General features: G+C 44.7%; 2 protein-coding genes and 2 pseudogenes across 4 annotated transcripts; 3 read left to right on the plus strand and 1 right to left on the minus strand.

The window, feature by feature from the left end:
• Positions 1-27,836: 27,836 nt before the first annotated feature.
• Positions 27,837-45,012, plus strand: LOC138095511 (taurochenodeoxycholic 6 alpha-hydroxylase-like). 2 transcript variants are annotated; one of them, XM_068991557.1, is made up of 12 exons: positions 27,837-28,031; positions 31,454-31,595; positions 32,180-32,224; positions 32,678-32,805; positions 33,733-33,857; positions 34,228-34,382; positions 34,819-34,925; positions 35,009-35,199; positions 35,297-35,430; positions 42,236-42,300; positions 42,425-42,501; positions 44,817-45,012. In XM_068991557.1, the coding sequence occupies exons 1-12, from the start codon at positions 27,837-27,839 to the stop codon at positions 45,010-45,012; spliced, it is 1,560 nt and encodes a 519-aa protein (XP_068847658.1). The 2 variants fall into 2 exon arrangements, with proteins under 2 accessions (XP_068847658.1, XP_068847665.1); XM_068991564.1 differs by having other exon boundaries at positions 34,324-34,382.
• Positions 45,013-61,842: 16,830 nt separating this feature from the next.
• On the plus strand, positions 61,843-76,070 carry LOC138072699 (cytochrome P450 4A25-like; annotated as a pseudogene).
• Positions 76,071-95,567: 19,497 nt separating this feature from the next.
• Positions 95,568-96,225, plus strand: LOC138070415 (nascent polypeptide-associated complex subunit alpha pseudogene; annotated as a pseudogene).
• A 1,779-nt stretch (positions 96,226-98,004) lies between these two features.
• CYP4B1 (cytochrome P450 family 4 subfamily B member 1) lies at positions 98,005-118,712 on the minus strand. Of its 2 annotated transcripts, XM_068966605.1 has the most exons (12): positions 118,513-118,712; positions 105,861-106,002; positions 105,641-105,685; positions 104,954-105,081; positions 104,010-104,134; positions 103,578-103,729; positions 103,317-103,423; positions 101,865-102,055; positions 99,968-100,101; positions 99,124-99,188; positions 98,941-99,023; positions 98,005-98,546 (listed from the first exon to the last, which is right to left on the minus strand). In XM_068966605.1, the coding sequence occupies exons 1-12, from the start codon at positions 118,690-118,692 to the stop codon at positions 98,363-98,365; spliced, it is 1,536 nt and encodes a 511-aa protein (XP_068822706.1). In that variant the 5' UTR covers positions 118,693-118,712; the 3' UTR covers positions 98,005-98,362. The 2 variants fall into 2 exon arrangements, with proteins under 2 accessions (XP_068822706.1, XP_068822707.1); XM_068966606.1 differs by lacking the exon at positions 105,641-105,685.
• Between the last annotated feature and the right edge of the window lie 25,467 nt (positions 118,713-144,179).

The following is a 144,179-nucleotide window of genomic DNA, read 5'->3' on the forward strand; positions in this document are numbered from 1 at the left end:
TTTGTAGACTCTTTGATGATGGCCATTCTGACTGGTGTGAGGTGATATTTCATTGTGGTTTTGATTTGCATTTCTCTAATAATGAAAAGCAGAAACATTACTTTGCCAACAAAGGTCCATCTAGTGAAGGCTATGGTTTTTCCAGTGGTCATGTATGGATGTGAGAGTTGGACTGTGAAGAAAGCTGAGCACCAAAGAATTGATGCTTTTGAACTGTGGTGTTGGAGAAGACTCTTGACAGTCTCTTGGACTGCAAGGAGATCCAACCAGTCCATTCTAAAGGAGATCAGCCCTGGGATTTCTTTGGAAGGAATGATGCTAAAGCTGAAACTCCAGTACTTTGGCCACCTCACGTGAAGAGTTGACTCATTTGAAAAGACTCTGATGCTGGGAGGGATTGGGGGCAGGAGGAGAAGGGAACAACAGAGGATGAGATGGCTGGATGGCATCACCGACTCGATGGACATGAGTTTGAGTGAACTCACGAGATGGACAGGGAGGCCTGGTGTGCTGTGATTCATGGGGTTGCAAAGAGTCAGACACAACTGAGCAACTGAACTGAACTGAACTGAATAATGAACTATGTTGAACATCTTTTCATGTATTTATTAGCTATCAGTATGGCTACTTTGGAGAAATGTCTGTTCAGGTCTTTTCCCCAGTTTTTGATTGGGTTGTTTGTTTTCCTGGTATTGAGTTGTATGAGCTGCTTGTATATTTTGGAAATTAATCCTTTGTCAGTTGTTTCATTTGCTATTATTTTCTACCATTCTGAGGGCTGTCTTTTCACCTTGCTTATAGTTTCCTTTGCTGTGCAAAACCTTTTAAGTTTAATCAGGTCCCACTGTTATGCCCAAGTCGCGAAATCTCCCAATGACCACCAGGGAGCCGACATCTGATGCAAAAGTAAGAGAGTTTTTATTACCAAGCTCGAGCTGGGGCTCCCACTGTTACCAACACAGCGGCTAAGGAGAGGAGCCCTGAGCTCTGGGTTACATTGCTCATATAGGGTATTCTCATGTGAAAAATTTGAAAAATGGGAGTTTCCGGGTTGGGAGATGTCTAATTGGTTACCTTCTGTGGAAGGGTTAGGTGTTGGGTTCTGATTGGTTCCCATTTCCCAGGCTGGCCACGAGTTCTGATTGGTTATTTTATTTCCACGGTAAATCATTACTTCCAAGGTAAATCACAAATGTAACTCATTACTTCCAAGGTAAATCACAAATGTAACTCATTACTTCCAAGGTAAATCAAAAATTCTTGAACTTAAAGTCAGGAGGTTTAACCTAAGGGCTGACTGGCAAGTTTAGGCAATATTCAAAGTCTAAATCTGTTTGCCTGGTACCTTTGCAAAATGGAGCTCTTTTACAAGATGGAGTAGCTTAGGCTCTTCACCACTTGTTTATTTTTGTTTTTATTTCTGTTACTCTAAGAGGTGGGTCATAGAGGATCTTGCTTTGATTTATGTCATTGAGTGTTCTGCTTAAGTTTTCCTCTAAGAGTTTTATAGTTTCTGGTCTTACATTTACATTTTGAATTTATCTTTGTGTATGGTGTTAGGAAGTCTTCTAATTTCATTCTTTTACATGTAGCTGTCCAGTTTCCCAAACACCATTTATTGAAGAGGCTATCTTTGCCCCATTGTATATTCTTGCCTCCTTTGTAAAGAATAAGGTACCTCTAGGTGTATGAGTTTATTTCTGGGCTTTCTATCTTGTTCCATTGGTCTATATTTCTGGTTTTGTGCCACTACCATACTGTCTTGATGACTGTAGCTTTGTAGTATAATCTGAAGTCGGAAAGGTTGATTCCTCCAGCTCCATCCTTCTTTCTCAAGACTGCTTTGGGTATTCAGGGTCTTTTGTGTTTCCATATGAATTGTGAAATTTTTGTTCTAGTTGTGTGAAAAATGCCATTGGTAATTTGATAGGGATTGCACTGAATCTGTAGATTGCATTTGGAAGTATAGTCATTTTCACAATATTGATTCTTCCTACTCAGGAACATGGAATATCTCTCCATCTGTTTATGTCATCTTTGATTTCTTTCATTAGTATCTTATAATTTTCTGTGTACAGTTCTTTTGTCTCCTTAGGTAAGTTTATTCCAAGATATTCTTTTTGTTGCAGTGGTGAATGAGATTGACTCCTTAATTTTGCTTTCTGATTTTTCATTGTTAGTATATAGAAATGCAAGTGATTTCTGTGTATTGATTTTGTATCCTGCAACTTTGCTAAATTCATTGATTAGCCCTAGTAATTTTCTGATATTATCTTTAGGGTTTTCTATGTACAGTATCGTGTCATCTGCAAACAATGTGAGCTTTACTTCTTCTTCTCTGATATGGATTCCTTTTATTTATTTTTCTTCTCTGATTGCTGTAGCTAGGACTTCCAGAACCTTATTGAATAATAGTGGTGAAAGTGGACACTTTGTCTTGTTCCTTACCTTAGATTAGAGGGAATGCTTTCAGTTTCTCACCATTGAGAATAATGTTTGCTGTAGGCTTATCATATATGGCCTTTACTATGTTAAGGTAGGCTCCTTCTGTACCCACTTCTTAAAGAGTTTTAATCATAAATGGATGCTGAATTTTGTCAAAGGCTTTTGCTGCATCTATTGAGATTATCATGGCTTTTATCTTTCAATTTGTTAACATGGTGTATCACATTGATTGATTTGTGTATATTGAAGAATCCTTCAATTCCTGGAATAAACCCAACTTGATCATGCTGTATGAGCTTTTTGATGTGTTGCTGAATTCTGTTTGCTAAAATTTTGTTGAGGATTTTTGAATCTATGTTTTTCAGTGATATTGACCTGTTGTTTTCTTTTTTTGTGTTGTCTTTGTCTGGTTTTGGTATCAGGGTGATGGTGGCCTCATAAAATGAGTTTGAAAGTGTCCCTTCCTCTGTAATTTTTTGAAAGAGTTTTAGAAGGATAAGCATTAGCTCTTCTCTAAATGTTGGTTCCCATCACTTCATGGCAAATAGATGGGGAAACAGTGGAAACAGTGTCAGACTTTATTTTGGGGGGCTCCAAAATCACTGCAGATGGTGACTTCAGCCATGAAATTAAAAGACGCTTACTCCTTGGAAGAAAAGTTATGACCAACCTAGATACCATATTGAAAAGCAGAGACATTACTTTGCCAACAAAGATCTGTCTAGTTAAGGCTATGGTTTTTCCAGTGGTCATGTATGGATGTGAGAGTTGGACTGTGAAGAAAGCTGAGCACCGAAGAATTGATGCTTTTGAACTATGGTGTTAGAGAATACTCTTAAGAGTCCCTTGGACTGCAAGGAGATCCAACCTGTCCATTCTCAAGGAGACCAGTCCTGGGTGTTCATTGGAAGGACTGATGCTGAAGCTGAAACTCCAATACTTTGGCCACCTCATGCAAAGAGTTGACTCGTTGGAAATGACTCTGATGCTGGCAGGGATTGGGGGCAGGAGGAGAAGAGGATGACAGAGGATAAGATGGCTGGATGGCATCAGCAACTCAATGGACATGGGTTTGGGCAGACTCCAGGGCTTGGTGATGGACAGGGAGGCCTGGCATGCTGTGGTTCATGGGGTTACAAAGAGTTGGACATGACTGAGCGACTGACCTGAACTGAAATGTTTGATGGAATTCTCCTGTGAAGCCATCTGGTCCTAGGCTTTTGTTTTTGGAGAGATTTTTATCACAACCTCAATTTCAGTGCTTATAATTGCAGGTGAGGTGAAGTCGCTCCATCGTGTCCGACTCTTTGTGACCCCGTGGACTGTAGCCTACAAGGCTCCTCTGTCCAGGGTATTCTTCAGGCAAGAATACTGGAGTGGGTTGCCATTTCCTTCTCCAGGGGATCTTCCCGACCCAGGGATTGAACCCATGTCTCCCGCATTGGAGGCAGATGCTTTAACCTCTGAGCCACCAGGGAAGCCCTGCTTATAATTGGGTTGTTCATAATTTCTGTTTCTTCTTGGTTCAGGCTTGGAAGATTGAACTTTTCTAAGAATCTGTCCATTTCTTCCAGGTTGTCCATTTTCTTGCTGTATAGTTTTTTGTGATATTCTCTTATAATCCTTTATATTTCTGCACTGTCTGTTGTAACCTCTCTTTTTTCATTTCTAACTTTGTTGATTTGATTCTTCTCTTTTTTCTTCTTCTTGATGAGTCTGGCTAAACATTTGTCAGTTTTGTTTATCTTCTCAAAGTTCCAGCTTTTAGTTTTATTAATCTTTACTATTATTTCTTTCATTTCTTTTTCATTTATTTCTGCTTGGACCTTTATGGTTTCTTTCCTTCTACTAATTTTGGGGATTTTTTTCTTCTTTTTCCAGTTGTTTTATGTGTGAAGTTAGGCTATCCGATGCTTTTCTTGTTTACTGAGGTAGGATTGTATTGCTATAAACTTCCCTCTTAGGACTGTTTTTGCTGCATCCCATATGTTTTGAGTTGTCGTGTTTTCATTGTCATTGGTTTCTAGAAATGTTTTGATTTCCCTTTTGATTTCTTCAGTAATCTGTTGGTTATTTAGAAATGTATTGTTTAATCTCCATGTGTTTGTGTTTCTTACAGATTTTTTTCTTGTAATTGATATCTAGTCTCATAGGGTTGTTGTTGGAGAAGATGCCTGATATGATTTCAATTTTCTTAAATTTACTGAGGTTTGATTTGTGCCCCAAGATGTGGTCTATCCTGGAGAATGTTCCATGGGCACTTGAGAAGAAGGTGTATTCTTCAGCATTTGGATGGAATGTCCTGAAGATATCAATGAGATCCATCTCATCTAATATATCACTTAAGACTTGTGTTTCCTTATTAATTTTCTGTTTTGATGATCTCTCCATTGATGTAAGTGGGGTGTTAAAGTCTCCTACTATTATCGTGTTACTGTCAATTTCTCCTTTTATATCTGTTAGTGTTTGTCTTATATATTGAGGTGCTCCAATGTTGGGTGCACAGATATTTACAATTGTTATGTCTACCTCTTGGACTGATCCCTTGATCATTATGTAATGTCCTTCCTTATCTCTTGTAATTTTATTTATTTTAAGGTCTATTTTGTCTGATATGAGGACTGCTATTCCAGCTTTCTTTTGCTTCCCATTTGCATGGAATATATTTTTCCATCTTCTCACTTTCAGTCTATATGTGTCTTGAGGTCTAAAGTGGGTTTCTTGTAGACAGCATATACATGGGTTGTGTTTTTGTATCCATTCAGCCAATCTGTGTCTTTTCATTGGAGCATTTAATCCATTACATTTAAAGTAATTACTGATACATGTGTTCCTATTGCCATTTTCTTAATTTTGGAGGGGTTGATTTTGTAGAGCATTTTTCTTTTCTTGTATTTCCTGACTATATAAGTCCGTTTAACATTTGTTGTTAAGCTGGTTTGGTGCTACTGAATTCTCTTAACTTTTGATTGTCTGAAAAGCTTTGATTTCTCCATCAATTTTGAATGAGATCCTTGCCAGGTACAGTAGTCTTGGTTGTAGATTTTTCCCTTTCAGTACTTTAAATATATCCTGCCAACCCCTTCTGGCCTGCAGAGTTTCTGTTGAAAGATCAGCTGTTAAGCATATGGGGTTTCCCTTGTATGTTACTTGTTGTTTTTAATATTCTTTGTGTTTTGTCTTTGTTAGTTTGATTAGTATGTGTCTTGACATGTTTCTCCTTAGGTTTATCCTGTATGGGACTCTTTGTGCCTCATGGACTTGGTTGACTATTTCCTTTTCCATGTTGGGGAAATTTTCAATTATAATCTCTTCAAAAATTTTCTCATATGCTTTCTTTTTCTCTTCTTCTTCTGGGACCCCTATTATTTGAATGTTGGTTAATTTGATATTGTCCCAGATGTCTCTGAGACTATCCTCAGTTGTTTTCATTCTTTTTACTTTATTCTGCTCTTCAGAAGTTATTTCCACCATTTTATCTTCCAGCTCACTGATTCATTCTTCTGCTTCAGATATTCTGCTATTGATTCCTTCTAGAGTATTTTAAATTTCAGTAATTGTGTTGTCTTTGCATGTTTATTCTTTAATTATTCTAGGTCTTTGTTAATTGATTTCTGCATTTCCTCCATTTTGCTTTCAAGGTTTTTGATCATCTTTACTATCATTATTCTGAATTTGTTTTCAGGTAGTTTGCCTATTTCCTCTTGATTTATTTGGACTTCTGTGTTTCTAGTTCATTCCTTCATTTGTGTAGTATTTCTCAGCCTTTTCATTATTTTTTTAACTTATTATGTTTGAGGTCTCCTCTTCCCAGCCTTCAAGGTTGAATTCGTTCTTCCTTTTGGTTTCTGCCCTCTAAGGTTGGTCCAGTGGTTTGTGTAAGCTTCTTATAGGGTGAGATCTGTGCTGAGTTTTTGTTTGTTTGTTTGCTAGTTTGTTTTTCCTCTGATAGGCAAGGCTGCGTGAGGTGGTAATCCTGTCTGCTGATGATTGGGTTTGTATTTTTGTTTTGTTTGTTGTTTATTTTTTAATTAATTTTTTGTAATTGGAGGCTAATTACTTTGTGATATTGTAGTGGTTTTTCCCATACATTGACATGAATCAGCCATGGGTTTACATGTATTCCCCATCTTGAACCCCTCTCCCACCTCCTTCCCCATCCCATTCTTCTGGGTCATCCCAGTGCACCAGCCCTGAGCACCCTGTCTCATGCATTGAACCTGGACTGGTGATCTGTTTCACATATGATAATATACATGTTTTAGTGCCATTCTCTCAGATCATCCCATCCTCGCCTTCTCCCACAGAGTCCAAAAGACTTCTATACATCTGTGTCTCTTTTGCTGTCTCACATATAGGGTTATCATTACCATCTTTATAAATTTCATATATATGAGTTAGTAAACTGTATTGGTGTTTTTATTTCAGGCTTATTTCACTCTGTATAATAGTCTCCAGTTTCATCCACCTCACTAGAACTGATTCAAATGTATTCTTTTTAATGGTTGAGTAATATTCCATTTTGTATATGTACCACAGCTTACTTATCCATTCATCTGATGGACATCTAGGTTGCTCCCATGTCCTGGCTATTAGAAACAGTGCTGCAGTGAACATTGGGGTACATGCATCTGTTTCAATTCTGGTTTCCTAGGTGTGTATGCCCAGCAGTGGAATTGCTGGGTCATATGGCAGTTCTATTTCTAATTTTTTAAGGAATCTCTACACTGTTCTCCATAGTGGCTGTACTAGTTTGCATTCCCACCAACAGTGTAAGAGGATGCCCTTTTCTCCACACCCTCTCCAGCATTTATTGTTTGTAGACTTGGATAGCAGCCATTCTGACTGGCGTGAGATGGTACCTCATTGTGGTTTTGATTTCTCTGATAATGAGTGATATTGAGCATCTTTTCATGTGTTTGTTAGCCATCTGTATGTCTTCTTTGGAGAAATGCCTGTTCAGTTCTTTGGCCCATTTTTTGATTGGGTCGTTTATTTTTCTGGAATTGAGCTGCAGGCACTGCTTGTATATTTTTGAGATTAATTCTTTGTCAGTTGTTCTGTTTACTATTATTTTCTTCCATTCTGAATGCTGTCTTTTCACCTTGCTTATAGTTTTATTCGTTGTGCAAAAGCTTTTAAGTTTAATTAGGTCCCATTTGTTTATTTTTGCTTTTATTTCCATTACCCTGGGAGGTGGGTCATAGAGGGTCTTGCTGTGATTTATGTCAGAGAGTGTTTTGCCTAAGTTTTCCTCTAGGAGTTTTATAGTTTCTGGTATTACATTTAGATCTTTAATCCACTTTGAGTTTATTTTTGTATATGGTGTTAGAAAGTGTTCTAGCTTCATTCTTTTACAAGTGGTTGACCAGCTTTCCCAGTACCATTTGTTAAAGAGATTGTCTTTTCTCCATTGTATATTCTTGCCTCCTTTGTCAAAGATAAGGTATCCATAGGTTCATGGATTTGTCTCTGGGCTTTCTATTTTGTTCCATTGATCTATATTTCTCTCTTTGTGCCAGTACCATACTGTCTTGATGACTGTAGCTTTGTGGTATAATCTGAAGTCAGGCAGATTGATTCCTCCAGTTCCATTCTTCTTTCTCAATATTGCTCTGGCTATTCAAGGTTTTTTGTATTTCCATACAAATTGTGAAATTATTTGTTCTAGTTCTCTGAAAAATACCGTTGGTAGCTTGAGGGATTGCATTGAATCTATAGATTGCTTTGGGTAGTAAACTCATTTTCACTATATGGTTTCTTCTAATCCATGAACATGGTACATTTCTCCATCTATTTGTGTCTTTGATTTCTTTCACCAGTGTTTTATAGTTTTCTATACATAGATCTTTTGTTTCTTTAGGTATATATATTCCTAAGTATTTTATTCTTTTCTTTGCAATGGGGTGAATGGAATTGTTTCCTTAGTTTCTCTTTCTGTCTTCTCATTGTTAGTCTATAGGAATGCAAGGGATTTCTGTGTGTTAATTTTATATCCTGCAACTTTACTATATTCATTGATTAGCTCTAGTAATTTTCTGGTAGAGTCTTTCAGTTCAGTTCAGTTCAGTCACTCAGTTGTGTCCGACTCCTTGTGACCCCATGAAGCACAGCATGCCAGGCCTCCCTGTCCATCACCCTCTCCTGGAGTTCACTTAGACTCACATCCATCGAGTCGGTGATGCCATCCAGCCATCTCGTCCTCTGTCGTCTCCTTTTCCTCCTGTCCCCAATCCCTCCCAGCATCAGAGTCTTTTCCAATGTGTCAACTCTTCGCATGAGGTGGCCAAAGTACTGGAGTTTCCGCTTTAGCATCATTCCTTCCAAAGGACACCCAAGGCTGATCTCCTTTAGAATGGACTGGTTGGATCTCCTTGCAGTCCGAGGGACTATCAAGAGTCTTCTCCAACACCACAGTTCAAAAGCATCAATTCTTTGGGGCTCAGCTTTCTTCACAGTCCAGCTCTCACATCCATACATGACCACTGGAAAAACCATAGCCTTGACTAGACGGATCTTTGTTGGCAAACTAATGTCTCTGCTTTTCAATATTCTATCTAGATTGGTCATAACTTTCCTTCCAAGGAGTAAGCGTCTTTTAATTTCATGGCTGCAATCACTATCTGCAGTGATTTTGGAGCCCCCCAAAATAAAGTCTGATACTGTTTCCACTGTTTTCCCACCTATTTCCCATGAAGTAATGGGACCGGATGCCATGATTTTCATTTTCTGAATGTTGTGCTTTAAGTCAACTTTTTCGCTCTCCTCTTTCACTTTCATCAAGAGGTTTTTAGATCCTCTTCACTTTCTGCCATAAGGGTGGTGTCATCTGCATATCTGAAGTTATTGATATTTCACCTGGCAGTCTTGATTCCAGCTTGTGCTTCTTCCAGCCCAGCGTTTCTCATGATGTACTCTGCATAGAAGTTAAATAAGCAAGGTGACAATGTACAGCCTTGACGTACTCCTTTTCCTATTTGGAACCAGTCTGTTGTTCCATGTCCAGTTTTAACTGTTGCTTTCTGACCTGCATATAGGTTTCTCAAGAGGCAGGTGAGGTGGTTTGCTATTCCCATCTCTTGAAGAATATTCCACAGTTTATTGTGATCCACACAGTCAAAGGCTTTGGCATAGTCAATAAAGCAGAAATAGATGTTTTTCTGGAATTCTCTTGCTTTTTCCATGATCCAGCAGATGTTGGCATTAGGGTTTTCTATGTAGAGGATCATGTCATTTGCAAACAGTGAGAGTTTTGCTGCTTCTTTTCCAATCTGGATTCCTTTTATTTCTTTTTTTGCTCTGACTGCTGCGGCCAAAACTTCCAAAACTATGTTGAATAGTAGTGGTGAGAGTGGGCACCCTTGCCTTGTTCATGTTTTTAGGGGAAATGCTTTCAATTTTTCACCATTGAGAATAATGTTTGCTGTGGGTTTGTCATATATAGCTTTTATTATGTTGAGGTATGTTCCTTCTATGCCTGCTTTCTGGAGGGTTTTTATCATAAATGGATGTTGAATTTTGTCAAAGGCTTTCTCTGCATCTATTGAGATAATCATATGGTTTTTATCTTTCAATTTGCTAATATGATGTATTACATTGATTGATTTGTGGATATTAAAGAATCCTTTCATTCCTGAGATAAAGCCCACTTGGTCATGATGTATGATCTTTCTAATATGTTGTTGGATTCTGTTTGCTAGAATTTTGTTAAGGATTTTTGCATCTATGTTCATCAGTGATATTGGCCTGTTTGTTTGTTGTTTAGATGAGACATCCTGCACAGGGTGCTATTGGTGGTTAGGTGATGCTAGGTCTTGTACTCAAGTGGTTTCCTTTGTGTGAATTCTCACTATATGATACCCCCTAGGTTTAGTTCTCTGGTAGTCTAGTCTCTTTTAGTCAGTGTTTCCACTCCAAAGGCTCAGGGCTTGATCTGTGGTCAGGAACAAAGATTCCACGAGTGGTTTGTTATGGCATTAAGTGAGATTAAAGCGAATATCCAAAAATGAGAAACAAAAGATGACTGCCAGACAAATGGCAGTTTCAAAATCAGGCAAATAATAATTAAAATAATGGAGTATACACATATACATATACATCCATGAGCAAAGTCAAAAAGCCCAACAAAAATAAAGTACAATAGATTCATCTGGAAAACAAAGAAAATAAAAAATTATATTTATAACTTAAGAACAAAACTAACTAAAGCACAATCTGGAAAACAAAACTAAAGCAAGGTGCCAAGCAGGGAATAAAGCAATGAAAACAAAACTAACAAATATGTTGAGAGGAAAGGTAAGAAAGAAAGAATAGATATGCAAAGTTAAACAGAGGTAGTTGAATAAGATTCATATATATTAAAGATTAACTGCAAGGGGAAAGGAACAGTAGGGAAGGCAAACAAAGGAATAAATGTAAAAAAATATATATATATATAATAGGTTTTTAAAAATTAAAAGTTAAAAATTTTTTTCTTATTCTTCCTTTTTTCAAAATTTTTATTTATCTATTATTATTTTTTTACTTTACAATACTGTATTGGTTTTGCCATACATCAACATGAATCCACCACAGGTGTACATAAGTTCCCACTCTTAAAAAAGATTTAAAGAAAAAAACAAAGAAGAAAGAAAAAAGAAAAAAAAAAAGGAAAACTCCACAGAACTACAAAATCCCAACATTGATGCAGAGGTTTATAACAACAGTAAAAGGTATGACTGAATATACACATATATACATACACCCATAAGCAAAATCAAAACAGTCCAACAAAAATAAAGTACAATAGATTGACCCAGCAAACAACAGAAACCTAAAATTATACCTACCAAGACAAAACTAACTAAAGCACAAAGAGGAAAACAAGACTAATGCAAGGTGTCAACTGCGGTATAAAGCAATAAAAATAAAACTACCAAATATGTTGAGACTAAAGGAAAGAAAAGACAGAAGGAATAGACATGCAAAGTTAAATAGAGGTAGATAAAGAAGATTTATATATATTAAAGGTTAACTGCAAGAGGAAAAGAACAGAAGAAAAAGCAAACAAAGGAATAAACGTAGAAAAATAATAATATGTTTAAAAATTAAAATTAAAAATAGAGAGGGGAAAAAAACCTCCTCAGAACTGCAAAAGCCCAGTATAGAGGCAGAGGTTTATAACAATAATAAAATATGTGACTGAGGGGAAAAAAGCTCAAAACCTTAGTTAGATTTTATAGTGCCAATAAAATCAACAGCTACAACAGTGGTCAGGGGTCGGGGAGGAAAAAAAAGAGAAAAAAATCCAAAAGAATCTACAGGACAAGTCAAAACATAAGAATAATAAATGTTTTTCTTGAGTCACTGCTGTCAGTGTCCTCAGGTTGCTCATGAGGCTGCCCTGGAGGACCTGGGTCTGCCCCTCTGAGGGCCAGTTGTGGAGGTGGTGCAGCTGCTTGGGTTTCAGGGATTCTGGCAGCACCAGGTACTCAAGGGAGTTGGCGGCTAGGGCAGCAGGAAGTATAGTGCTTTAGAAGGGTATGGCATCCAGTATTGGCCAATACGCTCCAGTGTCTTGCCTGGAGAAACCCCCTCCCTGACAGACAAGCCTGGCAGGCCACAGTCCACAGAGCTGCAAAGAGGCAGACACTACGAAAGCAACCCTGCATGCATAGGTGCAAGACATTTTTTTGCCTGTGGCAGCTCTGCACCAGTGAAAGTTGAGCATAAAGGTAGCACAGCTGATTGGCTCACAGGGACCCAAGCGAAGCCAAGTGTGAGGGACACAGACTACCTCTGCTGCAAGAGTTATGGCCCTATCAGAGTCTTTTCTCAAGCCTCTTGTAGCTGGCAATCAGAAGGCTTCTTTGGCCAGTCTTTCTCCGCAGCTCGATCCATTTAGGCTCTTAGAGGCCTTCCTTGCCTGGGGTCCCACTCTGTAGATCGGTGCATCAGGCACTTAAAGGGGCACCCTGGGTGCGGTCCAACTCTAGTTCAGTGCATCAGGCATTTGATGGGCCAGCCTCTCTACTGCTCACTTGCCAATGCTGGTGTGTTGGGGGAAAGAGGCTATGATGATGATTCCACCCCCTACACATGACTCAGCAGCATCGCCTTATTTCCATGGCTGCCCAGCTCTCCTCCACAGGTATTTCCCACCACAGTCTGTCCCCTCACATCCCCTCGATCTGTCTCTGTGCAGTCAAGAGCAGCCCTCACCCTGGAATTGCTACACAATCCCTAAACTCCAGCTCCCAGCCACTGCGCTGTCTAGTGCTGGGGTCCAGCCTCAGCAGAGTCCAGGGATATCCTCAGGATGGATGACGTCGGTGAATGAAGAGATAGAGAAAGAGATAAGGAAAGAGACACGGGGTGACCAGGCTTCAGTGAGCGAGGCCCATTTTACTTTATTTTCCTCGGGGCTTTTATACCCTGAGTTGTACGTACAGCAAGGTGAAAAATGCAGAGTCAACTCAACATTTTATCAGTAATAACTTTTATCGATATCAGGTTTCTTCTTGTAAGAGTCTTTGCTGGGAGCCAGCATGAGGAATTCCACCCCTGACAAGGTCATGTGGCAGAGCTCTGATGGCAAGGCTAATCAGACCTCAGGTTTTCCCCCTGGAATTTCCTGAGCATCCACCCCCCAAAAAATAAGAATCTGCCTGCTTTTCCACTCTTCTGATAGTCTCTGGAAAAAGTCAAATCAGGGCTTTAGTCTTCTGCATTTGAAAGGGATATTTCAGCTTAAAACCCCTCTGATAGCTCTCTAGCTTGCCTAACAGGTTCCCCTGGACCTCTTACAGCTTGTGAATTGCTTACAGCCCCCCAACAGTGAGAGGCACAGAGCTTAAAGCATCTTAAGATACAGAGCCTTTTCTAAGAGCTAAAAATCATATCGGTGATGGGTTTTCACTGTTGACTCAATGATTGCTGCCAGGCCTCCATATTTTTTATCTTTTAGGCACCTGGGAGGATGTTAATCAATGTAAATGGGATATGGAAAAAGATATATAGTAGTTTTGATATTAGCAACACTAGACTTTTGAGTTAATTACTTTTCTTTGTTATATATCACTGCACTCCTCTTGTGTCCTTGCTATGTAAGAATGTAACTTTATTTAGTGCTTTCTGAGAGTGGCACCAGACTTTGGGAAGATCAACAAAAATAAGCCTTCTGGTTGACAAACCCTTATCAGAAAAAAGGCTGTAAAATGTTAATCGGCCTTTTTGGCCAGAAGATGATGTAAATCACCTAAGACTTGTGTATACAGTTAGGTATGCAGAGAGAAAAGCCTGGTTTTGATAAGAGTCTGGGCTGCTAACGCTGCATAACTTTGTGTTACCCATTGATCTCCATGTTTTATCAAAAGTATAAAAGGCCTTCTGAACAATAGAGGATGGGGCCAGTCGCTGGACTGGTTTCCCCCGTGCCTCCTCTCTAATTTCTGGCTGAATTCCCATCTGGGGTGTGGAGGCTCACCATGTATACTTACTTGTCCCGGCTTTTAAGATCCACGTGAGGGGGAGCCCAAGGCGGGGCACCTCCCGATATTCAAGAGGACGCCGGTGGCCTAACATAGATGGTGCAAGCTCCTTGTCTGGAACTTTATTGGCTTCCCATGTAAACCAAGTTATTCAGCCTTCTTTCTCCACTTAATTTTCCTACTACACTATTTCTCTCTAATCTAATCTTATATTTCTTATATTAATAAATAAATAAGTTTTCCTCGCCAATGCCGTCCCTGCTTCTAATTCCCTGGATCCACTGGGGCTGGACCCTGGCAAGTCTTATTTTTTGTACATCATCTTCTGTTCTGGAGGCCTGTTGATATTCCATGACCTCTTTTTGATAGAGGTTGGTCAGCCAGAACAATAATTTCCCCTTAAAGTGTTTCTTCTTAAATTCTTAGCCTGGGTCACCCTTAAAGTACAGAGTTACATTTTTATGGAGCAAAGATCCAGCAGGTTACAGCAAAGAAAGAACTTATTAACTCAAAGTCTAATGTTGCTAATGTTAAAGCTGCTGCTTATTATTTCTATATCTTAACTATATGCACTCCCAGGAACACAGTGGATAAGTGATGTGAGGACTTGGCAGCAAGCATAGGCTCAACAATGTTGCAAGAGTCTGGATAAACCTGCCAAGTAAGCTAGAATGCTAACAGAGGGTTTGAAACACTTCTTTCATGCCAAGGAGATTTATCAACTAGAGCCCTAAGTTAACTCTTTTGGTCAGGGACAGCCCCCTGCTAATGTCAGAAGACCTGGTGAAAGACATAAAATAATAAGACAGACAGATTCTGGTTTGGGGGTAGATGCTCGAGCAGGTCCAGGGGGGTCCATCGAGTCCTGAGGCCTTGCTTATCAGGACTCTTCAGCATGACCTTGTCATGGGTCAGATGGCCCAGGGAGTCCCTCAAGTCCTGCATGAACTTGTCATGGGTGGGATCTCCCATGCTGGCTCCCGGCATCTCCCCCTTTTTTATTTTTAAGACAGCCAGAATGTAATTCAGTCGCAAGCTTCTGAGTGCTCTGTTGAAGAGTTTTAACAATATAAGAAAGAATAATTATGAGAAGCAGAATTATAGTGGCCACAGCAGCATAGCTAAGAGTAGTAGACAGAATGTTTTTTTTTTTTGAATAAAGTTAGAGAATGTATGGAAAAGGTCACTTGCTACTCCTGCAGCAGTAAAATCTAATCGGGAGTGCTCCATGGTCTCTACCTGACCGTGAAGTTTTTCCAAATCCAAACCAATGTTGGAACCATTTTATAACCCCGAAATGTGATTCCCAATTTCCTCTTAGCCACAATCCATCTCATTTACCCTCAGGGATGCCGCACAAATCCATTGGCAGTCAGCATGACAAGACAGTGCCCTCTCTACTTTTAAAGCCTATAATTCAGTCCCAACATGCATCATCACCTCTTCCAGGGCATCTACCCCCACCTCTCGCTTTCTGTCTACAATTTTCTGTGTTGCCAACACCAAAGAAACATTTCCAGACATAGTATCAACATATTGGGCAGTGTGCACTTGTTGAGCCAACGGCATCGCTGCCACAGCAACAGTAACAGTAACAGTAATAGTAGTAATTGAAATAACAGAAGTAATTGTTGTTATTAAAGCTGAATTTTTTAAGATTAGGGAGGATCTTTTATGTAAAGCCGTGACATCTGCTTAGTGGGTGGTTCTTTTGGGATCTCTGCTGCTGGTTGTCTTAGAGTCTGCTGGACTCTTCAGGTGAGCAGCGGAGGCAGGGGCAGAGGAGCGTTCTTTCTCTTCTGTGGTTGAGGCGACAGGGGAACCGGGTGCCCGGGGGACTGTGACATGGTGAGTCAGTCTGTCTGGCATCCAAACAGGAGAAGTGCAATCCTGTGGAAATACACAAGCATACCCTCTCCCACAAGTTAGCAACAGGTCTGGCCCTTCTTACTCTCTGGTAAGGAGGTTTTTTTACTGGACCAGGAGCTGATTCTGGCCTGCAAGAAAGGATTGTACTGCCTGTTGATAAGAACTTCCTTTTATGGCTGCAGCTATGGCAACACCCTGCATCATTGCTGGCCCTACATCTGCACACTGTTTGATATAATCTCCTATCTCCCCTGAGGTTCTTATAGGGCGAAGTAGGGCCTGGCAGATAGAGTTTGCATTTTCAAATGTTAGCTGTTTTATTAAGATCTCAGCTGCTCCTTCACTAGGAATGATTCTGTGGACTCCCTCAATGAGTCGTGACACAAAATCTTCATAGGGCTCTTCTGGTTTTTGCTTAATATTTGGTAGAGAGGCGGTTGATTCTCTTCCCTGAGGTAATGATCACCAAGCTTTAAGAGCACAAGCTGTTACCTGTTCTAAGACTCTTCTATTTAGATTTATCTGATCTCTAACTGATGCAAATTCATTAATTCCTGCCAGCATATCTTGTACAATTTGTCTCGGACCATGTCTACAGTTAGTATCAGCCTGCTTTCGAGCAAGGTCCTCAAATTTAGTTCTCCAGAGTAAATATTGTCCTCGAGACAGACAAGCCTTTGTGACTGTCCTCCAGTCATGGGGCCTAATCTACCTTGCTGACAATGTTTCCAAAAATGTCAGGGTATATGGAGCTGTAGCCTCATATAAAGAGCAGGCTTGTTTAAGTTCCTTAATCATTTTTATTGGGAGGGGTTTCCACGTGGGGTTCAGGTCTTCACCCTCATATAACACAGGAAAACAAGCCTCAAGGTGGGGATCAAATTCATCCTTGGGGCTTGAAAAGACCCTTCTCTATGGATGAAACTGGTGCCAGTTATACAGAGTGAAGTAAGCCAGAAAGAAAAACACCAATACAGTACACTAACACATATATATGGAATCTAGAAAGATGGTAATGATGACCCTGTATGCGAGACAGCAAAAGAGACACAGATGTGTAGAGTGGACTATTGGACTCTGAGGGAGAGTGAGAGGGTGGGATGATTTGGGAGAATGGCATTGAAACATGTACACTATCGTGTAAGAAACGAATCACCCGTCTATGTTTGATGCAGGATACAGGATGCTTGGGGCTGGTGCATGGGGATGATCCAGAGAGATGATATGGGGTGGGAGGTGGGAGGGGGGTTCATGTTTGGGAACTCATGTACACTCATGGTGGATTCATGTCAATGTATAGCAAAACCAATACAGTATTGTAAAGTAAAATAAAGTAAAAAAAAAATTTTTTTTAAAAAAGAGTAAAAAACAAAAACAAAAAAGGGAAAAGAAAAGACCCTTCTCTGAGCAACTCCTAACGGAGGTCCCTTACCCCCATGCTGAGGGGGAGGCATGGGGGGATGGAAGCGTCCCATGTTTCTCTTTCCTTGTTCTGAAGATTTAACTGTTTGATGTCTGAATCTTACGGATGGTCTGATTGGGGATGTTTCTCTTAAGTTCTTAGGAGCATTTTTAGCTAAAAGAGACCAATCCTCATCAGAATGGTATTGAGCTGCTGCCTCCTCTAAATCTTCTTCTTCTTGAGGCAAAAGCTGTTCCTCCTTTCCATCCCTGCTTTTTAAATGACTATTGGTATTCATGGCAGCCAGCATATTTCTTAACTGTCGAAAGAGGCTTAGACTATCTTTCCTCACTTTCCTCCTTAAGAGATACTCTTTCAGATTCATGGGCAGGATCTAAAGCATCTCTAATCATATTTCAGAAAGAAGAAGTATCAGTGGGTACCTTTTCTGGACCATGCTGAGTGTAATAAGTTTTTAACTGTTTCCCCACCTTTTCCCAAGTTTTTAAGTTAACAGTCCCTCCTTCCAGAAACCAAGGACATTGCTCTTGTACGAATGTGAAAAAGGATTGAACACAAGCTTTCTTAACTTTAATTCCTCTTTTGTTTAGCAGTTGCAAAATTACTTTTATAAAGAGTTGACGTTTTTTAGACTTGCTGTTACCCATGTCAGAAAATTAAGATTTAGTAAAGAAGGTTTAGTTTCTTCCTTGTCAAAGTTTCTACCTTTGTCAAGGGGGGTTTCTTTTAACCCATAGAAAGTCTGCCTTGTCAAAGTTTCTATCTTCGCCAAGGGGTGTTTCTTTCAACCCGTAAAAAAGTCTGCCTTGTCAAGGTTTCTACCCCTGACAAGGGGGGGTCTCTCTCGACCCGTCACTTCTCACCCATCTTTTCCTACCTATCTTATGTAGTGGGTCTGAAGCACCCTGAGTGGGGTCCTAGTCGTCCCAAAAATGGGGCTTACCTTTGGGTCCCTGTTTGGGCACCACTTGCCGGGCTCCAGCCTCAGCAGAGTCCAAGGATATCCTCAGGATGGACGACATCGGCGAATGAAGAAAGATAGAGAGAGAGATAAGGAAAGAGACACGGGGTGACCAGGCTTCAGTGAGCGAGGCCCATTTTACTTTATTTTCCTCGGAGCTTTTATACCCTGAGTTGTACATACAGCAAGGTGAAAAATGCAGAGTCAACTCAACATTTTATCAGTAATAACTTTTATCAATATCAGGTTTCTTCTTGTAAGAGTCTTATTTTTTGTACATCATCTTCTGTTCTGGAGGCCTGTTGATATTCCATGACCTCTTTTTGATAAAGGTTGGTCAGCCAGAACAATAATTTCCTCTTAAAGTGTTTCTTCTTAAATTCTTAGCCTGGGTCACCCTTAAAGTACAGAGTTACATTTTTATGGAGCAAAGATTCAGCAGGTTACAGCAAAGAAAGAACTTATTAACTCAAAGTCTAATGTTGCTAATGTTAAAGCTGCTGCTTATTATTTCTATATCTTAACTATATGCACTCCCAGGAACACAGTGGATAAGTGATGTGAGAACTTGGCAGCAAGCATAGGCTCAACAATGTTGCAAGAGTCTGGATAAACCTGCCAAGTAAGCTAGAATGCTAACAGAGGGTTTGAAACACTTCTTTCATGCCAAGGAGATTTATCAACTAGAGCCCTAAGTTAACTCTTTTGGTCAGGGACAACCCCCTGCTAATGTCAGAAGAGCTGGTGAAAGACATAAAATAATAAGACAGACAGATTCTGGTTTGGGGGTAGATGCTCGAGCAGGTCCAGGGGGTCCATCGAGTCCTGAGGCCTTGCTTATCAGAACTCTTCCACATGAACTTGTCATGGGTCAGATGGCCCAGGGAGTCCCTCGAGTCCTGCATGAACTTGTCATGGGTGGGATCTTCCGTGCTGGCTCCCGGCAGTCTAGGTTATGTCTGGCTGTGGCAAGGACTGTCTGTTTCTCATTCCATTTAGGCTGCCACAGATCAGCTGTTTCCCTCTCATCCTTAAATGTTTCTCCTCTGGCTCAGACAATTGCCCTGATGTGGGGATAGGACCCCAGCTTCAGTTCCCCCACCTACCAAGGGCAGATCCAGTCCTACAAACACTCCCATTTTCCCCCCTTGTTCCTTCGTCCTGCCAAGTTTTACATGGGTCTATATATTCTTTTCTGCTGGTCAGGTACTCCTGTCCACTCTCAGCTGGTGTTCTGCATGCACTTCTGTGTCTGAAGGTGTAATCCTGATGTATCCGTGGAGAGAGACATATTCCACGTTCACCTACTCCTCCGCCATCTCGTTCCTCCCCTGTCTCACAATTTTATGTCTCATTGTTTTCATGTGCAACGTGTCCCCAATATAGGCTGCATGGACATTTATAATTGGGAGTTACATGTAGTCACTGAGGCTGTAAAAATTCTGGAGTAATTAGTATTGTTTGAATGCAATGATATCTGTGTTCTCATGGTTCTTAAGACATGTCAGGCCAATAAGATGTATATGAAAAAGTATGAGAAGCATTGCAAATGCTTTTCTGAAAGGTCGTACACTTTAAAGAAAAACTAAGGCAATAACATGTCATCTTCTTTTTGTAAGCAGTATATTCAAGATTCAGTTCAGTTCAGTTCAGTCACTCAGTTGTGTCTGACTTGGCGATCCATTGGATTGCAGCACACCAGGCTTCCCTGTCCAACACAAACTCCAGGAGCTTGCTCAAACTCATTTTCATTGAGTCGGTGATGCCATTCAACCCTCTCATCCTCTGTTGTCCCCTTCTCCTCCTGCCTTCAATCTTTCCTAGCATCAGGGTCTTTTCCAATGAGTCAGTCCTTCGCATCAGGTAGCCAAAAGATTGGAGTTTCAGCTTCAGCATCTGTCCTTCCAATGAACGTGCAGGACTGTTTTAATCTTAAATCTTTAATATTTAAGATTAAAAGATCTAAAAAGATCTTTTTAGTCATTCATTCTCTTTTTATAATCATAAGAAACTTACTCAGGATATAGGTATGCAGTATAAAAAAAATCTGCAGCATGTGTGGCTCTTTTTAAAGTTTTCTTAACACAAGTGATTTTGTGCACTGGTAATATATGTTTCAGAGACTACCAAGGAGAATGCTTTCAATGAACAATGCAAAGAAGTAGAGGAAAACAATAGAATGGGAAATACTAGAGACCTCTTCAGGAAAATTGGAGCTATCAAGGGTGCATTTCATGCAAGGATGGGCACAAAAATGGATAGAAATGGTAAGGATCTAACAGAGGAAGAAGATATTAAGAAGACTTGGTGAGAATACACAGAAGAACTATACAAAAAATGTCTTAATGACCAGGGTAACCACGATGGTATGGTCACTCACCTTGAACCAGATATTCTGGAGTATGAAGTCAAGTGACCCTTAGGAAGCATTGCTACAAACAAAGCTAGTGAAAGTGATGGAATTGCAGTTGAGCTATTTAATATTCCTTAAAGATAATGTTGCTAAAGTGCTGCACTAAATATGTCAGCAAATTTGAAAAACTCAGCAGTGACCACAGGACTGGAAAAGGTCAATTTTCATTCCAATCCCAAGAAGGGCAATGCCAAAGAATGTTCAAACTACTGATAGCTTATGGTGTTCAGTGAATGATGTCTCTGGATTTGTGGTCTCTGAAGGAAAAAATTTAACTTCAGGGCCAAAGACAGACTCAGTCACTCAGAGCTTTGTGTAACAAGGTTTTATTAGAGTGAAAAGGGTAGAGAAAGCCTCCGGCAAAAGGCACTGGAAGCAGGTAGAAGAATACCCACCCTCACTAGTTAAAACAGTGATTATATACTTATCAACTGGCTGCTGAGGATAAAAAGGATACCTCAAGTATTGTAAACGTTCCACCACATCCTTTCCCAAGGCATACATCCTGAGATAACTTCAAAACAAAATTAGCCAATAGGAACAAGTTTCGGGCAACGTCTCTGGGCAAAATACACTGTACTGTGTAATCAGGAATATAAGTCTTAAGAATAAGGTTCCCAGGCAAGATTTGTCACAATTGTAATAATTAACACAGACCCTAAGAAAAGCATAATGGGGTCTTCAGTTCAGTTCAGTTCAGTCGACTCTTTGCAACCCCATGAACTGCAGCACGCCAGGCCTCCCTGTCCCTCACCAACTCCCGGAGTCTATCCAAACTCATGTCCATTGAGTCGGTGATGCCATCCAGCCATCTCATCCTCTGTCATTCCCTTCTCCTCCTGCACCCAATCCCTCCCAGCATCAGGGTCTTTTCCAATGAGTCAACTCTTTGCATGAGGTGGCCAAAGTATTGGAGTTTCAGCTTTAGCATCAGTCCTTCCAATGAACACCCAGGACTGATCTCCTTTAGGATGGACTGGTTGGATCTTCTTGCAATCTAAGGGACTCGCGAGAGTCTTCTCCAACACCACAGTTCAAAAGCATCAATTCTTTGGTGTTCAGCTTTCTTCACAGTCCAACTCTCACATCCATACATGACCACTGGAAAAACTAAAGCCTTCACTAGATGGACCTATGTTGGCAAAGTAATATCTCTGCTTTTTAATATGCTATCTAGGTTGGTCATGACTTACCTTCCAAGTAGTAAGCGTCTTTTAATTTCATGGCTGCAGTCACCATCTGCAGTGATTTTGGAGCCCCCAAAAATAAAGTCTGACACTGTTTCCACTGTTTCCCCATCTATTTCCCAGGAAGTGATAGGAACGGATGCCATGATCTTCGTTTTCTGAATCTTGAGCTTTAAGCCAACTTTTTCACTCTCCTCTTTCACTTTCATCAAGAGGCTTTTTAGCTCCTCTTCACTTTCTGCCATAAGGGTGGTGTCATCTGGATATCTGAGATTATTGATATTTCTCCCTGCAATCTTGATTCCAGCTTGTGCTTCCTCCAGGCCAGCGTTTCTCATGATATACTCTGCATAGAAGTTAAATAAGTAGGGTGATAATATACAGCCTTCACGTACTCCTTTTCCTATTTGGAACCAGTCTGTTGCTCCATGTCCAGTTCTAACTGTTGCTTCCTGACCTGCATATAGGTTTCTCAAGAGGCAGGTCTGGTGGTCTGGTATTCCCATCTCTTTCAGAATTTTCCACAGTTTATTGTGATCCACACAGTCAAAGGCTTTGGCATAGTCAATAAAGCAGAAATAGATGTTTTTCTGGAACTCTCTTGCTTTTTCCATGATGCAGTGGATGTTGACAATTTGATCTCTGGTTCCTCTCCCTTTTCTAAAACCAGCTAGAACATCAGGAATTTCACGATTCACATATTGCTGAAGCCTGGCTTGGAGAATTTTGAGCATTACTTTACTAGTGTGTGAGTGAATAGGGTCTTGAGAAAGCATTTTCCCCAGGTAATATGTATTACTGCTGTGTAGCCAGTTCACTTCGGCAAGATGTATTGTTGCAATACCAGTTCAGCGCTAAAAGAAACAAATACTACAGTGACTAAGGAAAAAAAAAATGTATGAAAGAATGCCTCCTCCTCCTTTAACGGCCTTGGACTACCTGACTAAGATTTAACTCTCTCACTTCCAGACAAGTGTGGTTTTCCTCAAAATACTTCAGCTAAGCTTCAGTAGTACGTGAATCGAGAACTTCCAGATGTACAAGCTAGGTTTAGAAAAGGCAGAGGAAGAAGAGATCTAATTGCCAACATTTGCTGGATCATAGAGAGAGCAAGGGGATTCCAAAAAAATATCTACAGCTTCATTGATTACCCTACAGCCTTTGACTATGTGGATCACAAAAAACTATGGAAAATTCTTAAAGAATAGAAAGTACCAGACCACCTTACTTGTCTCCTGAGAAACCTCAGTGTGGGTCAAGAAGCAACAGTTAGAACCTCACATTTAACAATGGACTGATCAAACCTGGAAAAGGAGTAAGACAAGGCTGTATATTGTTACCTCGTTTCTTCAACTTCTAGGCAGGGTACCTCATGTGAAATGCAGGACTAGATGGATCACAAGCTGGAATCAAGATCACCTGGAGAAATATCAGCAACCTGAGATATGCAGATGATAGCACTCTAATGGCGGAAAGTGACGAGGAACTAAAGAGACTCTTGATGTGGGTGAAAGAGGAGAGTGAAAAAGCTGGCTTGAAACTCAACACTTAAAAAACCAAGATCATGGCATCTGGCCTCATCACTTCATGTCATTTAGAAAGAGAAAAGTAGAAGCAGTTACAGGTATTTTCTTGAACTCCAAAATCACTGTGAACTGTGACTGCAGCCATGAAATTAAAAGACGTTTGCTTCTTAGATGGAAAGCTATGACAAACCTAGACAGCATATTAAAAAGCAGAGACATCACTTTGCTGAAAAAAGTCTATATAGTCAAAGCTATGGTTTTTCCAGTAGTCATGTATTGATGTAAGATTTGGACCATAAGGAAGTCTGAGCACCAAAGAACTGATGCTTTCAAATTGTGGTCCAGGAGAAGACTCTTAGAGTCCCTTGTACTGCAAGGAGATCAAACCAGTCAATCCTTAAGGAAACCAACCCCGAATATTCACTGGAAGGAATGATGATGAAGCTGAAGCTCCAATACTTTGTCCACCTGCGGCAAGGAGCCGACTCATTGAAAAAGACACCGATGCTGGGAAAGAATGAAGGCAAAAGGAGGAGAGGACAGCAAAGGATGACCTGGTTAGACAGCATCACCGACTCAATGAACATGAATTTGAGCAAATTCCACGAGATAGTGAAGGACAGGGAAGCCTGGCATGCTGCAGTTCATGGAGTAGCAGAGTCAGACCCAACTTAGTAACTGAACAATAACAGCAATATATGGTCGTGTTCCTGGAAGTAACACAGTAGGGAGCACATCTTACATTGCTTCATTTATCTGCAATTTAATTTTAAAACAGTTTCTCTTAGTACTTGACATAAAAGAGCTTAAAATGTGTTATTACATGCTTTAGAATTACGTTTGTGCTGGGGTCCAGCCCCGGTGGATCCAGGGTAATTTGAGGCAGGGACGGTTTGGAGATATATATAGATAGATAGATAGATAGATAGATAGATAGATAGATAGATAGATAGATTTAGAGATATAAAGAGAGATTAGGAAAGAATAGTGTAGTGGGAAATTTAGAGGAGGAAAGAGGCTGTATTCCTTGGTTTACATAGAAAACCAATAAAGCCCCGAGACAAGGGACTTGAACCATCTACGTAGAGCCACAGGCGCCCGCTTGAATAGCAGAGGGTGCCACGCTATTCAGGGCTCCCTCTTGCGTGAGTCTTAGAAGCCCAGGCAAATAAGTATACATGGCTAGCCTCTATGCCCCAGACAGGAATCATCCAGAAAATAGAGTAAGAAAGAAAAGAAGACACAGGGGAACCAGTCTTTCCGGGAACTGGCCCATCCTTTATTGTCCGGAAAAACTTTTATACTTTTAGTTGTACATAGAGATAAAGGTAAAAAGCAAAGTCATGCAGGGTCAGCAGCTCTGACCCAGGCTTTCTTTCTGCATACCCATCTGTATACCCAAGTCTTAGGTGATTTACATCATCTTCTGGCCAGGAGGCCTATTAGCATTTATGGCCCATTTCTGATAAGGGTCCATCAACCAGAAAACTTATTTGCCTTAAAAGTGTTCTTACTAAAGTCTGGTGCCACTCTCAGAAAGCACTAATTAAGGTTACATCCTTACATAGCAAAGACACAACAATTTATAACAAGGAAAGAGGAGTACAGTGATTTATAACAAAGAGAAAGTTCATTAACTCAAAAGTCTAGCGTTGCTAACATCAAAACTACTATATTCGTTTTTCTATATCCCAATTACATTGATTAATATCCTCCAGGTGCCTAAAAGATAATGAATATGGAGGCCTGGCAGCAGTCATTGATTCAACAGTGAAACCCATCACCAATATAATTTTTAGCTTTTTAGAAAAGGCTCTATATCTTTAAGATGTTTTAAGCTGCATGCCTCTCACGGTTGAGGGGCTGTAAACAATCACAAGTTGTAAAAATCTCTAACTGTCAGGCAAGTTAGAGAGCCATCAGAGGGATCTGAGCTGAGACACTCCTTTTATATGCAGGAGACTGTTCACTGGAGCTCTAAGTTAACTCTTTTCAGAGAAAGGTGGTCGGGGATAGCCCCCTGTTATGTCAGAAGAATGGAAAGCACAGTACAATAAGCCAGGCAGACTCTGGTTTTGGGGGGTAGATGCTCAGGAAAATCCAGGGGGGACCCCTGAAGCCAGATCACGACTTTGTGTATGTCAGGCTTCCTTCCTCATGACCTTTGGCACGGGCAGGATTCCTCACACTGGCTCCCGGCACGTTTGCATTTTTTTGAGAATACTGTCACACTGATTGCATGGAAAAGCCTTTCTTTCAGAACCCCTGAATGCTTTTGCTGAGTGGTGCCTATTGCTGAGTGCCATCTTTCTAGGCTGAAGAGTATGTCGGAGTATGTGCTCACTCCCAGAAAGACATTAATTATCACTAACAGAAGCACTGACCCCAAATCTAAGTGCCTCTCCAAGTGGCATCTTCTTTCCTCACATTGTCACTGCTGATAAGGACTTTCTTGATGGAAATTTAATTTGTTCCCTTTCTTTGGCCGTTTTTCTTTTTCTTACCAAAAAATACACTGTATTCAGGATGAGTGTCATATACAGCAAAAGAAGCGGCACCTATAACATAGCTAACAATATAAAGATTACAAGATTCTCGGCTAACTACTCTATCTGTCCCAGCAGAAAAACATAGATAAAGCAAATGATTAATAAACAACAGGATAAAAACAATAACTCAGAAAGGAAACTTGCTTTAAGAAACTGAAGACTACAAAAGACAACTAAAGCAAGAGATTTGAATAAAATTTCCTAAACCTTAATTACACGATCCCAAATTTAAAAATCAAAACAAAAAACTAAGACTCTCATATTTCAGTTGTGGTTGTCTTTCATTGTATTTCAAATTTATATTCTCTCATCTCTTAAGATGGAAAATAGGGATATTCACACAGACAAGTCACTGCAAACTTAAGAAAATACATAAGCATCCATAGCCTCAGCATGTATTAACCTATTGGAGAGTTTAAATAAAAGAAGAGGTAGAATTTTCAGTTCCACTGGACAAATGAAAATGAGCCATGTTGTCTTGTAAGGTACTCCACAGCTAGATGTTACTACAGACTTCAACTCCAGTTCTGTGCAACATCACAATGTTAAATAAGATAACACAGGCATCAGATATTTGAGAAAGGTTTATTTTTAAATAAATATATACATTTTATTGAAGTATAGTTGACCTACAATGTTTCAGGTGCACAGCAAGGTGATTCAGTTATACAAATACATATATATTTTTTGGAAATTATTTCCCGTCATAGGTTAGTACAAGATATTGACTACAGTTCCCTATGTTATACAGTAAACATTTGTTACTTGTTGTATATCTATTCTTTTAAATTAGAAATATAGCCTTCTATTCATACTAAGTCAAATAAGTGGAATAAAAATGTCATGCATTTTTTAGTTAGGCAAAATTTCATGTTTTCTAAAATATATATATTATGCATATTTACATAGGTATGTATACAAAATCTTTTCTGCTACACTTGATAAAGGCTTGAGAAAGAACATAAAAAAAAGAAGAGATGGAGAAATTGGAGAACATAAACAAAATGAAATGGGAGCAGTGAATATGAAATAGAAAAAGTGAAACAAGTGAGATAAAAGTAAAAGATCATCATATAGTCCAGTTGTTTTTAAACGTGACTGCTCATTAGAAACATATCTGGAGCTCTGGGGAAAAAAATGAAATGTCTGAGCATTTTTTATCTGCATTTTTTAAACCTTTTTATTTTATATTGAAAAGGAAGTATTAGTCTCTCGTGTCCGACTCTTTGCAACCCCAAATTGCAAATCTGTTTTGGGATAGAAAATAGTACTGTATTACACACTTAAAATTTTAAGAGGATAGATGTCTATAGACATCGATAGATGTCTATAGACATCAATAGATGTCTAGATATCAGGCTCCTCTGACAGCCTATCCTCTTAGACATCTATCTATAGATATCTATAGGTAGGCTGTCAGGCTCCTCTGTCCATGGAACTCTCCAGTCAAGAATAGTGGAGTTAGTTGCCATTCTCTTCTTCAGGGAATCTTCCCTACACGTGGATTGAACCCTAGGTCTCCTGCATTGCAGGGAGATTCTTTACCATTTGAACTACCAGCCCAATTTTGTACTGGAACATAGTTAACAATGTATGATAGTTTCAGGGGAACATCGAGGGAACTCAGCCATCAGGAAGGGAAACTTCAAAAAACATTTACTTTTCTGTTTTATTTCAAATTGTCTAATTATTTCAAAAAAATATAAACATGTGATAGTTTGATAGTTTGCAGGATCCTGGAACAACCCAAACTCCCCTTCAAGTTATAAATACTATCTTCTCTTTTTGATTCTTTACATTTTGTAACATAAGAGAGATTACATTTAATAAAACCAAATGCTAACACACAAAAAAACTCTGGAGGCCCAGATGTGAGATCTGCCTTCACCTTCACCCTCCCCCATGTGGGCGGGGAGATCCTCTCAGACCAAGCCAGGTGCTCCAGGAAGGTCAGCCACAGTCAGGGGCAGTCAACGATCCAGAAACCACTGCACCATGAGTGTCTCTGTGCTGAGTCCCACCAGAACCCTGGGCGGGGTCTCTGGGCTCCTGCAGGTGGTCTCCCTGCTCGGCCTGGTTCTGCTTTTGCTCAAGGTGGCACAGCTCTACCTGTACAGACAGTGGCTGCTCAAAGCCCTTCATCAGTTCCCGTCTCCTCCTTCCCACTGGTTCTACGGACACAAGAAAGAGGTAGGATGGAGCAGGATGGGGGAGTGGGAGGTCAGGGAGGGCTGGAGCAAGGGATGGTCATGGTCAGTTAGTCCATGGGACAAAGCCTTTTTGTGTGACCAGCACATGGCCCCACGAAGTAACACAGCTCATCTCTTAGATCTAGGCTCCTCACCCAGTCCTGGGGGCTCACTCCTCCCAGGCCCTGTGCTGGTGTCCTCGAGTCTGTCAGACACCCCTTCCTCAGGGAGATCTCAGGCTGTCCTGGAAACCCTGCTCTTTGAAGACAATGGCTGTTCCTTATTGACTCTCCCTGCTCTCCAGGCAGAGCAGCTTCAACTGTCCTCACAGAACAGGCTTCTAGATGTTTCCCTGCTCATCACTCAATTGCATGCTCCCTGCCTGGCCCCGAGCTTGCCTGGGAGCACAGACATCAGTCTGATGGATCAGCCCTGTGGGTTCACTGTGTGTGGAGACAACACACAGGAATCTAAGACAGTGCAGGTCACAGGAAAAGAGGCTCACCTCCTGGGTCGTGTTATTTCAGGTATTAGAAAAAACTGGCTTGGTTTCTTAGGACTGAGGGATTTTTCCTGGCATGTAATAGTGCTTAATTCCTGATAAGATGCTGTCACTCAGGAAGTTTCCCGGGATGGGGTTAGGTGAGGAGAACTGCCTGTTTGGTGTCCTCTCTCTGAACTATGAGCTCTTGGAACTGAGCCTGTAATCCCCCTCACCCTCAGCACCCAGCCCAGAGCCTGCACAGAGCGGTGTCAGTCCATTATGTGGAGGGAGAGGCAAGAGGGAAAGGAGCAGCTTGCAGGCTGGGAGGGGCAGCACTTGCCTAGAGGTGCGGGGAGCTCAGAGCAAAGTCAGGGGCCATGTGGAAATGGCTCACCAAGGGTTTGTGGCTTAAACAATTGTTAGGAGACAATCACAGGTTGAACAGATCTGAGGCCTCTTTCTCTGCAGCACAATTAGAGCAGAGCAGAGACAAAGAGAAAAGCTAGAAGCAGCCCAAGCCCCATGCGGGCTGGCCCAGCACCTCTCTCCCCTCTCCTTCCTAATCTCCTGCACCTTGGGTCTCTCAGGGTCCTCTTCACCTGCCTGTGCATTCTAGCCTCTGGGACTTGGCTCCCCATGTGTCCTCTCCCTGGAATGATCTCATCCCTCACATGACTTTCTCACAAGCCCCAGGCCCAAGTCATTTTCATTCTGGGTCTCCCAGGAGTGGAGAGGACAACTCTTTTTCTCTGGGTGTCCTTCTCACAAGTCAGTGGTAACTGGATTCAGCTATTTCTCTCTGCAAGATCATAGCTATCAGCTTCTTCTGGAAAGCCTGCCTCTGGTTCATTTTTCTATCTTGAAATCATCTTGGTAAATTATGAATCAAATAATAGCAAGTGCAGGAATAAGACTTTCCTAACATCCAGTTCTGAGTTACACCCTATTCCCCAAAGCTTCCCCATAGGCTTTGTCTTCCCTCCGTCACACTTACGTGACCTGCTCCTGTTTTGGCCACCTAATCTCTCAGTCTCCTCCACTAGCCTGTTGGGTCCAAACAGATAAGCATCTAGAGCTGCATCCTAATTTGGTACTTTAAATCCGTGTCTGGCATGAAGTAAATGCTCAGTAAACACAGGCTCAGTGAAGGAACGTGACTCACAGTACAAGCTGCCTCAAAGCCGGGGAGCTCTGATGGCAGAAGAATGTAGGCAGAGATCAGATAGCAAAGGGGCAGAGGGTTGCTCTGAGTTACACAGAGTCATTGAAATGAAGACAATTTGACTACATGAAACACACCTGGGACCAATTGTTGATGAGAAATCTGGAGGTGACAAAACAACCTGAGTCTCCAAAGTTGAGGAAAGGCAGTTGCTCTGTGGCACAGAGAACAGGCCACCAGGTAGAGGGAAGAATGTGGGCAAAGACCTGGAAGATGAGCAGGTGGAGCCAGTGCAAGAAGCACTGGAAGCAGCATCTTGAAGGCAGAGCAATGCATCTGTGGAATCGCCACCTCATTAGGGCAAGAGTAGAGACGGTAGAGGCAGAAAGGAAACGCCTTGGTGGTCCATGATCAGGAGTTTACAAAGATTCCTCTAAGCAGTGGTAAGTGTACAAAAGTTTCCGACAGTCAATGAAAATGATATTAAAAATCCACATATCAAAATCTTATTTCAATACCATTCTCATATGTGTACACTCAGAATCTGTCCTACAACTGTGCATACACTCGATATGAAAAAGAATAATATATACACACAATGTGGTATTTAATTTTTTCCACTTAGCCATATACATTCCAAACAATCTTTCTTATTAAGAAGCATTAACATGTATGCTGGGATAATATTAAATGTGTGTAGTGACTGGTATGACAAAATGAAATTAATATATAAATTTAATTTTTAAGATATAACCTATTCATTCTTTAAATAAATCTAATCGTATGGCATCTGGTCCCATCACTTCATGGCAAATAGATGGGGAAACAGTGGAAATACTAGCTGACTTTATTTTTCTGGGCTCCAAAATCACTGCAGATGGTGACTGCAGCCATGAAATTAAAAGACGCTTACTCCTTGGAAGGAAAGTTATGACCAACCTAGACAGCATATTCAAAAGCAGAGACATTACTTTGCCAACAAAGATCCATCTAGTCAAGGCTATGGTTTTTCCAGTGGTCATGTATGGATGTGAGAGTTGGACTATAAAGAAAGCTGAGCGCTGAAGAATTGATGCTTTTGAACTGTGGTGTTGGACTGCAAGGAGATCCAACCAGTCCATCCTAAAGGAGATCAGTCCTGGGTGTTCATTGGAAGGACTAATGCTGAAGCTGAAACTGCAGTACTTTGGCCACCTCATGCGAAGAGTTGACTCACTTGAAAAGACCCTGATGCTAGGAAAGATTGAGGGCAGGAGGAGAAGGGGACAACAGAGAATGAGATGGTTGGATGCATTATCAACTCAATAGACATGGGTTTGGGTCGACTCCGGGAGTTGGTGATGGACAGGGAGGCCTGGCATGCTGTGGTTCATGGGGTCACAAAGAGTCAGACACGACTGAGAAACTGAACTGAACTGAACTGAATCATATGACAACACTGCTTACCAAGTGATAGAAGTTATCATCAGTTGCTCAAGCAACAAATGATTTCCAAAATTTTCATAAACCAAGTAATTATCTTTGATGTAAGTTTCTGTAGGCAGTTTGTAGTGTTGGCCCATACCTCTACCTGACATGGGACAGAATCCAATCTTAGGACAGTGATGGACAGCCTGCAAGGTTGGATGAGATTCCAGGTCAGAAGAAATAGTTCTAAACTCTTAGTTCTGCTGATGGATCCAGAATGATAATCTGGTACCCTTCCAGCCCTTCACCCTGACTTCAGCTCCAGAACTAAAAGAAAGGCATTATTGACTTATCTTTCCCTTGGTGACAGTTCCAACAGGAGAGTGAGCTGCCACTGCTACTGAAAAGGGTAGAGAAATACCCAAAGGCCTGTGCTCGCTGGTTGTGGGGCACAAGTGCCTTAGTATCGGTCTACGACCCTGACTACATGAAGATGGTCCTGGGGAGATCAGGTGAGAGGGAAACCCTCAGCTGGAGACAATCTTTCATTTGAGTACATGTCCCTGGGTGTGAAATTCCACAAGAGACTGACACTTCAGACATCAAGGCCTGAACTCCTCCAAATACCCTCCCAACCACAAGTGAGACTAGGGTTTCTCTTTTATGTCTTACTTTTTACAAATGAATTGAGATGATCCCAGAACTGGAAGATGATTCCCTGTCCACACTGATCTAGGTTGGGCACCTCTCATTGTTGTCTCTTCTGTGTCATGAGATGGCCAGATGACCACACGCTGTAGAAAAATCACAGGTTCTTTCTTATCCTCTGGCAGTGAACTGAGTTTATGTTTCAGGGCAATTCACCATCTTAGTCCTGTGAGTGTTCTGCTCTGGAGCACCAAGCCTCCCTTCCTGGGACCACAATGACTATCAGGACAGAGAGAGTCAGGGATGGGAGGCAAGAGTGCTGTGGTTTCAGAAAGATTGTCATCTGATAAGAACCAAGCAAGGAAGGGAGTCCATGGTCTAGACCTCAGCTGCTCTGGAGGCTCCTTGCAGAGTTTGTTGCCATCCACATTCCTTCTATACCTTTCAGACCCAAAGCCTCGTAGAACCTACAAATACTTGAATTCCTGGATTGGTAAGTACATTTAAATACAACTGCAGACCACCCACCATTTAGGTTAAACAAGAGCGGTCTCTTTGTGTAAACGGAGAACAACAGGTGCCAGGCACACTCATCTCTCAATCAAACCTCATTTCTCTTCTGCTAATAAAACCCTCAGCCTTTGTAATGGTGCTGTAGCCCTCCTTTTACCTAAGCTTCTTCTTCATAACTTCTCAGTCTTTACTAATGTTTCCAGTCTAGCTTTTTGATAAGTCCTTTGATCACCTGTCCACCTACTCTTTTTCAACCTCTATCTCACTGCTCTTATAATCACATCCTATAGACAGACATACTGGAAATTCACATCCCTATAATATACTGGCTTTTCCCAGCCCTGCCCATGATGAAACTTCTCCTGACACCCTTGGTTCCTCCTAAGTGGGCCCCACTCTCCCCAGTGCCCATACACATCCATCCGTGGTTCAGGGACAGGTTTGCTGCTGTTGGAGGGGCAAAAATGGTTCCAGCACCGGCGGATGCTGACCCCAGCCTTCCACTATGACATCCTGAAGGCCTACGTGGGACTCATGGCCAACTCTGTCCGAGTGATGCTGGTGAGTCCACCCCTTGTCACCATACGCACTAGAATCCAGCACAGCTGACAAAGTCCACTATCAGACACTTACGTCCCTCAGACACCCACTGAATAGAGCCCCATGGAATGACGCACTCATGACTTAGTACGAGAGAGCACTCATTAAAGCTAGGTGGGACAGAGGAACATCTAGGCACCAACCTGGATCCATAATTTTCTCCTCCCCAAGAGAAATCAGGGCCATGGTGTATTCAGGGTCCACTCTTCTCCCATCTCCATGTTTGAACACAGGGGAGTAGATCAAGGAGGTCAGTGCAAATTGGCCCTGGCTGGCCTGGGCAATGGCAGCTTCAGTGGCAGAGTGGACATCCCAAGATGTCACACAGGTGGGCTCTGGCCTGGGTTCCATGGATTCTGCACATCACTGAGCCACTCATGGGAGGAAATGAGCCCAGGTCTACACTCACAGAGCTGGGCCTTCACAAACATCACCTCTGATCTGGCAGAAGTACCACCAGGTATTAGGCAACATTAAATGAATGAAAGGAATTGAGTAGTTCATGCCCCTTCTAAGAGCCCCGTTAAAGTCACTTTAGCTTTTCCTTGCCTTGGAATAGTTGCTTTGTAGTGTTGATAACGCTTGTCCAGATCTGACCTCAGGACAAATATTCTCCCCCGACTATGCTTTCTGCTCAGCCACAAGCTGGTTAATATCATAAATTATTCCTAAAATTCATAATTAATTAGGATATTAGAAGAGAATACAACTATTATATAGTAACGGTTCAAAGAAATAGGCATTACATTATACACATGTGTTACAGCTCTAAGTTGCTAAAACAAGTCTGCTTAGGAAATGAGGAAATTTCATCTGAAGATGTAGAGACAGAGAGAAAACCAGGATTTCTGGGGAAGCAGAGTAGGGTCAATCCCCATCCCTCCACAGGACAAGTGGGAGGAGCTTGTCAGCCAGGACTCACATCTGGAGATCTTTGGACATGTCTCGTTGATGACCCTGGACACCATCATGAAGTGTGCCTTCAGTCACCAGGGCAGTGTCCAGACGGACAGGTCAGTGACAGCTCTTCAACAGCAGAGTCCTTTTCTCACCATCTGGGAATGACTTATCTGAGAGGCAGTAAGGGCAGTGTTAAGGTTTCTCAGCACAAAAAGTAAGTTCTGCAGAGAGACATGGACCACAGCCAAATTCTACCCAGACTATTCTTGACTCAATCACTAGTTCCAGTTTCCTACACAGGGAGAAGCCTGGATCCTCAGGCCACTTGTAAATACTGAGGGGCTCCTCGGGCTAAGACAGAAACGGCAATACCTCAGTGCTGCCTGTCTCCACTGACTGAGGAATCCTTGACCCAGAGCCCCAATTCCTCTCTAGGTCAGAGGTTCCCTCAATTCCAGTCTCTTCTGCACACTCTCCCTTCAGGAACTCCCAGTCCTACATCCAGGCCATCAGGGATCTCAGTCATCTGATTTTTTCCCGACTGCGGAATGCTTTCCACCAGAACGACCTCATCTACAGGCTGACCCCTGAAGGCCGAAGGAACCACCGGGCCTGCCAGATCGTCCATCAACACACAGGTTTCTCATGGGCCACTCTACACACCTTCATCAGGCACATATGGGAGGGCCTGGCCTTGATTCTTCAGGCAGAGCCCAGACTCCTGCTTCCTCTTTAGGAGCTGACACACACCCACCTGCTGCAGGGACTGGGAACCCAGAGGTCGGGTGTCAGGTGTTGTGTAGGGAATTACAGGAGTCACCAGGTTGGTGATGACTGAGTGAGACCCCTTCCAGCAGCATTCAGGCAGAGCCTCCATGGGCTGTGTTACTTCACGGATTGCCGCCTGGAGTAGATGTCGCTGGAGCTCTCAGTCCTGACATGCTCACCCAGTGCCACCCACCTCACCCACCTGGCACCCAGACTGGGCCTGAAGGGCAGATGGGGCTATGGTGGGTGCTGCATATGGGCCCCCAGAGTCCTCAGCTCTGGCTGGGAACCACTGTTCTGGGACAGATGCAGTGATCAAGGAGAGGAAGGCTCGCCTGCAGAAGGAGGGAGAGCTGGAGAAGGTGAGGAGCAGGAGGCACTTGGACTTCCTGGACATCCTCCTCTTTGCCAGAGTGAGTGTGGGCAGGAGAGGCCTGAGCCTTTGTGCAGAAGCACACAGGAAGGGCAGACATGCAGTCTAGCCCGGCCTCCATAGATGGAGAATGGGAGCAGCTTGTCTGACGAGGACCTCCGTGCCGAAGTGGACACATTCATGTTTGAGGGCCATGACACCACAGCCAGTGGCATCTCCTGGATCCTCTATGCTCTAGCCTCCCACCCTGAGCATCAGCAGAGATGCAGGGAAGAGATCCTGAGCCTCCTGGGGGATGGCACCTCCATTACCTGGTGAGCGTCCAGGAGATGAAAGAACCCTGTCCCACCTGAGCTAGAGAGAATCCCTGCTTGTCCTGTCCTGCCTGCTCTCAGATGGGCTTCCTTGCAGGGATCACCTGGACCAGATGCCCTACACCACCATGTGCATCAAGGAGGCACTGAGACTCTATCCACCAATACCAGTCATTGGCAGAGAGCTGAGCAAGCCCATCACCTTCCCTGATGGACGCTCCTTACCTGCAGGTATGAACTTCACCTCACCACTCAGCTAAGTACTCTGTAGGACCACGTGGTAAACCAGAAATCCACATGTGCTTTCCCAGTTGCAGTATGCTGTGATTTTTTTCTACCAGAAGATAATATTTACCCACTAGTTTAAGTGAGTTTTGAAAAATGTTTTTCTTTAAAAATGTACGAATAATCCTACCATATATCCAACAATCCTGCTACTGTGAATATAACCTGAGACCCTGGAAATAAAAAAGAATGTGTACCACAGTGTTCATTGCAGCATTATTTACAATAGCCAGGACATGGAAGCAAACTAGATGTCCATCGACAAATGAATGGATTATGAAGATATGGTCCATAAACTCAAGGGAATATTACTCAGTCATAAAACAGTATGAAACTGAGTCTGTTGCAGTGAGGTGGATGAACCTGCAGCCTGTTATACAGAGTGAAATAACTCAGAAACAGAAAAACAAATATCATATATTAACACGTATATATAGAATCCAGAAAACTAGTACTGATGAACCATTTGCAGGGAAGGAATAGGTTTAGACATCAGTTCAGTTCAGTCACTCAGTTGTGTCTGACTCTTTGCAACCCCATGGACTGCAACACGCCAGGCTTCCCAGTCCATCACCAACTCCAAGAGATTACTTAAACTCATGTCCATCGAGTCAGTGATGCCATCCAACCTTCAAGCCCTTTTCCTTCTGCTGTCTGTCTTTCCCAGAAAAAGGGTCTTTTCCAATGAATCAGGTCTTTGCATGAGGTGGCCAAAGTACTGGAGCTTCATCTTCAGCATCAGTCCTTTCAATGAATATTCAGGACTGATTTCCTTTAGTTTTGACTGGTTGAATTTCCTCACAGTCCAAGGGACTCTCAAGAGTCTTCTCCAACACTACAGTTCAAAAGCATTAATTCTTCAGTGCTCAGCTTTCTTTATGGTCTAACCCTCACATCCATACATGACTACTGGAAAAACCATAGCTTTGACAAATGGACATTTACCTCAAAGTGATTTCTTGGCTTTTTAATATGCTGTCTTGATTGGTATTAGCTTTTATTCCAAAGAGCAAGCATCTTTTAATTTCATCACTGCAATCACCATCTGCAGTGATTTTGGAGTCCAAGAAAATAAAGTCTGTCATTGTTTCTATTGTTTCCCCATCTATTTGCCATGAAGTGATGTGACCAGATCCCATGATCTTAGTTTTCTGAATGTTGAGTTTTAAGCCACTATTTCACTCTCCTTTTTCACTTTCATCACGAGGCTCTTCAGTTCCTCTTTGTTTTCTGCTGTAAGAGTGGTGTCATCTGCATATCTGAGGTTATTGATCTTTCTCCCGGCAATCTTGATTCCAGCTTTTGCTTCTTTCAGCCCAGCGTTTCTCATGATGTACACTGCATATAAGTTGAATAAGCAGGGTGACAATATACAGCCTTGACATACTCCTTTTCCTATTTGAAACCAGTCTGTTGTTCCATGTCCAGTTCTAACTGTTGCTTCCTAACCTGCATATAGGTTTCTCAAGAGGCAGGTCAGGTGGTCTGGTATTTTTCTTTCAGAATTTTCCACAATTTATTGTGATCCACACAGTCAAAGGCTTTGGCATAGTCAACAAAGCAGAAATAGATGTTTTTCTGGAACTCTCTTGCTTTTTCCATGATCCAGCAGATGTTGGCAATTTGATCTCTGGTTCCTCTGCCTTTTCTAAATCCAGCTGGAACATCTGGAAGTTCATGGTTCACATACTGTTGAAGACAGTGAAATTCCTTTAGCATTTGTTTTAAAGCTGGTTTCGTGGTGCTGAATTCTCTTAATTTTTGCTTGTCTGGTCTGGAAAGCTTTTTTTCCTCCCTGAAATCTGAAGAAGAGTCATTTTGGGTAGAGTATTCTTGGTTGTATCTTCTTCCCTTTCATCACTTTAAATACATGCTGTTCCATTCTGGCTTGTAGAGTTTCTGTTGAGAAATCAGCTGATAGCCTGGTGGGAGTTCTCTTGTATGTTATTTGTTGTTTTCCCCTTGTTGTTTTTAATATTTTATCTCTGTCTTTAATTTTTGTTAGTTTGATTACTATATGTTTCCATGTGTTCCTCCTTGAGTTTATCCTTTCTGGGACTCTCTGTGCTTCCTGGACTTGGTTGACTATTTCCTTTCTCATGTTCTGGAATATTTCAGCTATTATCTCTTCAAATATTTTCTTTGGTCCTTTCTCTCTCTCTTCTCATTTTGAGACCCCTACATTGCAGATATTTAGGCTGTCTTCATTTCTTGTCATTCTTTTTTCTATAGTCTGTTCTACAGCAGTGATTCCCACAATTCTGTCCTCCAGGTTATTTTTCCATTTTTCTGCTTCAGTTATTCTGCTACTGATTCCTTCTAGTGTATTATTTATCTCTGTTTGTTTATTCTTTAGTTGTTCTGGGTCTTTGGTCAACAGTTCATTTCATCTTCTCAATCTTTGCTTCTATTCTTTTCATGAAATCCTGGATCATCTTCACTTTCACTATTCTGAATTCTTTTTCTGGAAGGTTGCCTATCTCCACTTCATTTAGTTGTTTTTCTGGAATTTATCTTGTCCCTTCATCTGGGACATAACTTTCTGTTTTTTCATCGTGATTAACTGTCTGTAATATGGTTTTTGTTTTAGTCACTGTGAGACTGTGCTTATTCTTGCTTCTTCTGTCTGCCTTCTGTTGAATGAGGCTAAGAGACTTGTGTAAGCTTCTTGATGGGACTGGTGATGGAAAAACTGGGCCTTGCTCTGTTGTACAGGGCCCTGCTCAGTTACGCTTTAATCTAATTATCTACTGATGAGTGGGGTTGCACTCCCTCTGTGGTAGTTATTTGGTCTGAGGCAATGTAGCTCTGGGGTCTACTGGCTGTATGGTAGGGTGAATGGTGAATTCCAAGAGGGTTTATGCCAAGGGGGACCTTCCAGTTCCCCTGAGCCTGTGGTAAGCCCCTGCAGACCCATGCCTCCACAGGAGGCCCTCCAACACTAGTAGGTAGTTTTTGTTAGTCTCCTGTGGGGTCAGTTCTCTTCTCCTTTGGGTCTTGGTGCATGCAAACTTTTGTTTAAGCTCTCCAAGTGTGGAGTCTGTTTCCCTCAGTCCTCTGGAAGGCCAGTAATCATGTCCTGTGGGCCCTCAAGTTTCTCTCTCCAGAGAGATTCCCAGTCCCTTTGTCAGATGCCCATGCTGAGGAGCCTGACTTGGGGTTCAGAACCTTCACAATAATGCAAGAACTTCTTCAGTATAATTGTTCTCCAGTCTGTGGGTCACCCACTTGGCAGGATTTGGGATTTGATTTGATCATGATTGCACCCCTCCTACTGTCTTGCTGCAGCCTCTTCTTTGTCTTTGGTCGTGGGTTATCATTTTTTGTTGGGTTCCAGCGTCCTCCTGTTGATGGTTGTTCAACAGCTAGTTCCAATTTTGGTGCTCACGCAGAAGGAGATGCGTGCACATTCTTCTACTCTGCTGTCTTGAACCAGAAACTAGAGTTGTTTAGCCAAGAAGTCATGCCCTACTCTTTTGCGACCCTAGCTCTGCTGGTAAAGAATCTGCCTGCAATGAAGGAGACCCCAGTTCTATTCCTGGGTCGGGAAGGTCCCCTGGAGGAGGGCATGGCAACCCAGTACAGTATTCTTGCCTGGAGAATCCCCATGCACAGAGGAGCCTGGCGAGCTACAGTCCATGGTGTCACAAAGAATCAGACATGACTGAACAACTAAGCACAGACTTAGCCCTCCAGCCTCCACTCTCCATGAGATTTCCCAGGCAAGAATACTTACTGGGTTGTTATTTCCTTTTACATATATATATATATATATATATATATATATATATATATATATGTATGTATATATATACATATATATGTATATAATATATATGTATATACGTATATATATATAAAACATTGAACAACTCAGTTCAGTCCAGTCACTCAGTCGTGTCCAACTCTTCACAACCCCATGAATAGCAGCAGGCCAGCCCTCCCTGTCCATCACCAACTCCTGGAGTCTACCCAAACTCACGTGCATCAAGTCAGTGATGCCATCCAGCCATCTCATCCTCTGTCATCCCCTTCTCCTCCTGCCCTCAATCCCTCCCAGCATCAGGGTCTTTTCCAATGAGTCAACTCTTCACATGAGGTGGCCAAAGTATTGGAGTTTCAGCTTGAGCATCATTCCTTCCAATGAACACCCAGGACTGATCTCCTTTAAGATGGACTGGTTGGATCTCCTTGCAGTCCAAGGGACTCTCAAGAGTCTTCTCCAATACCACAGTTCAAAAGCATAAATTCTTTGATGCTCAGCTTTCTTCACAGTCCAACTCTCACATCCATACATGACCACTGGAAAAACCATAGCCTTGACTAGACGGACCTTTGTTAGCAAAGTAATGTCTCTGCTTTTGAATAGGTTGGTCGTAGCTTTAATTCCAAGGAGTAAGGGTCTTTTAATTTCATGGCTGCAATCACCATCTGCAGTGATTTTAGAGCCCCCAAAAATAAAGTCTGACTCTGTTTCCACTGTTTCTCCATCTATTTCCCATAAAGTGGTGGGACTGGATGCCATGATCTTCGTTTTCTGAATGTTGAGCTTTAAGTCAACTTTTCACTCTCCTCTTTCACTTTGATCAAGAGGCTCTTTAGCTCCTCTTCACTTTCTGCCATATGGGTGGTGTCATCTGAATATCTGAGGTTATTGACATTTCTCCCAGCAATCTTGATTCCAGCTTGTGCTTCTTCCAGCCAAGCGTTTCTCATGATGTACTCTGCATAGAAGTTAAATAAATAGGGTGACAATATACAGCCTTGACGTACTCCTTTTCCTATTTGGAACCAGTCTGCTGTTCCATGTCCAGTTCTAACTGCTGCTTCCTGACCTGCATACAGGTTTCTCAAGAGGCAGGCCAGGTGGTCTGGTATTCCCATCTCTTTCAGAATTTTCCACAGTGTATTGTGATCCACACAGTCAAAGGCTTTGGCATAGTCAATAAAGCAGAAATAGATGTTTTTCTGGAACTCTCTTGCTCTTTCCATGATCCAGCAGATGTTGGCAATTTGATCTCTGGTTCCTCTGCCTTTTCTAAAACCAGCTTGAACATCAGGGAGTTCACGGTTCATGTATTGCTGAAGTCTGGCTTGGAGAATTTTGAGCATTACTTTACTAGCGTGTGAGATGAGTGCAATTGTGTGGTAGTTTGAGTATTCTTTGGCATTGCCTTTCTTTGGGATTGGAATGAAAACTGATCTTTTCCAGTCCTGCGGCCACTGCTGAGTTTTCCAAATTTGCTGGCCTATTGAGTGCAGCACTTCACAGCATCATCCTTCAGGATTTGAAATAGCTCAACTGGAATTCCATCACCTCCACTAGCTTTGTTCATAGTGATGCTTCCTAAGGCCCACTTTGACTTCACATTCCAGGATACCTGACTCTAGGTGAGTGATCACACCATCGTGATTATCTGGGTTGTGAAGATATTTTTTGTACTGTTCCGCTGTGTATCCTTGCCACCTCTTCTTAATATCTCCTGCTTCTGTTAGGTCCATACCATCTCTGTCCTTTATAGAGCCCATCTTTGCATGAAATGTTCCCCTGTTATCTCTAATTTTCTTGAAGAGATCTCTAGTCTTTCCCATTCTGTTGTCTTCCTCTATTTCTTTGCATTGATCACTGAGGAAGATTTTCTTTTTATCTCTCCTTTCTATTCTTTGGAACTCTGCATTCAAATGGGAATAGCTTTCCTTTTCTCCTTTGCTTTTCACTTCTCTTCCTTTCATAGCTATTTGTAAGGCCTCCTCAGTCAGCCATTTTGGTTTTTTTTTTTTTTTTTGCACTTCTTTTTCCATGGAGTTAGGTTTGATCCCTGTCTCCCGTACAATGTCACGAACCTCCATCCATAGTTCATCAGGTACTCTATCAGATCTAGTCCTAGTAACATCCAATTTAAGAATTGAGTGGGTTGCTATTTCACTCTCTCTCTCTCTATGTGTGTATACACACACACACACACACACACACACAAGATTTACAGCTAGCAACATCCAATTAAAAACATGATTGACACATAACTTGAATGCAACAGAAGCTCAATAAACAAATGTTAACCCTTGAATGTGGTCTTATAATGGAAACTAAAACTCTAATTCCTTGAAACATGAAGACTTAAGAGAAAAGCAGACAGAAGCAGGGGGAAGCATGCTTCTTCCACACGGATCTAAGTAAAGAAGGGAGCTTAGGGACTCCACTGTCATGGGTCGGATAGTCCAGTCTCTGAGGATTCCTCTGGTGGGTGGCAGAGAGCAGCTGATGATGAAGTCTGAGAGCCCTGCCATGGCTGGAGGCCACCCACTGATTCACCTCACAGTGGGTCTGAATCCCAGCCCTTCCCCATTTTGGCTGTGCGATCATAGACCCATCCCTTAATCTTTCTGAGACTCAAAGGCTTCATCAGTTCATGGGGATAGAACTGCCTTCCTTGAGGGCTGTGTGAGGATTAAATGAGTTATTGCACATTCCCCAGGGTCATGATGGCACTTGATAAATGTGAGTTGTCACCTGAGTTGCTCCTAAATGTAAGCCTCCAATTCTCTTACTTCTCAATCCTGGGTCCTGGTCACCTACTCCTAACAGAGCTCATGTGCTTTTTCATGCCCAGCCCACCTGTCTTGCAAGAACATCATTTCATTCAGAGTGATGGAGGGTGCTCCCATGGTGGTTCCCAGGACTTTTGTGAAGACATACTCCCCTTGCTTCATGGGGACCTTCAGGCTTCCTTCTCTCATCTCTGCCCCACAGGAATCTTAGTCTCCCTCTCCTTTTATGGACTTCATCACAACCCAACCGTGTGGCCGAACCCAGAGGCAAGTTGGTGGTGTGAGGAGGGGATGGGATGCTCTCTCCACACCAGCTGCTCCTGCTCCTGCTCTCTGGATTGATGTGAGAAGCTTGACCCCCACTGTCCTAGCCCCATTGTTCTCTCTGCAGGTGTTTGACCCATCCCGGTTTGCACCAGGTTCTACTCGACACAGCCATGCCTTCCTGCCCTTCTCAGGAGGGTCCAGGTGAGGCCTCTGTACTGCGGGAAGCAGGTGTCACTGGTTGCTCCCTGCTGTGTGTGACTGTCTACATTCGTACGCGGTGCATGCAGTTCTGTCCTTATGTGTTGATGTATTGAGAAGGAGGCATGGGTCTCCATGTACAAGAAGGTCTTTAGGGACGTTGACCTCCTGATGTCCACAAGGACTGACATCATTTCCATCTCAGTGACTGATCCAAAGTATCCAGGGTTTTCCTCACTTTAGGAGTATGACATTTTAACATTAGAAGCCTTCTTGAAAGTTAAACTACACATGTTTGGTTTGGGCAATTTCAGTCACCTTAAAAGATGGTTTCCTCTATTCCCACATTACTAGTCAGCCTACTGCCTTTCTACTTAATTCACCAGTCCACCTCTCACTGTATCTATTGTGTTTGCCTGGGTTTGGAATATCAGTTGCCTTCCACGTCCTGAGGCTTCAAGTCATGTCTGTGATCAGTCACAGTTGTTGTTTGAATAAGTTCCACAGTCATGAGTGTGTTCTCTAGTTCTACAGTACATCTGACATAATTTTGACTTCATATTAATATAACCATGACATATTTTCCTGTTGCCAAAATTCTTTATATAATAGCAGAAGTTATATATCATAGTCTCAGAGTCTACAGAGTCTAATGTTAGCAAGATAAAGAGTAAAGTGCAGGACAATCAAGTCAGCTTTTGGGAGAAAACTATTCTTTGTTTCACAAGCATTTGTAAAGTCCCTTGTATGTAAAGTATAAAAGCACCCTTGGAATAGCTATTAACCTGGATGATACATTCATAAATGACTAAAGATCTTAAAGGCTACAGAACCTCCCCTAAAATAATAACTTCAGTGACTTTGTAACTTAGTAAAAACAAGCTTTTTCTGACTCTACAGTTCTAGGAAATTTTCAACTGTGAATCAACATACACGGAACAGCTTTGAAGCAAATTGTCTTCCTGAATTGCTTCTAGGATTTGGTTTATACCAGGGTCCAGTCCTTCCTTGTAGACATGGCTGCACGTCATGCAGCTGCCACTAGAGGCAATGGGAGAGTAGGCAGCTTGATTTTAGGTCAGAATAAATATTTGTTATACTGTCAGTCCATTTGAGTTGTTTTCTATTCAATTAATATTGTTTAAATATGAAAGCGTGTCTCCATGTGCCAAGACCTGTGCTAGGAGATGGGAACACAGAGATGATAACGCTGTCCTCCCCCAGGGCTCACTGTCAACAAATCAACATGTCTACTCAAGACAGATGTCATTCACACATCCACTCTTTCACTCATTCATTCATTGGGCAGACTGTAGAAGGATCCATGATCCAGCACTATGCTGGGCACTGGATGTGATGTGTCCTTGAGTTAACACTCATGGGAGCCTTGAGGGTCCCGAGTGGGAAGAGGAGGTGAGAGTGGTGAGAGTGCAGAGGGGGTGAGGGTGGTGGGTGGTGGTCACTGGATTGAGCCTTCAGCATGAGGATGGCAAAGGCGAGGGGAGGGGACCTCAACAGTTGATGAGTCAGAAAAAGGAGCTGGACAGACCCTAGGTGAGTAAGGAATAAGCCAGAGAGGGCAGTGATGCAGCTAAGGCATTGGGATGTGTCCTCCCTGTGGTACAGAACACAGCAGGCCTGGAGCTACTGTGGGTTTAGAGAGAAGGGCAGAATGGAGGCTGAAAAGGCCAGATGAGGAGCCCAAGGGATGGTTAGGAGGGTCATTTCTAGATTAGAATGGAATGTTCCAAAGTTAGATTGACTGAGGGGCTGAGGGGGACAGGAAGCCAGACCATTAATTGGGAGGCAAATGGTCAGCTGGTTAGGGTTGTTAACCCATGTCCCACCAGGAAGCCTCCCTGTTGCCATTCTGATTCCTTACACAACCCTGACTTGTCCTCTCTGGGAACTGGGCAGCCTGTCTGTCCACCGTAGGTGGTAAGGTCCTGAGAGGGTGTCCACCCTGCCCCCATACAGTGCCCTGGCCTGACCTGAAACCAGGAACTGCCCATGGATGAGTGAATAAAGTATTAGTTCACAGTTCTCGATCCACTTGACTTGACTCTGTGACTTAGAGCACTGATGCTCCCCAACAGGATTTCCTGCTGAGAGCAGAAGTAGGAGGTTGGAGACAGTCCTTAGAGAGGTGGGCTTTGTCATAGGTCAGGGGGAGAGTTTGGCCCAAGGCTTGGCTGTCAAGTTCAGTGTGATGAGTAAGGAAGGGATCAGGGCTGGGCCATGTGGAGGACAGCCCTGAATCCCTGTGCTCAGCAGGGGTTAGAAGCCTCTGCTCTCTTCCTTTTTATCTCCCAACCCAGGAACTGCATCGGGAAGCAGTTTGCCATGAATGAGTTGAAGGTGGCCGTGGCCCTGATCTTGCTTCGCTTTGAGCTGTCACCGGATCCCTCCAGGGTCCCTGTGCCCACTCCAGTCATGGTGCTGAGATCCACAAATGGGATCCACTTGCAACTCAGGAAGCTGTCTGATCCAGGTGGAGACAAGGACAAACTCTGAGGGCGCCTACCCGCCATCCTGTCTTGCTGTCACTCTCCCTGTCCTTGCCTTTTTGCCCATTTCCTGCTTCTGTCTGCCCCCTACCAGCTTGCCTCATCTTCTGCCTCCTGCCCAGCAGCAGACTTTCTGCCCTTCTCATCTCACCTTTCTCCAGGCTCCCTATTTGCTGTCTCTCCATCTGTCTCTGACCCCCTGTATCTCTCACTGTCCACAGGAATCCTGATCACCCGACACCCTCCAGTCTGTCTGTTCTCTCCTGTGTTTCTCCCCTTCTGCCTGCCTGTCTGACCCTGAATTCACATATATTTGCTTCTAAAATAATTTTCCATTAGCTTAGGGACTTGGGGCTTCTCTGATGGCTCACAGGGTATAGAACCCACCTGGTACCCAGGAGCCACCAGAGACTCAAGTTCAATATCTGGGTCAGGAAGATCCCCTGGAGAAGGAAATGGCAACCCACTCCAGTATTCTTGCCTGGGAAATCCCATGAACAGAGGAGCCTGGTAGATTGCAGTTCACAGGATGGCAAAGAGTTGGACTTGACTGAGCACAGGGCAGAATATCTTAGAGACTTAGAACAATACAAAGTTATTCTCTGAAGGCTCTGGAGTGAGAAATCTGAAGTGGGTTTCCCTGGGAAAAGGAAGATGTTGGTGGGCTCCCCCTCCAAGGATCTAGGACAGGGTCCCACTCTGTGCCTTTTCTGCATCTAGCGCTGCAATCCTTGCATTCTTTGGCTCCTGGGCCCTCCTCCCTATGTGAATCGAGCAGCATCTTAAATGTCCCTCTGCTTCTGTCTTCACATCACTTTCTCCTTCACCAAGACTTTGTAATTAGAGGAACAACTCAGATAAGACAGACTTGTTCTCCTATCTGGTGATTAGGATGAGGACACCTGGGCAGGCATTGCTGGACGTGTTAAGTCTTGTGTGACCACCATCAGCCTGTCTCTGGCTCTGTCCAATGGGTGATGGGCCTACCCATGCGTCAGTCATGTGGCTTCCCCTCTTTTGCTCTCCCTTAATAAAGTTCACAGCATCATATGGAGTGTACTTGTCTTCTCTGAAAGGAGCTGGATGAAAAAAAAAGAAAGAAGTGGAGGGAAGACAGTAGAGAGGAGGAGGGGAGATGACACCTGCTCTGTGGGGCTGGAACCCCAGCAGGGAAAGTGTGTCTGGCCCCACTGCAGCCTCACACACTGGGGTCCCTCATGCCCCACATGCTGCCTGGCACCTGAAGCCCCCATGACAGCTGAGGCAGGAGAAAGGGCTCGCCTCCAAAGGCTCAGAGGGAAGATGCTCACACCAGCACCTGTCAGGGAAGGAGCCTCCTGCTCTTCCATGGTGGCTTCCTCACCACATCTGTAGAGGGGCCCAGCCAGCACCCACCCTGTGCTAGCAGGGAAAACGTTACAGACTTGGCCAGACACACAGGGCTTCTTCACCCCAAATGAGTTTTGAGCAGAGTCCAGCCTGGCCTTCTCTCCAGTCCCTTGGCAGCCCTTCCTCTCAGGCAGGGCCTCAGGCTCCTCAGAAGCCTAGAGTGGGCAGCTGTGCTGGAGGGTCTGGGAGAAGCCAACTGGGCACAAGGCTTGGCTACTGGGAACAGGTGTCAGACCCAAATCCAGGACAGCTGGTGGCACCTCCCCCTCAGGATAACACCTTGGAGTCCCTGGCATATGTGCCCAGCCACTCTGAGTGAGGATGGACTTCTTTAGCCCTGCCATTCCTGGAGACCATGTTGGGGCCTGTCCTCCTGACCCTGGGCACTGACCAGAATCAGGCCCTTTGCACTCCTCCTCTAGCCTCTCTGCACTCAGCCCTGCTCTCTCTGGTTCTGCACAGGTTCCCTTCCTTCCCACCCCTGCCCTTCCTAGCCTAGGGCCCTGGTGCCACAGGAGACCTCCCGGCAGCCCACATGCCTAGTAAAAGGGCATCTCCCTCAGCTCCTGCCTGCAGCCGAGACCTTTGCACCAGTCTTCACACACGCCCTGATTCCCAAGTCACTTAGCTAGTTCATTCTGCTCCAGAAAGGGCCCAGATGGTATTCAGTGCTAGACCAGCGATAGGGCAGGAGGGTTAGTTGGGAGTGTCCTGGACAGGAAATTTGGCAGATCTGCTAGAGTCAGGTGTTGCAGAAGAGCTCAGACTGATTATTCTAAAAGCATGGGATGATGGTCCCTCACTCTCTTTACTATTCCTAGTGCTAAACCACATTTCTGAACCAATAAAGGAAAGTCTCTTTGTTCAGAGTCTACGTGGAAGGGGAAGAAGAGATCTGAGAGGAACCCAAGAGTGGGGAAGGTTGGGCTGGGAGGATGCTGAGTGTAGGTGGTTACCCGCCCCTGACCTTTAATATGGACAGGTGACCCCATTGGTTTTGTGTGAACTACCTATCATCATGAGGCCAGACAAATGAGGATGGTGTTGGGACTGGAGTTAAGCTGGTGAGGGAGCTGTTCAGGAGGAAGAGGCTCCTGAGAGAGCCAGCTTCCAAGTAATTCTTTATGGAAATCTTTGGTGTTTTGCTTTTTTGAATCATGGGCATTAGATTTGACCTTTGAAGGGAGAATGATGACATCATGACGTAAGAGACTAAAGATGAAGGTTTTCCATCCCTTGTTTTTTGACTTATGATCTCCATGACTTTCTCAGTGTACAACCCTCTAGAAGCACTCTTTACCTGTTAGACTCCTATTCACCCTTCACAGCCCCATTTTTTTTAGTTTTCTCCTTTCCTTCTTATCCCAGTCAGTATTCAGTCCTCCACCACAAGCTTTATCATTTGTATTGTGCTAGTGTAGCTTTCTGTTTTAACATAGCCTGTGAGCTCAAGAAATATTTGCTGAGTGAATGATTGACTGAATGAGCATTCCTAGGAGATACCTAGGAAATGAATTATTATCGCACCTTTCAAAGGAGACTGAAGCTTAGAGAGTACAAGTCACTGGTGCCATATATAGTGAAACTGCCCTAGGTCAGGCCTCCTGAATCCAAGGCGAGTGCTCCACCCACTAACACAGTCACCCAGCACTCACTGCAGAGCTGATGGGACAAGACTCCAGGAACATTTCAGAGGACATGGGGCTGGCAGCAAGAAGGTCCAATGGAGAAGGATTTCACATCAGTGGGGACTCTCAGAGGCTGTTTTTCTCTGTCCACATCACTTTTCCTCTCTGAAATTAGTTTTCCTCTCTAAAATGGGAATGATAAGAAAACCAACCATGACAAGTGAATGAACTAGACTGTGACTGTCTTGACGTCAAGCAAGTTTCCACTCTGCTTTGCTTTCAGCTGTGTCTCAGCGCTGAGCAGACTGCCTGCCACATTGTAGGTGCACATTAAATACATGGTGATAATATGAAGAAGGAAAAGTAGGGGTGCACTCGGCCATTTTCACCGTCAGCGAGAAACTCTTTCCCCCACTTTTCCCCAAAGTGTATCCTCTGCAGTTAATTGACTCTGGAGGCCCAGTTCTGGATTCTGCCCTCATCTTCACCCTCTCCTAGGTGAAATAACTTTCCATTGTATTTTCCACATAAAATTCCATATACAATGAAATATTACCCAGCCCTAAAAAAACAATGAAATAATGCCATTTTCAGGAACATGGATGGACCTAGAGATTATCATACTAAGTGAAATAAGTCAAAGATAAATATCATATGATATCACTTAATATATGAAATTAAAAAGGTGGTACAAATAACTTATTTATGAAACAGAGACAGACTCATAGAATTCAAAAACAAATTTACCATTACTAAAGGGGAAAGGTGAGGTTGGAGGGACAAATTAATACTTTGGGATTAACATATACGTCCTACGATGTATCAAAGAAATAATCAACAAATCCCTACTGTATAGCACAGGGAAATCTACTCAATATTCTGTAATAACTTTTATAGGAAAAGAATCTGAAAAAGAATGGATATATGTATATATGTGAATGTGAAGTCACTCAGTCGTGTCCGACTCTTTGCGACCCCATGGACTGTAGCCTACCAGGCTCCTCTGTCCATGGGATTTTCCAGGCAATAGTACTGGAGTGGATTGCCATTTTATTCTCCAATATGTGTGTGTGTGTGTGTGTGTGTGTGTATATATATATATATATATATATATATATATATATATGAATCACTTTGCTATATATCTGAAACTAACACTTTGTAAATAAACTATATACCAGTATAAAATCAGACTTAAACAATTTTTTAAACCAAAGAAACCCTTCACCTAAACACCATGAATTATCAGTTGAAATCCAGAATGTTATAGACAGAATTACACAAATAAAAGAACTAACCTGTGTTATAAGTGTAAGATGACTGCACTTACTGACATTGAGACTAACCATACTTGCTACAACTTCTCATTAAACATTCATTTACACCCCAAAGAGCATATCATTCATATGTGTCATTTTACACTGGCACTTCAGAAAGACTCATCTCACAATTAGTCCTCCTCTCAAACTGTAAGCCACATAGAGACATTTCCCTTGAAAGTAGATGACAAAATAATATAGAAGATTGTACAAGATGGATAACAGATTTCACTGAACACTAAAGCATGGCACATTTACTTTAGAAAGGAAAATGTTGCCCAGTACAGTTCAATTCAGCTCAGTCACTCAGTCGTGTCCGACTCTTAGTGACCCCATGAATCGGGGCGCCCCAGGCCTCCCTGTCTATCACCAACTCCCGGAGTTCACTCAGACTCACATCCATCGAGTCAGTGATGCCATCCAGCCATCTCATCATCGGTTGTCCCTTTCTCCTCCTGTTCCCAATCCCTCCCAGCATCAGAGTCTTTTCAAATGAGTGAACGCTTCGCATGAGGTGGCCAAAGTACTGAAGTTTCAGCTTTAGCATCAGTCCTTCCAAAGAAATCCCAGGTCTGATCTCCTTCACAATGCACTGGTTGGATCTCCTTGCACTCCAAGGGACCCTCAAGAGTCTTCTCCAACACCACGGTTCAAAAGCATCAATTCTTTGGTGCTCAGCCTTCTTCACAGTCCAACTCTCACATCCATACATGACTACTGGAAAAAACATAGCCGTGACTAGACGGACCTTAGTCGGCAAAGTAATGTCTCTGCTTTTGAATATGCTATCTATGTTGGTCATAAATTTTCTTCCAAGGAGTAAGCGTCTTTTAATTTCATGGCTGCAGTCACCATCTGCAGTGATTTTGGAGCCCCCAAAAATAAAGTCTGACACTGTTTCCACTGTTTCCCCATCTATTTCCCATGAAGTGACGGGAGCGGATGCCATGATCTTCGTTTTCTGAATGTTGAGCTTTAAGCCAACTTTTTCACTCTCCTCTTTCACTTTCATCAAGAGGCTTTATAGTTCCTCTTCACTCTCTGTCATAAGGGTGGTGTCATCTGCGTATCTGAGGTAATTGATATTTCTCCCGGCGATCTTGATTCCAGCTTGTGTTTCTTCCAGTCAAGTGTTTCTCATGATGTACTCTGCATAGAAGTACAATAGAAGTACAATAGAAGTACATAGAAGTTAAATAAACAGGGTGATACATACAGACTTGATGTACTCCTTTTCCTATTTGGAACCAGTCTATTGTTCCATGTGAAGTTCTAACTGCTGCTTCCTGACCTGCATACAGGTTTCTCAAGAGGCAGGTGAGGTGGGCTGGTATTCCCATCTCTTTCAGAATTTTCCACAGTTTATTGTGATCCACACAGTCAAAGGCTTTGGCATAGTCAATAAAGCAGAAATAGATGATTTTCTGGAATTCCCTTGCTTTTTCCATGATCCAGCGGATGTTGGCAATTTGATCTCTGGTTCCTCTGCCTTTTCTAAAACCAGCTAGAACATCAGGAAGTTCACAGTTCATGTATTGCTGACGTCTGGCTTGGAGAATTTTGAGCATTACTTTACTAGCATGTGAGATGAGTGCAATTGTGTGGTAGTTTGAGCATTCTTTGGCATTGCCTTTCTTTGGGATTGGAATGAAAACTGATCTTTTCCAGTCCTGTGGCCACTGCTGAGTTTTCCAAATTTGCTGGCCTATTGAGTGCAGCACTTCCACAACATCATCTTTCAGGATCTGAAACAGCTCAACAGAAATTCCATCACCTCCACTAGCTTTGTTCGTAGTGGTGCTTTCCAAGGCCCACTTGACTTCACATTCCAAGATCTCTGGCTCTAGATGAGTGATCACACCATCATGGTTATCTGGGTCATTAAGATCTTTTTTGTACAGTTCTTCTGTGTATTCTTGCCATCTCTTCTTAATATCTTCTGCTTCTGTTAGGTCCAGACCATTTCTGTCCTTTATTGAGCCCATCTTTGCATGAAATGTTCCCTTGGTATCTCTAATTTTCTTGAAGAGCTCTCTAGTCTTTCCCATTCTGTTGTTTTCCTCTATTTCTTTGCATTGATCACTAAAGAAGGCTTTCTTATCTCTTCTTGCTATTCTTTGGAACTCTGCATTCAGATGCTTATATCTTTCCTTTTCTCCTATGCTTTTCACCTCTCTTCTTTGCTCAGCTATTTGTAAGGCCTCCCCAGACAGCCATTTTGCTTTTTTGCATTTCTTTCCCATGGGGATGGTCTTGATCCCTGTCTCCTGTACAATGTCAAGAACCTCATTCCATAGTTCATCAGGCACTCTATCTATCAGATCTAGGCCCTTAAATCTATTATTCACTTCCACTGTATAATCATAAGGGATTTGATTTAGGTCATACCTGAATGGTCTAGCGGTTTTCCCTACTTTCTTCAACTTAAGTCTGAATTTGGTAATAAGGAGTTCATGATCTGAGCCACAGTCAGCTGCTGGTCTTGTTTTTGTTGACTGTATAGAGCTTCTCCATCTTTGGCTGCAAAGAATATAATCAATCTGATTACGGTGTTGACCATCTGGTGATGTCCCTGTGTAGAGTCTTCTCTTGTGTTGTTGGAAGAGGGTGTTTGCTATGACCAGTGCATTTTCTTAGCTCTGCTTCATTCCACATTCCAAGACCAAATTTACCTGTTACTCCAGGTGTTTCTTGCCTTCTTACTTTTGCATTCCAGTCCCCTATAATGAAAAGGACATCTTTTTTGGGTGTTAGTTCTAAAAGGTCTTGTAGGTCTTCATAGAACCATTCAACTTCAGCTTCTTCAGCATTACTGGTTGGGGCATAAACTGGATTACCATGATATTGAATGGTTTGCCTTGGAAACAAACAGAGATCATTCTGTCGTTTTTGAGACTGCATCCAAGTACTGCATTTTGGACTCTTTTGTTGACCATGATGGCTACTCCATTTCTTCTGCGGGATTCCTGCCTGCAGTAGTAGATATAATGGTCATCTGAGTTAAAGTCACCCATTCCAGTCCATTTTAGTTCGCTGATTCCTAGAATGTCGATGTTAACTCTTGCCATCTCTTGTTTGACCACTTCCAATTTGCCTTGATTCATGGATCTGACATTCCAGGTTCCTATGCAATATTGCTCTTTACAGCATCGGACCTTGCTTCTATCACCAGTCACACCCACAGCTGGGTATTGTTTTTGCTTTGGCACCATCCCTTCATTCTTTCTGGAGTTATTTCTCCACTGATGCCCGGTAGCATATTGGGCAGCTACTGACCTGAGGAGTTCCTCTTTCAGTATCCTATCATTTTGCCTTTTCATACTGTTCATAGGGTTCTCAAGGCAAGAATACTGAAGTGGTTTGCCATTCCCTTCTTCTGTCAGACCTCTCCACCATGACCCACCCGTCTTGGGTTGCCCTGCAGGCATGGCTTAGTTTCATTCAGTTAGACAAAGCTGTGGTCCTAGTGTGATTAGATTGACTAGTTTTCTGTGAGTATAGTTTCAGTGTGTCTGCCCTCTGATGCCCTCTTGCAACACCTACCATCTTACTTGGGTTTCTCTTACCTTGGACGTGGGGTATCTCTTCACGGCTGCTGCAGCAAAGCACAGCCGCTGCACCTTACCTTGGACGAAGGGTATCTCCTCATCACCACCCTTCCTGACCTTCAACGTGGGATAACTCCTCTAGGCCCTCCTGCACCCGTCCAGCCACCACTCCTTGGACGTGGGATTGCTCCTCCTGGCCGGCTCCGCTGACCTCAGATGTGGGGTGGCTCCTCCCCGCTACCCCTGACCTCGGACACAGGGTAGCTCCTCTCAGCCGTTCCTGTGTAGTCACAGCCTGGCACTTTCGGCCACTGCCCCTGACCTCGGACGTGGGATAACTCCTCTTGGCCACCGCCCTTTGGGCATGGGGTTCTCCCGGCTTCTGCCCCTGACCTCAGACATGGGGTAGCTCCTCTTGGCTGCGCATAGTGCGTCAGTGGCAGCCGCCCGCACTTAGTGCACCTGTCTCAGCCACAGACAAACCATTCAATATCACAGTAATCCAAGTCTATGCCCAACAAGTAACGCTGAAGAAGCTGAAGTTGAACAGTTCTATGAAGACCTACAAGACCTTTTAGAACTAACACCCAAAAAAGATGTCCTTTTCATTATAGGGGACTGGAATGCAAAAGTAAGAAGTCAAGAAACACCTGGAGTAACAGGAAAATTTGGCCTTGGTATGCAGAATGAAGCAGGGCAAAGACTAATAGAGTTTTGCCAAGAAAATGCACTGGTCATAGCAAACACCCTCTTCCACAAACACAAGAGAAGACTCTACACATGGACATCACCAGACAATCAACACCAATATCAGATTGATTATATTCTTTGCAGCCAAAGATGGAGAAGCTCTATACAGTCAACAAAAACAAGACCAGCAGCTGACTGGCTCAGATCATGAACTCCTTATTACCAAATTCAGACTTAAGTTGAAGAAAGTAGGGAAAACCACTCGACCATTCAGGTATGACCTAAATCAAATCCCTTATGATTATACAGTGGAAGTGAATAATAGATTTAAGGGCCTAGATCTGATAGATAGAGTGCCTGATGAACTATGGAATGAGGTTCTTGACATTGTACAGGAGACAGGGATCAAGACCATCCCCATGGGAAAGAAATGCAAAAAAGCAAAATGGCTGTCTGGGGAGGCCTTACAAATAGCTGAGCAAAGAAGAGAGGCGAAAAGCATAGGAGAAAAGGAAAGATATAAGCATCTGAATGCAGAGTTCCAAAGAATAACAAGAAGAGATAAGAAAGCCTTCTTTAGTGATCAATGCAAAGAAATAGAGGAAAACAACAGAATGGGAAAGACTAGAGAACTCTTCAAGAAAATTAGAGATACCAAGGGAACATTTCATGCAAAGATGGGCTCGATAAAGGACAGAAATGGTCTGGACCTAACAGAAGCAGAAGATATTAAGAACAGATGGCAAGAATACACAGAAGAACTGTACAAAAAAGATCTACACGACCCAGATAATCATGATGATGTGATCACTCACCTAGAGCCAGAGATCTTGGAATGTGAAGTCAAGTGGGCCTTGGAAAGCATCACTATGAACAAAGCTAGTGGAGGTGATGGAATTCCAGTTGAGCTATTTCAAATCCTGAGAGATGATGCTGTGAAAGTGCTGCACTCAATAGGCCAGCAAATTTGGAAAACTCAGCAGTGGCCACAGGACTAGAACAGGTCAGTTTTCATTCCAATCCCAAAGAAAGGCAATGCCAAAGAATGCTCAAACTACCACACAGTTGCACTCATCTCACATGCTAGTAAAGTAATGCTCAAAATTCTCCAAGACAGGCTTCAGCAATATGTGAACCGTGAACTTCCTGATGTTCAAGCTGGTTTTAGGAAAGGCAGAGGAACAAAAGATCAATTTGCCAACATCCGCTGGATCATGGAAAAAGCAAGGGCGTTCCAGGAAAACATCTGTTTCTGCTTTATTGACTATGCCAAAGCCTTTGACTGTGTGGATCACAATACACTGTGGAAAATTCTTCAAGAGATGGGGATACCAGACCACCTCACCTGCCTCTTGAGAAATCTGCATACAGGTGAGAAAGTAACAGTTAGAACTGGACATGGAACAACAGACTGGTTCCAAATAGGAAAAGGAGTACATCAAGGCTGTATATTGTCACCCTGCTTATTTAACTTCTATGCAGAGTACATCATGAGAAACGCTGGGCTGGAAGAAACACATGCTGGAATCAAGATTGCCGGAAGAAATATCAATAACCTCAGATATGCAGATGACACCACCCTTATGACAGAGAGTGAAGAGGAACTATAAAGCCTCTTGATGAAAGTGAAAGAGGAAAGTGAAAAAGTTGGCTTAAAGCTCAACATTCAGAAAACAAGGATCATGGCATCTGGTCCCATCACTTCATGGGAAATAGATGGGGAAACAGTGGAAACAGTGTCAGACTTTATTTTTGGGGGTCCAAAATCACTGCAGATGGTGACTGCAGCCATGAAATTAAAAGACTCTTACTCCTTGGAAGAAAAGTTATGACCACCCTAGATAGCATAATCAAAAGCAGAGACATTACTTTGCTGACTAAGGTCCATCTAGTCAAGGCTATGGTTTTTCCAGTGGTCATGTATGGATGTGAGAGTTGGACTGTGAAGAAGGCTGAGCGCTGAAGAATTGATGCTTTTGAACTGTGGTGTTGGAGAAGACTCTTGAGAGTCCCTTGGACTTCAAGATCCAACCAGTCCATTGTGAAGGAGATCAGCCCTGGGATTTCTTTGGAAGGACTGATGCTAAAGCTGAAACTCCAGTACTTTGGCCTCCACTTGTGAAGAGTTGACTCATTGGGAAAGACTCTGATGTTGGGAGAGATTGTGGGCTGGAAGAGAAGGAGACGACAGAGGATAAGATGGCTGGATGGCATCACGGACTTGACGGACGTGAGTCTGAGTGAACTCCGGGAGTTGGTGATGGACAGGGAGGCCAGGAGTGCTGCAATTCATGGAGTCACAAAGAGTCGGACACGACTGAGTGACTGAACTGAATTGAACTGAACTGATAATGAGTGATGTTGAGCATCTTTTCATGTGTTTGTTAGCCATCTTTATGTCTTTTTGGAGAACTGTCTGTTTAGTTCTTTGGCCCATTTTTTGATTGTGTCTTTTATTTTTCTGGAATTGAGCTGCAGGCACTGCTTGTATATTTTTGAGATTAATTCTTTGTCAGTTGTTCTGTTTACTATTATTTTCTTCCATTCTGAATGCTGTCTTTTCACCTTGCTTATAGTTTCCTTCATTGTGGAAAAGCTTTTAAGTTTAATTAGGACCCATTTGTTCACTTTTGCCTTTATTTCCACTCTGGGAGGTGGGTCATAGAGGATCCTGTTGTGATTTCTGTCAGAGAGCGTTTTGACTATGTTTTCCTCTAGAAGTTTTATAGTTTCTGGTCTTACATTTAGATCTTTAATCCATTTTGAGTTGATTTTTGTGTATGGTGTTAGAAAGTGTTCTAGCTTCATTCTCTTACAAGTGGTTGACCAGCTTTCCCAGTACCACTTGTTAAAGAGATTATCTTTTCTCCATTGTATATTCTTGCCTCCTTTGTCAAAGATAAGTTATCCATAGGTGTGTAGATTTATCTCTGGGCTTTCTATTTTGTTCCATTGATCTATATTTCTGTTTTTGTGCCAGTACTATACTGTCTTGATGACTGTAGCTTTGTGGTATAATCTGAAGTCAGGCAGATTGATTCCTCCTGTTCCATTCTTCTTTTGCAAGATTGCTTTGGCTATTCGAAGCTTTTTGTATTTTCAAACAAATTGTGAAATTATTTGTACTAGCTCTCTGAAAAACAACATTGGTAGCTTGATAGGAATTGCATTGAATCTATAGATTGCTTTGAGTTGTATACTCATAGTATATAGTTTTCTATATATAGGTCTTTTGTTTCTTTATGTAGATTTATTTCTAAGTATTTTACTCTTTTTGTTGCAATGGTGAATGAATGGAATTGTTTCCTTAATTTCTCTTTCTGTTTTCTCATTGTTACTGTATAGGAATGCAAGGGATTTGATTTCTCTGTGTTAATTTTATATCCTGCAACTTTACTATATTTATTGATTAGCTCTAGTAATTTTCTGGTAGTGTTTTTAGGGTTTTCTATGTAGAGGATCATGTCATCTGCAAACAGTGAGAGTTTTACTTCTTCTTTTCCAATTTGGATTCCTTTTATTTCTTTTCTTTTCTTTTTTTTCTTTTCTGATTGCTGTGGCTAAAACTTCCAAAACTATGTTGAATAGTAGTGGTGAGAGTGGGCACCCTTGTCTTGTTCCTGACTTTATGGAAAATGCTTTCAATTTTTCACCATTGAGGATAATGTGTTAGCTGTGGGTTTATCATATATGGTTTTTATTATGTTGAGGGATGGACTGGAAGAAACACAAGCTGGAATCAAGATTGCTGGGAGAAATATCAATAACCTCAGATATGCAGATGACACCACCCTTATAGCAGAAAGTGAAGAAGAACTCAAAAGCCTCTTGATGAAAGTGAAAGAGGAGAGTGAAAAAGTTGGCTTAAAGCTCAACATTCAGAAAACTAAGATCATGGCATCCAGTCCCATCACTTCATGGGAAATAGATGGAGAAACAGTGGAAACAGTGTCAGACTTTATTTTGGGGGGCTCCAAAATCACTGGAGATGGTGATTGCAGCCCTGAAGTTAAAAGACGCTTACTCCTTGGAAGAAAAGTTATGACCAACATAGATAGCATATTCAAAAGTAGAGACATTACTTTGCCAACAAAGGTCCATCTAGTCAAGGCTATGGTTTTTCCAGTAGTCATGTATGGATGTGAGAGTTGGACTATAAAGAAAGCTGAGCACTGAAGAATTGATGCTTTTGAACTGTGGTGTTGGAGAAGACTCTTGAGAGTCCCTTGGACTGCAAGGAAATCCAACCAGTCCATTGTGAAGGAGATCAGCCCTGGGATTTCTTTGGAAGGAATAATGCTAAAGCTGAAACTTCAGTACTTTGGCCACCTCATGTGAAGAGTTGACTCATTGGAAAAGACTCTGATGCTGGGAGGGATTGGGGGCAGGAGGAGAAGGGGACGACCGAGGATAAGATGGCTGGATGGCATCACTGACTTGATGGATGCGAGTCTGGGTGAACTCCAGGAGTTGGTGATGGACAGGGAGGCCTGGAGTGCTGCGATTCATGGGGTCACAAAGAGTCGGACACGACTCAGTGACTGGACTGAACTGAACTGAACTGATGTTCCTTCTATGCCTGCTTTCTGGAGGGTTTTTATCATAAATGGACATTGAATTTTGTCAAAGGTTTCTCGGCATCTGTTGAGATAATCTTGTTTTTTTTATCTTTCAATTTGTTAATGTGGTGTATCACATTGATTGATTTGTGAATACTGAAGAATCCTTGCATCCCTGGGATAAAGCCCACTTGGTCATGATGTGTGATCTTTTAAATACGTTGTTGGATTCTGTTTGCTATAATTTTGTTGAGGATTTTTGCATCTATGTTCATCAGTGATATTGGCCTGTAGTTTTCTTTTTTTGTGGTGTCTTTGTCAGGTTCTGGTATTAGGGTGATGGTGGCCTCATAGAATGAGGCCTCTGCAATTTTCTGGAAGAGTTTGAGTAGGATTGGTGTTAGCTCTTCTCTAAATTTTTGGCAGAATTCACCTGTGAAGCCATCTGGTCCTGGGCTTCTGTTTGTTGGAAGATTTTTGATTACAGTTTCTATTTCCATTCTTGTGATGGGTCTGTTAAGATTTTCTATTTCTTCCTGATTCAGTTTTGGTTATACTTTTCTAAGAATTCATCCATTTCTTCCAAGTTGTCCATTTTATTGGCATATAGTTGCTGATAGTAGCATCTTATGATCCTTTGTATTTCTGTGTTGTCTGTTGTGATTTCTCTATTTTCATTTCTAATTTTGTTGATTTGATTCTTCTCCCTTTTTTTCTTGATGAGTCCGGCTAATGTTTTGTCTATTTTATTTATCTTCTCAAAGAACTAGCTTTTAGTTTTGTTGATTTTTGCTATAGTCTCCTTTGTTTCTTTTTCATTTGTTTCTGCCCTAATTATTATGATTTATTTCCTTCTACTAATCCTGGGGTTCTTCATTTCTTCTTTTTCTAGTTGCCTTAGGTGTAAAGTTAGGGTATTTATTTGATTTTTCTCTTGTTTCTTGAGGTAAGCTTGTATTGCTATGAACCTTCCCCTTAGCACTGCTTTTACTGAATCCGATAGGTTTGGGGTTGTCGTGTTTTCATTTGTTTCTATGCATATTTTGATTTCTTTTTTGATTTTTCTCTGTGATTTGTTGGTTATTCAGAAACATGTTGTTTAGCCTCCATATGTTTGTATTTTTAATGATTTTTCCCCCTGTAGTTGACATCTAATCTTACTGCATTGTGATCAGAAAAAAATGCTTGAAATGATTTCAATTTTTTTTTTAAATTTACCAAGGCTAGATTTATGGCCCAGGATGTGATCTATCCTGGAGAATGTTCTATGTGCACTTGAGAAAAAGGTGAAATTCATTGTTTTGGGGTGAAATGTCCTATAGATATCAATTAGGTCTAACTGGTCCATTGTATCATTTAAAGTTTGTGTTTCTTTGCTAATTTTCTGTTTAGTTGATCTATTCATAGGTGTGAGTGGGGTATTAAAGTCTGTCACTATTATTGTGTTCCTGTTAATTTCCCCTTTCATACTTGTTAGCATTTGCCTTACATATTGTGATGCTCCTATATTGGGTGCATATATATTTATAATTGTTATATCTTCTTCTTGGATTGATCCTTTGATCATTATGTAGTGTCCTTCTTTGTCTCTTTTCAGGGCCTTTATTTCAAAGTCTAGTCTATCTGATATGAGTATTGCTACTCCTGCTTTCTTTTCGTCTCCATTTGCATGAAATATCTTTTTCCAGCCCTTCACTTTCAGTCTGAATGTGTCCCTTGCTTTGAGGTGGGTCTCTTGTAGAGAGCATACATAGGGGTCTTGTTTTTGTGTCCATTCAGCTAGTCTTTGTCTTTTGGTTGGGGCATTCAACCCATTTACATTTAGGGTAATTATTGATAAGTATGATCCTGTTCCCATTTACTTTGTTGTTTTGGGTTCAAGTTTATAAACCTTTTCTGTGTTTCCTGTCTAGAGAAGATACTTTAGCATTTGTTGAAGAGCTGGTTTGGTGGTGCTTAATTCTCTCAGCTTTTGCTTGTCTGTAAAGCTTTTGATTCCTCCTTCATGGCACTGGGTTTTCTTCATGTTCAGTTTCCACCATGGGAGCTTGCACTGAGTTGGACTTATGCTGTGCTTGACCTTCATCTTGCAGGAGCCAAGCTGAGGTTGTTTCAGTTCAGTTCAGTTCAGTTCAGTTGCTCAGTCATGTCCGACTCTTTGCGTAAATTTGGAAAACTCAGCAGTGGCCACAGGACTGGCAAAGGTCAGTTTTCATTCCAATTCCAAAGAAAGGCAATGCCAAAGAATGCTCAAGGTACTGCATTCCTTGCACTCGTCTCACATGCTAGTAAAGTAATGCTCAAAATTCTCCAAGCCAGGCTTCAGCAATACATGAACTGTGAGCTTCCAGATGTTCAAGCTGGTTTTAGAAAAAGCAGAGGAACCAGAGATCAAATTGCCAACATCCGCTGGATCATGGAAAAAGCAAGAGAGTTCCAGAGAAACATCTATTTCTGCTTTATTGACTATGCCAAAGCCTTTGACTGTGTGGATCACAATACACTGTGGAAAATTCTGAAAGAGATGGGAATACCAGACCACCTGACCTGCCTCTTGAGAAACCTGTATGCAGGTCAGGAAGCAGCAGTTAGAACTGGACATGGAACAACAGACTGGTTCCAAAAATAGGCTGTATATTGTATATATGTCAAGGCTGTATATTGTCACCCTGCTTATTTAACATCTATGCAGAGTGCATCATGTAAAACGCTGGACTGGAAGAAACACAAGCTGGAATCAAGATTGCCAGGAGAAATACCAATAACCTCAGATATGCAGATGACACTACCCTTATGACAGAAAACAAAGAGGAACTGAAGAGCCTCGTGATGAAAGTGAAAGTGGAGAGTGAAAAAGTTGGCCTAAAGCTCAACATTCAGAAAATGAAGATCATGGCATCCAGTCCCATCACTTCATGGGAAATAGATGGGGAAACAATGGAAACAGTGTCAGACTATTTTTTTGGGCTCCAAGATCACTGCAGATGGTGACTGCAGCCATTACATTAAAAGACGCTTACTCCTTGGAAGAAAAGTTATGACCTACCTAGATAGTATATTCAAAAGCAGAGGCATTACTTTGCTGACTAGGTTAAATCCAAGAAATGGCACCATAGATGTCGGGGGAATGTGTAATTTCCACTGTTCTGTCTTGCTGCAGCAAAAATTTTAAGTGATGGATGGATCGGTGTTACAGCTCAGTTTTATTTGGCAAGCAAAGGAAAATACATCCTCAGGGAGTGAGGGCAGACCGACCCAAAAGACACGAAGAGAAGAGAACCCAGAGGCTCAGTTTTGGCTCCTCTTCTTATATGTTTTTTTCTCCTCCCCTTGAGCTTGCCCTATGTAAACTAGGCTAGCCAGGAGGGCTGTTTACTTCACCTGAGGTTCTCACTCCAGTCCTTGGACCTTCCTTTGTTCTATTTTCACGGGCTTTTTCCTTTCTTTGTCTTTTAGCCACTGCTATTTTTGACTCCTTTTTCCTATTCTAACTACTTAACACTTACATTTTGTGACAAAAAAGAGATAGTTTAAATTAAAAAAAAAAAAAAAAGCCAATAATGACTCTGGAGGCCCAGGTCTGAGCTCTGCCTTCACCTTCATCCTCCCCTATGTGGGTGGGGAGATCCTCCCAGACCAAGCTAGGTGCTCCAGGAAGGTCGGCCACAGTCAGGGACAGTCAGAGATCCAGAAACCACTGCATCATGAGTGTCTCTGAGCTGAGCCCAACCAGAGCCCTGGGCAGTGTCTCTGGGCTTCTGCAGGTGGTCTCCCTGCTCGGCCTGATTCTGCTTCTGCTCAAGGTGGCACAGCTCTACCTGCGCAGACAGTGGCTGCTCAAAACCCTTCATCAGTTCCCATCTCCTCCTCCCAGCTGGCTCTGTGGGTACAAGCAGGAGGTAGGATGGAACTGGACTAGGGACTGGAAGGGCTGGGAGGGGCGGGGATGTAAAGCATTATCATGGTCAGTGAATTCATACCTTGTCCTGTGCTTGTCTGGAAGCACTGACATCGATCTGATGGATCAGCCCTGTGGGTTCACTGCCCAGGAGACAACAGAGAGAAATCTAAGACAGTGTTAGGTCACAGGAAAAGAGGCTCACCTGCTGAGTAGCCATAAGATAAACCTACTTGCCTTGATCAGACTGAGGGATTTTGCAACTCATGATTTCAGTTGTTGGCACACAGGAGTGAGGTTTCCAGGATGGGGCCAGCTAAACAGAACTGACATTCGAGTTGCACAATCAACAGGGTGAGTTTGCCTGCCTGGTGTCCTCTCTCTGGACTATGAACTCTTGGAACTGAGCCTGTAATCCTCCTCACCCCCAGCACCCAGCACAGAGCCTGCACAGAGTGGTGTCAGAACATTGTGTGGAGGGACAGAAGGAGGAAAATGAACAGCTTTCAGGCTTGGAGGGGCAGCATTGCCACACTCATCAATGGCAGCACTAGCCTGTGAGGTGGGGGATCTCTGAGCAAAGTCAGATGGAGAGGGGTCACCAAGGGTCTGTGGCTTAAACAAGTCAGGAGACAATCACAGGTTGCAGAGAGCTAAGGCCTCTCTTTCTTGAATGCACAATTAGTGCAGAGTGGAGACAAAGACAAGAACTGGAAACAGCCAAGTCCCATGCAGGCTGGCCCAGTATCTCTCTCTCCTTCCTAATTTCCTGCACCCCAGGTTACTCAGGGTCCACCCCACCTGCCTGTGCTTTCCAGCCTCTGGGAGTTGGCTCCCATGGGCCCTCTCCCTGGAATGACCTTGCCCCTCATTTCTATGGACCAAGGCCCAACCCCAAGCCATCTCCTCTCAGGTATTTTCCTTGGTCACCCATGAGTAAAGAGGAAAACTCTTTGTCCTTTGCAGATCCTTCTCATAAGGCAGAGCTGACTAGATTCAGCTATTTCTATCTGCAATGTCATAGCTATGAGCTCCTTCTGAGAGAGCCCACCTCTGGTTCATCTTTGTAACCCAAAAGCATCTTGGTAAATGATGATTTGATTAATGAGCAAGTTCAGGACAAAGAGCTTTCTAACATCCAGGTCTGAGTTAGGCACCCTTCCCAAAGCTTCCCCTGAGGCTTCGTCTTCCCTCCATCACACATTCATGATGCTCTCCTGTTATGGCCACTTGATCTCTCAGTCTGCTCCACTCCCCTCCAGGCTCCAAACAGACAAGCATCTAGAGCTGCATCCTAGTTCAGTGCCTTAAATCTGTGCCTGGCACATAGTAAATGCTCAGTAAACAAAAGCTTAGTGAAGGAACATGACCCACAGTAGACAAATTGCCTCAGAGCTCCTGAGTCCTGATGGGAGAAGGGTGCAGGCAGAGATCAGATACAAAAGTGCAAAGAGTTGCTCTGAGTTACACAGAAGTCAATGAAATAAAGACAATTTGACTATGGAACATGCTGGGGACCAACCGTTGATGAAATATCCAGGGATAACAAAACAAAGCTGAGTCTCCAAAGTTGAGGAGAAGCAGTTGCTCTGTGGCAAAAAGGATGGGCCACCAGGTAGAGGAAAGAACATAGGCAAAGACCTTGAGAGTGAGCAGGTGGAGCCAGTGCAAGGAGCGCTGGCAGCAGCATCTTGGGGGCAGAGCAATGGGTCCTGTGGAATCGCCAGCCCTACAAGGGCAACAATAGAGACAATAAAACATAAAGGAAAGGGCTTTGTGGTCCACACTCAGGAGTTTACAAAGATTCCTCTAGGCAATGGGAAGTGCACAAATGTTTCTGAATATTAGTAAATGATATGAGATTAAAAATCCAACTATTTTCACAATCTTATTTCAAAACCTGCTGGGGTCCAGCCCCGGTGGATCCAGGGTGATTCGAAGGTGGGGACAGCATCAACGTCCTTGGAAAAGTACATATTTAATTACAGATATATAAAGAGATTAGAAACGAATAGTGTAGTAGGAAAATTAGTGGAGAAAAAGAGGGTGAATAACTTGGTTTACGTGGAATAGCATCCATGCTCCAGATGGGAATTCAGCTAGAAAAATGGGGAGCAAGAAAGAAACGACATGGGGGAATCAGTCTTTCCAGAAACTGATCCAATTTCTTTATTTTGGGGTTTGCTTATATACCTTTTGTTACACATAGGGATGAATACAGAGTCACGTGGGGGTCAGCAGTCCTGACCTTTATCAAAATCAGGTGCTTCACATAAAAGGTCTTAGGGATTTTACATCACCTTCTGGCCATGAGACCTGCTGACATTTTATGATCCTTTCTTTCTGATAACCAAAAAAACTTGTTTCTTCCAAGGGTGTTTTTTCTTAAACCAGGCACCACCCTCAAAATAAAGTTGCATTCCTATAGGGTGAGGGTGTAGTGAGTTACAATCAAGAAAGGAATTTATTTAACCCAAGGTTAACATGATTAATCTTAAAGATTAATACTTATTTCTCCTATATGCTTAAAGGTTAATACTTATTTCTCCTATATGCTAGTTATATTCATTATAAGGGCAGGGAACATGGAGATTTAGCAGCAAACATCAACCCAACAAATGAAAATCCTTTCACCAATGTTCCCCTTAAGATCTATTTAGTCTTAAGATAGTGATAAAGTTACATTTTTACATAGCAAGGACACAGTGATTTATAACAAAGTACAGTGATCTATTACAAAAGAGAAAATTCATTAACTCAAAAAGTCTAGTACTGCTAACCTTAAAACTACTATATTTCCTTTTCTATATTCCAAATACATTGATTAATATATTCCCAGGTGCCTAAGGATATGGAGGCCTGGCGGCAATCATTGACTCAACAATGAGAAAAGCCCTATGCTAATTAAGACTCTCAAAATACTCCAAAACTATCTGTGCTGTTTATGGTTGAGAGGTAGTAAACAATCATGTGTGTAGTGGCAGGAGTATGGATAATCCTGTCATATAAGCTAGTCTGTCAGCAGAGAGGTTTGACCTGAAACACCCTTGTCACACCCAGGGCAGGGAATTAGCAGTAATTATTGGCACAACAAATGAAAAAAACCTTTCACCAATATAATTCCTAACCAACCCACTATACTAATAATTTCCAACTCCCCAAAAGAATTTGCCTTTAGTAAGTCTAAAACATCTCGTGCCTCTCATGTTGGGAGGCTGTAAACAATCACATGTGGCCGGACAAACCTATACAGGCGGGCTAGATAACCTTCAGAGCAGTCCATAAGCTGAAACACTCTTGTCACACCCAGGAATTTTTATTGCCTTGGAGCTGCACGTTTACTCCTTCTCCGAGAGAAACAGTTATGGGGGAGAGCCCCCCGTAAAGTCAGAGGTGTAGGTGAGAGCGTAAAACAGACTCTGGTTTTGGGGTAGATGCTCAGGAACAGGGGGTTTCCTGAGGCTTGATCACGCCTTTGCGTATGCCAAGCCTCCTTCCTCATGACCTTTGCCATGGGCGGAGTTCCTCACACTGGCTCCCAGCATAAACCATTTTCATATGTACATCCAGAATTTGTCCCCCAACTGCGCACACACTCAATATGTAAAATAACATTATACACACATAGTTTAATTTTTTCACTTAGCCATATATAAATACCCTTTTATATTAACATTTACATGTATGCTGTGACAGTATTGAAGATATATAACAGTCAGTATGGCAAAATGAAATTAAATCATAGCTTAATTTTTAAAATATAGTCTATTTTTTCTTCTTCAAATAAACAAAATAAGACAAAACATTTACCAAGTGTTATGAATTATCACTAACTGCTCATGCAAATTTTATCCAAATGACCTCCAAAAGTTTTGTGCACCATGGAGTCAACCCCTGATGTAGGTATCTGTAAGCACTTTGTAGTGGTGGCCTAAGTCTACCCAACAATGGGACAGAATCTGGTCTAAGCATCAAAGGTGGACAGCCAGCAAGGTCTGGATCAGAGCCCAAGTCATAAGAAACAGTTCTGAACTCTTAGTTCTGCTGATGGATCCAGAGTAACCTCCTGATACCCCAACCTACCCTTGACACGACTCCAGCCCTGGCACTGAAAGAAGGGTTTTATTGATTAGTCTTTTCTTTGCTTACAATTCCAAGATGACAGTGAGCTGCAAGCCCTACTGAAAAGGGTAGAGACATACCTGAGTGCATGTGTTCGCTGGCTGTAGGGGACAATGGCCATAGTTCTGATCTACGACTCTGACTATATGAACGTGGTCCTGGGGAGGTCAGGTGAGAGGGAAACCCTCAGCAGGAGAAAATCTTCCCTTGAATACATGCCCCTGGGTGTGAAATTCCAGAAGAGACTGGCCCTTCAGACATCAAGGCCTGAACTCTTTCAAACATTCCTCAACACACCGGCCAGACTAAAGACAACATTATTTACTCTTTCTAAATGCTTAAACACCTGGGTGAGGCTGGCTTCTCTTTTATTTCTTACTTTTCTTCTTATTACAGCCAAACTGAAATGATCCCAGATCTGGAAGACAATTCCCTATCCACACTGATCAAGGTTGACCACCTCTCACAGTTGCCTCTCCTTGGTTATGGGATGGCCAAACCACCACAAATTATAGTACACCCACAGGTTCTGTCTTATTCTAAGGCACTGAACAGAGCTAACGTTTCATGGCAATTCACCATTCTTGGTCCTGTGGATGTTCTTTTCCCAGAACACTGAGTCTGCCTTCCTGGGCTCACAGTGACTATCTGGACAGAGAGAGTCAGTGTTGGGAGGCAAGTGGCGGGTATATTGAGACAGACTGCCATCTGACAAGCACCAGAAAGGGGAGCACCGTGGCCTGGACCTCAGCTGCTCTGGGGGCTCCCTGACTTTTTTGGTCCCCTCAACTTTTCTTCCTTACTTTTCAGGCCCAAAGTCTCTTAATATCTACAGATTCCTGATTCCCTGGATTGGTAAGTACATTTAAATACAACAGTGTTCCACCTACTAGTTAGGTTAAAAAGAGCTTCCACTTTGCATAATGGAGAACTGCTGCCAGGCACCCGGTCACCACCTCCATCTCTGAATCAAGCCTTATTTCTCTTCTTCCAATACAACATTCATCCTTTGTAATAGTGCTGAGAGCCCTCCTGAAGCTGAGCCTCTACTTCATCTCTTCTCTGTCCTTTCCAATGTTCTCAGCCTGACTTTTAGGTAAATCCTTCATTCACCTGCCCCCCCACCCCCACTACTGTTTATCCACTTCTATCTCACTGCTGTCATAATCATGTCCTAGGGACAGACATACTGGAAATTCACTTTCCTGAGATGTACTGCCTTTCCAGCTCTTGCTCTTCATGAGCCTTCTCCTGACATACTCCATTCCTCCCAAGTTGGCCCCAGTCTCCCTGATGCCCATACACACCCATCTGTGGTCCAGGGACAGGCTTGCTGCTGTTGGAGGGGCAGACGTTGTTCCAGCACTGGTGGATGCTGACCCCAGCCTTCCACTATGACATCCTGAAGCCCTACATGGGACTCATGGCCCACTCTGTCCAAAGGATGCTGGTGAGTTCAACCCTTGTTGCCAGTACCCACTCCCATTCAATGCAATTGACAAAGTCCACTCTCAGACGCTTGTGTCCCTCAGACATCCATCAGATACAGTTCCCAGAATGATGAATTTAGAACTTCATAAGAGACAGTGCTCACCAAAACTGAATGGGACAGAGGAACATGCAGGCACCAACTTGGATCCACAATTTGTTCCTCAACAAAGGAAAGGAAGTTATTCAGGGTGCACATTCTTCTCATCTCAAGTCTTTGACACAGAAGACTAGAAGAAGGTCAGCAGCGCAAATTGGCCATTACTGGCTTGAGCAATGGCAGCTTCAGTGGAAGAGTGGACATCCCAGAATGTTACTCAAGTGGGCTCTACCTGGGTCCAGGGCTTCTATGTGGCACTGAGCCACTCATGGGAGCAAATGAAACCAGGTCTACACTCAAAGAGTTCAGTTCAGTTCAGTTCAGTCGTTGTTGTGTCCTACTCTTTGTGACCCCATGAATCGCAGCACGCCAGGCTTCCCTGTCCATCACTATCTCCCAGAGTTCACTCAAACTCACATCCATCGAGTCAGTGGGTCTTCACAAACATCATCCCTGATCCAGACCAGGTACCACCTGGGCTCAGCTAATATTGGACAAATGAAAGGAACTGAAGTAAGTCAAGCCCCTTCCTAGGAGCCCTAATAGAGCTTCTTAGGCTTTTCCTTGCCTTTAAATATTTGCTTACTAGTGTTGGACGTCACCTGACCTACTGTCGATTTTGATTCCCCCTTTGTCCCCAAGAAACTATGCTTTTTGCTCTTCCACAGGATGTTTATCATCATAAATTATTGCTAAAATTCAGAATCAACTCAAATATTATGAGAGACCATGTCAATTTATATAATAAAATATTCATAGGAAACTGGCATCATATTACACACATATGTTTAGCCTCAGTTGCTAAAACACATCTGCTTAGAGAGTGAGGAAATCTCATGCAAATAGGTAGAGACAGAGAGGGCCTGGCCTTGTTGGCACAGGCCTTCTGGAAGAGCAGAGAAGAGTCAATCTCCCTCTCCACAAGGCAAGTAGGAGGAGCTCATCAGCCAGGACTCACGTGTAGAGATCTTCAGACATGTCTCCTTGATGACCCTGGACACCATCATGAAGTGCACCTTCAGCTTCCAGTGCAGCATCCAGACTGACAGGTCAGTGATGGCACTTCAAGGGCAGAGTCCTGTTGTCACCAGCTGGGGAGGACTTATCTGAGAGCCAGTAAGGGCAGCAGGGATGTTTCTCAGCACAAAAATTAATGTTCTGCAAAGAAACTTGGACCATGGTCAAATACCACCCAGACTATTCTTGACTCAGTCACAGGTCCCTGATTCCTATACAGGGAAAAGCCTGGCTCCTTAGGACACTTGTAAATAATGAGGGTTTTCAGAGTGTAAGACAGAAATGACAATGCCTAGATGTTGCCTGTCCCTACCGACTGAGGAATCCTCGACCCAGAGCCCTAATCCCTCTCCAGGTCAGAGGCTCCCTCAACTCCAGTCTCTTCTGCATCCTCTCCCTTCAGGAACTCCAAGTCCTACATCCAGGCTGTCAGGGATCTCAACAGTCTGATATTTTGATATATTTTGATATATATTGATCTCAACAATTCTGATATTTCTTGAATGAAAAATATATTCCACCAGAAAGACCTCATCTACAGGCTGACACCTGAAGGCCACTGGAACCACTGGGCCTGCCAGCTCGCCCATCAACACACAGGTTCTCCTCCTTCTTGTGGGCTGCTCCACACACCTACATCAGGCACATGTGAAAGGGCTTGGCCTTGACCCCCAGGCAGAGCCCAGACTCCTGCTTCCTCTTCAGGATCTGACACACACCTGCATGCTGCAGGGACTGGGAACCCAGAGGTCAGGGTGTCGGGTGTTGAATAGGGAGTTACAGGAGTCACCATGTTGGTGATGACTAAGTGAGACCCCCCTCCCAACAGCATTCAGACAGAGCCTCCATGTGCTGTGTTACTGCAGGGATTGCTACCTGGAGTAGATGACACTGGAGTTCTCAGTCCTGACATGCTCACCCAGTCCCACTCTCACCCACATCCACCTGGCACCCAGACTGGGCCTGAGAGGCAGATGGGTCTATGGTGGGTGCTGCATATGGGTCCCCAGAGTCCTCAGCTCTGGCTGGGAACCACTGCTCTGGGACAGATGCAGTGATCAAGGAGAGGAAGGCTCGCCTGCAGAAGGAGGGAGAGCTGGAGAAGGTGAGGAGCAGGAGGCACTTGGACTTCCTGGACATCCTCCTCTTTGCCAGAGTGAGTGTGAGCAAGAGAGGCCTGAGCCTTTGGACAGAAGTGCATAGGAAGGGCAGACCCTACACTCTGGCCCTGCCTCCTCAGATGCAGAAGGGGAGCAGCTTCTCTGATGAGGACCTCCATGCCGAAGTGGACACATTCATGTTCAAGGGTCATGACACCACAGCCAGTGGCATCTCCCGGATCCTCTATACACTGGCTTCCCACCCTGTGCATCAGCAGAGGTGCCAGGAAGAGATCCAGAGCCTCCTGGTTGATGGTGCTTCCATCATCTGGTGAGTGTCCAGGAGACAGAAGAACCCTGCCCCATCTGTGCTAGAGAGAATCCCTGCTTGTCCTGTCCTGCCCACCCTTAGATGCATTTCTTTTCAAGGACCACCTAGACCAGATGCCCTATACCACCATGTGCATCAAGGAGGCACTGAGACTCTATCCCCCAAGTGCCCAGCAAGCCAGAGAGTTGAGCAAGCCCATCACCTTCCATGAGGGACGCTCCTTACCTGCAAGTATGAACTTCACCTCACCACTCACCTAAGTCCACTCCAAGACCACACAGGACCTCAGAGCCCTGCATGGGCTCTTCCAGTTCTGGAATGGCATGACTATTGTTTCTGCCTCAAGATAGTTAATATTTGCTTTGAAGTATATCCAACCAGTCCATTCTGAAGGAGATCAGCCCTGGGATTTCTTTGGAAAGAATGATGCTAAAGCTGAAACTCCAGTACTTTGGCCACCTCATGCGAAGAGTTGACTCATTGGAAAAGACTCTGATGCTGGGAGGGATTGGGGGCGGGAGGAGAAGGGGACGACAGAGGATAAGATGGCTGGATGGCATCACGGACTCGATGAACGTGAGTCTGAGTGAACTCCGGGAGATGGTGATGGACAGGGAGGCCTGGTGTGCTGTGATTCATGGGATCGCAAAGCGTTGGACACGACTGAGTGACTGAACTGAACTGATGGACAACTTTTGAAGAGTGCTTGATGCAGAATCTGAAGCAGCAATCACTCAATAAGCAACTGCTGGGCTTTGAATGGGGTCTTGTATTGTAGTCCTAGAGTTCTTAATTCCTTGAGTTGTAAAGGCTTGAAGCAAAAGCAGAGAGAAACAGGTAGAGATTGTTTTTTCCATATGGGCTCTAAGGAGGGAGCTCTGTGAAATCACCGCCAGGGGTCACACGGACTTCTTTTTGAGGCCTTCCTGTGAATGGCAGAGAGCATCTGATGACCTACCATGGCTGGAGGCCAACCATCAGCTCCCCTTCCAGTGGGCCTGAATCCAAGCCCTGCCACTTCCTAACTATGAGATCATAGACACATCCATTAACCTCTCAAGGCTCAGGTGCTTCCTCTCCACCTGGGGATATGACTGCCTTCCTTGAGGGCTGTGTGAGTACTAAATGAGCTACTGCACATTTCCAAAGGGCCATGATGGTACTTGATAAATGTGACTTGTCATCTGAGTTGCTCCTATATGTAAGCCTCCAATTCTTTAACTTCTCAGTCCTGGGCCCTGGTTACCTACTCCTAAACAGTGATCATGTGATTTGTCACACCCAGCCCACCAGTCTCACAAGGGCATCATTTCATTCAGAGTGATGGAGAGTGATCCAAGACACTTTGTGCCAGCACATGCCCACTGCTCCATGGGAACCATCAGGCTTCTCTCTCTCCTCCCTTCCCCATAGGAATCATCCTCCCCTATCCTTTTATGGGCTTTATCACAACCCAAAGGTGTGGCCAAACCTGGAGGTAAGGTGGTGGTGGGAGGAGGGGATGGGATGCTCTCTCCACACCAACCCCTTCTCCTGCTCCTCCTCTGCGATTCTTGTCCCCTGATAGACTGACGCAAGAAGTTTGACCCCATCTGTCCTGGCCCTGGTGCTCTCTCTGCAGGTGTTTGACCCATCCTGGTTTGCGCCAGGTTCTACTCGACACAGCCATACCTTCCTGCCCTTCTCAGGAGGATTCAGGTGAGGCCTCTGTACTTGGGGAAGCAGGTGTCACTGGTTGCTATCCGGTATGTGTGATTGTCTGCATTCAGATGTGGTACATGCACTTTTGTCCTTGTATGTTGATGTGTTGAGAAGCAGAGGTGGGTCTCCAGGTATAAGAAGGCTTTCAGGACCCACAATGACTTTGATCTCCTGACTTCTGCAATAACTGGCCACATTTCCATGTCAGTGGCTGTTTCAAAGTATTCTGGGGATTTCCTCACTTTAGGAGTATGACTTTAGCATCAGAAGTTTTCATGAAAGTTAATCTTCAGATGCTTAGTTCTTTGCAATTATCAGTTATCTTAAAAGGCAGATGACTCTTCTCTCTTCCCACGTTCTTAGTCAGAGGACTACCTTTTCTGCTTAAATCACCAATCAGCCTCTCATTGTATATATTATGTTTCCATGGATTTGGACTCCCAGCTGTCTTCCTTCTTCCCAGCTGTCCTGGAGGTTCAAGTCATATTAGTGATCAGTTACAATTGCCCTTTGAAGAAAGTTACACAGTCAGTGTGTTCTCTATTTCTCTGGGGGACTGTAACAAATCTTTAACTAAATATTCATATAAATGTGATACCTTTTCAAGTTGCCCAAATTCTTTATATGTATGGTGGGTTATTTTAAAGGAAAACTGGAGAAGAAAATGGCAACCCATTCTAGTGTTCTTGCCTGGAGAATCCCAGGGACAGGGGAGCCTGGTGGGCTGCCGTCTGTGGGGTCGCACAGAGTCGGACACGACTGAAGCAACTTAGTAGTAATATGGTGGGTTATATACCACACTCCCAAATTCTACAGTGTCTAACGTTGGCAAAAAGCATAAAGTGGAGGACAATCAAGCAATTGTGAGAGAAAAATCCATTATTTTGTATTTAACACAAGCCTTTGAAAAGTTCCTTGCATGTAAATATAAAGCACACTTTAAATGATGATTAAGGTGGATGACACATGCAGAATGACTATGGTGAAAATTGTAAGATCATCCCCTGAGACAGTAACTTTCATAACTGCAACTTCTTAGTAAGAACCAGTTGTTGTTGTTGTTGTTGTTGTTGTTTCCTGAATCTACAGTTCTGTGAAATTTTCAGTTAGTGAATCAACCTTCACAGAATAGGTTTGAAGCCAATTGTCTTCCTGAATTGGTTCTAGGATTTAATTTGCACTAGGGTCCAGTCCTTCCTTGTAGACATGGCTGCATGTCATGCAGCTGCCACTAGAGGACAAGAGGGACTCAGAAGCTTGATTCCTAGGTCAGAATTAATATATATCATACTGTCATTCCATTTAGGTTGTTTTCAGTTCGGTTCAGTTCAGTCCCTCAGTCATGTCCGACTCATCGAGACCCCATGAACCACAGCACACCAGGCCTCCCTGTCCATCACCAACTCCCAGAGCTTATCCAAACTCATCTCCATTGAGTCTGTGATACCATCCAACCATCTCATCCTCTGTTGTCCCCTTCTCCTCCTGCCTTCAATCTTTCCCAGCATCAGGTTCTTTTCAAATGAGTCAGCTCTTCTCATCAGGTGGCCAAAGGATTGGAGTTTCAGCTTCAGCATCAGTCCTTCCAATGAACACCCAGGACTGATTTCCTTTAAATTTTGTTTAAATATGAAAGCATATATTAAGAAGCATGTCTTCATGTGCCAAGGCCTATGCTAGGAGATGGAAACACAGAGAGGATAACGCCATCCTCCCTCAGAGCTCACTATCAACAAATCAACATGTCTACTCAACACAGACACCATTCACACACCCACATTTTCACTCACTCATTCATTGGGCAGACTGTGGAAGGTTAGAAGATCTTGGCGCTGTGCTAGACACTGGATGTGATATGTCCTTGAGTTAACACTAATGGTGCCTTGAGGTACCTTGAGGAGGGGAGAGGTGCAGCGAGCAGAGGTGGTGAAGGTGGTGGTCACTGGATTGAGCCTTGAGCATGTGGTCTGTGGAGGTGGGGTAAGGGACAACAAGAGAAGCTGAGTTGAGGAAGAGGAGCTGTGATAGCTTACAGTAAACTGTATTGAATTCATGATCTCTGAGGGAGAGAATTTCACTTTGGGACCAGACAGGTGGCTTCAGTCACTCAGAGCTTTGTGTGGCAAAAGTTTTATTACAGTCAAAAGGGGCAGAGAAAGCATCTTACATAGACATCAGAAGGAGGCAGAGAGTGTTGCTAGTTTTAACAAGGGAAATCCCTTGCATTCCTATACACTAACAATGAGAAAACAGAAAGAGAAATTAAGGAAACAATTCCATTCACCACTGCAACAGAAATAATAAAATACTTAGGAATATATCTACCTAAAGAAACAAAAGACCTATATATATAGAGAGAAAACTATAAAACACTGATGAAAGAAATCAAAGAGAACACAAATAGATGGAGAAATATACCATGTTCATGTATTGGAAGAATCAATATAGTGAAAATGAGTATACTACCCAAAGCAATCTATAGATTCAATGCAATCCCTATCAAGCTACCAATGGTATTTTTCACAGAACTAGAACAAATAATTTCACAATTTGTATGGAAATACAAAAAAAAAAAAACCTCTAATAGCCAAAGCAATCTTGAGAAAGAAGAACGGAACAGGAAGAATCAACCTGCCTGACTTCAGGCTCTACTACAAAGCAACAGTCATCAAGACAGTATGGTACTGGCACAAAGACAGAAATATAGATCAATGGAACAAAATAGAAAGCCCAGAGATAAATCCATGCACCTATGGACACCTTATCTTTGACAAAGGAGGCAAGAATATACAATGGAGAAAAGACAATCTCTTTAACAAGTGGTGCTGGGAAAACTGGTCAACCACTTGTAAAAGATATATATACTTTTTCAAAAGAATGTCTCAAGGTTGTAGAGGTCTTATCAGACCCACTCCCACAACATACATCTTAAGATAATAGGATTAGTCAGAAGTTTCCTGTTAAGAAGGAGAAACATGTCCTGGATCAAGATACATTGTTGTTATACAATCATTAGTACAAGCTTAAGGAAAAACATACCCTTGAGCAAGATATGTTTTGTTTTGTTTTGTTTTCTGTAACCATCAGCTCTGGGCTTAAAGAAAGTTAGTCTTAGGCAATTTAGATTGTTACCATAACAGCTCAGAGCTTAAGAAAAAGATGTCTTATGTGACTAAGATGAAGGAATGTAAGGGGAAAAAATGGGTTTGTCCCTTTCTCCTCCTTGAAGGCCCTGGTATCCTTATCAACCTACGTAACAAGAAGCTCTCTCAGCTGAACAGGACCCAGATGAGTAAGGAACAATCCAGAGAGAGCTGTGATACAGTTGTAGCACTGGGTGATGTCCTCCTTGTGATGGGGAACAGAACAGGCCTGGAGCTGCCGTGGCTTCAATAGAGAGGAGATGCAGGGAGGCTGAAAAGGTCAAGTAAGGAGACCAAAGGATGGTTAGTTAGGAGGTCACTTCTAGAGTAGAATAGGAAGATAACCAGAGCAGATTGACTGAAGGGCTGAGGGGATACAGGAGACCAATCCATTAATTAACTGGGAGGCAAATGGTCCAGCAGGTTCAGGGTCACTAATTCGTGTCCCAACAAGGAAGCTGTTTGTTGCCATTCTGATTCCTTGCACAACCCTCTCTTGTCCTCTCTGGAAATGGGGACCCCTATTTGTCTGCCATAGAAAGTGAGGGCCTGAGTGTGAAGCCCACCCTGTCCCATAGAGTGTCCTGGCCTGGCCTAAAACCAGAAACTGCCTGTGAACCAGTGAACAAAGTTCTCATTCACATTTCCTGATTTGCTTGACTTGATTCTGTGCTTAGAGTGCAGGTGCTCCCCAACAGGATTTCTTGCTGAGAGCATAAGTGGGAGTTAGGGGCTAGTTTTTAGAGAGGTGGGCTTTGTCAAAAGACAGGGGGAGAGTGTGGACCAAGGCCTGGGTGGCAAGTTCAGTGTAACTTATAGGGAAGGGATCATGGCTTGGTCATGTGGAGGACAGCCCTGAACCCCTGTCTCCAGCAGGTGTCAGAAGCCTCTGCTCACTTCCTTTTCCCATCCTGACCCAGGAACTTCATCAGGAAGCAGTTTGCCATTAATGAGTTGAAGGTGGCTGTGGCCCTGACCTTGCTTCGATTTGAACTGGCACCAGATCCCTCAAGAGTCCCAGTGCCCATTTGAAAACTTGTGTTGAAGTCTAAAAATGGGATCTACTTGTGGCTCAGGAAGATCCTCTGATCCTTTTGTGGACAGCACAAGCTCTGAGGGCCCCTGTCTGTCAACCTGCCTTGCTGTATCTCTCTCCTGTCCATGCCTCTTTGCCCACTTCCTGCTTCCATCTGCCCACCTACCAGCCTGCCTCATCTCCTGCTTCCTGCCCAGCAAACTTTCTGTCCTCCTCATCTCACTTGTCTATAAGATCCTATCTGCTTCTCTCTCCATCTGTCTCTGACCCCTTATATCTCTCATTACCCACCTGAATCCCAATCATCAGCCCTCCTCCATTCTGTCTACTCTCTCCCTGTGTTTCTCTCCTTCTGCCTGCCTGTCTGTCCCTGTATTCACTTCCTTTTGCTGATAAAATAATGTATCACTGCCTTAGGGAATAGGCTCTGACAACTCTGGAGTGAGAAATCTGAAATTGGTTGCCCTTGAATAACCAAGATGTTGGCTCTCCAGGGATCTAGGACAGGGTCCCAGTCTTTGCCTTTTCTGCATTGAGAGCTGCAATCCTTGCATTCCTTGGCTCCTGGGCCGTCCTCCACATTCAAATCCAACAGCATCTTCAAATGAACCTCTTCTTCTGTCTTCACATCACCTTCTCTTTCATGATGACTTTGTGATTAGATGAACAACTCAGATAAGACAGGCTTGTTCTCCTGATCTAGGGTTGAGGACAAGGATACCTGGGCAGCTGTTGCTGGACCTGCTAAGTCCTGTGTGACTACCATTGGCCTGGGCTCCCGATCTCTCCCATGTGTGATGAGTCTTCCCATGTGTCACTCATACGGCTTCCTCTCTCTTGCCCTCCCTGGATAAAGTTCACAATGTCATATGGAGTGTGTGTGTCTTTGAAAGGAGCTGGGAAGGGAGAGGGAAAGGAGAAGGAAGGGAAGGGAAAACAGTGGAGAGGACAAAGGGAAATAACACCTGCTCTGTGGGGCTGGAACCCCAGCAGGGAGAGCATGTCCAGTTCCCTTGCAGCCTCACACTCTGGGGTCCCTCATTCCCCACACCCTGCCTGGCATCTGAGGCCCCCATGACAGCAGAGTCAGGAGAAAATTCTCATCTCCAAAGGCTCAGAGGGAAGATGCTCACACCAGCACCTGTCAGGGAAGAAGCCTCCCTGATCTTCTGTGGTAGCTTCCTCACCACATCTTTAGAGGGGCCCAGCCAACACCCACCCTGTGCTAGCAGGAAAGACTTTACAGACTGGCCAGGCACATGGGTCTCCTTCATCCTAGAAGAGATTTGAAAAGAACCCAGCCTGGACATGTCACCAGCCCCCTGACAGTTCTACCTCACAAGCAGAACCTTAGGCTCCTCAGAGGCCACAAGTGATGGGGGCATGTGTGTACTGGAGGGCCTGGGAGGAACCAGCTGGGCACAAGTATTGGCTGCTGGGAGAAGATGTCAGATCCAGATCCAGGACAGCTGGTGGTACCTGCCACATAGGACAACACCATGGAGTCTCTGGTCTTTCTCCTCAGCCACCATGATGAAGGAGCTTCTTCAGCCCAGGTATTCCCAGAGACTGGGAGGGATGTAGTCCTCCTGACACAGGCACTGACCAGAACAAGGCCCTTGCACTCCTCCAGCCTCTCTGCACCCAATCCTGCTGTCTTCTGGCTCTGCACACAGGTCCTCCTCCCACTCACCCCTGCTCTTCCAAGCCCAGGGCCCTGGTGCCAGAGGAGACTTCCCTGCAGCCCTGGGGCTGCGCTGGTATGGTGCCATGTGCCTCTTGAAGGGACATCTCCCCAGCCGGTGCCTGAAGCTGGAACCTTCAGACCAGTTCCCTTTTTTCCCCACTCGCCCCAGGCCCTAGGCCTCAGGGCTAGTTCATCTGCTACAAGAATGGGCCAGATGGACACTCTGGGCTAGATGGAGCAAAGGGCAGGAGAGTTGACTGGGAGGGTCCTAGACAAGAAGCTTCTCAGGTCCCCTGGTGTCAGGAGGTACAGAAGGGCTTCAGTTGGTCACTCTGAGAGCACATGACAATGGACTCCCTCTCCTTTCTGTTCTTAGGGCTGAATCAAGATGCCGAACCAATAAAGGAAAATCTAGTCACTCAGTGTGGGGAGGAAGAGCTGCAGAGCCCTGAGAGGAACCCAGGACAAGGAGGGGATGGATGGGCTGGGAGGGGGTTGAGTGTAAGTGGTTACCTGCCCCTGACCTTTAGTTTGGACAAGCCCCCCAAATATGGCTCCATAGATTGTGCATGAACCACATATTAGGAGATCAGGCATTCAAGGAGAGTGTTGGGGTCAGAGTTACATAGGGTGGGAGAGCAGGTCAAGAGGAATCTTAAGGCTCCTGAGAGAGCTGGCTTCCAAGTGGAAGATTTCATGGAAATCTTTGGTGTTTTACTTGGAATTGTAAGCATTGGATTTGATCTTAAGGGAGAGAATTATGAAATAGTGATTTAAGTCACTAAAGATGAAACTTCACCCCTTCCTCTTTTGCATATGATCTCCATCTCTTTTCAGTACCCACCACTCTAAAAGCACTCTCTACCTGTTGAACTCTTATTCACCCTTCAATGCCCCATTCTTTTTTTTTTTTTTTTGGTCTGGGGGAGCAGGTCAGTGTCTATTCCTGGATCACAAGAATTATTTTTATTGTACTAGGGCAAGTTTCTACCTTTAATACAGCCTGTGAGCTCAAGAAATATTTGATGAGTGAATGAATGACTGAAAGACCATTCCTGGGAGGTATATAGGAAATAAATTATTATCTTACATTTCAAAATAGAGGCTGAGGCTCAGAGAGGACAAGTCACTAGCTGCATAAGTAGTAAAATCACTCTGGGGCTGGGCCTCCTGGATCCAAGGCCAGTGCTCCATCCACTGGCACAGTCATCCAGGACACACTCCATAGTGGATGGGACAAGCCCTGGGGAACTATTAAGAGGAGCTGAGGCAAGCAGTTCTGAAGTTCAACAGAGAAGGATTTCAATTTCACCAGGGTCTCTCAGAGTCTGTTTTCTGTTGACAACATCACTTTTCCTCTCTGAAGCTAGTTTTCCTCTCTGAAGTGGGGATGATAATAAAACAAACCACATCTACTGAAAGTCTGCTGAACTTAACTGTGACTGACTAGTTTCAAGTCAGCTCTACTTGCAGATGTGTCTCTGCACCAGACAACATGGCACATTGCAGTTTCTCATTAAATATTTGGTGAGAAAATTGGAGAAGGAAAAGTGGGGGTATGCCTGGCCGTTGTCACTGTCAGCTAAGAAAGCTTTTCTCCCACTCTTCCCCAAGTGTATCCTGCACAATCAACTCTGGAGTCCCAGATCTGAGCTCTGCCTCCATGTTCACCCTCCCCCAGGTGGGCAGGGAGATCCTCCAGACTGGGTGCTCAGGGAAAGTCAACCACAGTCAGGGACAGTCAGTGATCCAGAAGCCACTGCACCATGAGTGTCTCTGCACTGACCCCCTCCAGAGCCCTGGGTGGGGTCTCTGGGCTCCTGCAGGTGGTCTCCCTGCTCAGCCTGGTTCTGCTGCTCAAGGTGGCACAGCTCTACCTGCGTAAACAGTGGCTGCTCAAAGCCCTTCATCAGTCCCCGTCTCCTGCTTCCCACTGGCTCTATGGACACAAGCAGGAGATAGGGTGGAGCTGGACCAGGGATTGGGAGGGCCAGGAGGGGAGGGGCTCTAGGGCATGATCATGGTCAGTTAGTCCATGGGACAAAGGCTTGCTGTGTGACCAGCACATGGCCCCATGAAGTAACCCAGCTAACCTCTCAGGTCATGGCTCTTCACCCTGTCCAGGGAGCTCACTCCTCCCAGGCCTTGTGCTGGTGTCCTCGGGTCTATCAGACACTCTTCCTTAAGGAGATCTCAGGCTGTCCTGGCAGCCCTGCCCTTTGAGGACAACTGTTCCTTCCTGAGTCTCCCCAATCTCCAGACTGAGCACCTTCAGCTGTTCTCACAGGCTTCCAGATGCTTCCCTGCCCCATCCCTCAATCCCACCCTCCCTGCCTGGCCCTGAGCTCGCCTCGGAGCACAGATGTCATTCTGATGGATCAGCCTTGTGGGTTCACTGTGTGTGAAGACAACAGACAGGAATCTAAGACAGTGTCACATCACAGGAAAAGAGGCTCACTTGCTGGGTGGGGACTTAAATCAGCTGTAGAGGAAAACCAGGTCAGTTTGTTCAGACTGAGGAGATTATATGGTCTCATGGTTCAGTTCAGTTCAGTTCAATCGCTCAGTCGTATCTGACTCTTTGTGACCCCATTGATCACAGCATGCCAGGCCTCCATGTCCATCACGAAATCCCGGAGTTCACTCAAACTCATCTCCGTCGAGTCGGTGATGCCATCCAGCCATCTCATCCTCTGTCATCCCCTTCTTCTCCTGCCCTCAATCTTTCCCAGCATCAAGGTCTTTTCCAAAGAGTCAACACTTCTCATGACATGGCCAAAGTATTGGAGTTTCAGCTTCAACATCAGTCCTCTCAATGAACACCCAGGACTGATCTTCTTCAGGATGGACTGGTTGGATTTCCTTGCAGTCCAAGGGACTCTCAAGAGTCTTCTCCAACACCACAGTTCAAAAGCATCAATTCTTCAGCGCTCAGCCTTCTTCACAGTCCAACTCTCACATCCATACATGACTACTGGAAAAACCATAGCCTTGACTAGACGGACCTTTGTTGGCAAAGTAATGTCTCTGCTTTTGAATATGCTATCTAGGTTGGTCATAACTTTCCTTCCAAGGAGTAAGCGTCTTTTAATTTCATGGCTGCAATCACCATCTGAAGTGATTTTGGAGCCCCCAAAAATAAAGCCTGACTCTGTTTCCACTGTTTCCCCATCTATTTCCCATGAAGTGATAGGACTGCATGCCATGATCTTCGTTTTCTGAATGTTGAGCTTTAAGCCAATTTTTTCACTCTCCTCTTTCACTTTCATCAAGAGGCTCTTTAGTTCCTCTTCACTTTCTGCCATAAGGGTGGTGTCATCTGTATATCTGAGGTTATTGATATTTCTCCCAGCAATCTTGATTCCAGCTTGTGCTTCCTCCAGCCCAGCGTTTCTCATGATGTACTCTGCATAGAAGTTAAATAAGCAGGGTGACAATATACAGCCTTGATGTACTCCTTTTCCTATTTGGAACCAGTCTATTGTTCCATGTGAAGTTCTAATTGTTGCTTCCTGACCTGCATACAGGTTTCTGAAGAGGCAGATCAGGTGGTCTGGTATTCCCATCTCTTGAAGAATTTTCCATAGTTTATTGTGATCCACACACTCAAAGGCTTTGGCATAGTCAATACAGCAGAAATAGATGTTTTTCTGGAACTCTCATGCTTTTTCCATGATCCAGCAGATGTTGGCAATTTGATTTCTGGTTCCTCTGCCTTTTCTAAAACCAGCTTGAACATCTGGAAGCTCACAGTTCACGTATTGCTGAAGCCTGGCTTGGAGAATTTTGAGCATTACTTTACTAGCATGTGAGATGAGTGCAATTGTGCGGTACCTTGAGCATTCTTTGGCATTGCCTTTCTTTGGGACTGGAATGAAAACTGACCTTTTCCAGTCCTGTGGCCACTGCTGAGTTTTCCAAATTTGCTGGCATATTGAGTGCAGCACTTTCACAGCATCATCTTTCAGGATTTGAAACAGCTCAACTGGAATTCCATCACCTCTACTAGCTTTGCTCATAGTGATGCTTTCCAAGGCCCACATGACTTCACATTCCAGGATGTCTGGCTCCAGGTGAGTGTGAGTGATCACATCATTGTGATTATCTGGGTCATGAAGATCTTTTTTGTACAGTTCTTCTGTGTATTCTTGCCACCTCTTCTTAATATCTTCTGCTTCTATTAGGTCCAGACCATTTCTGTCCTTTATCGAGCCCATCTTTGCATGAAATGTTCCCTTGGTATCTCTAATTTTCTTGAAGAGATCTCTAGTCTTTCCCATTCTGTTGTTTTCCTCTATTTCTTTGCATTGATCGCTGGCTTTCTTATCTCTTCTTGCTATTCTTTGGAACTCTGCATTCAGATGCTTATATCTTTCCTTTTCTCCTTTGCTGTTCACTTCTCTTCTTTTCACAGCTATTTGTAAGTCCTCCCCTGACAGCCATTTTGCTTTTTTTGCATTTCTTTTCCATGGGGATGGTCTTGATCCCTGTCTCCTGTACAATGTCATGAACCTCCGTTCATAGTTCATCAGGCACTCTGTCTCTCAGATCTAGTCCCTTAAATCGATTTCTCACTTCCACTGCATAATCATAAAGGATTTTATTTAGGTCATACCTGAATGGTCTAGTGGTTTTCCCTACTTTCTTTAAGTTAACTCTGAATTTGGCAATAAGGAGTTCATGATCTGAGCCACAGTCAGCTGCTGGTCTTGTTTTTGTTGACTGTATAGAGCTTTTCCATCTTTGGCTGCAAAGAATATAATCAGTCTGATTTCAGTGTTGACCATCTGGTGATGTCCCTGTGTAGAGTCTTCTCTTGTGTTGTTGGAAGAGAGTGTTTGTTATGACCAGTGCGTTTTCTTGGAAAAACTCTATTAGTCTTTGCCCTACTTCATCCTGCACTCCAAGACCAAATTTGCCTGTTACTCCAGGTGTTTCTTGACTTTCTACTTTTGCATTCCAGTCCCCTATAATGAAAAGGACATCTTTTTGGGGTGTTAGTTTTAAGAGGTCTTGTAGGTCTTCATAGAACCGTTCAACTTCAGCTTCTTAAGTGTTACTGGTTGGGACATAGGCTTGGATTACCATGATATTGAATGGTTTGCCTTGGAAACGAACAGAGATCATTCTGTCGTTTTTGAGATTGCATCCAAGTACTGCATTTCGGACTCTTTTGTTGACCATGATGGCTACTCCATTTCTTCTAAGGGATTCCTGCCCACAGTAGTAGATATAATGGTCATCTGAGCTAAATTCACCCATTCCAGTCCATTTTAGTTCGCTGATTCCTGGAATGTCAATGTTCAGTCTTGCCATCTCTTGTTTGACCACTTCCAATTTGCCTTGATTCATGGACCTAACATTCTAGGTTCCTATGCAATATTGCTCTTTACAGCATCAGACCTTGCTCCTACCACCAGTCACATCCACAACTGGGTTCGTTTTTGCTTTGGCTCCATCCCTTCATTCTTTCTGGAGTTATTTCTCCACTGATCTCCTGTAGCATATTGGGCACCTACCGACCTGGAGAGTTCTTTCAGTATCCTGTCATTTTGCCTTTTCCTACTGTTCATGGGGTTCTCAAGGCAAGAATACTGAAGTGATTTGAACCCTGACACGTTCTTTGCACAGAAAAGTGAAGCTTCCCAGGTTGGGGCCAGGTGAGAAGAACTGAAATTTGAGTTGCCGGCCTGGTGTCTTGTCACTGGACCATGAGCTCTTGGAACTGAGCCTATAATCCCCCTCACCCTGAACACCAGCACAGAGCCTGCACAGAGGGTTGTCAGTCCATTGTGTGGAGGGACCAGAAAGAGGGAAAAGAGCAGCTTACAGGCTGGGAGGGGCGAGCAGCTCCCCGCCCAGCACTGACAGCATTAGTCTGGGGGTTGGGAAGCTCAGAGCAAACACAGGAGCCACCTGTGGAGAGGGGTCACCAAGGGTTTGTGGCTCAAACAAGTGTTAGGAGACAGTCAGGGGTTGCAGAGAGCTGAGACCTCTCTTCCTCTGCAGCATGATTAGAGCAGAGTGGAGCCAGAGACAGGAGCCTGAACCCCATGTGGGCTGGCCCGGTACCTCTCTCCTCTCTCCTTCCTAATCTCTGGCACCCTATGTTACTCAAGGTTCTCCCCACCTGCCTATGCATTCCAGCTTCTGGGACTCTGCTCTCATGGGCCCTCTCCCTGGAATGCTGTTGTCCCTCACGTCCATCTACCAAGGCCCAACCCCAAGCCATCTTCTCCAAGATGGGTCACTCACAAATGGAGAGGACAACTCTTTTTTTCCCTTGCATGTCCTTCTGCTTAGTCAGCAATAACCAGATTTAGGTATTTTAGTCTTCAGTCTTCTAAAGACTATTTTAGTCTTTAGTCTTCAGTCTTCAATACTATGAGCTCCTTCTGGGAGAGCCCGGGTCTAGATAAACTTTGAAACTCAAAAGCCTCTTGGTAAATGATGAGTCAAACAATGAGCAAGTGGAGGAAAAAGAGCTTTCTAATGTCCAAGTCTGAGTTAGGCCCTCTTCCCCAAAGCTTCCCCATAGGCTCTGTCTTCCCTCCATCACACATTCATGAGCCCCCTCCTGTTATGACTACTTAATTTCTCAGTCTCCTCCTCTAGTCTGCAGACTCCAAACAGATCAGCCACATCCTAACTCTGTGCCTTAAATCAGAGTCTGGCTCAGTAAGCACAGGCTGAGTGAAGGAACATGACCCACAGTAGACAAATTGCCTCAGAGCTCCTGAGTCCTGATGGGAGAAGGATGCAGGCAGAGATGAGATACCAAAGTGCAGAGGGTTGCTCTGAGTTACACAGAAGTCATTGAAATAAAGATGATGTGGCTACATGGAACATGCCTGGGACCAAATGTTGGTGAGAAATCCAGAGTTGACCAAATAAAGCTGAGTCTCCAAAGTTGAGGAGAGGCAGTTGCTCTCTGGCAAAGAGGGACGGGCCACCAGGTAGAGGGAAGAATGTGAACAAAGACCTGGAAGATGAGCAGGTGGAGCCAGTGCAAGGAGCACTGGCAGCAGCATCTTGGGGGCAGAGCAGTGGGTCCTGTGGAATCGCCAGCCTGTCAGGGCAAGAATAGAGAGAGTAAAATCAGAAAGGAAAGGGCTTGGTGGTCAACACTCAGGGATGTACAAAGATTCCACTACAAGATGGGAAGTGCACGTAAGTTTCTGGATATGAGTAAATTAAAATGAGGCAAAAAGTTCACATATCAAAATCTTAGTTCAATACAATTTTCATACGTGTACATCCAGAAACTGTCCTGCAACTGTGTACATACTCAATTAGTAAAATAATATTGTATAGACACAATTTAGTACTTAATTTTTTTAATGTAGCCATATACATTCTTTCATATTAACAAATGTTTACATACATGCTAGGATAATATTGAAGATACATAACAATCAATATGGTAAAATGAATTTAAATCATAAGTTTAATTTTGCTATTTCTTCCTCCAGGGAATCATCCCAACCCAGGGATAGAATCCATATCTCCTGTGTCTCCTACATTGCAGGCAGATTCATTACCTACTGAATCATCAGGAAAGCCCTTTAAAATATTATTTTATAATCTAAATAAAATTATATGACAAAACTGCTGACCAAGTGATATGTTTTATCATAAATTGCTCATGCAAATGTTGTAGAAATAACTTCCAAAAGTTTTGTACACCAGGGGTTTCCCTGGTGTAAGTTTCTGTAGGTAATTTGTAGTGCTGGCCCGTAAGTCAACCAGACAGTGGGACAGAATCTGGTCTGAGGACAAGGATTTCAGGTCAGAAGAAATAGTTCTAAACTCTTAGTTCTGCTGGTGCATCCACAGTGACTATCTAGTACCCATCCTACCTTTCACCCCCAGTTCTGGCAGTGAAATAAGGGTTTTATTTACTTGCCTTTCCCTTGGTGACAGTTCCAAGAGGAAATCAAGCTGCAACCCCTACTCTTACTGCAGAGGGTAAAGAAATACCTGAAAGCCTGTGCTCACTGGATGTGGGGAAATAACGCCCTGACTAAATGAAAGTGGCCCTGGGGGATCAGGTGAGATGGAAACCCACATCCAAACAGGAGAAAATCTCCCTTCTTGGGTACAAGCCACTGGGTATGAAATTCCACAAGAAACTGGCACTTGAGACATCAAGGTCTGAACTCTTCTTTAATCAGCTATGTGTAAAGCCTCCTCAGACAACCACTTTGCCTTCTTGCATTTCTTTTTCTTCGGGATGGCATTAGGCACTGCCTCTTGTACAATATTACAAACCTCCACCCATAGTTCTTCAGACACTCTATCAGAGTGTCTAATCCTTTGAATCTATTTGTCACTTCCACTGTTTAAGGGATTTGATTTAGGTCATATCTGAATGGCCTAGTGGTTTTCCCCACTTTATTCAATTTAAGCTGAATTTGGCAATAAGGAACTAATGATCTGAGCCACAGTCAGCTCCAGGTCTTGTTTTTCCTGACTGTATAGAGCCTCTCCATCTTCGACTGCAAAGAATATAATCAATCTGATTTAGGCATGGCCATTTAGTGATGTCCATGTGTAGAGTTGTCTCTTGTGCTGTTGGAAAAGGCTGTTTTCAATGACCAGCAGGTTCTCTTGACAAAACTCTGTTAACTTTTTCCCTGCTTCATTTTGTACCCTAAGGCCAAACTTGCCTGTTACTCCAGTATCTCTTGACTTTCTACTTTTGCATTCCAGTACACTATGATGAAAAGGACATTTGTGTGTGTGTGTGTGTGTGTGTGTGTGTGTGTGTGTGTGTGTGTTAATTCTGGAAGGTCGTGTAGGTCTTCATAGAATCGGTCAACTTCAGCTTCTTTGGCATTAGTGGTTGGGACATAGACTTGGTGGTGTTGAATGGTTTGCCTTGGAACAAGCCAAGATCATTCTCATTTTTGAGACTGTACCCAAGTACTGCATTTTGGCCTTGTTTGTTGATTATGAGGGCTACTCCATTTCTTCTAAAGAATTCTTTCCCACAGTAATAGATATAATGGTCATCTTATTTAAATTCACCTATTCCCATCAATTATAGTTCACTGATTCCTAAGATGTCAAAGTTCACTTATGCCAGCTCCTGCTTGACTACATCCAACTTACCTTGATTCATGGACCTAACATTTCAGGTTCCTACGCAATATTGGTCTTTACAGCATTGTACTTAACTTTCACCACCAGATATATCCACAACTGAGTATCATTTTTGCTTTGGCCCAACCACTTGATTCTTCCTGGACCTATTGCCCTCCACTCTTTTCCAGTAGCATACTGGACATCTTCCTACCTGGGGGGCTCATCTTCAGGTGTCATATCTTTTTGCATTATCATACTGTTCATGGGGTTCTTGCAGCAAAAATACTGGAATGGCTTTTGTCAGAACTGTCCACTATAACTCATCCATCTTGGGTGACCCTGCATGGCATGGCTCATAGCTTCATTGATTATAAAGGCCCCTTCAACACAACAAGGCTGTTATCCATGAAGGGAAGATACCTGCTGCTGCTGCTGCTGCTACTAAGTTGCTTCAGTCATGTCTGACTCTGTGCAGCCCCACAGACGGCAGCCCACTAGGTTCCTCTGTCCCTGGGATTCTCCAGGCAAGAATACTGGAGTGGGTTGCCATTTCCTTCTCCAATGCATGAAAGTGAAAAGTGAAAGTGAAGTCGCTCAGTCGTGTCCAACTCATAGCGACCCCATGGACTGCAGCCTACCAGACTCCTCCGTCCATGGGATTTTCCAGGCAGGAGTACTGGAGTGGGTTGCCATTGCCTTCTCCAGATACCTGCTATGTACTGCCAAATAAAATTCAAGATTATCAACTTATATGAGAGATCTGAGAACAGGAAAGTCTTACCTGCCGGGAGCCAGAATGAGGAACTCCACCTGTGGCAAAGGTCATGAGGAAGGAGGCTCGGCATAACACAAAGGCAGGATCGAGCCTCAGGAGACCCCCTGTTCCTGAGCATCTACCCCCAAAACCAGAGTCTGCCTACTTTACTGTTTTATGCTCTCACCTATACCTCTGACTTTATGGGGGGCTGCCCCCCACCACCTCTCTCAGAGAAGTAGTTAACTTGCAGCTCCAGTCAATAAAAATTCCTGGGCTTGACAAGAGTGTTTCAACTTACAAACTCCTCTGAAGTTTCTCTAGCCTGCCTGAGCAGGTTCGTCCAGCCACATGTGATTGTTTACAGCCTCCCAACTGTGAGAGGCATGAGATGCTTTAAACTTTCTATATACAGATTCTTTTGAGAAGTTACAAAATTATTAGTATAGTATAGTGGGTTGATTAGAAATTATATTGGAGAAGGGTTTTTCATTTGTTGAGCCAATATTTGCTGCTAAATCTCCATATTCCCTGCCCTTATAATGAATATAACTAGCATATAGGAGAAATAAGTATTAACCTTTAAGATTACTCGTGTTAAACCTTAGGCTACCTAAATTCCTTTCTTGATTGTAACCCACTACACCCTCACCCTATAGGAATGCAACTTTATTTGGAGGGTGGCACCTGGTTTAAGAAAAAATCACCCCTGGAAAAAATAAGTTTTCTGGTTGACTGACCGTTATCAGAAAGGGCCATAAAGTGTCAGCAGGCCTCATGGCCAGAAGATGATGTAAAACCCCTAAGACCTTTGTATAATTTTATATGAAGCACCTGATTTTGACAAGGGTCAGGTCTGCTGACCCTGCATGACTCTGTATTCATCCCTATGTATAACAAAAAGTATATAAGCAAACATGAAAATAAAGAAAACGGATCAGTTTCTGGAAAGACTGATTCCTCCGTGTCGTTTCTTTCTTGTTCTCCGTTTTTCTGGCTGAATTCCCATCTGGAGCATGGCTACTCACCAAGCCTGCTAATTTTGCCTGGGCTTCTAAGATCTGACCGGGGAGGCCTCAGTGCCTCCTCTCCTTTGGGAGAACGGAAAGACACCTGTGGCCTACGTAGGTGGTGCAAATTCCTTGTCTTGGAGTGTTATTGGTATTCCACATAAACCAAGTTATTCAGCCTCTTTTTCTCCACTAATTTTCCTACTACACTATTCTCTTCTAATCTCTCTTTATATCTATAATTAAATAAGTTTTTTCCTAGGACGCTGATTCTGTCTCCCCTTTGAATTACCCTGGATCTACTGGGGCTGGATCCTGGCACTTACCAAATTCGTTTGGACTCTCCAAGGAATGAGACAGGCACAAGCAGCCTCTGCCGATCCCTTGGCTCCAGTTCCTCATAGCTTTCAGGCAAAGGAGAGAAGTCCACTTTGGGTCCCTTTGTGGTTCATAAAACTGTCAACTTAAAAAAGTGCACAACATAAAAACTGCGAGTTAAGTTTTGTCTGGATCAAAATGAGGACTGCAGCACAGGAGACAGCACCCCAGATAGCTCTGAGAAAGTGCTCCAGGGAAGCATGATGGGGATATATATATATATATATATCAGAAGGTTTCTGCTAGTTACAAGGAGCAGTTATCACCCTGAAGGGCTTTAGTGCTTTTCTAATATGAGGAGACACAATTGGGCTAATAAAATAAGCTCCTGAAAACATATAACTGTCAGATGATCTGTTCTACCAGTTTTTCCCCAAGTACAGAATTCCTCATTTCTTCTGTCTACCCTGAACTATTTTCAGGGGATATTGAAGATTAGCAGCTGTGGGAGCACATGATTTAACCCCTGTAGAGGAAGATGGCAAGTGCCAATGGCACAGGCCAATTTGCAGTTGACAATATAAATACATATGTGACACCTTTTCTAGTTTTCATAATTTTTTTAAAATTAAAAAAAAATTAGGCTGTAATGAGCTGACTGCAGGATTTTAGTTTCCCACCAGGGATGGATCTAATTGAGTGCCTGAAGAACTGTGGATAGAGGTTTGTAACATTGTACAGGAAGTGATGATCAAAACCATCCCCAAGAAAAAGAAAGGCAGAAAGGCAAATTGATTGTCTGAGGAGGCCTCACAAATAGCTGAGAAAAGAAGAGAAGTGAAAGGCAAAGGAGAAAAGGAAAGATATACCCAACTGAATGCAGAGTTCCAAAGAATAGCAAGAAGAGATAAGAAAGCCTTTTTCAGTGATCAGTGCAAAGAAATAGAGGGAAAGAACAGAATGGAAAAGACTAGAGATCTCTTCAAGAAAATTAGAGATGCCAAGGGAACATTTCACACAAAGATGGGCACAATAAAGGACAGAAACAGTGTGGACGTAACAGAAGCAGAAGATATTAAGAAGAGTTGGAAAGAATACACAGAAGAATTAAACAAAAGAGATCTTCATGACCCAGATAACCATAATGGTGTGATCGCTCACCCAGAGCCAGACATCCTGGAGTATGAAGTCAAGTGGGCCTTAGGAAGCACCACTATGAACAAAAGTTAGTGGAGATGATGGAATTCCAACTGAGCTATTTCAAGTCCTAAAAGATGATACTGTTAAAGTGCTATACTCAATATGCTAGCAAATTTGGAAAACTCAGCAATAGCCACAGGACTGGAAAAGTCAGTTTTCATTCCAATCCCAAAGAAATGCATGCCAAAGAATGTTCAAACTACTGCACAATTGCTCTCATTTCACACACTAGCAAAGTAATGCTCAAAATTCTCCAAGCAAGGCTTCAATAGTATGTGAACTGAGAATGTCCAGATGTTCAAGTTGGATATAGAAAAGGCAGAGGAACCAGAGATCAAATTGCCAACATCCATTTGATCATAGAAAAAGCAAGAGATTTCCAGAAAAACATCTACTTCTGCTTTATTGACTACACTAAAGCCTTTGACTGTGTGGATCACAACAAACTGTGGAAAATTCTTCAAGAGATGGGAATACCAGATCACCTTACCTGCCTCCTGAGAAACCTGTATGAAAATCAAGAAGCAACAGTTAGAACCGGACACAGAGCAATTGACTGGTTCCAAACTGGGAAAGGAGTATGTCAAGGCTGTATATTGTCACCCTGCTTATTTAACTTATATGGAGAGTACAACATGTGAAATGCCAGACTAGACAAAGCCCAACCTGGAATTAAGATTGCCAAGAGAAATATCAATAAACTCAGATACACAGATGACACCACCCATATGTCAGAAAGCAAAGAGGAACTAAAGAGCCTCTTGATAAAAGTGAAAGAGGAGAGTGAAAAAGCTGGCTGAAAACTCAGTATTCAAAAAACAAAGATCATGGCATCTGGTCCCATCACTTCATGGCAACCAGAAGGGGCAACGATGGAAACAGTGAAAGACTTTATTTTGGGGAACTCCAAAATCACTGCTGGAGAAGGAAATGGCAACCCACTCCAGCATTCTTGCCTGAAGAATCCCAGGGACAGAGCCTGGTGGGCTGCTGTCTATGGGGTCACACAGAGTCGGACACAACTGAAGTGACTTAGCAGCAGCAGCAGCAGCAAAATCACTGCAGATGGTAACTGCAGCAACAAAATTGAAAGATGCCTGATCCTTGGAAGAAAAGCTATGATCAACCTAGACAGCATATTAAAAAGCAGAGACATTACTTTACCAACAAAGATCTGTCTAGTCAAAGCTATGGATTTTCCAGTAGTCATGCATAGGTGTGAGAGTTGGACCATAAACAAGGCTGAGTATCAAAGAATTGATGCTTTTGAACTGTGTTGTTCAGGAGTCCCTTGGACTGCAAGGAGATCAAACCAGTCAATCCTAAAGGAGATCAGTCCTGAATATTCAGTGGAAAGACTGATGCTGAAGCTGAAACAATCCTTTGGTCACCTGATGAGAAGAACTGACACATTGGAAAAGACCCTGATGCTGGGAAAGATTGAAGGCAGAAGGAGAAGGGGACGACAGAGGATGAGATGGTTGGATGGCATCACTGACTCAATGGACATGAGTTTGAGCAAGCTCCAGGAGATGGTGAAGGGTAGGGAAGCCTGGCATGCTGCAGTCCACGGGGTCACAAAGAGTGGGACACAACTGCGTGGCTGAACAACAGCAGCAAGAGTTCGAGCCTGTGCCCCTCGCATTGGGAGCACAGACTCAACCACTGAGCCACCTGGGAAATCCCATGTCATAATCCAGGATCTAGAGTCTAGTCTTAGCAGAAAAAGAATAAAATGGAGGGATACCAAGAGCTTTAGAGAGACTATTTTGTATTTGACACGTGTATTTGAAAAGTTAGTGGCATGTAAAATATAAAAAAGCACACTTTAAATAGTGCTGAGTGATACACTCCAAAATGACTGCTGTGAGAATCTTCAACAGCTACAGATACTCCCCTGAAACAGTCATCTCCATAACTTTGTAACTACTTAGTAAAACAAGCTTTTATGAGTCTATAATTTGGTGAAATTTTCCATTGGTGAATCAACCTTCACAGAACAAGGTTAAAGCAGTTTCCCAGAATTTGCTTTAGGATTTGGTTTCTGCCAAGGTTGTGTTCTTACTTGTAGACACTGGCTGCAAATCAGGCAGCTGCCACTCGAGGACAAGGGGTATTACACAACTCAGTTCCTAGGGCACAATTAATATTTAATTTTTTTTCAATTCATTTTGTTCAAATATAAAGCTACTTGTTAAGCCTGTTTCTGTGTACCAAGTCCTTTCTTAGGAGATGGGGGAAAAAAGAGATGAAAGGCATTTTCCCTGCTTTGAAGAGCTCACAATCAAGAGACAATACTGCTATCTAAGACAGATAAGCAGCGTTTTCCTATTGCAGAGGTTCTGCCTTATAAGACAGAAATCATACATTCATGAATTCTTTACTTTTTCATTCACTAAGAAGATTGTAGAAGGTTCCACATTTCTGGCACCGTCCTGGACACTGCATGGTGACATGGCCTTGAGTTAACACTAATGGTGTTTGGGGTCCAGGAAGGAAGAGGTACAGCCAACAGAGGGAATGGGAGTGGGTGGTCACTGGCTTGGGCTTTGTGCATATATGGCTGGCAGAGGTCGGGGAAGGGGACCTTAACAGCAGTTGAGTCAGGAAGAGGAGCTGGACAGACCCCAGGTGAATGAGGAACAATCCAGACAAGGCTGTGATGCAGCTGAGGCACTGGGATGTGTCCTCCCTGTGATGGAGGGCACGGGAGGCCTGGAGCCAATATGGCTTCAGCAGAAGGTAGTGAGGCAAGGAGACTGAAAAAGACAGATGAGGAGACCGAGGGATGGTTAGGGGGTCATTTCTGGAATAGAACAGGAAGACTCCAGAGGCAGGTTGACTGAGGAGGCCAGACCATTAATTGGGAGGCAAGTGGTCCAGCAGGTTCAAGGTCACTAACCCGTGTCCTCTCCAGAAAGCCTCCCTGTTGCCATTCTGATTCCTTACACAGCCCCCTCTTGTTCTCTCAGGGGATTGGGAACCCTGTTTGTCTGCCACAGATGGTGACAACCTGAAAATGTGGTGCTCCTTACCCCCTACACTGCCCTGCCTGGCCTGAAACCAGAAACTGCCTGTGGACCAGTGAACACAGCTCTAATTCACATTTCCTGATCCACTCGACTTGACTCTGTGACTCAGTGTGCCGATCCTCCCCAGGAGGATTCCCTGCTGCTGAGACCAGAAGTAGGAGTTAGGAGTCCTTAGAGACGTAGGTTTTGTCAAAGGTCCCAGGGAGAGTGTGGACCAAGGCTTGGGTGGCAAGTTCAGCGTAACCAACAAGAAAGGGATCAGGGCTGGGCCACGCGTAGGGCAGCCCCGAGTGTCGTTTCTGGTTAATGGCCAATGCCTACCTAGCTCAGAACAGGGTTTGAGACCACTTCTCATTTCATTTACCTCACTGGCCCAGGAACTGCTTCGAAAAGCAGTTTGCCATGAATGAGTGAGCTGTCACCAGATCCCTCCAGGGCCCATGTTCATTCAAAGACTTCTATTGAAGTCTAAAAACGGGGTCTACTTGCAGCTCAGGAAGCTCCTCTAATCCTTGTGGGAACAAGGACAAGCTCTGAGGGCCCCGGCCTGCCACCCTGCCTTGCTGTCACTCTCTCTTGTCCTTGTCTCTTTGCCAAATTCCTGCTTTGATCTGCCCGCCACCAGCCTGCCTCATCTTTTGCCTCCTGCCCAGCTGACTTTCTGCCCTTCTCCTCTCACCTTTCTCCAGGCTCCCTGTCTGCTTTTCTCTCCATCTGTCTCTGACCCCCTGTATCTCTCACTGTCCACTGGAATCCTGATCACCCGACACCCTCCAGTCTGTCTCCTCTCTCCTGTGTTTCTCCACTTCTGCCTGCCTGTCTGTCCCTGTATTCACTTCTGTTTTGATGGTAAAATAATTTGCCACTGCCTTAGGGAACTTAGCACAACACAAAGTTATCCTCTGATGGCTCTGGAGTGAGAAGTCTGAAAGGGGTTTCCCTGGACAAAATGAGATGTTGGTGGGGCCCCTCTCCAGGGATCTAGGACAGGATACAGCTCTTTGCCTTTTCTGCATCTAAAGCTACAATTCTTGCATTCCTTGACTCCTGGGCCCTCCTCCCTATATGAATCCAGCAACATCTTAAAATGTCCCTCTGCTTCTGTCTTCACATTGCTTTCTCTTTCCTCAGGACCTTTATGATTAGATGAACAACTCAGACAAGACAGGCTTCTTCTGATCTGGGGATGAGGACGAAGACACCTGGGCAGCCATTGCTGGACCTGTTAAGTCCTGTGTGACTACCATCGGCCTGTCCCCCGCTCTCTCCCATGTGTGATGGGTCTTCCTGTGTATCAGTCATGTGGCTTCCCCTCTCTTGCCCTCCCTGATATAGACTGTGTGTGCCTTCTCTGAAAGGAGCTGGATGAAACAGAAGAGAGAGGAGGGAAGGGAAGACAGTAGAGAGGAGGAGGGGAGATGACATCTGCTCTGTGGGGCTGGGACCCCAGCAGGGAGAGCATGTCTGGCCCCCCTGTAGCCTCACACTCTGGGGTCCCTCAATGCCCACACCCTGCCTGGCATCTGAGGCCCCCATGACAGCTGAGTCAGGAGAAAGGGCTCGTCTCGAAAGGCTCAGAGGGAAGACGCTCACACCAGTACCTGTAGGGGAAGGAGCCTCCTTGTTGTTCCGTGGTGGCTTCCTCACCACATCTGTAGAGGGGCCCAGCCAGCGCCCACCCTGTGCTGAGCAGGGAAGACTTACAGACTTGGCCAGGCACAAAGGTCTCCTTCACCCCAGAAGAGATTTGAGCAGAGCCCAGCCTGGCCAGGTCACCAGTCCCCTTCCTCACAGGCAGGGCCTCAGATTTCTTTGAGGACAAGAGTAGGTGGCTACATTGGAAGGCCTGGGAGGAACCGGCTGGGCACAAGGCTTGGCTGTTGGGAGCAGATGTCAGACCCGAATCCAGGACAGCTGGTGGCACCTTTCCACACAGGAGAGCACCTTGGAGTCCCTGGCATGCAGCCTGGCCACTCTGAGTGAGGACCAGCTTCTTCAACTCTGACACTCCTGGAGACCATGTTGGGGCCTGTCCTCCTGACCCTGGGCACTGACCAGAACCAGGCCCTTTGCACTCTTCCTCCAGCCTTTCTGCACCCAGCCCTGCTCTCTTCTCGTTCTGCACACGGGTCCTCCTCCCTCCCACCCCTGCCCTTCCTAGACCAGTGTCCTGGTGCCAGAGGAGACCTCCTGGCAGCCCTGTGCTGTGCTGCGATGTTGCCATGTGCCTCCTGATGGGGCCTCTCCTCAGCCAGTGCCTGTGGCCGGGACCTTCAGACCAGTAATCCTCTCTCCATCTCCAGGTTCCTAGGTCACCGGGCTAGTTCATTCTGCTTCTAGAAGTGACCAGGGGAAGGCTTTCTTCTGCAACAGGGGTGGGTCACACTCTCACTTGCTCTCTTTCTATGGCCATCTTAGTTCTGCACTCCCCATATAAAATACCTGGTGAAGCCACAGAAAAATCTCTGCCCTAGAGCAGAAGTTGCCACAGTCCCAGACTGAGACAAGGTCTGGAACAGAAACCAGAACTTGAGGAACAGGATTCTGTGCAAGCAACCACACAAGCCCAGCTGGCAGCAGAAGCTGGAAGTGATGAAGAACCAGTCAGGAAAGCAAAACAGAGCTGGAGTGAAAAGAAGGCATGGAAGGCTATGTCCAAACTAGGTCTTCACCAGGTTACAGGGGTTACTAGAGTGACTATTCAGACATCTAAGAATATCCTTTTTGTCGTCAAGAAACCAGATGTGTACAAGAGCCCAGCTTCAAATACCTAGATAGTTTTGAGGGAAGCCAAGATTAAGGGCTTAGCAAGCACAATTAGCAGCTGCTGAGAAATTCAGCATTCAAAGTGAAGCTGTTTCCAAAATTCAGGAAAACACACAGATTCCAACTGTACAAGAGGAGAGTGAAGAGGAAGAGGTTAATGAAACAGGTGTGGAAGTTAAGGACATAGAATTGGTCATGTCACAAGCAAATGTGTCAAGAACAAAGGCAGTCCGAGCCCTGAAGAGCAACAGTAATAATATTGTAAGTGCTATTATGACATTAACAATAACTATCTGACAAAAGGACCTTTTTTGGTGCTTCAAAAGAGTAACTGCAGCTGGCTTTGAAGTTTGTACTGTTTCTAACATTAATAAAGTTAAAGCTTCTTGTTGGATTAAAAAAAAAAAAGTGGCCAGGTAGAGACTGTTTGACCAGGAATGGAGCAGTAGAGTTAGCTGGGTGTGTCCTAGGCAGAAAGTTTGACGAGTCCCCTGGAGTGAAGTGGCACAGAAAGGGTCAGTCTAGTCACTCTCAGAGTATGGGGCGACAGGAACTTTTTCTTCTATGTGGCCAGCCATGAACATGAGTTGTAATCACAGGATTTTACAGGTACTGAAGAGAATGACTAAGAAGAGACCTGGCTTGTTCCAGGCAGTAGGAAAGACGCCAGTTGCATCTGTACTCCTACATGCATCTGCCAGGAGTATGGATACAACTGGGGTTGTACATATCATATACATGCATCAACTGGGGTTGTACATAGACAGACATCCCTGTGCAACCTCAACTATATGTGCCCCTTACACAGTCCACACTCTGCTCACACACATGTGCACAAACCCTGGATCCTATGAGGCAGCAGGATCTCTTTGGAGAGCTGGTAGGATTAAGTGGAATTCAGCATTGGTGCCCACTGGTCCCCCAGCTCCCCTCTCACAGGGACCTTCCCCATTCCTTCTGACTCCAGAGCTCTCACAGGCATGTGCCCTCAGAGAGAGATGCAATTCTACCCATGAAGTCTTAGTCAAAAGAGGGCAGAGTCAGGTTCCTTCCCTTAGTGTTTAAGCAGGATAACAGCTTCTTCCAGTCCTGCCTCACTAGCCTCCTGACAATCCAGGGATCAGAGGAGTAGTCAACTCTTAGACTTGAGTTCCACCCATGGGTCAGAGATGGATGGTATGCTGAGCTCTGCTCCCCAGGGATGCCTACTGAAACCGTTTCTTCAGTCGTGCAGAGAAAGTTCTGTCCAGGGCCAGGACAGAGGGGAAAGTGGGTGGCATGGGAGACACTCTGGTGAGGCCTCAGCATCCCAGCCTCAGGTGAGCAAGGAGATCTGAGTCTTGACAAGGCTTTGTAGGAGTGAGCTTGAGGCCCATGGCCCGACTCCCAAGGCTGTGACCTTCTTCTCAGAGGGCACGCATCAGCAGCAGGAAGGATGTGTCTCCAGGTGGTCTGTCCCCAAGGCAATATAAAGACATCCCCAAGTCCCAGGGCTAGAATTCCCCCTCTCTTGCCTCTCCCCTGGAGCCCAGTTCCCTTCCTTCCACACCTGTCCAGTTCCTGGATTGAAGCCCACTAATGGCTTTAGACTTGAACTCTAGAGGTGTATATGCCCCCAGCCATCAGGCAGGGACTACTTTGGGAAGAGCACTAATTCCCCACATGGCCCCAGCCTGAGTCCTTCTCCAAAAGTCCCTCTTTGCACCCTCATACCTCACCCTGCCTTAAAGCCTGATTCAAGCACCATCTCTTCCAGGAAGCCACCCTTTAATGTCACTCTGCCACCTTCCCCAGCCAAAACTCACATGCCCAGGGCACCAGGTAACAGTGATACAGATGCTGATGATGGCAGGAGTGCCCCAGAGACCCATCTCAGAAGGGGCAGAATTTATACCCATGAAACCATAGTCCATATTCCTCAACCTCAACAGTGGTTACCAAGGAGTTTTCTCTAAAAATTCATTCTTATGTGTTTTTGATTTAAGCAGTTTTTCCTTATGTCTGTTATATTCCAGAAACATACATACAAAGTTAAACAAAGAAACAGATCTTGGTGAAGGGTGCAAGCCCCGAAAGCCATCTGTATATTGTGTGGAGTGGATGAGTGTCTGGTCCTAACCACCAGTCCCAAGGCACAGATTCCATGTGAATGCTATGTAAATTTCAGAAAGATGGACAATTACAGGAGATCAATAAAGAATCTAGAAGCAAGTAGTTATTCAGCATGTTTGTTAAATGAATGAGTGAGCTCTGGAACACATGTGCAGTAAGCATTTATAGACATACATGTTTACATGGCATTGCCTATTCTGCTTCTAGTCCATAAGCCTACAGAAGACAGGGGAACACAGCTACTCTACAGCCCAGCTTGGAGAGGGCAGCGTCCAGGAAGAGGCCACAGGTTGGGCTGTCTGGGGCTCTCATCTCAGCAGAGCTACTTCTTAGAGCCCGGCCCCACCGGCTTCAGATGGAGGTGGATGCCATTCTTGGAGCGCAGGACCAGCTGGGGCATCTGGATGGGTAGCTTTGAGGGATCCGGGGAAAACTCAAAACGGAGCAAGCAGAGGGCTGTGACCACTTTTACCTCGTTCATAGCAAACTGCTGGCCAATGCAGTTCCTGCAATGAGCAGCACAAAATGACATCAGGCTATGAGATGTCCAGAGTGATAAAAACTAGCACTCTAAGTGTCCAACAGAAATCAGTCACTATGTATGGATGAATCGTTGACTGATTGATTGGCCTGGGCTTCAGAAACAGATCTCGGGGGCATAGTGAGGGTCCCAGACTAGGTAGGTTCACACTGTGGGTTGTGACTTAGGGGTCTCTCTTGGAATGACTCACCTGCCAAAGACAAGATATGCTAATGGCAGGAAGAGGGTCCCTCGAACTTCCCTCACATCAGGGTCACCGCACACCCAGCATGGCCCTCCTCATCCCAGAGTTCCCCCAAAGGATGTTCCATGACATCCTCCATCCTCACCTCTGGACAGGGACGTCGGGCTCTCCTTACCTGGGCCCAGCAGAGAAGGGAATGAAGGCAAAGCTGTGGCGTCCGGCCACATTCTCAGGAGAAAAGCGCAAGGGGTCGAAGACCTGATGGGACAGGGCTTGCTTGAATATCTGCCAGGTCCCAGGGCAGGCTGACCGCACAGAAGCCCACCCCCTCTGAACTCTAAGCCCAGGGATGGCATACCTCAGGGTCAGTCCACACTGTACTATTCCTATGGAGGGCATAGATGTGCAGAGAAATCAGGCTGCCTGTGGGCAGAGCAGAAAACTGATGAGCAGACAGTCCTGGGACAGCCAGGCCCACCTCCTCACAGGGTCAGAATCCCCTAAGTGGCGCCCCTAACTGAGCACCAGTCCCTCCCTGAGCACTGCCAGGGACAGAAAGTCCATACCCACCCTCAGCACATCAAAGTGTGTTGGTCAACAGCACACATACTCCCCACAGCCCCAGCACCAGCTGTAGCACCTGACACAGACATGTGTAGAACGGAAAAGGAAACGAGGACCGCACCTACCCCACCACGAGGACAGGCAAGGACGATCACCCACTTTCTGCTTCCCATTAACTGACTCTCAAGGGAAGTAGTCATTCATAATATTATGCCATCAGTAGTAACAACTACCATTCACCGGGCTCTTACTATGTGTCAGATCCAGAGTCAAACGCTCCTTACAAAGCCCCCACACACCGTTGTACAGCTTGTGCATTGCACCGCATCATAGTCTAAGTGAATGGTGCCTCCTGAAGCTGTCCAGGGAGGGCACCATCTGCTTGGTGGTACCTGACAGCCCTGAGGAACACTGCCTCTTTAATCCTGACCACAGCCCTGTACGGCAGGGACGCTTCTCACCCCCAGTTCACAGGAGACAAAGCAGAGGTGTAGATGTTGGTGGATTTACCCACACATTGTGGAGCTAGGACTTTGATGCTGGCCGAACACAAAGCCTGGTCTCTTCCCCTCTGGTACAGGGATAGAGAGAGCACCCCCAGGGGCTCTGGCTTCACCCCGAAATCTACCCCATCCCACCTTCAGGTAGAGAGCGACCATCCACAAAGTTGACAGGCTTGCTGAGCTGGCGGTACACCTGGGGCACAGGCGGGTACAGGCGGAAGCTCTCCTTGATGCACATGGTCAGGTAGGTCATCTCTGCCAGATCATCCCTGCCACAGCACAAGCAGGCCTTTGTGGGCTGGGGGGCAGCACAGTCCTGCAGGAGGGCAGGCCCAGCCAGAATCCCCACTTCACCGCCACCACACATCAGGGAGCCAGAGGGACGCAAGTGCTCCCGTGTCTAGGCCAGACATGGAGTGGACACACAGATGCAGGGGCCTGGCTCCACTTTTCTCCATCCCTCCCTCATCTTCACTGTTAGGAAGGGAAAGCACAGGATCCTAGGGGTGTATGTGCTCCTGGCAGTCAAAGGCAAGGTCACTCTTTCAGTGTCCCCCAGAAACCCCACGAGGGACAGTTCTTTGGGTTCTGCTTCATTCCCCATGGAGCTGTAATGGCAAGGGGTAGGGGCTGACATACATTAGCCAATAGAAGTAATAAATGTCAAACAATAACAAGCTTGGAGGGGGTGAGTAACTACATATAGATAGATAGATGGATAGATAGATGGATAGATAGATAGATAGATAGATAGATAGATAGATAGATAGATAGATAGACAGATAGATATTTCCATTTTGCCACTAGGAAGTTCAGACCTCAAATGTGCTCCAGCTATAACGACTGTGCAACAGCTTACTACAGAGCCCCAAACTCTAGGGTTTATTCCCCCGGTCCTCATTTTTCATTTGTGTTCTACATTTAATTGAATATGTCCTTTAAGTTGCTTCAAGATTGAGATGGAATAAAATGAAAAGTAAATAAATGTTTCAACTCCCTGCCTCCAGGCTGTGTTCACACTGTTCCCCAACCCAGAGCACCCAGTTCTCCTCTTTTGCCTTTCTGAGCTTCACACATCTCTTTAGAAACCCACCCCTTTTGATGCCTCTGTTCTGAACATGGGGCTGCTCAATCTTACCCCACTCTGTGGTTTTCTCTAGGTTTGTGGTTCTGCAAGAACCAGGTCAGTATTGGCCACTCACCCTCATCCTCCACACTCCTAACAGCGTCTGGCACCTGGCTGGACAGCCTAGGAGGTTTCCAACCTCTGACCAGTAAAACCACATCCTTCAAATCCCAGATTCTGGAATTCTAAGTCAGTATCCCTCAGTGAGTTTAAAGTTTCTTCCCTCAACTGAGCATTTTCTGTGGCCCCTGCTGTGTCCTATCCCTAGGCTGGAGGTAACACAGGAGTCTAGAGAAAAAGGTGTCAGGACTCGAAAGCCCAAGGGGCAGAGGCTGGGAGAGGCGGGGCAGAGGGCACATGCAGGAAGCGGGCCAGTCAAAATTGCCAAAGATCATTCTCCAGAGAGAGGTCAGCGTCAATCAGTGTCGTGATAGTGAGCTCAAGCTTGAATGAAGAAACAAAATAGTTGTAAGTTTCTAAGTGATGAAGTTGGCAACAGCCTTTTCTCCCTCATCAGAGGAGTCTAGAGGCTGCACATGTCCATCTAAAAGCAGGTGGGAGGGAATCAGCTCTTCCTGCTACCCCAGCTCTGTTCATCCTCAGTGTTCAAATCCTTTCCAATGCTCCCTGATCTACCTGGGAACCCAGAAGGGTTGTCAGGTTCTGCCACCAAAGGGAGCCAACATAAAAGTCAGCCTCTTGACCACCTTTACAAGACACATCTGAAAATGGTCTGTGGTGAGAGAAAGGGCTCCGGGGCTGTGTCCACGCATAGCTTCTCCTCAAAAGCCACAGCTCTGGAGGGGAAAATGACAAGGGCTAACTGCCCTCTCCTGGTTTCCAGGATGGCCCTGTAGGCACAGCTCTTCCCTGGGACAGACTGGGCTCACCGGCAGCCTCACTCACCACTTCAAAGAGTCCCGGTCCCCAAGAATCTCTTGAATCTCTTCCCGACAACGACGCTGGTGCTCGGGGTACAGGGACATGCAGTAGAGAACCCATGAGATGGCGCTGGTGGTGGTGTCATGGCCTGCGAACATGAATGTGTTCACCTCGGCCCGGAGGTCTTCATCCGATAGCTTGATGCCTTCTTCATCCTGAGTCAGGAAAGCACAATGGGACAGCCCAAGGCATGTGAGGTAGGTTCCAACAAGGCCTCACAAGAGTAGCTGTCAAATGAAGGTCTGGGAGAGGGAGGGAAATTCCTTTTCAGACTAGGGGTTCAGAGTGTCCCCTTGATTCCTATCTGTTCCCCCAAGGCCAGCTTGGAGGACTCCTACTCCAGGAAGCCTTCTTTGATTCCTCTGGCCAAATGACTTGCGACTTTACCCAGCCCTATCAGTTTGGCTCCCCTGACACACACAGTCCCTTCTGGAGGAGGAAGAGGTCCTTGTCAACATCTACCTCCTGTCCCTGCCACCTGACTGTGAGAGTCAGGAGGCCAGGGCTAGTGCTTTCTCAGTGTCTGCATCCCTAGCTTGAGAACTAACCCAGAGCAGGGCTCAGTGAGTTTGCGGAGTGAAAGGACCAACTGAATGAGTGAATAAATGAATGTTGCTGCGGGTGCTCAGCCACTTCAGTCATGTCCGACTCTGTGTGACCCTGTGGACTCTTGCCCCACCCAGGCTCCTCTGTCCATGAGATTCTCCAGGCAAGGGTACTGTAATGGGTTGCCATGACCTCCTCGAATGAATGAATGAGTAATGTATAAAGTCTAAGGTTTTAGGTTGCTAAGATTCTTCAGAGTCTTCGAAGGCTGGAATTGGTCTTCTGTTTCATGTAGACCCAGCCTCCCTGCCACTACATCTCTCCCCAGCACCACACCAGTCACCTTCCCACCTCTGAGCCTTTGCTGATGTATACCGCTGGACAAGGGCTTCCCAGGTAGCTCAGCTGGTAAAGAATCTGCCTGCAATGCAGGACACTCCAGTTCGATTCCTGGGTCAGGAAGATCCCCTGGAGAAAGGATAGGCTACCCACTCCAGTATTCTTGGGCTTCCTGGTGGCTCAGACAATAAAGAATCCACCTGCAATGCTGGAGATCTGGGTTCAAGCCCTGGGTTGGGAAGATCCCCTGGAGGAGGCCATGGCAACCTACTCTAGTATTGTTGCTGGAGAATCCCCCATGGACAGAGGAGCCTGGCGGGCTACAGTTCACGGGGTTGCAAAGAGTCAGACACAGCTGAGCGACAGAGCACAGCACAACACCACAGGACAAGAAACAGGTCACATCTGCTGGGGAAAGAGGGAAAGATGCTTAGCAGCCCTGCTGCTGTCCAGGGAGCCCTGTCTCAGGAGGACAGTCTGAAGACCCGTCAGGGACACATTCTTAGGCAAGGTGGGTGACTGCGCACTCACCCGAGCCCCCAGGAGAATGTCCAGGAAGTCCAGGTGCCTCTTGCTCTGTATCTTCTCCCGCTCTTTCTCATCCTGGAGGGCTGCTTTCCGTTCCCTGATGACCTGGTCTGGGCCAGGAGCATGGGGTGTCACTGCCTGGGGACCCACCCTCTGCCCAAAAGGGGAAGAGAGGTCCTGCAATGGGAGGGGTCCCCCAGGGGCCAGGAGGAGCTAGACCAGAACCTAGGCCTCCTGTGGGTGGGCGGTGCAGGAAAGGCCCACCTGTGTGGTCATGGGCCACCTGGCAGGCCCGCAGGAAGCGGCGGCCATGCGGGGTGAGAAAGTAGATGAAGTCATTGTGGTACTGGAAGGAATCGATGCGCTGCTGCATTAGCAGTGTGAGCTCGCTGACCGCCAGGTAGTAGTTGTTGTCCCTGCACAGTGGAGGGAGGGAGAGATGCTGAGACCTCGACCTGCAGCAGAGCCCCCGCGCGAGTGGAATCCAGCTCCAAGCACTGCGCTCTCTGCCCATCCTCTCCCCACCATCAAGCCTCCCATGAGAGCCATGGGAAAGGCCCGGCTCCACCTGAGCTGAGGCTCCCTAGAGCAGGACGCCCCTCTCCTCTCAGACCAGGGCCCAGGAGTCCTGTCACCTCATACGCCCTCAGAGCCAACCTGGATGGAGACTGTGGTCAGCCCCGAGGGCCCCCTGACCTGTCATTCAGGCCGCTGGTTCCTTTGCCAAAGGTGCACTTCATGAGCGAGTCCAGCGCCATGTGGCCCACATCGCTGAAGATGTCAAAGCTCTTTTGCTCACGAGCCTTTTTCTCCCACTTGTCCTAGAGCCCAGAGATGGAAGGTGATGTAGGGGAGGGGGCCCACCAGGCTAGATGTCCCACCCTGCCTGCAGGAGCCACCACTGTCCTCCCCACACGCACTCCGGGTCCCTGGCCTGGCCTCCATCCTGCTGTTATGAGTGGGGAGTCGGGGGTGGTTCAGGCTCAGAGGGCAGAACCCACAGGCAGCCTCACCCAGCACACAGAGCCAGGGCAGCTGTGTATGAGGGAAGAGGAGGGCCAAAGGTGGTAAGCTCCCCAGCACAGTCTGTGTGCATCAGGCCTGCAGTGATCCTGGCGGGTGGGGAGGGGGTAGTCTCTTGCAAGAAGAAAGGCTAGCCCAGGTAACCTCAGGGATTATCCAGCTATAAGGCTCTGAGCCTAATTCTTGACCCCTGACTCCCGGCATCAATTTTAGACTTACTTTTGACATTATTTCAGGCAGTTGTGCTAGGCCAAGGATGAGGAGACACTTTTTAGATATGAAAGGTCTTCCTAATATTCTCAATACAGGCAGCCCTCCAGTCTGCTACAGTAGGAGCTTTCCTGGGGTCTTGCAGAGGCCCTCTGATGTGGGAAGAGGGAGTGCTTGTCTCCCGGTGGAGACAAAAGCTGGGGCTGTCGGGCAGCTTGGAGCCTCAGCACATTGTCAGCACACGGCCAGCAGTAGGTATCAGGCAGAGCAAGGCTAACACTGCTGCTGCAGGCAGAACAGGGCCTCGGGCCTCAGCAATTCTCCTCACTACCCTCTCCTAGGAAAACCTGGGGGCAGGGGTCTGGCCCTGCAGCACAGCCTCCAGGAGCCTGGCACAGGGAGCTCACCAGCATGACACGTGCAGACTCGGCAAACACGGCCACGTAGGGCTTCAGCACATCATAGTGGAAGCCAGGTGTGAGCAGCTTGCGATGCTGGAACCACTTAGGCCCTTGGAGAACCAGCAAGCCTTTCCCTGGGGAAGGCATGGGAGAGGGACGGCTGGTCAGTTCACACAATACTGCCCCAATCCTAGCAACCTGGGATCAAGCACACACCACCCCGCCTAACCCCACTCCCATCCTCCTGATCTGCCTGGCATCCAAACCCAGGTCTGCCTTTCAGACACCCAGCCCTGCAGCCTCTGGTGACACCAGCCTGGGTCCTGTCCTTCCACACTCCTTTCCTCAGGCCCTTGCCCCAGCCAGAACCACCAATAAAACCTCCTCAGATCACCTGTAGTGCCACCTCCTCCAGGAAGCTGTTCCTCACATTAAAACATTGCCCAGAGCCTTTGCCCTGCCTGCCCAGGGAAGAGGACACCCTGGCAGGACAAGTTGCCTGAGCTCCACCTCTCAGGCAGCCTGGAGTTCTCCTGCCTCCTCCTCTCCTGCTGAGCTTAGGGTGGCAACTTGGGGCCAGGTGGTCTGGTGGATGTAGTAACCATAAGAGCGGACACTGGGCAAGGAGGGATCAGGCAGGGAAGGCCCCTGGTCACCCAGCACCAAGGACAGGGAGGGCAAGTGCCTACTCACCAATCCACTGGAGGAAGAAGTCATACAAATCTGGGGCCTTCGGGTCTATAAGAGAAAGAGAAGCTTGGTCAAACGGGGACTAGGGGATTCCTGGAGGATGTTTGGTGATGAATAGGGTGAGGACCTGCCCAGACTTAGGGTGCAGGCCCAGGCCCCTCCCCACATGGCACCCTGAGCCCTCTGCTCTCAGAAAGCTCCAACTTCTTCCAGGAATCCTCACCTCCTCGACTGTATACAGCTTTGGCATATTCAGGATCATAGATATTCAGGAAGCCAAGAAATCGTCCAAGCCAGAGTTGGTGGGCGTAAGGGAACTGGTGAGTCCAGGACACCACCTTGTCCAAACTCCCAGTCTGCTGGATCTGAAATAGCAACAGAAGGCCAGGCCACTCAGGAACCCAGCATCACCAGCCAGGCCAGCAGGGAAGAGAGGAGGTTGCCCTGGAAGGTGCAGGGAGCACCCCTCCCTCCTCCTGCAGCCCTTCCCTCCCAGCCAGTCACAGTCCTACACATCTCTGGGCTCAGTCCTCTCTCCAGCCCCAGAGCCACTGCTCTAAGTCCAGGCCATGCTTTATTGCCCCTGGGTGAGCACAGCAACCCAAACTGGACAACTTACTTCCATCTGGTACCTGCCACCAACCTATCTCCACTGCAGCCAAAAAGAGGTTTCTTTCAGCATCAAAGTTTTCATTAGAAAGAGAACTCCAGCTTGTTGTTCGATACACCTCAAAATCACCTCGATTCCACCCCTAAATCATGGGGCACTTTTTTTTTTTAATTGAGGATGTATTATGTGCAGAGCACTGTCTAGATGTCTCAGGGGAATGAGATAAACACAGTCCTTCCCATTCACTCTAGGTGGGGAAGAGTGATAATAAACAAATAAACAATGAAATGACTGCAGACAGTACTAACAAGGAAATAAGCACAGCGCTGGGAGAAAGTTAACAGGGAGACCCTGCTGAGATAGAGTGACCCAGGATGGACTCTTGTTGGCGAGGACATTCAAGGTCAAACTGAAGGATGATACTGGAGCTGACCGTGTGAAGAGCAAGGGAAGAGCACTCTAAGGCAGAGCGAGCAGCAAGCAGTGTCTGGAGTAGGGAAAAGTATGGTGTCTCCCAGGAGCTGCCACTAGGTGGGGCAGTGGCCGGAGACGAGGCTGCAGAGACCAACTTTGGAGGTTTTTCTAGCTACTTCTACTCAACCAGAGCTGCCTTATGTAAGTGGGGTATATGATAAATACCTTTCCAAGACGTGCCTTTTTTATTTAAGATATTTGATGGCTCAGACGGTAAAGCGTCTGTCTACAATGCAGGAGACCCAGGTTCGATCCTTGGGTCGGAAAGATCCTTTGGAGAAGGAAATGGCACCCCACTCCAGTACTCTTGCCTGGAAAATCCCATGGATGGAGGAGCGGGATAGGCTACAGTCCATGGGGTCGCAAAGAGTCGGACACGACTGAACAACTTCACTTTTTTTACAGTGTTTCCAACAACTGCCTAGTATTCCATTTCAGGGGCATACCATTATGTATTTATCCATTTCCCCCTATTTGGAAGGAGCCTTTTAGAAGTACACTTTAAACTCTCCAGTGGCCTGCCCATGGGTTAGCACCATAGTTTGGGAGACAGTATAGTAATAACTAATCTTCATTAAGCACCTGCTGTGGGCTAGGCCTTCTTCTAAGCACCTTATATCTTGACTCATCGCATCCTCAAAACCATTCTTCCCATTTCAGGGAAAAGTGAAGTCGTTCAGTCGTGTCCAACTCTTTGTGAACCCATGGACCATATCCCACCAGGCTACTCTGTCCATGGGATTTTCCAGGCAAGAATACTGGTGTGGGTTGCCATTTTCTTCTCCAGGGGATCTTCCCAACCCAGGGATCGAACCCAGGTCTCCCACATTGCAGGCAGACACTTTGCCATCTGAGCCACCAGAGAAGTAAGAGGAGCCTACATCCAGAGATCTGAGGTTGCTTCCCAAGAACTCACAGCAATCTTTGGAGCCTAACAGACCTGGGTTTGAATATTGTTTCTCCTATTTTTCAGATGTGTGAACTCGGGCAAGTCACTGTGACATTAATGAACACACAAGGCAGGCATGTCATTAGTTGAGGTCATGTGGATCCTGGGCAAGGGAAGCCCTCGACTGACTAGAGGTTTCCTCTCCTTCAAACCTTCCCTCCCATTCCCAATATCTTCTTCCAAGCCTCATCCCTGCATCTCCTGCACACATCCTCCTCCTCAATGCCCCTAAATTGCAATAAAGAGTGTGGTCTGAACACGCCCTGAGATACTTTCAACTGTGGGAAAAGCACTCACCAAACCTTGTCTCCTGTTACAAGGTAAACTGACCCTTGTGTTACACTCTCCAACCCATTCCCCTGGAAACTTGACAACTGCAGAATATCAACTGTGTTGCTAGGCAACATAGCTATGGCCAAATGAACCCTGGGAGGTAAATAACATCTGGACTGGGAAGAACCATGAACACCTGATGAGAGCACCATGCTTTGGGCTTCTCTGCGTGTGGTGACTCTGGTAATGTGCATGACCTTGCAGGACCCTTGGGACTGCTAGTGGACACAGGGATTCGGCGGGACTTGGAGATTCAAAAACAAGCTTGACCCACATCCAGGATGAGGAGCTTAACTCCCTGCCTTTGGCCGGCCCCTGAGGAGCAGATAATGGCTAATGGCTATGTGGAGGTTGTGAAGAATGCCTGATGCTGCCTTGCTGGCTGGCTGCCCATATCCTTGGAGGAGACGGATACTAACTGTGCCTCTGGTAGCCTTGTGAGTCTGAGTGCTTGAAACTAAGTTGACCTCTTGGGGTGTGGCATCATCTCTGCACATTTGTTATATACCATTCCTCGCTCTTCATATATCCTCTACCCAAGAGAGCCCATTGATGTTCGGTCTGTACCTTGGCATCCACCCTGAATGACCTCTCCAGGGACCTCTCTAACCTTCCACCAGCTGACATCTCTGCCTCCTCTGGACCTCTCTAGCCCTACCAGGGCCTTACCCATATTCTGCCTTGTGCTATAATTGTTTTTATCTAAGACCCCCAAAATTTAATAAAACTAACATTTGACATTCACTGAACATTTGATGTGTTCAGATACTGAGCTAATACTACACGCAAATTCTTTTATTTAACTCTCAGAAAATTCTATAAGATAGGCACCATCATAATTCCTACTTCGGAGTTAAGGACAAGTCAACTATGAGAAGCTTAGTCACACGGCTGGTTAGCGATAGACCTAGGATTCACACCCAGGACCCCTGACCTAACCCCACCTGTGGACCGTGATTTTCCCAGAATGTGTGGGGCATCCCCAGATCACCATGGAGCTCAGCAGGGGGCCCTGGATACAGGGTATACTTGATAAACAGTGTGCCAGATGAACAGAATGAAAAAGGAGCTGACAGAGAAGACTAGAAAGGAGGGAGAAAGCATACAAAGCATCTGGCTAGTCTAAACATTGGCCAGAGATAGGCCATCTCATGAAAAACCAGTCCAAGTCTCACTCAATCTGGGGAGTCAAAGAAGAAAGGCCACCATCAGCACTTCCTGTGTGGTAAACAGTACGGCAGATTTGTTTCTGTTTTCCCAGATGACCCTAGCCTGCCTGCTATATGGCTAAAGTCCAGAGTCACTCCTCATTTCCACATTCTTTCTCACAACACAGGGGATGGGAGGGGACAGATATTATTGTGTATCTCCCGTAAGTCAGGAGCTACGGGAGTGAATTCATAGATCACTTCAGGTACCTAATATAGAACAATTATTCCCGTCTTACAGATGAGAAAAGTGAGGCTCAGAGGTGTGAACTGACTTGCACTTTGCTTGTAGATTAGTAGTGCTCTAACTCGGGTTCAGTTCAGTTCAGTTCAGTCGCTCAGTCATGTCGACTCTTGGCGACCCCATGAATCGCAGCACGCCAGGCCTCCCTGTCCATCACCAACTCCTGGAGTTCACTCAAACTCACGTCCATCGAGTCGGTGACGCCATCCAGCCATCTCATCCTCTGTCGTCCCCTTTTCCTCCTGCCCCCAATCCCTCCCAGCATCAGAGTCTTTTCCAATGAGTCAACTCTTCACGTGAGGTGGCCAAAGTACTGGAGTTTCAGCTTCAGCATCATTCCTTCCAAAGAACACCCAGGGCTGATCTCCTTTAGAACTCGGTTTAGAGCCCCGCATTCTCTTCCCCATACTGAAATCTGTCAGGGTTGCTGTGTTCAGCTGTATAAACTGTACACTGCACAATCCTAGGGCGTGCCATTCATAACAAGGCCTGTGCAAGGACTGGCCCAGCTTTCCCTCCTTGTAAAGTTTCTTTTCACAGTCCTCACCCACTCAATTAATCCATGTTGTATCTTTCAGGAAACAACCTTGAAGAGTACAGGACATTTGAAAATTTAGCCCCAGGAATCCTTGTCTAGACCAAGCCGCTTCACCCAAAGGGGGACTGGGCTTGGCTGCTCTGGCCTCCAGCCAATCATCTGTGGTTTTTCTGGGGTTCCTCTCCTTCCAGGCCGTCTGTAGGGTCCAGTGTAATCTCCCCATAGAGTCTTTCGCCCTCTGCCTCTGAACTCATTATTCTGAGCTCAACCCAGGGGCGTTGTAAGAATTTCACTGCCCTTGTGAACACAATGTCCAAAAGGTTACAAGTGAGCAGCATAATCTCTGCCGATTAGTAAAAGGGAACCTTCCTTCTGGTGTCCCCGGCCTCTTTCTTGCTTCCTTCTTGTTTGGTAGCCCTGGAAATAATTCCTTCCTCCTGGGTCCCTCTTATTTTTCCATCTGTGCTCCTGGGTTTTCCTTGCTGACTTTTTGATCACCAGAAAGGACTGTGCCCTTTCTCTCCATCCCTCTCAAGTTCAATTGACAGGGGACAGGAGAGGCTTAAATCACAAAGCCAGACACAGAATCTCAGGGTTGGAAGGAACCCTTGGCCGATCTGGTTCATCTGTGCCTTATTTTTCCCCTCATTAGCTGTGAGTGTCCCCCTGGCCCACAGCATCCCCATCCAGGATGGGAGATTTGACCTCATGCTGACACGTACCACACGCACAGCACATACACAGCCTGAGCAAGCCCTGCCTCCCCACGCCCAGATTTCTTCTGCATGCCCTTGATCACCCCTGGAGCCTGGCAGGAGTGAGGATAGCTCTTGGTACCTGGCCCCAGTAGTGGAGCGGCAGCCCCATCAAAAGGGCTGGGGCATCCTCTCTCTCGAGGGGTCATGGCTGCCTGGCTAGCTTCTCTGGGTTACATAACTGTACATCTCAGACCAGTCCTCAGATGACCCAAGTTGGGACGCCTACAGGTCTCCAAGGTCTAGGCCAGCTTGTTTTTCTCCAAAAGGAAGGAAACAGGAAAAGAACAAGTCGTGGAGATAATTCACTGACCCTGGCTCCAGAGCCACACGCCGCTCGTCCTCACATTTGCACCCATTGTAGACATCACCAAGAATAAACAGGAGGGGATGGGAAAAGCAAGCATGGGCACCACTCTCCTCTCTGCCTCCTCAGAACTGGAGGAAGTTTTGCTCTGAGGAGTAGATCTGAAAGAGATCTTAACATTGCCAAACCACAGTCCTTCTTTATAGGTGGGAATGGTACATCCCAAGGACAAAGAGAACCATTCCACAGGAGTTGGGCCGACTGGGATTCTGCAGAGGCACTTCCTACCGCCCCTCTTGTTAATGAGCCTGCCCAAGTCATCAGTCAGTTGAGTCAAATCTCAGAGGGCGAGTGTTCAAGAAACAAGATACCCACTTAGCCAGTCTGCTGCAGCCACAGCTCTCCCACAGGGAACAAACAAATCTGTTCACAAAACGGGGTAGCAGTTCAGAAAAATGCATTGTTAAGGAGGGGAGGGGATGGGCTTTCCTCTTCCTCAGCCTGCGGGGCTCCCTTGAGGCAGGTCATGCTGATCTCCAGTTCCCAGGACCCAGAGTTGCCTGGCCCAGCTCCTTCACAATGTGGGAACTTCTGCCCCCAGAGCTCAAACATCTGAAGCAACCAAGAACTTACTGCCTTTCAAAATGTAGTAGTCCCAACAATCTTTGGATCATCTTAATTCTTACTTCCCTGGCAGTCCAGCACTTAAGACTCCCCACTCCCAGTGCAGAGGGCACGGGTTCAATCCCTGGCCAGACAGGGAGCTAGGATCCCCCATGCCACACAGTGTGGCAAAAAAAAAAAAAAAAAATTAAGAAGTTAAATAAAACAAAAATTAAAAAACACTCTTTAGTCACTGAACTAAAACCTGCCAGACTGTGGCCTTCCCCATGAGTTTGCAGTCTGCTCTCTGGGGCTACAGAGGCTTCTACTGTCCCTTGGGAGTTGAGGGCCAGATCCTCCTGGGTCTGCTCTCCTCCAGTATGGACATTCCCAGATGCCCTTGGGTGCTATAGTCTTCCCCACTCCATGGGCCCTGCCCTGCCCCACACACACACCAGCTTCATGAGCACCGGGATGTTTGTGAGCCCCAGGTAGTGTCAAGGACAGCAAATCTGTATAGTCAAAGCCAGAGGGGTTGGGAGTGCCTGCCAAGAAGAAGCAACAAAAATTGAGATGAGGCAGTGTCCCCCCCAAAAAAAACATGAAAGTCAGTGAGAAAAAAAAGAACACTCAATTTACACAAACTCTTTGGAGATTCAACTATGAGGATGAGCCAGGAGCCATGGGGAACTTGGAGGAAGAGATCTATGCATGATGCTCCAAGGAGCAGAGAAATGGTTCCCCCCAACTCTAGAGATGAGTAAGTGACTTTATCCTCCATCTTCCGTTTCAGAGACAAGTGCAGAGACAATACCGCACATGTATCTGTGGATGTATGCGAATACATAACACATGGAAGCAACCCCTGGCTCAACAGAAGGAGCTTGGGAGGCTTTGGATGAGGTTGACACAGGTCACCTCGACTCTTCTAGTACCACATATTGGCTGGGAAGTATGATGGGCCTTGCCCAATGGCACACAACTCTCAAGTCTAGGTTTTTCAGTCCCACAGCCTGCATACATTCTGCCTGCAACACCTGTCTCTGTCTTCAGCACCAAAGATGAACTCCAGCACCAGGAATAACCAGGTTGGAGCAGAACACAGGACGCAATCCAACACCTAAGAAGACAGATGGGCAGATAGCCAAGAGGCACCCGGGAGTCCAGGGGAGTGCAAACATTGGCCTTCACCCTGTGTGAGTGACTTTGCTGCCCAGAGTTGGGTCTCCCAGGGATACACTCACATATTCAACAAATGGGCATGGAGCACCCACTCTCAATGCCAGCCGTGGTGCTAGCTCCTGGGGACATAGTGTGAACAGGACAAAGCCCTGCCCTCCCCAAACTTACTTGCCAAGTGGGGAGAAAGAAAATCAACCAGAATCAAATATACCAGGCATACAATTTCAGGTAGTGGCAACTCTTGGAAGAAAAATAAAGCAGAAAAGAGGGCAAGGGTGCTATTGTAGACAGGGGATTAAAGGATCAAGGAAGCACTCTCTCAGGTGACATTTGAGCAGAGATTGGTAGAAATACCTTCTAGAAAGCCTCATATTATTGGCCAGAATCTGTCCCTCTAAAAATTCTTTTTCCTCAGCTATCCCTCCACCCCTCTGCTCCTGGTAATGCAGTCTTGCTCTGCTTCACAGAGAAAAGTAGAACCTATCAGAAAAGAGATCCCTTAAAGTCAGCTACGAGACCTGAAGAACCACTGCCTGTTCCCAACCTTCCCTCCTATTCCAGTGGAGGAGGTGTCCAGGGCTTGTCCAAGGCCACTCCCTTTAGATTTCAACCCTCCCCTCGGGTACCTCATCCATCAGTCCCCCTTCTCTTGCCTAACACAGACCCCACCCTCTCTACCAGCTCCTTGCCACTTGGCATTTAAAACAGGTTCAAGTCTCTTGCGCTTGACCAAAAAAAGCCTCCTTTGGCTCTGCTCCCTCCTCCAGCTAACACCCCATTGCCCTCCTCCCTTCATAACCCAATTTCTCAAATGAGCTGCCTCCTTGTTTCCGCTTGCTCCTACCTCGGCCCCCAGCTCTCTAGCAGTGATGGGACATGGTCAGCTCCCCTCTCTCTCTTGAGCTCTCTCCTGGTTGTCCTCCTGCCTCTCCTGATGCCCCATCTCAGCAGCTCCTCACTTATCACTTGTTAATCAAAGACTGAGGCTCCCCAAAATCTAGCCTCTGGTCTGCTCCCAAGCTGCACCTTCTCCCTGAAGGCTCTCACCTACTCCCATTGCTTCCTTTGCCATCTACTGACTGGTTCCTAAATGGACCTCTCATCCCAGCTTACCTTTCTCCTGAGCTCCAGAAACATGACCAGTCATCTCGTGGATTTCTGCATAACATCCTCCAGGCCTCTCAAACTCAGCATTTCTGAATATGAATATAGCACGTTTGCCCCCCAAATCTGCCCCTCCTCCCATACCTAGGGATGGAAACACCATCCATGCTGATATCAACCAGAAACAAGGAATGATGCTTTCTCTGGGATTTATGTTAATACTGAGGGAGACGCCCTATGGCAGCTGCCCCTCTCCCTTGCAGATCCACCAAGAGACTTTTACATTGGAATCAGCTAACCTGAATTCAGAGAACCAAATGTAGCTGTTCTGGGGTTGGGGGCTGGAATGGGGAGGAGGGAGGTCCTGCCATGAAACACCCCAAATCCAGAACCTAAGGTTCCCATACCCAGACACTGACAGGTGCTGCCAACCCCTGAGCCCCCACTTCCTGGGTCTCAAATCCCCACATTTCTACACGTAGATAGACACAGAAATTGATTCCTCCAGGTTATATAGAAGTCTTGTGGCTCAGGGGTCCTTTCTCTCTTTAGGTGACTTTGCCAAATTCTGCTCTGAGTCAGCTGTGTTGATGCCATAGTCTAACAAAGCTCCCAGAGCAATCCTATGTCCCCCTTCTCCTTGGTACATGAAGGGAGTCTCCCTGACACATCTCATATCTGGCCGCGGTGAAGGCATCAATGCCTCGTCTCCCCATGCCCACAACACCAAGACAGCCTGCTCTGCCTCTCGCTTCCCTCATCCAGCTGGCTCACACCATCAACACTGCCGCAGCCTCCACCCTGCTCTCCCTGCCTCCTGTTTAGTCTCTGCCAATCTAGTCTTCACCCAGAAGCTAAAGTTTATCTTTCTACCACCCAAATCTGAGCTCTTCACTCCCTTGCATGAATCCACTCCCTGCTTCCCTGTTGTGCTCACAATAAAGCCTTTTGACCTGGCCTGTGAGGTCCCATGTGATCTGTCTCCAGCCCCACTTCAGTCTTATTTTCTCCTCCTTGCCCTCACTCTCACCCCTCCAGAAGCACAGAACTACCTATGCAGGCACATATAAGACCTTGAGAAACAAACATCTGTTGAACAAATTAATTTCTTGAACACACAGTGCTCTTTCTGGCCTCTCCCTTTGGTATCATAGGTATCATCTTCCTCCCTTCCTTTCGCACTTTCATGGGCTGCAACGTCCAGATTCTTCTCAGACTCGGCACAGGGACCCCTCCCTGGGCCCTGGGATCCGGAACCGTGTGCTGTGTTATCTCTCTCTTGCAGACTGGGTTCCTCTAGGGCCTGGCTCTAGTTTTGTTTCTTCCTCCTCTGGCCTCAACATAGGGCCAGACCCAGAGTAATTGGTCAGATAACGCTAGCTGCTTGGGAACAAAGGGAACTTATCTGGCTCCTGAAGGCTGGGTTGATTTAGGAGGAAGGAAGAAGATGAGGAAAGCAAGTGCTTCTTTGTGTTTTGCAGCAGGAGTCCGCCTATGATGACTGACACACGATGTCTATCTGCCCAGCAGTTTGCAGTGTATCTCTACTTTATCTCTGTTGATCCTCTTCCAGCCCAGCAAGGTAAAAAGGCTTTTCTCAATGTGGAGAAAAGGAAGTGGAAGTACAGAGAGGAAGCATGGTGAAGGCCCATGATCAATGTCTGCTGCTGCTGCTGCTGCTAAGTCATTTCAGTCGTGTCCGACTCTGTGCGACCCCACAGACGGCAGCCCACCAGGCTCCCCCGTCAATGTCTACTGAGTGAAAATAAGCCACATCCCCAGGCCAGCATTCTTCACTAACCCGCACATGGTCAAGGGAACCATCCCAGCAATGAGCAGGACCAGGGAAGAGGGCTTTTACAGTCCCAGGAGATCACCTGTCCTGGGCTTGGAGCTGGCATTCTCCTTTCTCTCCTTCCAACACAGATTAGAACTTCAGGCCCCTCCCAGGGGCCCCAACTTTCAGTCAACAATATGGCTGAGCACCTATTATGTGCTGGGTCCTCTCTGGGCCCCCACCTCAAGGTGACGCATTCTAAGAATTGAAGGGGCTGATGGGTAGAGGACAGACTATAACTGGAGGCCAAGAGGGGAGGAGTGAATCCTGATGGACATCTCTTCCAGCCCCTGCGGCTCTTCCTTTTACCACCAGTCCTCCTCCTTCCTTTCCTACTTCCATCACCACAAGGCCCAAGAATCAAACATGCAATTACTCTGTACAGACTGGTCATGTCCTGGATGAAAAGGCACAAATCCATTCAGCTGAGAGCAGAGGTGCCAAGCCCTGGAGGAATGCAGGGCTGTTGGGCCTGCCATGGTTCCCCAGGAAACATTTGTTGTGTCTGAGAGAAACCACCCCTCCGGGCCTTGCCCACCCTTCTTCGCGCCAAGGCCCTTCAGATACTTGTGTGAGAGCCAAGAAGCCAAAGCTAAGTTGTGTTCCAGGTCCTTAATACATTCTCAAGGTGAGGGCAGGAACATCCAGAGGAACGAGGGCAGACAGCACTGATACGGGGGTCGCGGAGCAAGGTCTCTGTCCTAGGAAAGCCCACAGGCTGATGGCAAATCCAGCTTTGATGGAGGCAAGGAGAAGAGGAGGAGACACGAGAGGAAAGCAATTGAAGGTTTCTCTAAATGCCTCTTTCCCGCATTAGGGTCATACCTCAACCTTCCCATGAAGAGAACGTCCCTGTACTTAATACAGCCCCCCCAGATAAATCCTGGTCCCTCCACTTGTCTTCTCCATCATTGTCTCCTCTGTTGATACCCTGCCTCACTCTCCTATGCTCACTGTCTGTTCATCCAGTGATACCTACTCTGGGGAGGCTTGTGCTGTACCCTGAAGGGACAGGGAAGAATCAGACCAGATCTCCATGGTCAAGTGGGAACGATGAACAAGCAAACAGAAGATGACAACCGTACAGGACAAGCACTGAGATACCAGACCTGGGGCTGATGCAAAACACTGGTGAGGCACCCCAGCCCCTAGTAGCCTGGTGGCAGCGAAGGCTCTGGTGTCTGTTTTCTCCCTAGAGAGTAAGCTCTTTGAGAGCAGAGCCTGGGTCTAATTGATCTTCCAGAACTTTCTGTCCTTTTCTGGGTGTATCTAGGATACAGGTATGTTACTAGGCCATCCTAAAGTGAAAGTGAAGTCGCTCAGTCATGTCCAACTCTGCGACCCCATGGACTGTAACCTATCAGGCTCCTCCGTCCATGGGATTTTCTGGGCAAGAGTGCTGGAGTGGATTGCCATTTCCTTCTCCAGGGGATCTTCCCGACCCAGGAATCGAACCCGGGTCTCCCACATTGCAGGCAGACACTTTACCATCTGAGCTACCAGGGAAGCCCAGGCCATCCTAAGACAGTTATTTGTAGAGACTTATTCTTGCCTGGGCTTCCCCACTGGTTCAGCAGTAAAGAAGCCGCATGCCCATGCAGGAGACACAGGTTCGATCCCTGGATTGGAAAGGTCCCCTGCAGGAGGGCATGTGAACCCACTCCAGTATTCTTGCCTGCAAAATCCCATGGACAGAGGAGCCTGGCGGGCTACAGTCCTTAGGGTCACAAAGAGTCAGACACAACTGAGCGACTAATCACATTCTTGATCCCACCCAGAGGTAAGGCTTATCCTGAGTATCAATCATGAAGGAAAGGTAATTCCCTAGACTCCTGGGAAAAGTTTACTCAAGACATAGTAGAAATCTAAATTTCTCCCTCAAAACCTTAACCTTTGGCAGCTATACCTACTTTCCCAAGCCTGGCTGCAGATCAAAACACTTTGGGGACGTTTTTAAACTCAGACCCCCTAGCTCCAAAATGTTAGAGTCTTCAGGGCTCAGAGGCCAAGGAATCTGCTCCTCCCAGTTGATTCCAATGCAGCTGTCCCTTTCTATGTGTTCAGAAACCTCTACTCTAGATCCTCATGGAGGTAGGAACTAAGAGCTCTTCCTGACAATGAGTGCTAAGGGTCCCCACTACCCTGAGATAACTGGGAAGGATGAGTCAGAATCTGAACCCAGGAAGATGCCTAGCCCCTGACCCAGTTCATAGGCATGGCAGGGAGAACTCCACCTCTGGGAGCACCAATTTTTAAATGGTTCAACAGGTCTCTTAGGTGAGAGCACTTGTCCCTGCCTTCACTTCCGTTTTCTGCCCTAAAAAGGGAATTTTTTACAGTGGACAGAACAAGAGGATACTGGTTAAGCTCTAAATAAGATTGCCTAGTTGGATCAGACTATCCAGGAAATTTTTTTCCCCAGGTTATCCCTGAGTCCTTAGCAGAGCTCTGTCTGAACCTTGGGCCTCAGAATGATGGGGAGGAGTCTGTGGCCCTTCTGAGTCCCAGCTTTTAAATTCCACCCCCATTCCCCACCCTCACCTGAGGCAAGCTTGGAAAGTGAGAGTGAGGGGGAGACCCATTGGGAAAGATGAACGGAAATCATGGCTCACAGAACCCCATTTCTCTGCCCAAGCATAGGATCTCTTGCCATGGCCCCCAGCAGATTAGGCCAGACTCCCAAAGGGAAAGGAGGCTGGTTTCTTTCTCTATCCTCTGCCCAGTCACTTACCTCGAGGGCATGCCCAAAAAGCCAGTGGGTGGGGGGCCCTGAGAATCTGTCCATAGCTCTGGCTAGCATCTGCCTCCGCAGCAGCAGCCGAGTGAGCTTAAGGAAGACTAAGACTGAGACCAGTCCAACAGCCCACAGGCTCAGGTGGGAGAGACTCAGGGAGAGCAAAACAGGCACCATGGCTGGAGTCGCAGTCGCCCAGGTTTCTGCCTGCCTCCTACTGCCCTCAAGTTCCCTTATACTATGAGCCCAGGCACCCTGCCAGCTCCCACTCCAGCCACGCCCTGCAGTCAACAACAGCCCAGGCTGGGCTGAGCTCCACGGGCAGAGACAACAGTCCCCAAATGCACAAACAGAGGAGACAGCCTGGTTGATTTCTACCAAAACTCAAATGAAGAAAACTAGATAGTGGGCTTCAAAGAAACGAGGCAATGTGTTCCTCAGAGGAACAAACAGAAGGCAGTTCTTGGCATGATCACTGGCGTAATAATGACTACCTTTTCATGTAAGCTACCTTGGATGCTTCAGATACTTGTCACACACTATCTCATTTAACCCAAACAAGGTCAGAAAAGTTTGTACACACAAGTTTGTGTTATAATCTTGGGAGTGGAGTTGGCCTTTCTCTGACCCAGGCTCTCCCTTCTAGGGCTTGAACCTTGCTCCTGAAGATGACTCAAAAAAAAAAAAAAAAAAAAAGGACTTAAAGAATCATGAGCCTGACATAAATGCAAGCTCTCCCAGCAGCTCGTGTCCAAAGGGAACAATGGAAGCTCTCTAGCAAGAAGGCACAAGCAAGCTAAGCTTCAGTTTCATTATCTGGAAAATGAGTTTAAAAAGCAAGTACTGATGACCTTGTTTAAGTTAAATGAGATAGTGTGTAACATTCAAGGTAACTTGTGTGAAAAGGTGGTGATTATTATGCTGATGGCTACACAACTCATCACACACCCTGCTGTTCACACGGTGGCTGAAATCTGGCAACCATCCTCACTTCTAGCACCAGAGAGAGGTCACCACATTGCCAGAATCAGAGACTCGCCAGCATTCAATTCCTAGGCCCTGATCCTACCAGCTACCCCTTGCACTACCTTGGCAGTGTGATTCTTGAAACCAAAGTGTGCCGTCCTGGAGCTCTCATTGGCTATACCCTCAAGGACCCAGTAGAAAATGTCAACTGCAAAGAAAAACTTAGAGATAACCTCCAATCCAGTAGTTACCTGGGTTAAAGAGATGGAGACATTGAGCCTCTGCCTTTATACAAATGCTTTTCAAAAGGTCTTCTCCTCCAGAAAGCCTTCCTCCACACACCCTTCCTCCATTTCAGAAACACAAACTAAAGACAGTCTTCTAACCATCTGCAACTCTTCTTGGGTTTGTTCACATTTTGCCTTGCAGCAATTGTCTTATCTAGAATGCTTGTCTTGGCCTCAAATCTCCCCATTCTGCTGTGTCAAAGACTGAGCTGGTCTTTTCCTTCATTTGCATGGCTGAGCCAGAACAGATGGATACAAGCATTCAGTGAAACCTGTGATCAGGTGGATGAGTGAAAGGATGGACACCCTGGAGGGTTCTGCAGGCCCTGGGTTTTACTGGAGTTAGGAGAATATTGGCAGCATGCACCCACTGCACTGCCCCACTTTCACCCATAGCTCAGTAAATCTTCAAGGGAGGCTTTGTATCCGGGTTCTCTCCTCTTCCCTAGCACCCAGCACAGTAGACACTTAAATAATTGTTTGTTGAATGAATTTTGAAGGGATTGGCTATTATAGTGGGAGATAAGGGGAAGAGAAAGTGAGAAAAGGTTGATTGACCAATGCAAAATATACTGGAACTGCCATATTGGTACCTCTCTGGACAGTGAATTTGGCCCCTCTTGTGGCTGGGTCCCAGGGATCACTGCCTAGTGAGGAGCCCAGAGCTTACGACTGTCCTCAGCCTAACGCTTACTATGCTTGCTTCAATTTCCTAGGGGTGTCAGACATATAGAATGAGTGGTAAGTGTGAATTCTTGATAGGAGTCAGGAGGGATCAGATGACATCCAAGCAAAGAAAAGTTGTGTTTAGAACAATAGTCCTCCATCCTGATTCACACTGGAATCACCTAGAGAGTTTCAGAAACATCTGATGTCCTGGATGCATCCCTACCTCTGAGCTCACCCGCATCTGTCTTCTGCTCACATGGCCTTCTTCGTGGGATTGTGGTGAGGATCCTGAGAGCATGACAGTGGTCTGTGCTCGTTGCTGGTTCTCTGCTACAGTCAGAGCCCGAAGTGAGTTGGGGGAGGCAGGGGGGATGGCTCCTCAACCTGGTATCTGGGACTCCCAGATCTGTGTGGTCAGCCCAGCTCCTTCCACTTGTGCTGTGTTTGCTCACGAACAACCCCAACCAGCTCTGGCCAAGTATCTTGGTCCTGAAAGTGTGAAATATAGGGGAGGCAAGTGTGAAGCATATGGATGGGGAGAGCAAGAGGAATGTGACAGGGCTGGGATGGATCAAAATTGGTTATTCTGCAGGCTCTGTCCAGAGAGAGGTAGGGTTCTTCCAAGGTGTTCTGATCCACCCTAAGATGGCTTTGTCACAAGGACACCTAAGGATGAAGCATAATGGAGGAAGACTTGGCTTAGAATCCCTGATCTTCCAAGGACGCCAGACCCCAGCCCTTTCACCTGAAACAGTATGGTCATTTAAGCTCTGGATAAAACAGAGAGCTGTGTAATGTTCTGAAACATATGAGTAAGAGATGCCTCAACCCTGGGAAGCATGGATACAGTCTTGGCAAATAGGAGGAGAAAGAGAGGTGGGGGAGCAGAACAGATAAAACCCAGCAGACCCAAGTTACACACAGTAAACGAGCCTGTTGGTGCCTGAGAAGATAAACATCAAAGAGGAGATCAGCAGACAAGAGGAGCCAAGAACGGTGCCAATTTTCTCCAATCAGTCATCAAACTGATTCATTTGTTTACCGACATGTATGTATTGAGTAACTTTTATATGCAGATATTTCACTAGGCACTCAAATGATAAACAAGACAGACAAGGAACTCACATTCTAACATTGTTCTGCCAAAAAAAAAAAAAGACTTCCCAATATTCCCAACAGCCTGGGTCCAGCACTCAATTCCCCTGTCTGTCAGGTAACCCTGTTGTTAGGAAGATGGCTTCTAGGAAGCCCTGTAGACTGAAGATTCTTGAGAGAGAATCAGGAAATATGAGTTCTGATTTTCATTCTGTCTGTGGGTCACTGAGTGACCTCACATGAAACCCCACTGCCCTTGGTGTCTCCGTTGCCCCCGTCAGTGCATCAGATGGTGTCTGGGGGTTCGTGGGGCTGTGGTGAAGATCCTAAGATAATGACAATGTTCGGTGCTCTCCGGAGGACAAGTGATGGAACCTCTTCTCCAGCAGTGTTTATAAGCCAGCTCACTGCCTCCCTGCCTGCCTTTATGCTCTGGCCATTTCTACAGCAGCCAGTCGCACACATATGTAACCTGTTGGCACCTCACCTCTTTCTCATATGTCTCATTTTCTGTTCCTGCATCTGTCAAGTGAGACTCCTGGTGGGGGTCTGTGCAGTCGGCCATCACAGGTTGCACACACCTGTTTGGACCAGACAGTTAATAACCCTGAGGCAACCTTTGACTATTGGGGAAGGAGAACCTTCCCCCAAACACACACCCATCTTGAGTTCTTGTGGCTAGACTAATAATAAAATTGATGCAAGACAGATTAACAGGAAAAAAAAAAAACAATTTGATTTCTGTGTTCAGAGGTCTCATAGAAATAGGACCTGAGAAATGACCAAAGCAGGAAGCTTTTCTGATTTTTAGACATAGAAACAATAGATTTGAGAGGAATTTGCAGGAAAGAAACTTAGGTTTGGGTGCTTAACTAGCAAGGAATTTCAGCAAAGTTTGGGCTTGGGTATGAAATTGACCAGGACCATATGGGGCCTTCCTGGGACAGGCCTTTCCCCCATATCCTCTGATTTAGCTCCTCTCTGAAGTACCTGGATAGCAGTATTTGATGCACATTTCCTGAATTGTTTTACAGATGTGAAAAGCCCCCACCAGGGGCTTCCCAGATGGCTCAGCGATTAAGAATTCATCTGCTAATGCAGGAGACATGGTCCAAGAAGATGGTCCAACCATGGTCCAAGACATGGTCCATGGTTCAATCCCTGGTCCAAGAAGATCCCTCATGCCACAGAGCAATTAAGCCCTTGTGCCATAACTATTGAGCCTGTGCTCCAGAGTCTGGGAACCACAATTACTGAGTCCACGTGCCACAACTACTGAGACCGCAAGCCCTGGAACATGAGCTCTGAGAAGGCAGAGCAACAAGAACCCAGTGCACCACAATTGGAGAGTGGCACCCACTCACAGCAACTAGAGAAAAGCCCTTGAAGTAATGGAGACTCGACAAAGCCAAAAATTAATTAATATTTAAAAAAACAAAAAAACCCACCAAACGGAAGATATTAACTTCTTGACGCCTAAGGACTGGTAAGGTTAACCTCTGTGACACCACCCGGTTCCCTCACCATCAGCCAGTCAGAGATCTGTGCAAACTGATCCCATATCCTGCAACCCCCCGCTTTTCACCTGGCTTTTAAAATTGCTTTGCCTAAACCCTTTGGGGAGCTTGGGGCTTGTGAGAACCTGAGCCACCTGTCTCCTTGCCTGCTCCTGCAATAAACCTTTCTCTGCTCCAAACTCTGAGTTTCAGTTTGTTTGGCCTCACTGCATGTCAGTCACATGAACCTGGGCTAACCATTTTGGCAAGCCAGCCTAGGAATCAGCCCTAGCTAGGGGCAGCTCCTTCCCTGAGCCTCTGGCAGCTGCCCGGGCTCATTTCACTCCAGGGATCTCAGAAGAACTACCCCCGACAGGCGCCAGCCATCCAGAACACGAGGCAATTTGGAGCTGAGAAATATCCAGAGCTGTGGTCCGTATTAGGTGTCATTGGGTGAGTTGCTCCAGCTTGCTCAGGCTAGGAATTCTCTCCACTCCATCTGGGCTGCTTCCCTTTCAGGAATTGAGCCACTTGGTCTGTTCTCTTTCAAGAGCCCCACCCCAGTATGTTTGGAGGCCTCTGTCTGGGAGTAGGAGTGGAATTTCAGACTACACCACCTCTGATTTTCTGTCTGTGTGCCTGTAGCTTAGTCATTGCTTGTGTTCTTGTATGTATCATTTTGAGGTGAGCCACTTGTGGTCCATTCTCTTTCGGGAGCCAGGCCACTCTGGAGCCTCCGTCTGGGAATGAAAGTGGAAATTCTGGACTGTGCCTCATCTGATCCTCTGTTTGGGGACCTTATGTTTGTTGTTTGTGTGTGTGTTAGTACTTACATTGGCCAGTTGGGACATCTTTGGTGAATAAGGGGCTCGTGAGTGATGAAGCCTGAGTATCTTCTCCATTGCATTGATTTTGCCTTTGGAGGAGCATTGGTTGGGATTTTTTTCCCTTTTGAACTAGCCTTGGTCATTCATTCAGCTTCATCTCCAATGGGGGCATTGGTTGGGATTCTTCTCTTTTGGACTGATGAGGCACTGGTTGGGAATCTTCCTTTTGGGGGCTAGGAAACTGACCCTCAAGAGACAAATTTGGATTGCCATTTACTTGATATTTGATAGCAGTGGTTGTGAATAATTGTCAGTGATCAGAACTCTGTTCCCTCTTATAGTCCCCTGGGTGTCTTTGCAAAATTAGGAACTCTTTATGGGCTTCTCAGGGGGCTCAGATGGTAAAGAATCTGCCTGCCAATACAGGGAACATAGGTTTGATCTCTGGGTCAGGAAGATCCTCTGGAGAAGGAAATGGCAATCCAGTATTCTTGCCTGAAGAATTCCATGGACAGAGGAGCCTGGCGGGATACTGTCCATGGGGTTGCAAAGAGTCGGACATGACTGAGCAACTAACACACACACACAGGAGCTCTTTAGCTATGCTCCCTGAACAAAAGAAAATGCCTCAATACTCCCCAAGATCTGGAGAGCAAAGGTCCCTAACAGCTTGATTTTTAATCAAAGTGGGTCTTTTGTAATTGCTTTTATCTTGAGGATGTGTGTGTCTGTGATTGACTGTCTCAGTAGCTGAGTCCAAACCCCTTTTTCTCCAGGTTTTGCTGGCAGAAAGGCATGTGAGTGTGAGCAGATGATGTGTATTACTGTATATTACTGTTATTTGTTTGTTCAATCTGAATCGAGTATTTGGGAACTGGAAAAAAATTGACTTTGAGCATTTATAAATTAAATATAAAAGAAGCTACACAAAATGAGTTTCAAGTTCACATGAACAGGGAAATACTCTAAGTTAATACCTGATATTAAGGTTTGTTTGTTGATCTTGTTACAGCAGGCAGGTAGCTAGGGGGACAGGGCCCAAGTGGCAGGAAATCACCCATCTTATAAACAAACATAGTGGGTGGTACATGGGCAGACAAAGGAAGGAAACTACAGATTGACAGGGGACCATATCTTTTGGGTGATAAGTGTCTTAGAAGCAGACAGAGAGAGGTGGGGAAGGCAGGAATCTCCTGCTTCCAAGTGTAACCTGCTGCTCATTATGCTGTCATTACAGTAAAATTAGCCTTGCAGATAAGAAGTACCCATCAGGCACCAATGCCATGACACTTCTGATCTAAGCTGCTGCTGCTACAGCTAAGTCACTTCAGTTGTGTCTGACTCTGTGTGACCCCATAGATGGCAGCCCACCAGGCTCCCCCATCGCTGGGATTCTCCAGGCAAGAACACTGGAGTGGGTTGCCATTTTCTTCTCCAATGCATGAAAGTAAAAAGTAAAAGTGAAGTCGCTCAGTCGTGTCCGACTCTTAGGGTCCCCATGGACTGCAGCCCACCAGGCTCCTCCGTCTATGGGATTTTCCAGGCAAGAGTACTGGAGTGGGGTGCCATTGCCTTCTCTGGATATAAGCTAAATAAGTACAAAAATCCCTCTTCCCCTTGGGGAAATGGAGTTGGAATGAAAATCAGACCCCCAAGTTCCTCCTTCCCCAGTAAATATTCCACCCCTTCATTTGTATACCCCTCATGACTGGCCTGGAGAAGGAAATGGCAGCCCACTCCAGTATTCTTGCCTGGAGATTCCCAGGGACAGAGGAGCCTGTTGGGCTGCCGTCTATGGGGTTGCACAGAGTCGGACACAACTGATGCGACTTAGCAGTAGCAGCAGCAGCATAACTGGCCTGCAAAGAAACCCAGCGCAGCAGCTCCTCACCTGTCTGACTGCTCTCCCCCTGGGGAAGTATTCTTGCTTAAAGTCTCACTTTCCTTTCTTTAACCTCCTTGCTTGTCTCCAAATTCTTTTGAGATGAAGAGAGAACCTTAAATTCGCCTGGAACAATTTAATTAATATAGATCTGTCTTTAGAGCCATCAACATTGAGTATAATACTTTTAGTGCACCTAGGTGTTGTTGTTTTTCAGTTGCTTAGTCCAACTCTTTGCAACCCCATTGACTTCAGCACATCTGGGTTCCCTGTCCTTCACTATCTCCTGGAAAGTGCTCATACTCATGTCCACTGAGTCGATGATGCCATCCAACCATCTCATCCTCTGTTGCCTACTTCTCCTCCTGCCCTCAATCTTTCCTAGCATCAGGCTCTTTTCCAGTGAGTCAGCTCTTCACATCAGGTGGCCAGGTGCCGGGGGCCAATGTGAGGAACTCCGCCCATGGCAAGAGTCATGAGGAAGGAGGCTTGGCATACGCAAAGGCGTGATCAAGCCTCAGGAAACCCTCTGTTCCTGAGCATCTACCCCAAAACCAGAGTCTGTTTTATGCTCTCACCTACACCTCTGACTTTACGGGGGGCTCTCCCCCATAACCGTTTCTCTCGGAGAAGGAGTAAACGTGCAGCTCCAAGGCAATAAAAATTCCTGGGCTTGACAAGAGTGTTTCAGCTTACGGACTGCTCTGAAGCTTATCTAGCCCGCCTGTATAGGTTCGTCCGGCCACACGTGATTGTTTACAGCCTCCCAACCTGAGAGGCACGAGACGTTTTAGACTTACTAAAGGCAAATTCTTTTGGGGAGTTGGAAATTATTAGTATAGTGGGTTGGTTAGGAATTATATTGGTGAAGGGTTTTTCATTTGTTGAGTCAATAATTGCTGCTAATTCCCTGCTCTGGGTGTGACAAGGATGTCTCAGGTCAAACCTCTCTGCTGACAGACTAGCTTGTGTGACAGGATTATCCATACTCCTGCCACATGATTGTTTACTACCTCTTAACCATAAACAGCACAGATAGTTTTGGAGTATTTTGAGAGTCTTAATTAGCATAGGGCTTTTTCTTCTTGTTGAGTCAATGATTGCCGCCAGGCCTCCACATCCTTAGGCACCTGGGAATATATTAATCAATGTATTTGGAATATAGAAAAGGAAATATAGTAGTTTTTGATGTTAGCAATATTAGACTTTTTGAGTTAATGGATTTTCTCTTTTGTAATAGATCACTGTACTTTGTTATAAATCACTGTGTCCTTGCTATGTAAAAATGTAACTTTATCACTATCTTAAGACTAAATAGATCTTAAGGGGAACATTGGTGAAAGGATTTTTATTTGTTGGGCTGATGTTTGCTGCTAAATCTCCATGTTCCCTGCCCTTATAATGAATATAACTAGCATATAGGAGAAATAAGTATTAACCTTTAAGCATATAGGAGAAATAAGTATTAACCTTTAAGCATATAGGAGAAATAAGTATTAACCTTTAAGCATATAGGAGAAATAAGTATTAACCTTTAAGATTAATCATGTTAACCTTGGGTTAAATAAACTCCTTTCTTGATTGTAACTCACTACACCCTCACCCTATAGGAATGTAACTTTATTTGGAGGGTGGTGCCTGGTTTAAGAAAAAACACCATTGGAAGAAATAAGTTTTTTGGTTATCAAACAGAAAGGATCATAAAATGTCAGCAGGTCTCATTCATGGCCAGAAGATGATGTAATATCCCTAAGACCTTTTTTTTAATACATTTATGTGAAGCACCTGATTTTGATAAAGGTCAGGACTGCTGACCATCGCGTGACTCTGTATTCATCCCTATGAGTAGCAAAAGGTATATAAGCAAACCCAAAAATAAAGAAATTGGATCAGTTTCCAGAAAGACTGATTCCCCCATGTCACTTCTTTCTTGCTCCCGTTTCTCTGGCTGAATTCCCATCTGGATTCAGCCTCCTTTTCTCCACTACACTATCTCCTACTACACTATCCATTTCTAAGCTCTATATCTGTAATTAAATATGTATTTTTCCAAAGACGCCAACGCCGTCCCCCCACCTTCAAATCACCCTGGATCCACCAGGGCTGGACCCCGGCAGCCAGGTACTGGAGTTGCAGCATCAGTCCCTCCAGTGAATATTCAGGGTTCATTTCCTTTAGGGTGGACTGGTTGGATCTCCTTGCAGTCCAACGGACTCTCAAGAGTCTTCTCCAACACCACAGTTCAAAAGCATCAATTCTTCGGTGCTCAGCTTTCTTCACAGTCCAACTCTCACATCCATACATGACCACTGGAAAAACCATTACCTTGACTAGACGGACCTTTGCTGGCAAAGGAATGTCTCTGCTTTTTAATATGCTATCTAGGTTAGTCATAACTTTCTTTCCAAGGAGTAAGCATCTTTTAATTTCATGGCTGCAATCATCATCTGCAGTGATTTTGGAGCCCCCAAAAATAAAGTCTGACACTGCTTCCATTGTTTCCCCATCTATTTCCCATGAAGGCATGGGACAAGATGCCACTATCTTAGTTTTCTGAATGTTGAGCTTTAAGCCAAGTTTTTCACTCTCCTCTTTCACTTTCATCAAGAGGCTCTTTAGTTCCTCTTGATTTTCTGCCATAAGGGTGGTGTCATCTGCATATCTGAGGTTATTGATATTTCTCCCAGCAATCTTGATTCCAGCTTGTGCTTCCTCCAGCCCAGCATTTCTCATGATGTACTCTGCATGTAAGTTAAATAAGCAGGATGACAATATACAGCCTTGACATACTCCTTTTCCTATTTGCAACCAGTCTGTTGTTCCATGTCTAGTTCTAACTGTTGCTTCCTGACCTGCATACAGGTTTCTGAAGAGGCAGGTCAGGTGGTCTGGTATTCCCATCTCTTGAAGAATTTTCCACAGTTTATTGTGATCCACACAGTCAAAGGCTTTGGCATAGTCAATAAAGCAGAAACAGATGTTTCTCTGGAACTCTTTTGCTTTTTCCATGATCCAGCAGATGTTGGCAATTTGATCTCTGGTTCCTCTGCCTTTTCAAAAACCATCTTGAACATCTGGAAGTTCATGGTTCATGTACTGCTGAAGCCTGGCTTGGAGAATTTTGAGCATTACTTTACTAGCGTGTGAGACGAGTGCAATTGTGTCATAGTTTGAGCATTCTTTGGCATTGCCTTTCTTTGGGATTGGAATGAAAACTGACCTTTTCCAGTCCTGTGGCCACTGCTGAGTTTTCCAAATTTGCTGTTCATTTCGAGTGCAGCACTTTCACAGCATCATCTTTCAGGATTTGAAATAGCTCAACTGGAATTCCATCACCTCCACTAGCTTTGTTCGTAGTGATGCTTTCTAAGGCCCACTTGACTTCACATTCCAGGATGTCTGGCTCTAGGTGAGTGATCACACCATCGTGTTTATCCAGGTCCTGAAGATCTTTTTTGTACAGTTCTTCTGTGTATTCTTGCCATCTCTTCTTAATATCTTCTGCTTCTGTTAGGTCCATACCATTTCTGTCCTTTATAGAGCCCATCTTAGCATGAAATATTCCCTTGGTATCTCTAATTTTCTTGAAAAGCTCTCTAGTCTTTCCCATTCTGTTGTTTTTCTCTATTTCTTTGCATTGATCACTGAGGAAGGCTTTCTGAAATCTCCTTGCTATTCTTTGGAGCTCTGCAATTAGATGCTTATATCTTTCCTTTTCTCCTTTGCTTTTCACTTCTTTTCTTTTCACAGCTATTTGTAAGGCCTCCTCAGACATCATGTTCAACAAAAGAGTCCAAAATGCAGTACTTGGATGCAATCTCAAAAACGACAGAATGATCTCTGTTCATTTCCAAGGCAAACCATTCAATACCACAGTAATCCAACCCTATGCCTCAACCAGTAATGCTGAAGAAGCTGAAGTTGAACAGTTCCATGAAGACTTACATGACATTTTAGAACTAACACCCCAAAAAGATGTCCTTTTCATTATACGGGACTGGAATGCAAAAGTAGGAAGTCAAGAAACACCTGGAGTAACAGGAAAATTTGGTCTTGGAATATGGAATGAAGCAGGGCAAAGGCTAATAGAATTTTGCCAAGAGAATGCACTGGTCATAGCAAACAGCCTCTTTCAACAACACAAGAGAAGACTCTACACATGGACATCACCAGATGGTCAACACCGAAATCAGGTTGATTATATTCTTTGCAGCCAAAGATGGAAAAGCTCTATACAGTCAGCAAAAACAAGACCAGGAGCTGACTGTGGCTCAGATCCTGAACTCCTTATTACCAAATTCAGACTTAAGTTGAAGAAAGTAGGGAAAACCGCTAGACCATTCAAGTATGACCTAAATCAAATCCCTTATGATTATACAGTGGAAGTGAGAAATAGATTTAAGGGACCAGATCTGAGTGCCTGATGAACTATGGTCAGAGGTTCGTGACATTGTACAGGAGACAGGGATCAAGACCATCCCCAAGAAAAAGAAATGCAAAAAAGCAAAATGGCTGTCTGAGGAGGCCTTATAAATAGCTGTGATCCACACAGTCAAAGGCTTTGGCATAGTCAATGAAGCAGAAGTAGATGATTTTTTATTTTTATTTTGTTTAATTCCCTTGCTTTTTCTACGATCCAGTGGATGTTGGCAATTTGATCTGTGGTTCCTCTGCTTTTTCTAAATCCAGCTTGTACATCTGATCACAGGACTGGAAAAGTTAAGTTTTCATTCCAATCTCAAAGAAGGGCAATGACAAAGAATGTTCAAATTACCACACAATTGAGCTTATTTCACATGCTAGCAAGGTAATGCTCAAAATCCTTCAAGCTAGGCTTCAATAGTATGTGAACTGAGAACTTCCAGACGTACAAGCACCTAAGTTTAATGGAAGTTAAATGAAATCTTGTTATATCTGTTGTAAATTTGTCAGAAAGAAAAATAACTTGATATGAAGCTTTTTTAAATTTAAATTTATTTATTTTAATTGGAGGCTAATTATTTTACAATATTGTATTGGTTCTGCCACACATCAACATGAATCCGCCATGGGCGCACACGTGTTCCCCATCTTAAAGCCCCCTCCCACCTCCCTCCCCATACCATCCCTCCAGGTCATCCCAGCGCACCAGCCCCAAGCATCCTGTATTGAACCTGGACTAAATTTAGAGAAGAGCTAACACCTATCCTACTCAAACTCTTCCAGAAAATTACAGAGGAAGGTAAACTTCCAAACTCATTCTATGAGGCCTGCTGCTGCTTTTGCTAAGTAGCTTCAGTCATGTCCAACTCTGTGTGACCCCATAGACCGCAGGCTCCCACCAGGCTCCCCTATCCCTGGGATTCTCCAGGCAAGAACACTGGAGTGGGTTGCCATTTCCTTTTCCAATGCATGAAAGTGAAAAGTGAAAGTGAAGTCGCTCAGTCGTGTCTGACTCTTAGCGACCCCATGGACTGCAGCCTACCAGGCTCTGCTGTCCATGGGATTTTCCAGGCAAGAGTACTGGAGTGGGGTACCATTGCCTCCTCCATCTATGAGGCCACCATCACCCTAATACCAAAACCTGACAAAGATGCCACAAAAAAAGAGAAAACTACAGGCCAATATCATTGATGAACATAGATGCAAAAATCCTTAACAAAATTCCAGCAATCAGAATCCAACAACACATTAAAATAATCATACATCATGACCAAGTGGGCTTTATCCCAGGGATGCAAGGATTCTTCAGTATCCACAAATCAATCAATGTAATACACCACATTAACAAATTGAAAAATAAAAGCCGTATGATTATCTCAATAGATGCAGAGAAAACCTTTGATAAAATTCAACATTCATTTATGATAAAAAATAAAACTCTCCAGAAAGCATGAATAGAAGGAACATACCTCAACATAATAAAAGCCATATATGACAAACCCACAGCAAACGTTATCCTCAATGGTGAAAAATTGAAAGCATTTCCCCTAAAGTCAGGAACAAGACAAGGGTGCCCACTTTCACCACTCCTATTCCACATAGTTTTGGAAGTTTTGGCCACAGCAATCAGAGCAGAAAAGAAATAAAAGGAATCCAAATTGGAAAAGAAGAAGTAAAACTCTCACTGTTTGCAGATGACATGATCCTCAACATGGAAAACTCTAAAGACTCCAGCAGAAAATTATTAGAGCTAATCAATGAATATAGTAAAGTTTCAGTATATAAAATCAACACACAAAAATCCCTTGCATTCCTATACACTAACAATGAGAAAACAGAAAGAGAAATTAAGGAAACAATCCCATTCACCATTGCAACAAAAGGAATAAAATACTTGAGAATATATCTACCTAAAGAAACTGCTGCTGCTGCTAAGTCGCTTCAGTAATGCCCAACTCTGTGTGACCCCATAGATGGCAGCCCACCAGGCTCCCCCATCCCTGGGATTCTCCAGGCAAGAACACTGGAGTGGGTCCTAAAGAAACTAAAGACCTATATGTAGAAAACAATAAAACACTGATGAAAGAAATCAAAGAGGACACTAATAGATGGAGAAATATACCATGTTCATGGATCAGAAGAATCAATATAGTGAAAATGAGTATACTACCCAAAGCAATCTATAGATTCAATGCAATCCCTATCAAGCTACCAACAGTATTTTTCACAGAGCTAGAAAAATAATTTCACAGTTTGTATGGAAATACAAAAAACCTCAAATAGCCAAAGCAATCTTGAGAAAGAAAAATGGAACTGGAGGAATCAACCTGCCTGATCTCAGGCTCTACTACAAAGCCACAGTGATCAAGACAGTATGGTACTGGCACAAAGACAGAAATATAGATCAATGGAACAAAATAGAAAGCGCAGAGATAAATCCACACACATATGGACACCTTATTTTTGACAAAGGAGGCAAGAATATATGATGGAGAAAAGACAATCTCTTTAACAAGTGGTGCTAGGAATACTGGTCAACCACTTGTAAAAGAATGAAACTAGAACACTTTCTAACATCACATACAAAAATAAACTCAAAATGGATTAAAGATCTAAATGTAAGACCAGAAACTATAAAACTCTTAGAGGAGAACGTAGGCAAAACACACTACAACATAAATCACAGCAGGATCCTCTATGACCCACCTCCCAGAATATTGGAAATAAAAGCAAAAATAAACAAATGGGGCCTAATTAAAATTAAAAGCTTCTGCACAACAAAGGAAACTATAAACAAGGTGAAAAGATAGCCTTCAGAATGGGAGAAAATAATAGCAAATGAAGCAACTGACAAAGAACTAATCTCAAAAATATACAAGCAACTCCTGCAGCTCAATTCCAGAAAAATAAATGACCCAATCAAAAAATGGGCCAAAGAACTAAACAGACATTTCTCCAAAGAAGGCATGCTGCTGCTGCTGCTGCTGCTAAGTCACTTCAGTCATGTCCGACTCTGTGCAACCCCATAGACGGCACCCATCAGGCTCCCCCGTCCCTGGGATTCTCCAGGCAAGAACACTGGAGTGGGTTGCCATTTCCTTCTCCAATGCATGAGAGTGAAAAGTGAAAGTGAAGTCACTCAGTCATGTCTGACTCTTAGCGACCCCATGGACTATAGCCCACCAGGCTCCTCCATCCATGGGATTTTCCAGGCAAGAGTACTGGAGTGGGGTGCCATTGAAAGAAGGCATACAGATGGCTAACAAACACATGAAAAGAAGGCATACAGATGGCTAACAAACACATGAAAAGATATGAAACTTTTGTGAGTGAATTAAATACAAATGACATAAGAGTTTTTCAGTAAACTACAGGAATAGTTGCATTCTGAAAATTCTCTAAAATAGTCTCTCCAAATTTTAGTAACATTTGCTTGCCTCTTGGTTTTCACTAGAAATTAAAATGTTTAAGACTCATGGATTCTAATTTAAATATGCAATGAGTGCTACTAAAAATAATAAAAACATTTCACTATACAGTAGGAAAGTAGGATACATGTTTTGAGTAAAAAAGGATTTTTATACATGGTTGGGCTGAGATTAGGTTAACTTATTCAGGTAAATGGATTTTGTTATTAAAAGTAGACTGGTGCAAGGCTAGATTTGGTTTCTCTATTCTAAGAGAACATGTTTACTTAGAATGCTGCTTTTGATAACAGATTGTATGAACTTGCCTTTAAGTGATCTGTATTTGTTTTTAAATAGTCACAGTGACCTATGATCTGACCAAATATTTTTAAAACTTTTTGATTTTTTTATGAATTTCATATCAAATTCTAATTAAAGTTCTTTTGACTTCAGCTAGCTTGGAGATGCTTCAGAGGGCCCCTCAGAAAAAAATTTAATATAATTTAAAAATACATATATTTATACAAAACTGACTAGAATTGGTTGATAAGTTAAATTACACAGAAATCAGTGAATGATCAGCCTCCTCAGATTATATGGTATGAATAAATTTTATTAATACAGACATTCTAGAAACTACACAACGTTTCTGAAATTTGGACATGCCCTGGTATGATGTCTTAATTTTAGTTGTTATTGTACAATGTTGTATGTCACAACAACTTGGATAAGCTTCTTTGTCAAGACACACTGTAATTAGATCCTTAACCACACCTTTCTAAGACAGTTATCATTCATAAACAGATAAGCTGACAATTTGCAAAACTGCCACATCTTCAAAAAGAATCATGAAAAGGACATTTTGACAAAAACAGGTTCCTGATAACTTTTAAATCTTACTGCTAAATTAGGTAAGATATTTTAAAAGTCTAATGGAAACTCTGATTTCATAAAAATGTTAGTAAAAAGAATTAATTATGCAGAACTGAGTCAACTGATGAAACCAAAAAATACTATAATTTTTGGTTTTGCTTGAAGTATTACTGGCTTTTCTGTACCTAGACAGCATATTCAGAGAAGGAAATGGCAACCCACTCCAGTATTCTTGCCTGGAGAATCCTGTGGACAGAGGAGCCTGGTGGGCTGCTGTCCATGGGGTTGCATAGAGTCAGACACGACTGAAGCGATTTAGCATGCATGCATGTGTTGGAGAAGGAAATGGCAACCCACTCCAGTATTTTTGCCTGGAGAATCCCAGGGATGGAGGAGCCTGGTGGGCTGCCATCTATGCTGTTGCAGAGTCAGACATGACTGAAGTGACTTAGCTATAGCTGCTGCTGCTGCTAAGTCGCTTCAGTTGTGTCCAACTCTGTGCGACCCCATAGACAGAAGCCCACCAGGCTCCTCCATCCCTGGGATTCTCCAGTCAAGAACACTGGAGTGGGTTGCCATTTCCTTCTCCAATGCAGGAAAGTAAAAATTGAAAGTGAAGTCGCTCAGTCATGTCCAACTCTTAGGCACCCCACGGACTACAGACTTCCAGGCTCCTCCATCCATGGGATTTTCCAGGCAAGAGTACTAGAGTGGGGTGCCATTCCCTCTACAGCATATTAAAAAGCAGAGATATTACTTTGCCAAGAAAGGTCCGTCTAGTCAAGGCTATGGTTTTTCCAGTAGTCATGTATGGATGTGAGAGTTGGACTGTGAAGAAAGATGAGTGCCAAAGAACTGATGTTTTTGAGCTATGGTGTTGGAGAAGACTTTTGAGAGTTCCCTTGGACTGCAAGGAGATCCAACCAGTCCATCCTAAAGGAGATCAGTTCCAAGTGTTCATTGGAAGGACTGATGTTGAAGCGGAAACTCCAATCCTTTGGCCACCAGATGCGTAGAACTGACTCATTGGAAAAGACCCTGATGCTGGGAAAGATCGAAGGCGGGAAGAGAAGGGAACGACAGAGGAAAAGATGGTTGTATGGCATCACCGACTCAATGGACATGAGTTTGAGTAGACTCTGGGAGTTGGTGATGGACAGGGAAGCCTCGTGTGCAGTCCATGGGGTCACCAAGAGTCAGACACGACTGAGCAACTGAACTGAACTGAACTGAATCTGTGCTTTTCCAGATATAAGGAAATCTTTCCCCCTAAATATAGTTAGGGCATAGTCAGAAAGTTAAAATTAATAGATGAGGATCAGAACTGGAGCTAAAAGCCTAAGTCCAATTACAAATTAGAAAACAACAAGGTTAAAGGAGTTCATCAAGTTCGAATAATTGTAGATAAAGAAGAGAACTGTGCTATTTTCTAAAGATTCTAACATTCCTTGTCCAAGGCTGATCAGTTCTGTTCCACAATCACCCTTCATCTTCCCTGTTTGGCAGGAAGTAGACAAGAGTGGTTTTTGCCCCTTTCCCACAAGATTGTGGAGTGGACATTGACAGTGGGGAATTGTAATAGGGAATAACAAATCGGACTCCATACTAGTTCTGGTTCTTTTATTTTAACCTTTGCATTCTGTTGCTTTTGCTACCAGTTAATCACTCAAAAGATGTTGCCTATCCTTTAAACTATACATACTGGCCTGTCTCAGGGAGCCCTGCCCACATGCTTGAATGTTAAACTGAAACACTTTATTCAGCCCACAGGAAACATCCTGACCTAGCTCACTTGTGAACATTTGCAGGAAAGAAGAAATTAATATATCCCCCAAACCAGGAGATATTTGTAATAACTCATTACTGATATTGCCTGTTTTACAAATTTGTTGTTTCTTGCATTAACAAACGTATAACTGAGCCTCTGATAAAATGATGATACATAGTTCCATATGAGATTAATGACAGTGTAACTCTAGATATGGGAAGAAACAACAAGAGGGAATATTTTCCTGGACCATAATATACTAGTAAGACAGGTGGTCCAGAGACTTTAGGCTATTGTTAATAAGGCTTAGTTCAGTGACAGCACATTGAGTGGCCTCAGCGAAATCTTTGCCAGACTTCGGAATGAGCATTCCTAGTACCATGGGATGAAATGGTCATGAAATGCTCTCAAAGCCATGGTCAAATTTATGACCATGAAGCGGCCCTGCCGACTAAAAATTAGCATTTTCCATCTACCTCTCCACTGTAGCTGCTGGCCTTTAATACCCCCTAAAAAGGAGTTCAGGTTGGAGATCAGGAAGGAGGCACTCTGTACTCTGGGAAAAGGTAGCAGAACAGGTCTTCAGATACATATTTTCAGATTTTATAAGCCCAAATTCTTGCATTTTCTCATATCTAGAAAAGCATTAAAACCACTAATGGTGACACCTGCATTAGCCACTATGGAGAGCAATACATTTGGAAGTAAAAATGTAATAGCTGTGTCAGACTCAGATGTCACTAGCCAACCTCAAAGCAGCATCTGCTGGAATTCTAACTAAGCAGTACTGGGACAGGCCTTTCCTCTACATCCTCTGCTTTAGCTCCTCTCTGAAGTACGTAGATTACAGTATTAGAGACACATTTCCTGAGTTGTTTTACAGATGTGGAACCCACCCCCCCACACACACATATCAAATGGAACGTATTAACTACTTGATGATCATGAGAATATAGGCTCAGGCCTCCCAGACCCTAAGGACTGACAAGGTTAACCTCTGTGACTCCACCCTGTTCCCTCACCATCAACCCAATCAGAGAATTGTGCATGAGCTGATCACATACCGTTCGACCCCCTCCCTCACCTGGCTTTTAAAAATTCTGTGCCGAAACCCTTCAGGGAGCTTCGGGCTTTTTAGGGCATGTCTCCTTGTATGGCCCTGCAATAAACCTTTCTCTGCTCCAAACTTTTGGGTTTCGGTTTGTTTGGGTCACTGCATTGAGCACATGAACTTGTACTGCTACTGCTGCTGCTGCGAAATCGTTCAGTCGTGTCCTACTCTGTGCGACCACACAGAAGGCAAATTAGTAAAGAAACAAACTCTCAACCCTGAATTCCGTATGTCTGGGGATAAGAAAGAGATTTATTTCCTTCCACATGAGAGTTTTATTTCCTACTCTCAGGGATACAGAGAGGAGAACCAAAATGTCCTCCTTGCATACAGACTGTTTCTTAAATAGCTTTAATTCAAAATAATCAATATGCAATTGAGTCATATTCTGGGGAACGGGGGGTCGAGGCTTCCCTCAACCCTAACATAACCAATGAAGAACAGGGGGTAGTGGATAAATGAGTTCTGTCCCCTCCCGTGCCCCAGGTAAGCAGTACTGAGGTATATTCTAAACAAGTCCTCAGAGGGTCCCCCAGCAGGACTGAGCCCTCTTGCCTCCAGTGGTAAACAGCTCAATAACACACCTCGGACTGGCTTTGCCTTCTCTCCTGGTCACTTCCCAGCCACCCACCCCTCCTATTTTCTGGGGTGAATGATCTGCTTTCCCTTTGAGGGAGACCCAAGTTAAGACCTAGAGCTATGTGACTCACGGTTATATGATTAAGTGCATGGGAAGAGCTGGGGTGACAAGTGTCAGAATGCAGGGGGTGGGGCCTACATGTTAATGCTATTTTATTGCCCTGATTAGGTCAAATGGACCCTGAGTCAATGGTCAGCTCTATCAGCATGGTCCTGGAGAGTCAGAAACTTGGAAATCCTCTGTAAATGCCCAGTTTCCCAGGTATAAAGAAAAGGGATACAGGTATTTCTCAATTGCTTCAGAATGCGTAGGGGAAAGGGTGTGTTTGGCACATCAGAGAAAACTTCAACTGACATTTCAAAAAGACCAATTTCCTTGTCTCTCATCCCCCCTCCTTCCTTCTCTTCTTTCCTCCTTTTCCTTTCTCTCCCCCCCCTCTCCCCCCGCCCCGCCCTGCCAGGGATGATGACTCAGCACTTTCCCTCTGGGGACCGCTAGAGCAATTGGTAAACAGAGTTTCTTTTCCCCTCTGGAAGAACCCAGGAAGGAGGGCATGTTTCCCCATGAGGGTGACTCTTAACAGCCCTCCTCTCAGGCCCTTTCCAGCTCCACCCCATGTGATATCTCCCAGATATAAGTTTCTAGTAGCTTCTGCCCTTAGAGATCTGGCTGGGGCAGCCAAACCCCGACCCTGGTGTTCAAACCATGTGCAGGCTAAGACTAGCCTGGCCCCCTCTACCTCCTTATCAAACATACTAGCTGCCTGGAACAAACAACAGTACCAGTTAAGAGCATCATCTTGGGTTTCTGATTGTTCTTAGGTACACATCCAACCCTGAACAAGTTCCTTGACCTCTTTAAATCTCAGGTTGCTAATCTGTGAAACAGTGGTTACAATAGTAGCCACTTCATAAGGCTGTGTGAAGAATTAAATAAGCAGCACAGAAATTCTCTGGTAGCACAATGGATAAGAATCTACCTGCTAATGCAGGGGACACGGGTCCAATCCCTAGTCTGGGAAGATTCTACATGTGGTGGAGCAACTGAGCTCCATGCTACTCTTCGCAGGCCTGTAAATATGGAGCTTCCTTTTCTGCCCCCAGTTCGTATGAGTTTTAATCTCAGTGAGATATGGGGCCAGAAATTTTTTGGTCTTAATAAAATGCCAAGGCTGCAACAGATATGGTCAGAACTACAGACTTTAGAAAGATTTTCCTGAGTATAATCTCTACTGATTCTCACAAAACCTTGTGAGCTCATTAAAGAAGGAAACCTAATATTTGTCTCAGTAGCCACTGAGGTGGAGAGGTAATACATGGAACAATAAACCAAATCCAAGGGAGGGAAGGCTTAATATTTCAAAATGGCACTTCTTAAAGCAATCTATAACTCTAATGGCATTCCAAACAAAGCTCAACCGGAATTTCCATAGCACTTAATGAATTAATCCTACAATTTTTACAGAAGAATAAAGGGCCAAGTATACCCAGAGGAATTTGAAAAAGAATAAGGGTAGATTTACCCCCATAGGATATCAAGACATTTTACAAGTCTAGTAATATTTTTTTAATGTACTCATACAATGGAACAGAAAAACTAAGAATGATATCAAAATATCATAAATGACAAAAATAGCATTACAAGTCAGTAAAGGTAAATGAAACACTCAGTAGATGGTTCTGTTACTACAGACTGTCACCAAGGAAACAGGGAAATTAAGTCTCTATCTTATATAATATACAAAAATTCCAAGTGGTTCAAAAACATGAACATTAAGTCTTTAAAAATATGTCAAAACTTTTAAAAGACTATCAAATCATAAAGTCTTGATAAATAAAACATTTGACCACATTAAAAAGTGGGAAATTAAACATTAAAATTTGAAGTTTCTGCATAGAAAAGATATAAAGAGCAAAATTAAAAGATCACAGACTGAATCACATATTTACAAAGCATGTACTAGCAACAAATTAGTTTTCCAAATACATAAGATCTGCAAATAATAAATGAAATACAAACAACCTAAGGATAATTGACAAAAGATATGAAAAGGCAATTCATAAAAGAAACCTCTGTGGCCAAAAGCATGGGGAAATGTTCAAACTCATTAGAAATCAGGGAAATGAAAATTTAATCTACAATGAGATTTTAGTTCATATCAAAAAATTTAGCAAAAATTTTCAACTTTGATAATACCAGGCATTTAAGGAAATGGAAACCCTCATATATTTTCAGTGAGAATGTAAGTATGAGAGCAATGTGACAGTGCTTGGTAAAGTTGCAGAAATGCAAACCTCACCACCAGGCAATTCTTTAGGCATATACCCAATTTCCACACTCATGCCTGGAGACCAGGAAAGCAAGTTTACAGTGGTAAAAAAGTAGAAATATTCCAACTTTCCCTTGGTAAGAAAATGGATGCCTAAACTGAATAATTCATACCATGAATAACCATACAAATGAGTAACCCAGGTTACATATATCAATATGAATGAATCTCAAAAACAAAGCTGAAGGGGGGCGGAGAAGTTGAAAAAACAAGAAAACACTTTTGTAAATTTTTAATGCAAAAATCCATACTATGTATTCAGTTCAGTTCAGTTCAATTCAGTCACTCAGTCGTGTCCGACTCTTTGAGATCCCATGGACTGCAGCACGCCAGTCGTCCCTGTCCATCACCAACTCCCGGAGTTTACTCAAATTTATGTCCACTGAGTTGGTGATGCCATAAAATCACCTCATCCTCTGTTGTCTCCTTTTCCTCCTGCCCCCAATACCTCCCAGCATCAGAGTCTTTTCCAATTAGTTAACTCTTCGCATGAGGTGCCCAGAGTATTGGAGTTTCAGCTTTAGCATCAGTCCTTCCAACGAACACCCAGGACTGGTCTCTTTTAGAATGGATTGGTTGGATCCCCTTGCACCAAGGGACTCTCAAGAGTCTTCTCCAACACCACAGTTCAAAAGCATCAATTCTTAAGCACTCAGCTTTCTTCACAGTCCAACTCTCACATCCATACATGACCATGACCATTGGAAAACAATAGCCTTGACTAGACAGACCTTTGCCAGCAGCGTAATGTCATTGCTTTTTAATATGCTGTCTAAGTTGGTCATAACTTTCCTTCCAAGGAGTAAGCATCTTTTAATTTCATGGCTGCAATCACCATCTGCAATGATTTTGGAGCTCCAAAAAATAAAGTCTGACACTGTTTCCACTGTTTCCCCATCTATTTCCCAGGAAGGGATGGGACCAGATGCCATGATCTTAGTTTTCTGAACATTGAGCTTTAAGCCAACTTTTTCACTCTCCTCTTTCACTTTCATCAAGAGGCTTTTTAGTTCCTCTTCACTTTCTGCCATAAGGGTGGTATCATCTGCATATCTGAGGTTATTGATAGTTCTCCCAGCAATCTTGATTCCAGCTTGTGCTTCTTCCAGCCAAGCATTTCTCATGATGTACTCTGCATATAAGTTAAATCAGCAGGATGACAATATACAGCCTTGATGTACTTCTTTTCCTATTTGGAACCAGTCTGTTGTTCCATGTCCAGTTCTAATTGTTGCTTCCTGACCTGCATACAGGTTTCTGAAGAGGCAGATCAGGTGGTCTGGTATTCCCATCTCTTGAAGAATTTTCCATAGTTTATTGTGATCCACACAATCAAAGGCTTTGGCATAGTCAATAAAGCAGAAATAGATGTTTTTCTGGAAATCTCTTGCTCTTTCCATGATCCAGCGGATGTTGGCAATTTGATCTCTGGTTCCTCTGCCTTTCCTAAAACCAGCTTGAACATCAGGAAGTTCACGGTTCACATATTGCTGAAGCCTGGCTTAGAGAATTTTGAGCATTACTTTACTAGCATGTGAGATGAGTGCAATTGTGTGGTAGTCTGAGCATTCTTTGGCATTGCCTTTCTTTGGGATTGGAATGAAAACTGACCTTTTCCAGTCCTGTGGCCACTGCTGAGTTTTCCAAATTTGCTGGCATATTGAGTGCAGCACTTTCACAGCATCATCCTTCAGGATTTGAAACAGCTCAACTGGAATTCCATCACCTCCACTAGCTTTGTTCATAGTGATGCTTTCTAAGGCCCACTTGACTTCATATTCCAGGATGTCTGGCTCTAGATGAGTGACCACATCATTGTGATTATCTTGGTCATGAAGCTCCTTTTTGTACAGTTCTTCTGTGTATTCTTGCCACCTCTGCTTAATATCTCCTGCTTCTGTTAGGTCCATACCATTTCTGTCCTTTATCGAGCCCATCTTTGCATGAAATGTTCCCTTGGTATCTCTAATTTTCTTGAAGAGATCTCTAGTCTTTCCCATTCTGTTGTTTTCCTCTATTTCTTTGCATTGATTGCTGTTACACACATACAATTTTTAATACATATGGAATTATAATACATATGGAAACATGTTGATTTCTGGTTAGACTTTGTAGAGAGAGCAAAGGAAGAGGAATGATCAGGGTAGGATTTAAGGACTATACCAAACTGTGTGGATCACAATAAAATGTGGAAAATTCTGAAAGAGATGGGAATACCAGACCACCTGACCTGCTTCTTGAGAAACCTGTATGCAGGTCAGGAAGCAACAATTAGAACTGGACATGGAACAACAGACTGGTTCCAAATAGGAAAAGGAGCATGTCAAGGCTGTATATTGTCACAGCCTGCTTATTTAACTTCTATGCAGAGTACATCATGAGAAACGCTTGGCTGGAAGAAGCACAAGCTGGAATCAAGATTGCTGGGAGAAATATCAATAACCTCAGATATGCAGATGACACCACGCTTATGGCAGAAAGTGAAGAGGAACTAAAAAGCCTCTTGATGAAAGTGAAAGTGGAGAGTGAAAAAATTGGCTTAAAGCTCAACATTCAGAAAACGAAGATCATGGCCTCTGGTCCCATCACTTTATGGCAAATAGATGGGGAAACATTGGAAACAGTGTCAGATTTTATTTTGGGGGGCTCTAAAATCACTGCGGATGGTGACTGCAGCCATGAAATTAAAAGATGCTTACTCCTTGGAAGGAAGGTTATGACCAACCTAGATAGCATATTAAAAAGCAGAGACATTACTTTGCCAACAAAGGTCCATCTAGTCAAGGCTATGGTTTTCCAGTGGTCATGTATGGATGTGAGAGTTGGACTGTGAAGAAAGCTGAGTGCTGAAGAATTGATGCTTTTGAACTGTGGTGTTGGAGAAGACTCTTGAGAGTCCGTGGACTGCAAGGAGATCCAACCAGTCCATTCTAAAGGAGACCAGTCCTGGGTGTTCATTGAAAGGACTGATGTTGAAGTTGAAACCGCAATACTTTGGCCTCCTCATGTGAAGAGTTGACTCATTGGAAAAGACCCAGATGCTAGGAGGGATTGGGGGCAGGAAGAGAAGGCACGACAGAGGATGACCAACTCGATGGACATGAGTTTGGGTAAATTCCGGGAGTTGGTGATAGACAGGGAGGCCAGGCGTGCTGTGATTCATGGGATCGCAAAGAGTCAGACACGACTGAGTGACTGAACCGAACTGAACTGAACTGAGCATTTAATTGCTTTTAAAGCAGAAAGAAGCATCTGAAACAAATATGACAAATATTCATATCTGCTAGATCTGGGAGGTAGGTTTATAGGCTTCTGTTACAATATTTTTATATTTCAGTGTGTTTGGAATCTTGTCTCATAATGTAAAAGTTCAATTTAAGACATCACCTTGGTACAGGCAATGTGTACCCTAGCTCTATGGTGGGAATTAGAGTTGCATGGGGCGCAGCCTCATATGGGACCTGATGCTGTGACAAGTGTCAGCAGCAACCATGGTAGGGCAGTGAGGCGGTGGTAGCTATGATGCTCTGAGCTTCTGGTGGTAGCTATCATGTTCTCCTGGCTCCAAGGAGACCCCTCTGAGCTAAATACAAACCAAAAGTAGTCATTTGACCCAAGCAAACTTCTAGGGATTTCCTGAGATGGTCATAGTAGCAGGAACATCAGGGAGAAGCAAAAGGCATTCTCAGAGACTGGGGAGATGGGCAATCCAGCCATTTCACTGGAATATTAAAAAGGAATAAAGTAGTCCAATTCCATGTTTTTTGAATGGAAGGTGATAGAAGATTCCCATTCTCTCTTCAGGGCCACAGGCTAAGAAGTACTTTCTCTTACTGAGACGACCCAGAGAGTCCTGGAAATAGAGCCCAGAGCCCTGGTTCCCAGCTGACCT

The sequence above is a fragment of the Capricornis sumatraensis genome, chromosome 2 (genome assembly GCF_032405125.1).
Source record: "Capricornis sumatraensis isolate serow.1 chromosome 2, serow.2, whole genome shotgun sequence".
Classification (NCBI taxonomy): domain Eukaryota; kingdom Metazoa; phylum Chordata; class Mammalia; order Artiodactyla; family Bovidae; genus Capricornis; species Capricornis sumatraensis.

Excerpts from the sequence above, each read along its gene's own strand:
- LOC138095511 (XM_068991557.1), top strand. The coding sequence starts at position 27,837 with ATGAGTGTCTCTGTGCTGAGTCCCACCAGAACCCTGGGCGGGGTCTCT. Across the intron at positions 33,858-34,227 it reads GGCAGTGTCCAGACGGACAG|GAACTCCCAGTCCTACATCC; the intron begins GTCAGTGACAGC and ends CTCTCCCTTCAG. Across the intron at positions 42,301-42,424 it reads CCGTGTGGCCGAACCCAGAG|GTGTTTGACCCATCCCGGTT; the intron begins GCAAGTTGGTGG and ends TTCTCTCTGCAG.
- CYP4B1 (XM_068966605.1), bottom strand. The coding sequence starts at position 118,692 with ATGGTGCCTGTTTTGCTCTCCCTGAGTCTCTCCCACCTGAGCCTGTGG. Across the intron at positions 106,003-118,512 it reads TTTTTGGGCATGCCCTCGAG|ATCCAGCAGACTGGGAGTTT; the intron begins GTAAGTGACTGG and ends TTGCTATTTCAG. Across the intron at positions 103,730-104,009 it reads ACCAGCGGCCTGAATGACAG|GGACAACAACTACTACCTGG; the intron begins GTCAGGGGGCCC and ends TCCACTGTGCAG.